Source organism: Colobus angolensis, unplaced genomic scaffold, assembly GCF_000951035.1.
Source record: "Colobus angolensis palliatus isolate OR3802 unplaced genomic scaffold, Cang.pa_1.0 Scaffold535, whole genome shotgun sequence".
Taxonomy (NCBI): Eukaryota; Metazoa; Chordata; class Mammalia; order Primates; family Cercopithecidae; genus Colobus; species Colobus angolensis.
The window spans coordinates 1-144179 of record NW_012118877.1 but is presented as its reverse complement, the minus strand read 5'-3'; the positions used below and the strand labels follow the sequence as shown (position 1 = coordinate 144179).

Genomic DNA, 144179 nt, shown 5'->3' with positions numbered 1-144179 from the left:
AGGTACTTACCTATCTTGCTATTTGTAAGAGGAAATGATGTGAATACGAATAACTATGTTCTAGGATGAGGTTGAGATTATAAGTGAATCAAATGATACAATTACTTATGAGAAATTCAAATTGAGGATTCAAATCCTCAATATAGGAGGGTTCTGACATGTTTTTTAATGATGCTTTAAAAACTGTTTTAAAGGAGAATTTGCTACACAGACCTGTCTCCAAGGAAAGTTTGGAGAAGAAATAGGAAGTGACCAATTTGGAGGCTGTATTATGTTTCATGCTCCTGTACCTGGTGCTAACATGGTAACTGGGAGAATAGAATATGTAGAGGTGAGAGGCATTATTACTAAATCACAGTGGTTTTCCCAAGGTTATCCATACGAGAAATATGTATTGAGCTCCTGCTGTTTGTCAATGCTACTTAGAATCTGATTGATAGGGGAGACAGATACATAAGTAAACAATTTTAATATACCCATTTGATCATACCAAAATTTTGTTTCTCAAATTTTCTCACACCCCAAATCAAATTCATCAGCAATTCTGTCTTCTCTACCCACAAAATGCTGTATCCAGAATCCAGTCTCTTTCCATACCTCCACCTGACTCTGAGCCTGAGCCACTATCTCCTCCCACCTGGACTGCTGTGATTTTCTCCTACCTGGTCTTCCTGCTCCCACCTTGCTCTAATGGAGTCTCCACACTTCAAAGTAAAATTTTAAAACCATAAATCATATCTTGTTACACCCCTCTTCAAAATCCTTCAGTGGCTTCATAGTATACGTAAATCAACAGGTCTAAGTCCATCCCATAGGAACCATGTGATCTGACCCAGAGATGCCCTCTGATTTATCTTCTACGACTCGACTCTATGCCTTGCTTGTGCCATGCTAGTAATAGAGGACTCCTTATGTGATCATGTCAAGCACATTCCTATCTCAGGTCCTTCATCCTTGCTTTTCATTATTTATTTATCTATTTATTTATTTTTGAGATGGAGTCTCACTCTGCTGCCAGGCTGGAGTGCAGTGGCATGATCTCGGCTCACTGCAACCTCCACCTCCCAGGTTCAAGGGATTCTCCTGCCTCAGCCTCCCAAGTAGCTGGGACTACAGGTGTGCACCACCACACCCACCTAATTTTTGTAGTTTTAGTAGAGACAGGGTTTCACCATGTTGGCCAGAATGGTCTCAATCTCCTGACCTTGTGATCTGCCTGCCTCAGCCTCCCAAAGTGCTGGAATTACAGGCGTGAGCCACCACGCCCAGCCTGTACTTGCTTTTCATTCTGCTTGGAATCCTCCTCTACCAAATACTTGCATGGCTTATACCTCTATTTCAGTCAGATCTTTTGACGAGTGTAATCACTCCAGAGAGGACTTTCCTCACCACTTTTACTTAAAATTGCCACCCAAATTCCTATTTACTTTATTTATACATAACTCTTAACAGGATATGTATTTTTATTTATTGTCAATCTCTTCCTCTAGAACATAATCTCTATTATTTTACAGATGTTGTCTTTATGGTTCTCTGCTGATTCCCTGGAACAATGCATGGCATATAGTAGATTCTCAGTTGATTATAAATTAAACAAATACTTAAATATGCATATTATTGCTATGACATTAGAAACTCCTGTGTATCTTATTTATATTCAGGCTGTATAATCAGGGTTTGGCATAGTTCTTATCATGTATTCAGTAGAAGGAAGGAAGGGAGGGAGGAAGGGATAATAAAATCCATAAATCCGTTAAACTGGGCACACCGCGACTGCATTGATGGTGACATACTCAGCACCTCTATTTTGTAAATTTCCCTCCTCCTGAGATATGTTACATGTGACATCTGAGATATGGACTAAGTGAGATTGCTAGGTTGATCTGAATATCGAATATTAATAATGGTTAATTTTTAGTTTTAGATGGACAACAAAAATAGTGGACCTAATGTTTTATTTCGTTACCCCATGAGATTATATGACACACCTGTGCATGCTCATATGCATACACGCATGCAGGTACACACGCACACAGACACACTGGTATCCTCTGTATTAAATTATTAAATCATAGACCATTTGAAAGAATGCACAGCCTGGTGATTAAGAGCACCAGCTCTAGAGTTAGACCAACTTGGGTTTAAATGGAACTTCGTAACCATAAACAAGATACTCAGCCTTTCTAAACTTCCATTTATTAATCTGTAAAATGAAGTCAACGGTACTTGACCCCTACTTTAGGGGATTATGGCAAAGACTAGGATCATGCATGCAAAGGAGCACAACATCTGGTACACATAAAACATTCAAGAAATGTTTCTTATTATTACATAAGAAGCAAAGTAAAGTAAAAGAGAAAAAGAAGTCTTTCAAGATGTTTTATTTTCTGAAACACAGAAGTTTACTAATATACCAAGGTAAAAAGCAGAAGAGTTAAAGATGGCTTTTTATGTTCTTTCATTCATTTTGTAGTAAGTGTGGTCTGTTATACATTGTATAAAACATGGTGGGTTGGGGGTTCAATGACATTTTCAAATAATAAACATGAAAACTTTGGAAGAAATAAATGTATTAATAATAACATAAAATTTGAGATTTTTTTGAAACAAGAAAATACAAGCTCAACATCTGAGCTATTACTAAATAACTGTGATTTCTGGGCTTAACAGGTATTCCATGCTGGCCAGGCTTTCCGGTTGGGGCGATATCCAATACATTGGCACCTGCTTGGAGATTTACAGTTTAAATCTTATGTAAGAGGCTGTGCAATTCACCAGGCCTATAACAGAGCTGTTACTATCCATAACACACACCATCTTCTGGTTGAGAGGAATATTATATATGACATTAAGGGAGGAGCATTTTTTATAGAAGACGGTATTGAACACGGCAATATCCTCCAGTATAACTTGGCAGTATTTGTACAGCAAAGTACCAGTCTACTGAATGATGATGTGACCCCGGCTGCCTTTTGGGTCACCAACCCAAACAATACCATACGACACAATGCTGTTGCTGGCGGCACTCACTTTGGCTTTTGGTACCGGATGAACAACCACCCTGATGGGCCATCCTATGACAGAAACATTTGTCAAAAAAGAGTTCCCCTTGGCAAATTTTTTAACAATACCGTCCATTCTCAAGGTTGGTTTGGAATGTGGATCTTTGAGGAATATTTCCCCATGCAAACGGGATCTTGTACGTCTACAGTGCCTGTGCCTGCAATATTTAACTCACTTACTACTTGGAATTGTCAAAAAGGAGCTGAATGGGTCAATGGAGGTGCCCTTCAGTTCCATAACTTTGTGATGGTGAATAACTATGAGGCTGGAATCGAGACTAAGAGGATCCTGGCTCCTTATGTTGGAGGGTGGGGAGAAACCAATGGAGCAGTGATTAAAAATGCCAAAATAGTTGGCCATCTTGATGAACTAGGAATGGGGTCTGCATTTTGCACAACAAAAGGCCTGGTTCTCCCATTTAGTGAAGGCTTGACTGTATCTTCTGTGCACTTTATGAACTTTGACCGTCCCAACTGTGTAGCTTTGGGAGTGACATCCATCTCTGGAGTTTGTAATGACAGATGTGGGGGTTGGAGTGCAAAGTTTGTTGACATCCAGTATTTTCACACACCAAACAAGGCCGGCTTTCGCTGGGAACATGAAATGGTATTGATTGATGTTGATGGCTCACTTACAGGTAATGTTACTTTTTAATTCGTGATAAAAATCCATTGGAAATACGTTAGCACAGAGTTAAATTGTTAAAGCAGACTTAGGTGCATTACAGATCTTACCTAATACCAAACTTTACTAATAATTTAAATGACAGAGAGGCAAGCACCAGGCACAGATGAGACATTCTTTAATGGAAGAGCCCCGAGCTGTCAGAGGCAGCCTCCAAATATGTCCTTTTTCTCCTGCATTGGCACATTGATTTTAAATTAACAGAAAATTTGGGGCAATATGCATGGAAATATTGATCACAAAAGGAAACCATTTCACTTTTAGAATGCCTCCATTTTATACTCAGTTAAATTGCACAGAAAAGAAACTGCTTACATCACTACACTAATTCTCCAGCCAGTCATGCTCCAGAAACATATAAATTGCAGGCTTATTTACAAAAGCAATGTAGACAGACTGGATCTATCCTTGTGAAAATACTTTTAAGAGAAGAAACAAGTCACAAACCTGCTGTGAACCCTTTTCTTCCAATCTAAATCCTAAATTTTTAATTCATTCGAAGAATACCAAAAGAGAACGAAATTCCATATACATTGTAGGTTAAATTTCTTTCAGCATTCCAAGTTCAGAGTAGGTCACATTTTTAATATTTCATAAATATTCATGATTTCTAGAATTTAGCATTTTTACAAATTGTAAATGATAAAAATCTGTCTAAATAAGATAGCAAGGCTATGTGCCTCATACTCTGTGAGTCAATCGACAGGTAAACCTATAGACAGTAATGATTTACTTTTGAAAGACTCGGAAGGATGAAAGAAGATTCATCTCGAAATTCAAATGCAAAACTTAAGTTTTCATCCACAGTCGTTGTGACTTTAAAGAAGGAGAATGTTTGGATGCCTTTAGTATATAAAGCTTTGTATAATGTTTATTGATTTACTTAATTCAGTTTAGGTTTTGAACATTTATTGGTAGTCTACCAGTTTCGAGTAAAGGCTTTATAGTCATAACACCTGGATTTAAATCCTCCGTGTCCTTGAATAGGCTACTCATCCCAATTCCCCTTTCCAACTTTAACTCTCATGGGTGCTTCGCACCCTGTGTTTCAGCTAAATCCACAATAACATTCCTAACCAAAGAGGCACTGCAATGCTTCTGTATGAGATCCTCTTGCTCCATGCAAACAAACAAAACATTACCCAGACCTTTAGATTGTATTAGTGGTACTATGGGTCACAATTCTGTATATTGTAGACCTTTTTTATGTTTCTTAATGTGAAATGAAAAACATTTTGTTTGTTTGTTTCCCAGGGCACAAAGGACATACCGTCATTCCACACAGCTCATTGCTAGACCCTTCTCATTGTACTCAGGAAGCTGAGTGGAGCATTGGGTTCCCTGGATCAGTCTGTGATGCTTCAGTCAGCTTTCACCGTTTAGCGTTCAACCAGCCTTCTCCAGTATCTCTGCTTGAAAAGGATGTGGTTCTTTCAGACTCTTTCGGTAAGTGGAATATATTAGTTTAAACAACTAATTTAAATATATCTTCCTAAACTTTTGTCATCATCTTCTTGCATTGTTACTTGGTTGTTCAAACACTGCAGAAAGTATACTATTTATATTAGAGTCCAAGCAGGAAACAAATAATACTCTCAAAGTAGGTGTTTGAGAAGCATTTTATAAATGCAGAGGCTAGCACAGTATTCTGCTTATCAAGAAACCTCCAGACAATATTATGATAGAGAGAAGGAATGTTGGCATAGCCCTTGGAGGAAGTAAAAATGTAGCAGTGTTTCTGCCACTCAAGGCAGATGTTTTTGATTGTCCTTGCTGATTGAGATGGGATGGGGGAGCATTTTCTAGGTTAATAGCTGCCTACCAGGTGCCAGGGATTGTGGATTTACTGATTTGTTCCAGTAAAGGTACAGTACCTGTAACACCAGATATGCTTGACATCATTACCTGACTATGTTGCAATAATTTACTGTCATTGTTCATAATCCATCTGGCATTTGCACCAGCCAAACAAGCAAGCTAACTAAATAGGGATATGGTGAAAATCCTGAATCTCACATTTCTTAATTCTTCAATCATGGCACTAATCTCTGCATTTCCCCACTACCCCCACCCCACCAGCAACTCGAGGATTTAAACTTGCTTCTATTTAATTAAGGGGGTGGCAAAGATGGTTCCTACAGTATAGAGTATCCACATAGTTCCTACTACTATATTTGACCCTGCTCCATTAGTTGGGGAACCAGTTTGGGAATTCTTCCAGTTACTAACTGTGTCTAGTGTCACTCTACCTGACCTAACCCACCCTGACTGGCTCAGATCTATATCTCTATCTCTTTATCATTCCATCCATCATCTCTCTAGAAATTATTAGTTAAAATATCTATTTATAATTAATCCACTCTCACAATATACACTGTTCTGAGGGACTGTAGATTCTGAAAAATGGAAAAAGCATTGATGAATCAAAGATTTGCTAAACAAAATCTTAATATCATCATCAAATTTTTTTTTACATTTTCTGGGTAAATCTAAATGATGCAATTTCTTGACAGCAATATGGAAAACTGTAATCATCAAGGTGTAAACACATAATAAGGAATCATAAGTATAGAAAAAGAGTTTAATAACAGAATCCAAGTGCACTTATTTTTCTCTTATAGTGTCAATATTTACCATTTCCCATCAATATTGCAAATACTTTCATGTTACTTTAAAATGCTATCAATATTGTTGATTTTTCCCATTTAATGATATTTACAAAGTAGAGACTTGCCATTTAAAAATTTTAAACCATGTATCTCAATATAAACCAATTAAGATTTGAAAATGTTTAGCATAATTATACCAGCCACATGATAGCTGCTAAAATTACTTATGTCAAACCCATCAGGACATGCTGGAATTTCGTTATTACACTCCATGTTGTCAGCTTCTCTTATTAAGATATTTCTTAGAAGAATTTCAACTTCTGTCCTCATTTCAAATGAATCCAGTCTTTTAGATTTTATATATGATTCAGGAAGGTGGGTATTTCTGAATTTATGACATAATAGCTTTCTTGTCAAGTCTCTCTGTGCCCTTTAAGAATTAAGATTTTTTATTTAGTTACTAAACTGTAATACCTAGAGGGTAAGATCTACAAACTTATCTTTCTGACACCACAAGACTCATCACAGAACACTGTAAACACTAAGTACTCGGCAAGTGTTGCATTAAATGGAATTAGTTGCAATACTCAGACCAGATTGCAAATACTCAAACCAGATTTTATATATCTGTTTCCACTGTACATTGTGGAACTGGAGAAATAACCATAACATATACCCATGACCCTACTGGACTCACTGTGGGACTAAGTGAAGACTCATCCATCACTTGCCCTTGATAAGCCCCTACTCTGGCTGGTGGGCCATGTTAGCATGTTGGCATTGATAACTTCGAGGATTATTAGCATCAGTTTAGAGCTACGATCTAGTAATATGGAAGGTCTGGTTCTTTTTCTTTCCTTAGTATAATTGGTCACAGATCTCTTTCACTCAGTGGTGAGGCTTTTGGTCTGTGAATTGGCTTGGATCTAGAAAATAGGTCAGAAGCAGTGAATTTCTACCTAGGTAATTTGAGTTAGACTTCTGCCATCTAAGACCTCTATTAGTTTTCTTCCTATATGCATACCAAATATCACCTTAATGTGCTACTGTCTATTTAATCTTTGGAATCTCAAGATCAATCAATCAATCAATTATCACAGATTCCTGCAGGTCAGAACACTCTGATTAATCCTCTGCCCAGTGACTATGGTGCTAATTAAATCCACCTTTATATCTAACAGTTAAGCACTGACTCCTGCCACTTTTAGATTCTGTTATTCCTACTGGGATCAAAACACACAATCCCATGGCAGCATCCCCTACCAGCACTTCTGGCATTGAGAGAACAGCTACAATAGAACTCTTCAAAGGGCTAGTAAGGGGAAAATGCTATTGCCATTGCTGGCCCTGAAAAGATGAAGGGAAGGAGCAGTTACATGGACCCAGAAACAGAGCTGTATGAAGAAGGCTGCCTGAAAGAAGCTGTGCCCCTTGGTTGAGAGATACAAGAGCCCATCAAGATCCCCCTACATTCCCTAAGGGTGAGAGTCAGGGCAATAAATACCTCTCTTTCACCTTTCTCCTTCCCTCTCTTCTCTTTGCTGTGTTTCCTACTGTCCAAACCCAACTAGAAGCCAGAAGGCAAAGGAGCAGGTTAGAAAAGGGTGAAAAGTGGATCTACAGGAGAAAACATAAGTGTGCAGCGCCACTTCCATCATTCATTATGATGATATAAATTATGACATTTAATTTTAAAACATTTTTTCTAGTTTTTTTCCCCCTGTGAATTAAAAGGATCATGTACCTGCTATCTGAGTAATAGCTATACCCACTATCACAGTGCCTTAATAATATAAACCCAGAAACCATTGCTTTTCTTCTGATAAATAGATGTCCAGAATGGAATCATGTTACTTAAACTTTAAAAGTCTGTGGTACAATAAAATATTTTAAACAAAATATCTATGAATGTTTCTTCCAAATAAAAACTGAAATAAAAGGTAACCAAAACATCAAAAGCAAATGAAGTTATTTTATCTAATGAACTGATGTTTTAGTATTTCCCATTGCTGTATCATAGAATATTTTCTTATTTAATCATCCTTTTACATACTTTATGGCATACCTGTGAGTAAACTGAACATTAGTATTTTATTAAAACATGATTTAAGATACACTTTTACAGAAACACAGAGATGTGCAACCTTCCTAAGTAAATTATTTTAAATATACAACATAATAAAGTATATATTCCTTTATTAATTTTTAAGCACTAATATTCAAATATCTAAGCTTTCAAATCTCTAAGCTTTCTTTTTATGGTCATTTTTAGTGGTGGTGAGGATTTTAGAAAGGAGCTTTTGTTTGCTTATTTGTTCATATGCTGGTTTTTTGATTCAGGAAATCTGGTTATTTCTGAATTTATAAGATTATAGCTTTCTTGTCAAGTTTCTCTGCACCCTTTGATCTATTCCCTTCAAAAATTAAGATTTTTTATTTAGTTACTAAATGGTGACTACCTAGAAGTCAAGATCTACAAACTTATCTTTCTGACACCACAAGGCTCAACACAGAACATTGCAAATAGTAACTACTCAGCAAGTGTTGAATTAAATGGAATTAGTTGCAATACTCAGACCAGATTGCAAATTAGAGAAAATACTGTGCCAGGCATTTTACTTCCGTATGTGAAAAAAAAAAATCAACTGTATAGTAAAGTACACTTGGCTACTTTGGTCTCCATTAAAGTCAAATAAAATTATTTACTTCTAAAATTTAAAAACAGAAAAAGATAACTTGTCCTGATTGTATACGTATGCTAAGTGAAACAAAAGTTTAAAAGTATACTAGGCTAGTGGGAAGTAAGGGGTTGCTGTAACTTTATATATGTCCTTATATATCTTTATCAAAGCATCTCATGCATGATGGTGTATCTTCATGTAAATATATGTATGAAGTTATACCAGATGGCAAATTAACTTGAGATGCTAACTCTTAATGATCCTATTTTTAGAAAATATCAAGTTCAAAGAGTTTATATTTCAGTCCAAGACACTTAAAACAGACATACTTGAAACGAGTGCAGCTTAAAAAATTAGGAAAAACACAACTTACAAAAATGGAAATTTGTTTCACTTAAAAACTGAATTATTAAGAAATGTCAGGTTAAAATGCAATCCCAAGCATCAGAAAACTTCACTGGAGGCTGGGTGTGGTGGCTCATGCCTGTAATACTAGCACTTTGGGAGGCCAAGGTGGGCAGATTACTTGAGGTCAGGAGTTTGAAATTAGCCTGGCCAACATGGTGAAACCCTGTCTCTACTAAAAATACCTGAAAAATTAGCCAGGTGTGGTGGCGCATGCCTATAATCCCAGCTACTTGGGAGACTGAGGCAGGAGAATTGCTTGAATCCAGGAGGTGGAGGTTGCAGTGAGCCGAGATCATACCACTGGACTCTAGCCTGGGTGACAGATCAAGACTCCATCTCAAGAAAAAAAAAAGAAAGAAAAAAGAAAGAAAACATCAGGGGAATTTAGTTCTGCAAATCCAAGAGCAAATTCTAGAGGTTTTGGATGATTTTAATCAGCTCTTCTATGTTAACCATTCACAACAGACTATCTCAAAACTCAATAGCTTAAGCCTACAATCGTTTATTCTTAGGTGTCCAGAGGCTAGGTTGATTGATCTAGGCTGGGCTCTGCTGAGACTTTGCTTCTCGCCAAGAGCTGAGCTCAGGTAACTCCACATGTACTCGTTCCAGGTGTCAGGCAAAGGGAGAGCAGTTTACCTGGGGGAGGCTTTTCTCTTTGTGAAGCTAGAGGCTCTAGAAGTCAAGTCTCACTGAGCAAGCACTTTTCAAGCATTTGCTAGTGTCAGTTCCACTAATGTCCCATTGGCCAAGATCAACAAAGCAGGGAAGTCTACTTTGCCCTCAAGGAGAAGAGAGGAGTGGATATTTGCTGAACAATAATCCAATAATTATGACTAATCCAACTATAGTCATAGTTCTCTTCATACTTTTCAGGATTTTTTGTTAGTGAAAGTCTTTGGTGCCTCTGCTCATGAATCTTTTAAAATTAATACTAACTCATAAAGCATAGAAATTCATGAATTTGTTCTCTCACGACATTGGAATTTTGTTTGGCTTTACTTTGAAAAGTAAATAAATGACAGATTATTTTATAATCTTGCTTCTAGCTTCTTCCTCCTAAATTTTTAAAATAAGAGTCTGTTAATTTAATATACAATCCAACCTGAGATGAAAAGTAAAGGAAGGGGGAGAAAAATAGGGGCAATTAATGAAAGAACTTTCCTTTATATTGTAAGAGAACTTTTCAAATCTTCTATTAAAGTTATCAGGCACTCTCTTGTGACTAAAGCATTACTAAATTATACAGTTTTTCCCATAACAGGTAGTTCAGGTTCAAAGTTCTCATTCCTACAATGTATATATCTTCATCAATGTTAAGTTATAAGTCTAGTTGTAGCCTTGTTCTTTAAGAACTCTAAATCAAAACTCCATTAAACTCAAACAAAACTATTTACTACTAAAAATTAATATGTGTTGTACAGATTTTAATGAGCTCAACAGATATAGGAAACTAATAAAGAATCAGAGCTTATGTTTTTATATATTCTACATCAAGGATTCTGAATAAGTTCTTAAGGAATAAAAATGAAATTATGTTTAGATCAATGATCTTTAAATAATTATATTAATATATTTAGGCACTTTTGTTTTAGCAGTTTTAATTTCACAATGTTTCAAGTGTATCTTTCCCTAAGGAATAGAGGCTCCATCTCAATTCAAAATTCAAAGTTTGAAAGCCTTTTACTTTCCAGTTGAATGTAATATTAATCATTTCAGTTCTTCAGTTAAACGAAGACATTTAGGACATAAGTAATGAAATGCCATATTAATCTTTTTAAAGACTTTCATAGACTAAACCAATATTTGCTAAACCAACTAAACTAAACCAACATTTGCACTTGTTTATAAAAGGAGGAGTTTATTAGAGGTAGAGATTACTATTATTTGCTTGTTCTATGTTCTCCTATAGGCACAAGCATTATTCCATTTCAGAAGAAACGACTGACTCATATGTCTGGATGGATGGCTCTGATTCCAAATGCAAAACACATTAACTGGTATTTTAAAGGTGTGGACCACATAACCAACATTTCATATACATCAACATTCTATGGATTTAAGGTAAAAATATTTATTTTCTAATGATTATAATTGCATATTACCCAAACACAGGCTACATCCTCATAATTACTCACACACATTGTCAGGCCAGAGGGACCTTTTATCACAAATTGACCTGTTGAAATCCTGCACATTCTTCACGAACCATTCTGAATCTAAGAAGTAAGCCAAAAAAAAATTCATTTGAGAATCAGAAGTAAGCAATCTTTCTGCCACATTGCTGTAGTACTAAGCTTATTCCCCTGTCATTATTAGCATGATAATAACCTACCTTTACTGAGTGTTTATGATATCTCAGGGATCAGCAGTTAAGAACTTTATTTTTTATATCATAAAATAGATCAACCATACCTGAGGTCAAGAGTTCGAGACCAGCCTGACCAACATGGTGAAACCTTGTCTCTATTAAAAATACAAAAAAAAAAAAAAAAAATAGCCAGGTGTGGTGATGGGCACCTGTAGTCCCAGCTACTTGGGGAGACTGGGGCAGGAGAATTGCCTGAACCCAGGAGGCAGAGGTTTCAGTAAACCAAGATCACCCCACTGTACTCCAGCCTGGGCAATAGAGGGAGACTCCATCTCAAAAAAAAAAAAAAAAAAAAAGCCACTACCTAACTCTATCTAAATCTAACATTCTGTGAATATTTACTTTCTAATTTATATATAAAAAAATGGTAGATAAAGTGGAAGCCCTCTGTATTATTTACTCTCATCTCATTTCCCATTCTCCACCTCTAATGGTAGCCAGTATCCTGAATTGGATGTTTTCCATCTTATACATGTTCTTCCACTTATACTACACATTTGTGCAGCATTTTTAAAAATATTGTTAAACATTATAGAAATAAAATATTGTCTACAATTTTATCTGTCAATTTTTTAAATAAAATATTTTCTAAATGTATGCATTTATCAGACATAATGTGTGTATGCATATATATACACTATACATGTGTATACTTAATATATATGTGTGTATATATACACACACAGAAGAGAGACAGAGTGATCGTTTTGTTGCCTTAGTGACAGAACTAGCATTATTGTCATAGACACGTAAAATGTTAATAAACAAGATAGAAATTCAAGACAGAAAACAAACTAAAGCCAAAACTTTTAAATCTTAACATAATATAGGGGCTAACTATATGTCATTAAAATTCATGTGTTATATGAAGAATATTAACATACAAGTCACATTTTTCTACAAACTTTTATAGGAAGAAGACTATGTAATTATATCACATAACTTCACTCAAAATCCTGATATGTTTAATATTATTGATACGAGAAATGGTTCCTCAAATCCATTGAATTGGAATACTAGCAAGAATGGAGACTGGCACCTTGAAGCAAACACTAGTACTCTATATTACTTGGGTATGTGTCATTAGGCAGAAGTGATATTTTATCTGATGCTTTGTCTAAAGGATGAGAAAAATTGCTTAATAAACAAATGTGTTGTATAGAGCTTAATATATACAGGATTCAATAAAATTTGCTGAATGGAAAAACTGGAGAAAATAATTATTCTTGAAAAGGATTTGAGTTGAATTAAGAACTTTCATTTTATGTTGAAGGTGACACCAGCATGCTTACACATTGACAGTTTTATTTCATGGACTTAGAGAGAATGAATACAATAGAAGCTGGTATATATTTTATTTCCATTTTTATTATTTAATTATTTGTAAAATTAAAATATGTAAGAATAAATTTTAATTAAATTCTAAAGCATTCATTTTTATCAAAATATTTGACTATGTATGTCTGCATAATATGTACATCGTCAGAATTTCTCTACATCTCTTCCATACATATGAATTATAATTCAAGTTACTACCTAAAGAACATTTTCTAAAATGCCATAATTTTGTTTACATTCAAGTACTTTGGTCACTATGTTCATTTCACCCATTTTTACTTTTTACTTCACTTTCAGTGTCAGGAAGAAACGACCTTCATCAGAGTCAGCCCATTTCTGGGAACCTGGACCCTGATGTGAAAGACGTTGTTATTAATTTCCAAGCTTACTGTTGTATTCTCCAGGATTGCTTTCCTGTACATCCCCCATCAAGAAAACCAATTCCCAAGAAGCGACCAGCCACATATAAGTATATAGGCCTTTTGTAGTTGATACCCTCCAATATCTCTTAACATAATCCTTTTCACATGTCACTCCTGGGTGAAATAATAATGCTTTACTTCTGCACAATGTCTTGTAGGTTACAAAGTACTTTCACACTCATTGCTTTGCTTGAGACTGACAAAAACCTTCATAAGAAAATGAAAAAGTCTTACAAAAATTACGTGTGAAAGTTACTGGTAACCTCACAGTTGCAGAATGTTAGATTTAGATTATTAGACCTGGCCCAATTCCCTTATTATATAGATGAGAAAGCTGACACCCAGTGAACATAGGTGCATTACCTGAGATCACAGAGCTCACTGATGCACATCCAGTACAGCACCAGAAACTAAGTCTCCTTGAGAATCCAGTGCTTTCTTAGCAGGTGCTGTCTCTTGAATAATCATCGTGGTCAAATTTCATAATAGAACTTAGTTAATTTTCTTTCAAATATATTTTAATTCTTCTCATTAAAAACAATATTTCTATCTTTGTAACTTATGTAGCTCTTTACCTTTATTTCTCATGTGGAGCATCACTTTCTACCTTGTATTAGAGTAATTACTGGACATGATGGTACTAGTACATTCAGTATTAGTCTTTAAGACCCTGAAAGGCATCATCCTGATTTGATGTGTATTTGCATCCCTTATGGACAATACTACTGATAAAAAATGATGATGATGCTAAAAGCTAACATTTAGTGGGCACTGAATAGCCCACTACTGTGTAACAAGTACAACTCAATGATAATTATTAGATGAATTACATTTCAAAATAAATAGATACTGTAGCGGTTATTGTACAAAAGAACAAAAATTGAATTTGTTTATATATTCATTAAACCACTAAAAATAATTACTGAGTATCCACTATGTGCCAGGCATTTTTGATTCAATTATAAACAACATAGATGTGATCTTGATCTCATTATACTCATATTCAATCCAAAGAGATGACAAAACAAGCAAATGAACAAACAAAAAGGTAAACAAAAGATAAAGTATGTAAGTGTGAGTTGCGATTAATGTTATAAAAAGAATGGATATGGGGCTTGGACAGAAAGCAATATGGCAGGGACAGCCTTTGGGTGGGGTGGTTAGGAACACCCTCAAGGAGGGGTTATTCCAACTGCAACCCAAAGGGTGAAGAAGAGCTCACTGAGTGAAGGGTGGGAGAGACCTAAGGAGCAACTTGTGCAGGTGTCCTGACATAGCAAGGGTGTGGCATGTCCAAGAATGGAGAGAGAATCATCAAGGCCCTTATGCATTCTAAGGTAGATATAATTATTAAATATTTAATTAACATTTATTATGACTACTACAACAGATTTAGATTGCTCTAGGCCAGAATGTGATAAAGGTAAATTACGATAAACTATGTATATATGCCATGGTATAGTTTTTCTTTCTTCCCACGGTATGAATTTTCCTTACTGGAAATAGTTATAATTGGATTGATTAATTTGTATTATTCAACTAGCTATGAATCATACAAAACAAAACAGTATCTTGACCCAGAAGTACTACCTCAGGATTAAAACAGAAGGCTCAAGCTATATAACTTAATGCTTACTTTAAGTGGGCTTTGTTGATCGTAATAATGGGAAATAAGAAGAAGGGGAATGCATAACATGATTATTGATAGTGAGTGATGGTATGGATAAGAATGAAGGGCTATGATTGTGAATGTTTTCCAGTGGGAAAATATCACCAATTTTATAATAATATCCTTCATAAAAATTTGCATTAAAAGGTATTTTCTAGAAGGCATAGTGATGAAAACTGAAGGCTGTCTGTCCTCCCATGCACTTTACAAAATTATTTCAATTTAATCTAGCCTTCACTTTGGATACAGATCTGCCACCCCCATCCCAGGCCAGGGGCTTAATGGCATTGGTGCATCCTTGTCAATTCAGAGACCATTCTTCTACACTTTTTTTCACAGAATCTAGCCAACTACATCCTCTACCCCCACTCCCCATGAAATAGCCCATGTGTCAAAGGTCTTTAAAAGGACAAAGCATGCATTTCTTTTTTCTTCTCCACCATGTAAAATCTTATGGGGAAATGGAATGGTTTACATTTTAGATAAAATTAGGTAGGGTATATAACAACAAGTCATAATTCACGGAATTATTTCTCTTCTCTTTTCAGTTTATGGTCAAATGATTCTTTTTGGCAATCATCACGAGAAAATAATTATACTGTACCTCACCCAGGGGCAAATGTGATTATACCTGAAGGTAAATACATAAACAGAAATGAATAAAATGTTTGTTTTATGTAATATTAACACTATGGCAGGGTAGATGTCACAGTTAGGTTTCCACTTTTATCAGCATACTTTGGTGAAAGAGCAAGTGTGGAGAAGTGGACTCTATTAATGCATCCTGGATACTAAACCTAGCCTTCTGGGGTTTCTGTGGATTTAAACCTGACCATTAATTAACAAGAGTAGAATTTCTGGGAGAGATAGGAATCAGGTATTATATGAAAAGACATTTAATAAACTTACTCAAAACCAGGACTCACTGATAAGCTTGTCAATGTTTTGCTATAGGTTGTAGTTTATGGACTATGTTATATTTCTTAAAGTATTGTTTTATAGGAACATGGATTGTAGCTGACATAGATATGCCATCAATGGAAAGACTCATTATTTGGGGAGTTCTAGAACTGGAAGATAAATACAATGTAGGAGCTGCAGAATCTTCTTACAGAGAAGTTGTTTTGAATGCTACCTACATATCACTGCAGGTAAGAGTGAGGGCCTTATAGTTTATATCTTTATTAATCTAATTCTAAAAGGTTTATTTACTCAAATAATAAGGAAGCATATTGAATTGGTGTGAATAAAAAGCACAACTGGCTCTAGCCCATTAAATGCGAGTCTCAGGTAAGTCCAGTATATTTCTGTTCTCCTTTAAATTACAAACTAAACATTTCTTAGGAGTAGTTATTATGGGATTCTTGAGTTTGCAGTTAGCCCAGTTTCAATTCTGTGTAGAATATCTATGTCATTGTGAAGTCAGGCTAAACCAACAGCTTGTTCCAACAAAGAGTCCTAGGAGTTCTGAAAATATTAAAAGAATTTAAGCCTTTTGTTTTTTAAAGAAAACAAACAGTATTTTAAAAAAAAACAAAGGGACATAAATGGAATTATGAAAGCAAGAGAAAATAAATCAAAATGTTACAGTTATTCGAAACAATTCCCACATTCCTTGTAAACCCCGAATGGTCTTGAACCTGTACCAGCTTAATCAGCTCGATTGTTCCGTCAGTCTTGTAATATTGTTTATGAAAAAGAATAGCTTAGCCAAAAAGCTATTAAGCATCATTAAAATAATAAGTAGTTAGAATTATTATTATTTCTTTGAGAGAAGGAATAAAGTCCAGAAACTTGGTTATTAATACTTGTGCATCATATTTTGATTAGATGAATGGCTTTAAGGTAAATTAAAGTTACAACTGAATCTTTACCTCATTGTTTTTCAGTTGGGTAACCATGGGTAAGTTATTTGACCTCTTTCATCATTAGTTTTCTCACCTGTGAAATAAGGATAATAATACTAATTCATGAATTTGGTGTAAAGAAAGGTTAAATGATATAACATATGTGAAGCCTTATACATTATGCGTGATGGAAACAGCAAGCATTTAATGATAGCTATTAGTATTAACAATGACGACTCATAAATGGCATAGCTTGGGTGTAAGCGTGAAAAGTATATCTTACATATGGGATATTACGTTCAAATACATTATGGTCTGTTCAAACGCCACTAGTTTAAGTCTTATGAAATCTCAGTTTTAGGTCTGCTTCTGTCTATAAGTAGATACTGAATTTGACCTTTGAAAAATCATTTAAACTGCCTATCCAAAAGTGAAATTAAAGTCACTTCCAGTTATAATGCTGTTCTTTATATAACAAAACTCATTCCTTTTTACTAGGGAGACTTCCAGTGACTTCTTAATTCCTTTTTTATGGGTGAATTTTTTTTTCCTGGTCAATTTTTAAGTATTAACAATTTTCTGCTTCATTTCAGGGAGGTAGATTAATCGTTGGCTGGGAAGATAACCCTTTTAAAGGAGACTTAAAGATTGTTCTTAGAGGAAATCATACTACCCCAGACTGGGCTCTTCCAGAAGGACCAAATCAAAGGGCAAAGGTCTTAGGTGTGTGTCTACAGATACCAAAAGTGTCATATCTGTTTTGAGAATCACTTTAAAATATATGGCACTAAAGTACCTATCAGTTCACAATGATAAATACTTTATCATAGTAAGTACTTCTGATATAAAAGTGTCGGAAGCTTTTACAGAAATTTATTTTTATTTACAAACGGTTATAGAAGTGGCAAAGATTTTTAGAATTAAATCATGTCACATTTCACCAGGTATAAACAGATATAAATGTGCATATTTTAAACCAAAATGTAGTTTATTACAAAACTAATATTAACAAATCTCTTTGTGTGTATATTATTTTTCCAATCTGATTTTCTTCATACAGTTTTCTTTATGTAAGCAATACTATGTTTCACATTTTGCTACCTTTCCTTAAAAGGTAACTTTCCTACACATTATTGCATTTATAGTATTAATAAATAATCTGTGGATCAGTTGACTCTGCAATCAATTACCCAATCACAGCTATTGCTGAGATTTAATTTCCCAGTTGCATTGGTGTACTGTGGATATTCTTATTTGAGCTCAGAAAGCAAATGGCTTGAAAGACTTTAACCTGGTCACAATTAAGAACTGTTTATATGATGGTACTGCATATTTATTTAGGAGACACATATAAGCATGTGCTACCATTGTTTTACTGTACAATTTCTAAAACTGACACCAAGTAAATAAGGGGCTAAAAATTGCTTGAGATTGAATTAGCTCACCATTCACAAATATCCTGAAGCAGACAAATTCAATCTTAAAAAAAATTACATGTTTTTTATTTCAAAAGTAACACGTTAAATGAACAATATCAAGAAAACATATCTGTAAAGATCTTTCTTTCTAATTATCTTTTAGATAATCTTTCTAATTATCTTTTAAGGACACTAGTGTTAGTTAAAATTTTTTGTGTGTCTTCCTATGTTTTTATCTATGCCTATATTCATATTACATATGCTGATTTGTGGTGATAGTATTGTTCCTTTCATAAAACATGATCAAACTAAGTATATTATTATGCAATTTTCTTTTCTCAGTGAACATATTATGAAAATCTTTCCTGATCAAAATGTACAGATAAAACTTTTTTATAGCCTATTATTCTATAGTATTAGTATATTAAACTTTATTCCATCCTTTTCCTTTTGATGTATATTTGGATTAATTCCAGTTTCCTCATGTTTCTAAATATTACTGTGGTAAGCATCTTCATTCATGTACTCTTGTATACTGGCTTTAATGTCTATGAGCCAGATTTCCAGAAGTGGGTTAAAGGGTCAAAGTCTTCTTATATGGTTCCAAGCAGAGAGCACCAATTCATTCCTTCCATTCTAAAATGTTTAATCATATAATAAAATATATCAATGAACATTTTCATTTTATACTAGCACTTAACTCAGTACTGTGTGGTGAATAAATAGGAGTGTGCTTTTCTTCTTTAGGGGTGTTTGGTGAGCTAGATCTTCATGGAATTCCACGTTCAATATATAAAACTAAGCTCTCAGAAACTGCAGATGCAGGTTCCAAAGTCCTGTCTCTGATGGATGCTGTGGATTGGCAGGTAGAGAAAATAATTATGTAATGGAACATGAATGTATACAGTGGGTCAGCTGAAAAAATGTCTATTCTACTCTCATGGGCATTCATTTTCTCATGTGATTAGCCAGATGAAAAATGGGTAGTTTGCAATAAGCTTGCAAAAATTGACCTGATAGGAGGCATTTAAAAATTGTGGCTTCAATGGTCCTTTAAAATAAATAGAGAACATTGTGTGTGTGTGCATATATACATATGTATGTATATTGTATTTATATATATTTATGACTATATATTATGTATATACATTTTATGACATATATATGACTGTAGATTCGTCATATAATATATGATTAATATATTATGTATATACAAGCTAATATATGTAATATGTAAGTCATAAAAATGCATATACATAATATAAATTAGTCATATTTTATATTAATATATACAAGTCAATAAGAAAAATATGAATATTTTTGGATAAAATTAAAATGACTATTAGTCATAAAATGTATATATATAATAGATTAGTCATGTTAGTCATATTTTATAGTAATGTATATTAGTCATAAAAGAAGAATATGAACATTTTTGGATAAAATTATTTATTATGAATTCTTGCAAAACAGAAAATGGAATTATTTGAAATATCTTTTATTATCTTGGTTACCTCTTCACTTCTAATTTATGATTTTACATGTTAAGAATTTGAAAAGAAAACAAATTCTGACACCCAATGATATCCATATACTGCCTGTGTTAAATGAGATCTTTTAATAAAGTTTAAATGGTAGCAATTCTCATCTCTACTGTGCTCATAAACTATGCACAAGCCATAGAGTCCACATGTTTTAAAATACAGTTTTTAATGCCAAAAAATTAGAGAAATGGATGGATTTCATCTCCAAGCTCTCAGATCTCAGCCAGTTCCTTTCTGGTGAGAACAAGCTTTAGACTTACAGAACAAAGGGAGCCTTAGTTTGAGCAAATCAATGCAAATCATCAAAACATTTGGGTTTGCTCTCTTAGTGTAGTTTATAATTGGTAAATAGAAAGAGGGTTTATTGAGAAGTATTGTGATCTATTTGCAATATGTTTTTATTTGCGATAGTTCTGGTGTGATTACTTTTTAAAGAGAGTAATTAAGCGATTTTGATATCCTTATTATTTACCCAATTAATACTGTCTGCAAATTTTGTATCAGAGTAATATTTAACCAAGTGTCACACATTTTTCTAGGCATTGGGGATTTAGTGGTGACGAAATTTGTCCAAGCTATCACGGAACTTCCATTGGAGTGGGAAAGTCAGATACTAAATGAACAAATAAATATCTATTAATTTCAGATAATGTGCATGATGAAGGAAATAAAACAAGTAGTGTGATAGAGACCGCCATGGCAAAGAGTAGCAGATAACATTGAATATTCCAGAGACGGTCTTTGTCAAGGGTACATCTGAGCAGAGATTTGGATGACAAGGAGGAGCTCAATATACAAAGTTCTAGGACTTAGCCTTGCCCTTTAACTTTCCTCAGGCTTTTCTGCCTTTCAGAAATAACAAGTGATAGTTAATTGTATTAGACAAACAAACAAAAAACTAGGGAAAAAAATTCAACTCTTAATAATGTTGTCCTGATCAGTTCTTAATAAAAATGTGAGTATGTTTGCTTTGATGTCTTTACTTTTTTAGAAAAGGTATATTGCTGTGATTTTACTAAACGGCTGAGTTAAAGTTAAGAAAATGCTCAGATAATTCAAAATTTATAATTCTTAATATCAAACACAAGCATATATATTTTAGAGACTTCAATGTACTGTTTATTCTTTCTGATAATACCATAATTGCCAATGAGATATAAATTAAATTTGAATTATTTAATAATGGTATCAAGAAATATAAACCTATTTTTAAAATTGTTCTTAAATTTGGCACTTGAATTTTTCTAAGGAGGGAGAAGAGATTGTGATAACAACCACAAGCTATGATTTCCACCAGACAGAAACAAGAAGTATCGTTAAAATCCTGCATGATCATAAAATTCTCATTCTTAATGATAGCCTTTCCTATACTCACTTGGGTAAGTGGATGCTTTTTAACCAAATGGATATATAATCGTATTGAAAGATTCACATTTTCTCTGTAATTATAATTCTTTGATAAAACATGTCACAAATATGTTAAAGGAGCATTTTATTCAGATCGGCAATGATACCCAGTGAGCGCTGCTCTTTCTCTGTTGGTTACCGATAGGCCCCGCTATATGCTTTCATTCATTCAGCAAATATTCAGCAAAGACCTAGTGTATGACATTTTATAGGGTAAGGCTCAACACTTTCTATTTAAAGCAAGCTTCTAGGTGATTCTTGTGCACACTGAAATTTGAGAATCCTTTATCCAAAAGCCTTGTTGTCCTAAACTGTTTCATGGATATAGTCTTTAGCAGTAAATGCATTTAGACAAGTAACAATGGAAAGATAAAACTATAATTGTTGAGGAAAGAAGGAATAAGCATGATCTGAAGACGAGTTTTCCACTTACAGGAGCAGGGCCTTCCCAGCACTCCAGCCTTTCCCCATTTGGCATGGTACCTTCATCCAAATCTCAGGAAGTGGGAGCAGATAGTAGTGTAAAGTTAGAAAATCCTTTCAGATGCCCCTGATGCTCACATGAACTCCAGATGCAAGATAGCACGATAGACTGTTTGACTTGCGTGAAAAAGAAACTGAAAAGAACTTCTTAAAGCAGTACTTTGATAGAAGCGCTTGTGTCTATAATTCTATATCATATATTTTCTTTAAATCATAAAGAAAATTTTTATTTGAAAAATGTTTCATTGTAATTAGTTGTAAAACAGTTGGTTTTTGAAGTTTGGCATTATAGATTCTTTCATTTAAAATATCAAGCATTATTCTCTGTTTGAAATGTACCTGCTTGTCTTAAAGTTTTGAATAACATTTCTTAAAATGTGGCATATAATCTAGGTTATGTTTTACAAATTGTTAAGATGTAAATGTACAGATGGTGTTGGATATGCTACCACCTATTGATGAAGAATCTTGTGGTTGATATAAAATATGCCACAGAGAAAGTGGAACAAACCAAGGTTTAGGTGGCGGGAGTGTTCATTGCTATGTGTTGTTGATTCTCCTCCTAGCTTTGGGCAAATTCTTTTACTTCTCTACATTTCCTCATCTATTAAAATTACAATACACTTCTCAATTTGCCATATGACAGGGTTTTCATGTGTAATTTGAAGTGATTATATACTACCTTCAAAATTTGTTAAGTAGTAACTTTATACTTGATGATAATAATTTTGATGTAAATAGAGGAAATATTTTTGGTTATATTTCATTTTATAAATATGAATATCATAATATCAGACTGCCATCTGTGTATGTTTAAACATGTAAATTTAATAATTCATGCATTCATGTTGATTTTTGGTTTATTAGAAAGCTGTTTAGCATATGAACTGCAAAGGAACTAGTAAAGACAGATATTTCTCAGCACTGGCAATAATCTAGCTGCCTTTATGCTGCAGCTGAAAAATACCATGTCCCTGGAACTGGTGAGAGATACATGTTAGCAGCTGATGTTGGGATACTGAGTAGGAACATCAAAATAGTTGGTGAAGATTACCCAGGTTGGTCAGAGGACTCTTTTGGAGCACGCATACTGGTTGGCTCATTCACTGAAAATATGATGACATTTAAAGGTTAGTATAAATTCAGTTTATTTTTCTAAATGAGCTATAACATGATCTCATCTATATTTAGTCAGCTCTTACATAAGTCTCACTTTTTAAATAAGATTATGTGGGAAAATAAAACATAAAAAGTGATTATGTAGCCCAGGTGTTACCTTCCAAGTAAATTCTCTTAAATTACTGCTTTTACTTTTATCTTCACGGACAAAATGAATTATCAAATTAACAATGACCTTCGGTAACAGTTAGACCAGTCTTTCACCTAACAGAGATAATTTTATAATAAGTACCGCAGATCATTTGTTGTTTTTGTTTTGGTTTAAGGAAAACTTCAAGCATACACCAAAAATAGAGAAAACAATATAATGAATCCCAATGTACTAATCACCAGCTTCAACGATGATCAGCTTTGGCCAATCTTGTTTCATCTACACCTCCATCCACTTTCTACATGTTCCTGGATTGTACTGAAGCAACCACACATTATATCATCTAGAAATATTTTAGTGTGTAACTGTAAGACATTTTAGAAAACATCAACAAATATCAGACCTAAAAATGTTAATTTCTTAATAATAATTTCTTATCAAATGATAGTTCAAATTTCCCCAGTATCCTCCTTCCCTTCCTCCTTCCCTTCCTTCCTCCCTCCCTCCCTCCCTTCCTTCCATCCTTCCTTCCTTCCTTCCATCCATCCTCTTGTTTCAAATAAGGATCTAAATAAGACCCACATTTCAACTGGTTATGAATCTTAAATCTCTGATTCATTCCTCTCTCCTTGCATTTTATCTATAAAAGAAGTTGGTCCTCTAATTCTGGGGAGTTTCCAACAGTCTGGAATTTAGTGATTGCATTCCTGAAATTTAACTTGTTCTCGTCTCCCTGTATTTCCTATGCCTAGGTGATATAAAACTAGAGACTTCAGGCTCAATTTTTAGGCAAGAATTATGCCAGACAGGGTGTCTCAGGCCTGTAATGCCAGCACTTTGGGAGGCCAAGGTGGGAAGACTGCTTGAGGCCAGGAGTTTGAAATCAGCCTAGGCAACACACAGAGACCCAATTGCAAAAAAAGAAAGGAAAAGGTACAGTTGGTAGTGTATTTTTCCATCAGTAAGTACATAATGTATGATTGTTTCTCTTCTTACAATGCTAATAGCTACTAAATAACATTGTCTAGATTCATTAAATCATTAAGATTTAAAATTTCCTCCTCATTTATAATAAAGAACATCTCCTCTAAACAACCATTTGACTGCACTGAAAAATACTTCATATAGGAAATACAGGAAAAAATGCTTGATTTTTCCTCATATTGACTAGGTTTCAAAATAATGTGTTTGTTCCCAAGCATCCTCCAAAGGTGACAGGGAGTTTTTTGGTTTGTTGTTAGTATCATTATGTGCTCCTGGGTCAAAACATATTTGACCTGTTCAAATCCATTGTGATTGTTAATCTGATTAATACTCAGAATGCTCCATTATTGACCTTCAGAACCTTTTCATGTTGATGCCTGTCTTCTTGACATGAGTTAGTTTTCTAAGCCTCTTTACTTTCTGATACAGGAAGCACATACTGTAATTTTTTTCTAAGACTGGAACTCAATTGTTCCTCCAAGTAATTCTAGTTCTTTTTATTGGAAGATGTTATTTGGATTCCACAGTCTGGGTACTAGGACTAGAATATTCATTCTTGATTTGAACTGTTGCTGCAGGTACTCACTTGTTCAAAACACTGCCTATTTCATTTTGCAACAGATCTAGTCTAGCAAATCTTTATATTGAGAAAACAGCAATCTCACTATAGCCTCTACTTGTTGGTAATAATCTGCCAGAGGAAGCTCACCTGATGATGATGGTGCTGCTGCTGCTGCTAATAATGGTGATGGTAATGATGATCATAACACAAGATCACGGGCACTGTGCTAGGCATTAAACACGTACTATCTCATTTAATCCTCATAATGTTATGGCATAAATATCCCTCTTTTAAAGATGAAGAAACAGATGAATAAAGGGGTACAGTTGCTTTGATCTTGAATATTAATCTGTGCCTTTCTCACTTCTAATTCGGTGATGAACCCTATTCCTATGACAGTCTTTCCTTGCTCCTATATATTGTTTTGTGATGTGAGTAAAGATAACACATCTGTGGCTTTTGTAAGCCCAGGTGGTTTCTAGTAATCATGTCTTCTCTATCATTATCTCAGTTTTTCATATCTTCTCAACCATGTATATAAGAATTGGCACATGGATTGCAAGGTAGGTTTTCCCTTCTAGTACAAAATAACTTTTCTCCAACACATCCTCTTAAGTATCAGTTTTTGAACAAATAATATTCTCTTTGGTTATTTTCCAGCCATGAATTCCTGGGCCTCAGTTTTTTTTTTTTTTTAACTAGTTGATAGAGATATAAAAGTTCCTAACTCACAGGGTGCTTTATGAGAATTAAACCCCATATTGTCTGTTATGCATTTAGTGCAGCACTTGACACAGAGCAATCTCTCATGGATTGTTATTGCTGTTAGTAGTCTGTAAAATTACCCTTTGTCACCTCGATGGTACTTATGATAAGCTGACCGGCAGATAATTGGCAATACATATTCTGAAAGAGATTATAAAAGATAATGCCCTTAAAAGCTCTTTATGCCATCAAAAGGGAAATGTCAGGTAAATTATATCTTATGCCTTATGCCATACATTCTCAATTTGAAAATATCACCCCCCACCCCAGGAGGAAAAACTTAGTTCTTGGGGTGGGGGCAAAAAACATAGGTATTACAATGGTTTGTGGTCCTCCAAAAGGCCACTGTACACTAACAGATATATGGTATATATGAGTTATTAAAATTTTGTGGGAGAGTGCAGGCTATTAAGAAAAAAAATGTGGAAAGGGGCTACTTGTGAGTACAATGAAAAGAGGTCTGAGAAATACTACTTCTTCTGGATTAAAGGAGCAAAGAATAACTAATGATTTTTCATGAAAAATTTGAACTTTGTGTAGCTTTTCAAAAATGTTTTATTCCAACTGTTTTGAGAAAAACAAATTTTAAATCTTTCCCTACCTTAGGAAATGCAAGAATAAGTAATGTGGAATTTTATCACAGTGGTCAAGAAGGCTTCAGGGATAGCACAGATCCAAGATATGCTGTAACGTTTCTTAACCTAGGACAGGTTTGTGCTTTTTTAATTTCGTGTATATTAAAAATATGTAAAATATTTTTGTTTTCATGTGACTTCTAAATAGCCACATCTTATATTAGCTAAAATTATAATCTAATATAATAAAACTTTCTTGGCCCATTAACTTTTTAGACCTATATAAGTAGGATTTGATTCCATCCATATTGTGCACTTATTTAAGGCCAGTAAAAACCATAAGAAAAGTAGTATAGAGGGTGAAAGAATTGAAGATCTATAATAGTGGTTTATATATCCACTTTATTTTGCAATGACCAAAAACATTTTTCCAAATGGTTTCTATTAAACAAAGAGAGTATTGCTCAAACTTCTCAAATGAAATGCATGTTTGATCTATGCCTCCATCAAAAGTGGCAAAATAAATATTCCTAGAGGGCTGGTGATTTAAGAAAAATGAGAGACAGCATATCTCTTAGTAGAAATAAATAAATAATCTTGCAGGTTTAAATTGAAACCCCTAACCTGTTCACTGAATGGTTCCTATAGACATTTGAATAGTAACTCCTTGCCTAAAGTGTTTTTTGTAATAAAAAAAAAATCCCTGTCATCATGAACTATTCTTAAAAAAGTAATTTTTAGCACCTTAACATTTTATAAGTGATAATAGGAATATAAATGCATAGAAAAGCACTTGAGAATTTTGAATCTGCATTTAAAGTAAGCATATATATTTAATATATCTAATAATAAATTCAGATATATGGAAATTTGCATATTTTATATATGGATGTATTAAAGACTTATGGAGAAATCATCTTTAAGAGAAAGCGAATTGGGTATTGATGATTGATCAAGGTTTGTTTACTGAAAATAATTTACTTCAATTTTTTTCTTTAAATACACTGTAATTTTATTTTTAAAATGTTCTCTGTATCCCAATGTTTTATAGATTCAAGAACATGGATCATCCTATATTCGAGGCTGTGCTTTTCACCATGGCTTCTCTCCAGCAATTGGTGTATTTGGGACAGATGGACTGGACATAGATGACAACATAATATACTTTACAGTGGGAGAAGGTAATATAATAATATTTTGGTCCAAATTACGTGTCCTGTGGAGGCTTTCTTATCTGTAAACTCTAGAGCCATACTGCCCAATTGATCTTTCTGTGAGGATGGAAATGGTCTATATTTATGCTGTCTAATAATAGTAATTACTAAATCACATGTGTCTATTGAGCACTTGAATTATGGCTAGGAGCTGAATTGTGACTGAGGAAATGAATTTTTAATTTTAATGGTACATAATTTAATTGCACTTAATATACATTTAAATAGCCACATGTGGCTATGGCTATCATATTAGACACTATAGCCCTATAGCATGGAAGAATTTTTACCAGACCACATTCTTATATGAGTTATCTAATCACTAATTATTTAAATGTAATACTCCTCACATATAAATCACAAATATTATTACAAATAAAGGTTATATACAACTTTAGGCATATTATATTGATTTTTGTCAGTATAAAGTATAATAAATTAATTTATATAAAAGCTGTGGGTTTGTTAAATAAAATCTGAGATGGACTCTGTGAACCCACATATTTAACAAGCACCCCAGAAGATTCTAATTCAGGTAGTCTATTAAAGGGGGAGAGTTCATTATCAAAGAGTTCAGAGGAATCTTTCAAAAATCTAAGAGGATCATTTGTCAGGCTCAAAGTAGAAAAATAATTTTATGGAAAAATCAAAAGACATTACTCATAATAGTCGTTTCAAATTGACTTACGTATTTTGGGGATTTTCTTTCCTTTTTTACTTTTTTTTTTAACAGGCATAAGAATATGGGGGAATGCCAACCAAGTCCGAGGGAATTTGATTGCACTTTCGGTTTGGCCAGGAACCTATCAGAACAGAAAAGATTTAAGTTCAACTCTCTGGCATGCAGCAATTGAGGTAGTGAGAACAAATTTATAATTATACTAACATAACTATATCAGTGATTGAAAAAATATAATAAAATGAGCTAACTAAAGGAGTGAATGCACTTTTAAAAAGATGATGTAAGTTTCGGTAGCCATTGGTGTATTTTTTTCTGTTGATGTCTATTGGCTTAAATAGTTCTCTTACCTCCTTTCTTCTCCAACATTATTTCAAGTTCCAGCACAAGGCCTCTTTGCTGCTACTACTCAACTGAGTGCTTTGGGCATATTACTACTTAATTCTGAATTTAGTTTCCTCCCTAAAAATGAAAATAGACAATGAAATTTCTAAAATCCTTTTCTCATCTAAAATGGTCATGATTCTACATGCAAGGTTATTATACTTATCTGGTATTACTATGCTGTCTAATAATAGTAATTACTAAATCACATGTGTCTATTGAGCACTTGAATTATGGCTAGGAGCTGAATTGTGACTGAGGAAATGAATTTTTAATTTTAATGGTACATAATTTAATTGCACTTAATATACATTTAAATAGCCACATGTGGCTATGGCTATCATATTAGACACTATAGCCCTATAGCATATATAGGGCTTGTTTCCCATGAAGTTTCTTCAATTATTATAAGTGTTTGTTTAGATATAGAGTAAGATTACAAACAAGAAAAGAGAAAGTGGAGGTGATAGCTTCCTCCTGCCTTTACCTATGACATAGAATCGAAAGAAATTAAAAATAGTTACCTTTGAAAGATGGGATAAGAATTGAGTGGTTTTTTTTTCACAACTATTAATTAATACCTTAAGGTAAAATCTGAAAACTGAAATTTAGTACACATTTATGAGGTAAAAATTATCTCTTTTTATCTGTTTATACATATTAAATGTCAATTCCAAATCTTTAAGGCTATTTGTGTCTTTTGAAAGAAAGGGTACTTAACTGACATTTATGAATTCATGTGACTCTATTTTTATCAAAATGTTTAAAAATAAGTGTGTTTAATATGATTGCAACTTTTGACTGTTTTGCTGACACCATAGGCAAGAATGATATCTGCTGTATGCTTCCATTTTTTTCTACTTTGACTTGGCTTATAAAATAAAATTGTTTAGTAATTACCTAACACTCATGCTAACCTACTTTGTGATTACAGCAAACGTTATGTAAACTAGTCAATGTCTCCACTGAATCTTATGATCCACTGTCATTGCCTTAGTTGTCTTTTTTAAAATAAATTAATCAAATTGGTAACAAAACATAACTAAAAAGAGCCTGTAAAAAGAGCTTGCGCCTGTAATCCTAGCTACTTGGGAGGTTAAGAGGATTGCTTAAGCTTAGGAGTTTGAGACCTACCTGGGCAACATAGCGAGACCCTGTCTCAAAAAAATATATATATGTATATATATAATTTTATATGAATATATATTTATATTAAACATATATAAATATATATTTATCACTTTTTCAGTGATCACAAATTCCTGAAAAAGGTATTAACATTCTTGTAACCTTGTTATAATACTGGAACTTGTTCTGTGCCTTGTAAATTTTAAACCACATTCAGTGGATTTTGTGACTGAAATAAGAATCTCTTTAATGTAGTTTTTAAATGAAGTCCAGGCTATAGTACTTAATGATGGTTTTACACCAAGAACCTAGTGTAATTTCAATACATCACTTATAATTAAGTTTGAATGGGGTAAATAATAAATTAAATTTTTCCTCCTGAAAATGTAGTCATAATTAAAAGTTTTCATAAGTATATTGTCATATACTTACTCTCAATTTATATAAATGTTTACTAGCCTGATGCACAGTATTTTTTTTAAATCATTGCACTAGATAAACAGAGGGACCAATACAGTTTTACAGAATAATGTAGTTGCTGGATTTGGAAGAGCAGGATACCGCATTGATGGTGAACCTTGCCCAGGTAAGTCTTTTAAACCAGGAATCGCTAAAATTAGGAAATAACTTGTCCAAAATTGTTAAAATAAATAATTATTGTTTGTTAATTCAATATATAATATCTTTTCCTTCTGGTCACTGAAATAACTCAACAAGATAAATTATTTCAAGATAACATTGGATCTAAAAAAATAAATAGGTTTCTAAGGAAAACTTTATTTTCCCAAGTTTATGATCCCAAAACTCCAATAGCAACTTGAGTTCTTGATTTGGTCGGCATTGGGACAGTAAGTACCTCATCCCACCACCATTTTTACAAAAACAGCACTTATTATAGAGATACACGTTGACATACCCCATTATTTTAAATTCTACGTTGATAGAATAAATGCTCACTATTCATATGTTAAACCTGCATGCATCAAAAAGTCAATGAACATGAACAGACACTTCTCAAATATAGATTTCTCTATATTAGATTAGTAAAAATTAAGAACTAACTGAGCATCTAGTCTTTTGACAAGGCTGTAGGGAAAGCAAAACATTTACAACTTGCTGTTTGAAGGACAAAACAATATCATCTCTGCTTAGGGTAACATGACAACATCTACCAAAATAACACATGCATTTACCTTTGACTCAGCACTTCCACTTCTATGAATCTAGCTAACAGTTGCCTTTACAAACTTAGAAAATTATTTATGAACAAGGTTATTCATCACAGCATTGTCTGTACTAGCAGAAAACTGAAAGCCACTTTGTGTCCCCCAATGCTGGAATAGTTATATAAAGTCAGACGATGGAACACTAGACTACTCAAAGAAAGAAGGCAGAAGAGTTCAATGTATTGATATGAAGAACTCTCTAGAATATTCTTAAGTGCTAACTGGAGAGTGCAAAATAGTTTATATAATACTATTTTAGGTATAATATATATAAAATATGTTTTGTGGAAGAAAGGGAAGGAATCAGAATGTATATGGTATTTGTATTTACATAAGAAAAGTATAAAAATCATAGAAGGTAATTGGGAACAAGGGAACTCAGTACTTATAATTGTATACTTTTTCAATAACCTCTATATTTTCAACCATGTAAGTAAATAAATTATTACGAGATCAAAAAAGTAAAACACATAATAAATCTGCAGACTTTACCCCTCAAGAAATTTAAAGAAAGTTAAAGAAAATGGGACTTTCTCTGGGAAATGTAGGTCCCTTCCAGAATTGATATAAAAAAAAAAAATCTCAGTATAGTTACTTTTTAACAGCTTTATTTGGCATGATTTATATAGCATGAAATTCATCTTTTAAAAAATATACTAGTTAAAAGTGTGTTTATTTTTAAGATTCTTTGAATCAGCATTTTTTTTCTGTTAATTCAAACATTTTTAGACTTAAGCGGGTTTTATTCTTGTGCAAAATACGTTTTGAAGGAATAAAAACTATTTTGTCAACATACTTAACTGATTCCTTGATATATGCTCTTGTTAAATATTTTAGTTCCCAACCACTTGAAGTGGCTTTTCTTTGGCTTAAAATTTTAAAATATGTAATTTCTTTACAACTTCAACAAAGTTATCCTTATGGATTTTTCAACATCAAAATGTGATCTTTGAATATGAGTATTTACTAGTATGTATAATGCTATATAATGCATTTTTCACTGACTATGCTGATATTCCTAAATAATTGAGACTATTTATAAGGAGATTTTGGAGTTACAGCAACTGAAATATGAAACATCACAGAGGAATGAAGCATTTACGTTCCTGTAATGGTACATCAATTTATTCAATCCATCCCCCAGACAAGAGTCTGGGAAGCTCGGGATAGTGATATACACCGGGTTCAGGGGTGAAACCTTATCTGTCCATGCATCTATTATTGTGTGACTCTAAAGGAGAGAAATGTAAAAATCTTCTTATGCAGGAAAATTATCAAAACCAGGAAGATCATAAATAAAATGTAAAACCCAAAGGACTAGGAAGAAGGGAAAATCAATAGAAGATAAAAGGAAACAGATACCAGAGAACCTGAATAGGAGAGCTGGTATTAAGTACAATTTAGGAGATGGTGCTGCTCTTTATAGACAGTCCTCCAATTCATGACTGTTTGGGGAGGCAGTTATTAAGGTTATTGAACTGATTTGGACATAAGTAAAACTTTCATTAAAATCCCCTTTGTTCTATATATTAATAATGAGTATAGTTGCCATTTATTGAGAGTATTTGCTATGCACTTTATGTGGGTGATTTCATTTTCTTTTGAAACAATTCTGAATTAATCATTAAAACTTTTTACATATGAGGAAACTAAGGTCCTAAAACAACTTTCCCAAGATAATATATACACCAATTGTTAAAATATTTAAAGACCACCTATCTCTGTACAACCTTCTAGGCTCCAAGAAATGATGGTGAATGAGCTAGGTACAATGTCTTCTCTCATGAAGCTTACATATTACTAGGAGAGAAGAGATGGATAATTCACAAATAATTAATAATAAAAATATCAAGTGAAAGGAATTTTAATTGCAATGTAAAGTGACTGAGGTGTTATTTTGAATCAGGTATTTAGGGAAGATCTTTTAAGGAAGTGACATTTGACTTGAAAATGGGATGGCCAGAAGGACATAGCAATGGAAAGATGTTTAGGGGGAGCATTTCACAGACAGTAAGCTGTACCATTGTGTTTCAAGTTTAGGCTTATTTGTACCTAAATCCCATTCTCTTTCTAATTAAATTAATGTTTACTTTAATCAGACAAAATAATGTAAGGGTGTTAATACTAAATTTTGTAAATGAGTATACAGTTATTTTAAATAACAGTGAAGAGACTAGTTAGACAAAATTAAATACTAATTAGAATAAGCCAGGAGAGGTGGGGCATGCCTGTAGTCCCAGCTACTCAGGAGGCCAAGGCAGGAAGATGGCTTGAGTTTGAGACCAGTTTGAGCAACATAGTGAGACTCTATCTTGAGAACATTTAAAGAAAGACACTAAATAGAGTGAACCATAAATGGCAGAGCCATAACAATATTTGATCATATTAAACCTGATATCAGAATTATGTATGCAATTTTGAAAAGAATTTTGTTAACTTTAACTGATACTGCTTATTGAAACTGTGTGACATGAATTGTTAACGTTCATTCTCTGGTTCTATATTTCCTTCCAAGGCCAGTTTAATCCCGTGGAAAAGTGGTTTGACAATGAAGCCCATGGGGGTTTATATGGTATCTATATGAACCAAGATGGCCTTCCTGGATGTTCTCTTATACAAGGATTTACCATTTGGACATGCTGGGATTATGGAATTTATTTTCAGGTAATTATGATTAAAGATGGTGATTGTTTATTTTGTTTTATGATTGTCCTTAGTATTATGTAACCTGAAAATTCTGTTGCAGACCACAGAGAGTGTGCACATTTATAATGTGACCCTGGTTGACAATGGAATGGCCATTTTTCCAATGATTTACATGCCAGCTGCTATATCACACAAAATTTCCAGTAAAAAAGTGCAAATTAAGGTAAGAAATTAATACAGCCACACCATGGGGGAAAAAAATTACTCAGAGAAGGGTAGAATCACTGAAGGACTAATAAGAATAATCTCCTTAACTTCTATCTGTCTCGCCTACACCTCCCTGCCTTTGTTCCCACTGCCCTCTGCTTAAAAAATTGTTCATTCTTATCCCTCCTCCTCCCTTCCCTCTTCTTGTTTATCACCTGCTAATCTTGCAATAGTAATTTTCACTCCCTCTATGAAGTTTTTTCTGAGCCAGTTTAGGTGGTAATGACACTTCCTCCACTTTTTTGTTCCTTCTGTTCCCTGGATGTGTTTATCACAGAAACATAATATGTCTTTATATATAATTATTTACACATCTGTCTTCCCTCTCCTATTCTCAGTGTTTTTCCAGTTGGGGTTGCAATCACACCTTTTTCATCTTTGTTTAATGAATGATCCACTTTTTGAATTTATACTTTGTGTTTTATTTACTACAGTAGAATTCAGTATTATTCATTATCATGTTTTATTTTAGTAAGAGCTATTATTAATGCTATATTGGTTGGCTTATTTCCAAACAGAGTTCATTAATTGTTGGAAGTAGCCCTGGGTTTAATTGCTCTGATGTCCTAACTAATGATGATCCCAATATTGAACTCACTGCTGCTCATCGGAGTCCTAGATCTCCATCAGGTGAAAAATTTGAAACTTTGATGTTGGTGTTCATATGAGTGCATATTCAATTTTCATTAACTTTTTTTTTGGTAAAAGGTGGGAGAAGTGGGATTTGTTGGCCTACCTTTGCTTCAGCTCATAACATGGCACCCCGAAAGCCCCATGCAGGGATCATGAGTTACAATGCCATCAGTGGCCTTTTGGACATCTCAGGCAAGTACACAATCTTTTACAAATCTTCTCAATGAATTTCTGTAAATAATATATAGAGGGTAACTAATAATGTTTCATTGTTAGTAAAAATGATTTAAGTCAATTTTTACAGCAATCTGCTCAATATGACAAATCAGACATCAGAGTCAATTTCGAGAATGGTTCCTTGGCAGGATTCTTATACTGTATGTTGAAGAATTGATGTTAAATTTTCCTTCTAAAACAACAACAACAACAAAACACTGTATTGTGATTTAATATTAATTAATGTATATAATTTTAAAAGCCCTTTCATGTAAGTAGGATTATATATTATCATCCCCTTTTAAAATTTAAGAACCTTAAGCTCATAGAACTTTAGTGCCTGGCCGAATTCCCACAGCTATTGGCACAGCTAGGATTAGCATCAAAATCTTCTGATTCAAACTCCACTACTTTTTCACTGAACCAGGATGGCTGCTTAGAAATGTAAAATAATTATATAGAAATTAATGTAGTAAACACATCAATTATTTTCATTTGGCCTATTAAATAACACTGTGCATTTCCTGTTGTAATGGAGCAAGTCTCCCTTCCAGGATAATTTTAAGCAGTGTCTCTTTGAAGAAAGTAGTTCAATAAGTTAGACATCTAAGTTTTCACAGATTCTTCCTCACAACTTTAGATCCCAGAAATGTGAAACAAATGGGCAACATTTTTAAGTGTTAATTGCAATGATGATACCCTTGGAGGAAATTGTATAACATGCTACATAGGTTGTAATTGAACATATATGGCTTTTAATAAATAATATGCTCCAGAACATTATAAATATCATGTGGCAATGAAACTGCCTTTATGAAATGAAGCCTTAAAATTGAAGTTTATGGAAAGAACACAAATAACTATTATTCTTTCATAAGACACAGTCTTTTAAAATAACATATAAAAGTTAGTTGACTTAGATTCCCTAGAAACAGCCTTAGATGAGGACTTTTATATTAGTGGCTTCTTGGAATGCCTAGTAGAAAGGGAAGGAAGAGAACAGGGCAAGGGAAGTTGCTAAGCAAGGATGTGACATGAGCTGTAGGGTAGCTTCACTTGATGCCACTGGGAAACTCTGGAGTGTAAGTTAAAATTGCCACGGAGTTGATCTCACATTTGGCGAGGTGGGTGGGGGACAGGAGTCATTTGTATCCCCATGTTAGTTTTTGGGTACAGCTGCCCCTATGGGGAGGACCTTAATTTCCCAGGTATGTGGCTCCTTTTTGGCTAAGCTAATTGTCTGGGAAAAAGGAGAGTTGGTAACAGCCAATTATTCAAAGAGATGAGAGATGGGTGTACCACCCTGTATCCACTTCAGTCCTCTCTTGGGACCCCTGGGATCTACTTGCTTTTTTCATTGTTAGTTACATTAAGTTATTCTACCAGGACACGATTTCTCCCAAATTCTGCATGGTCACAATTTCTGGGAAAAACTTTAAGAAGTGGGTTGGTGGTCACACTGCTACAGCTGGTCCCTAAACCATAAATGATACTCATCATTTCTCTCATCCATCGCCCTTTCTAAATTTCTGTCTTCTCTGGCTAACACTTCTGCTTGTCAAGATGGCTTGCTTGGTAGAATGGCTCAGACCCTTATCCCTGTTATAAATAGGCCCCTGGTCCATGGTGGCTCATGCCTGTAATCCCAATACTTTGGAAGGCCAAGGCAGATGAATCATGAGGTCAGGAGTTCGAGACCAGCCTGGCCAACATGGTGAAACCCTGACTCTACTAAAAATACAAAAAAATTAGCTAGGCATAGTGGCGGGTGCCTGTAATCGCAGCTAATTGGAAGGCTGAGGCAGGAGAATCGCTCAAACCTGGGAGGCCGAGGTTGCAGTGAGCCGAGATCACACCACTATACTCCAGCCTGGGCAACACAGTGAAACTCTGTTTAAAAAACAAAAAAAGTCCCTGGTTTCTGTGCCTTTATGAAGCCATAACTTCTGTACTTGCCATTTTACAACTAATAGTGGGCATATACCCTGGTGGATCATGTGAGTGCATCCTGCCTTCATTCTATAGAATAGGCCTACCTCTGCATGGTGATCAGGGTCAGTTACTTCTGCCAGATGGTAAAGCTTTCTTTGTCTGATGAGAAGCCTGAAGTGACCATGAGGTAGGTATAGCTTTATTTTTTTGAGTCACTTACTGTATGTCCTGTGGAAAACACATCTCATCTGGGAACTAAGACCTCCCGACTCATAGAACCTAAAATTTTACTATTGGAAACACAAGTTTCCCAAGTGAACTTCCAGGGATAATGGTGAAAAAAGTTACTCCTACTCCTTGCCTTTGGTACCAGCACCCACGTATTCTATATTTTTGATATTTACCACCACATGATGTCTTTTGTTTTAGGTTAATAACACGTTTTGCAGGTTGTCATTTCCAAAGCTGACAGCTCAGCTGTGCCTTTTTAGATGCCTCATCTAAGAATAATTGCCTTCAAGAGTCTATTCCACCAGTCTGTTGGAGTGATTCTCCAGATGCTATATTATATGATTGGAGCAATTCTTCCATTGTGATCCCATTGTCTTATGCTCACCCCTGTACCTATTTTGTTGAACATGAGATCTTTGGTCTAGGGTGATGTTATGCAGGAGCTCATGCCATTAGATCACTTTGTGAGTCCTAGTGTGGTGGTGCTAACTGAAGCCCTATAAGAAAAAAAAAACTCACACCAGGAATACATGTCAGTACTACTCAGCATGAATTGTTACCCTTTCCAGGGTGGAATAAATCCAGTGTCACCAACTTTAAGTAATTGTTTGATTTCCTGAGGAATGGTAATATACTAAAGACTTCATTTTAATTTCTGTGCCGGGTAATTTGGGTCAGACATTAAGTAGTGGAAGTAGCTCCACTAACCTTGGAAAGAAGAAGGCCATGCTGTTGGAGCCACGCATAGCCTCCATCTCCACCAAAAAGGCTACTCAGTTCATAAGCTGATTTGTAAGGGCTGGGGTGGCTGAGGACAGAGATTAACCGACATTTGTTGGACAAATCATCCTGCCCATTTGCTTTTTCAGGTACTCTTCTGTATTGAATGCTTATTGGTAGGCAATAGCATGCCTTTTGTACCCATTTTGACAGATCTAGCCACAAGTTTTTTTCCTGAACATCCAGTGTACTTTCTTACAGGCCCCTTACCAATCAGCTAAGCCACTCATCACTACCCAGAAGTCTATATTTATCCTTACCTTCGATAAGTTCTCTCTCCACAAAAAGCAGATGATCCTGTGTACCACCCAAATTTCTCTTAATTGGAAAGATCTTCCCACACCACACCACCCCACACTCATTCAAGGCCACCTCTGAGTTGGGCTGAAATGCATTGGAATTATATAATACATCCATTTCAATATTCCCATTTTTGAGCCTTTGACTTGCATTTTTCTCACAACATGTCATGGAAATTTGGGCATTTCTAGTTAATGTGTGCCATCACTATTTCCAAGCTTTTAAAAGTCATTCCAGCAACATATTAAAACTGGCCATACTAGTGTATAATTCCCTTGGAACAGGTCCTGTGGAAGATAAGATTTGTCTTGTAAGGCTCTGTTGAGGTCCCTGATGATTTTAAGCAAGTAGAGCAGGAAGTTACTCTCTAATAAGGAGTATACCATTTATACACATCCAGAGCATTCAGCACATTCTGAGACTTCGAGGTCCAAGTAGCTCTTCCCATATATCTCCATCTAACTTAGCATCCCACTTTGTTTCTGTCAGGGCCTTTGATGTAGGGGATTTGGTAGGGCTCAGAACCCAACCATCTCTTAAGTTGTAAGGTTCTGCTAATCTTACACTTATATCCTGAGATTTTCTTTGAATTTGTGAATGACCATTATAGTTTCATTTTCTTTCTTCAAATCATCAATAAAGTAGAAGCAGAAATGGAATTCTTATGCAAGTGGATTATTGAAGGTATGCTCTGAAGAGAAAGGGAGTGAAAGAAGTATTAGAATAGGGCAGAGGCAAGGAGTTAAGCAAGGATATGACCTCAACTGAAGTCCAGCTTCTTCTACCTGATACTTCAGAGAGCTGTGGAGTGTAAATTGTGCCAAATACTTTTCCCACATTGAGGCAAAAGGTTCTTCCATATGTCTTGTCAGTCAGGCATAGCTACTTGTGGTAATGGAAGGGAGTACATAATCTCTCAGTTGAGGGAACTATCAAGTGGCTAAGGGCAATTCTTTAGAGAAGACAGCAGCTGGCCAGGTGTGGTGGCTCACGCCTGTAATTCCAGCACTTTGGGAGGCCAAGGTGAGTGGATCACTTGAGGTCAGGAGTTTGAGGCCAGCCTGGCCAACATGGTGGAACCCCATCTCTACTGAAAAAATACAAAAATTAACCAGGCATGGTGGCAGGAACCTGTAATCCCAGCAACTTGGGAGGCTGAGGCAGAATCACCTGAACCCAGGAGGTGGAGGTTGCAATGAGCCATGATCACACCGCTGGACTCCAGCCTGGGCGACAGAGTGAGACTCTATTTCAAAAAACAAAAACAGAAGACTGCAGCTATGAGTGGTTTGCAGCCGATACTTACAGGAGGAACTAGGTGTTGGGTGCATTGACCCAGTAAAGGAGATCTGGGCAGGGCACAAACAGCATCTGCTACTGTGATATTTTATTAATACTCATCTACAGGTTTGTATTCCTGTATATAGACTCTTCTTAGGAGGAAATATAATTAAGAAGAGGCATAGATAAAACATAACTGATTTAAGAATTTTAGAGGTCACCTTTTGCTTTTCTGTTTAGAGTTACTGGATTTTAAGTACAATGGAGATTAAGTTTTTGGATCCAATCAATTTTGTCTTTTAGCCATGTAATATATACAAAGAAGCCAAGGGAAAAATAGTGGTTCCTTTATCTTAGCTGGATAACCCCCCAAATTTAGAGACTTTAAACAACCATTTAGCTCATGATTCTGTGGATTGTCAATTTGGGCTTTGTTCAGCTGGATGGTTTTTCTGCTGGTCTCACCTGGTCTTGTCCATTAGGTGCCATCAGTTTACAGGATGGCTATGGGCTGGTTAGTCTAGGATAGCCTTACTTCCATGTCTGGTGGTTGGTGCTTGCTGACAGTTGGTGCTGGCCATTAGCTGGGGTGATAGGAGTGATAGAGCCACATGTATCCCAGGCTTACCCATATGTTGGAAGTCACAGAATTCCCTGGAACACTAAGAAAGAGCAAGCTCCAATATGCAAGCGCTCTCCAGATCTCTGTTTATGCTGTGATTGCTATTGTCCCATTGGCCAAACCAAGTTACATGGCCAAGCCTGGAGAAAATATGGGCGATCATTACCTAGTGATATGAATATTGGTAGGCAACAGGCTCCCACAAATAGTGGTAGACTTATTTACCATATCAGGCAAGAGCTCCATGTTTAAGGTAGTGACAAAAGATGTGTTTGGCAGAATGTGCATTAAATAAATCTGATTTTATCACTTTCTTTAGAGAAAATAATCACTTATCTATTATTTATGTTTTAGGTTCAACATTTGTTGGATTTAAGAATGTTTGTTCAGGGGAAACTAATGTTATATTCATTACTAACCCTTTAAATGAAGATTTACAGCATCCAATCCATGTGAAGAATATAAAACTCATTGATACTACTGAACAATCAAAAATATTTATACATAGGCCTGATATAAGGTAAAATACATAAAAATTGTGGTTTTTCTATCTTTATAGTTTTTCATTCTCACTTCCTCCTGCTCAAGATCTAAGTTGGCATATTAAAATAACTACCAGTTTTTATGAAACTTTAACGAGCATTATGAAAATTAAGACCATTTAATAATGTAAATCTAAATGTTCTCAGTTGAGTTTTAAAAACTGGGCTTTAACATATATGTTTTCTCCCATTGCTTTGTGCGTGTGTGTGAATCATCAATAATATCATCATTGTTAAATATGAAAGCTATAGATGGGGTCTGAAGTGTGTTCTACTTTAATATCTTTCCATTTAAGAGCAGGCATAATGCACCTGTAGTTCCAGCTACTCAGGAGTTTGAAGCAGGAAGATTGCTTGAGCCCAGGAGTTTAGGACATCCTGGAAAATACCTCTGCCACTCAGGCTGGAGTGCAGTGATGCTATCATGGCTCACTGCAGACTCAAACTCTTGAGTTCAAGCAATACTTCCACCTCAGCCTCCCAAGCAGCTGAGACTACAAGCACATGCCACAATGCCTGGCTTAGTTAACTAAGTTTTTGTTTGTTTGTTTGTTTGTTTTTTGTAGAAACAGGGTCTTTCTATGTTTCCCAGGATGGTCTTGAACTCCTGGCCTCAAGGATTCCTTCTACTTTGGCCTCCCAAAGCACTGGGATTACAGGCAAGAGCCACATACACATTGTTTTTGTTTGTTTCTCAAGTTAACAGTCATTAATGGACAAGAGATATCTCTTATTATTTCTTCCCTTTTTCTTACCCTTTTTGGTTACCTATTGTTTCCAAAATATCCTATCACAGGCACCCCAAAATGTGCTTGGAAATTAAATGTCAGCCATTATAATCACTGTGATTATAAATACACATAAACTTAGAACAGTGATTTTCTGATCACAAAGGTCAGTTGGTGTCAGGACGTTTCCAGAAGCGATCATTTAGATTCTAAGTCATAGAATAATATATCTAATAATTCCTATGTTTTATAAGAAGTACAGACCAGGAATTTAGATATAAGGTAATACTGGAGGAAGAAAAAAAATTATTACTGATCTTTGATCATTTTCAGCTTAGGGGAAGAGAAAAGGAATTATGTTCTGTATTTAAACAGACATCTCAGCCAGTCATGGTGGCTAGTGCCTGTAATCTCAAATTCTGGGAGGCTGAGGCAGGAAGACTGTTTGAGCCCAGGAGTTTGATACCAGCCTGGGCAACATAGGAGATCTCATCTCTACAAAAAAATTAAAAAATAAAAATTAGCTGGGTGTGGTAGTGTGCACCTGTGGTCCTAGCTACTCAGGAGGCTGAGGCAGGAGGATTGCTTGAGCCCAGGAGGTTGAGGCTGCACTCAGCTGTGATCACACCACTGCACTCCAGCTTGGGCAACAGAGTGAGACCCTGTATCAAAAAAAGGAAGTAGGTACCTCTTCAGATAAATGTAATATTTCATAAATTGTTTGACTTCATCTGATTTTGCTTTGCTGACAACCCAACACTTATTTATTTAATTATTGTTGAACTTCAGTGTTTGGGGGTCCATAGAGCCCCTCCTCAGTAGGCAGTTATTATCTCTTATTTACTTGTCACTGAATCTTTCAGTTTCAACATATAATTTTAGAATCTAAGTCCTGAAGAAAATACCACAATTTCAAATATGATTTTTCTGAGTTCTGTGCTTGTAGGTGATGCTGTCAGTGCTCTCTCAGATCTTTACTGGGCAGTGTACCCAACCCCCAGATGTTCTCAGTGTTGGCCAATAACAACCCATGGCTTTTCAGAACTTTGCTCTTAGCCAAATAGAACTAGCCATAGGAGTCCAAAGCGCTCCCTCCCACCACCCTGCAGTCCCTGTAAAACGACTGACTAATTCAGGAGTACAAGGCTGGCTGCCCTGTCTTAAGGTGGCAACAACTCTGCTGTGCAGTTTATGTGCCAGAGGTTTTCATGGCATCAGATGAAAGCTATTGGATAAACCACTTTTCTTCTCCCCCTTTGGAGAGGATTCTTTTGGCAATTTACTTGAACAAAAACCCACATCTCAGGCTTTATTTCTTGGGAACCTAAACTAAGAGCCCAAAGCCACAACATAAAAGACTGCCACTGGGCACTCTACTCGCAGACTTGCTTACAAAAACACATTGCACATACTGGAATACAAAGAACACATGAACTACAAAAATATTTATTAAAATCCTTCTCTAAAACTTGTATATTATGTAAGGAATAACTTGTTTTTAATAATTTCATGTGTTTCTCATAGCAAAAAGGGAGAGCTATTCTAGATACTATTTAACAGATCTGAGCTGTTCACTATTATTTTGTTACTATAACTCTGCCCATGGTATATATCATGGTATTCTATGAGTATATTGTATGTATACCATTTGAATGTATAGTACCTTACAAGTTAAGCTGCTGTTTTATTATTATAATCAGGTAACAATCAATCAACACTCCAAGTAACTCAAGATGAGGCCAAAATACCATCTACATTTGAATTGCATGATGAGTTTATCTTACCTCTTATTGTTATCTATAGAATGGTTACTAAAATATGTAGCATAATAAACACAATCCAGATAAATCCATATATCCATAAACAAAGGTCTACAAGAATATATACTAATCTGCAATTGGTGATGAGCCTAAAAGCTTAGAATGGGAAGGTGATAGGGATTGAGCTTTTAATAAATCTTTAGATTATTTTATAGTAAGCAATACTTTCATAATTTTTGAAGACAAGAAGGAAAGGAAATAATAATAAAGACTTCCCTGCCAACACAGGAATTTTATATGTCTTGTAAAACAGTAATCATTCACCTACTCTCTGGATAAATGTTAGTATATTGTGAACAATGCACAAATAAGAAATCTATCATTCAACAATATATAGAATAGAAAAGTGGAATTCTGATTTTATATCCCACAGGTATGATTTGTTGTTTTGAAATGTTAATGAATTCATAATCATAGACCAAATCAACATAATGGAAAAGCAGACCTCATTCCAATGCTAATTACATAGGCTACTTGGTCCCACTTTGAAACCTCTCTGAAATAAGATTTAATACATTAATTTTTTGGATACCCTGTTAGCAAATATTCAAGTATATTCATATTGCTCTCTAGAAACAATGAACTGAATAATTCAACTTTTCTCCACAGTAAAGTCAATCCATCTGATTGTGTAGACATGGTTTGTGATGCCAAGAGGAAATCTTTTCTTAGAGACATAGATGGCTCCTTTCTGGGGAGTGCTGGTTCTGTGATACCTCAAGCAGAATATGAATGGGATGGAAACAGCCAAGTAGGAATTGGAGACTACAGAATTCCTAAGGCGATGCTCACATTCTTGAATGGAAGTAGAATTCCTGTCACAGAGAAAGCACCTCATAAAGGTTTGTTGGATCTTATTCTGTTGTTAGGCCTTAAACCCATGAAACAAAATATGTGTTTTATTTTTAATGACTTATCTACTCAACCAATAACTTATATTTTCTGCTTCTTAAACTGGCAAAACAAGAAAAAGATGTTATGAGGATTTTTTTACAAAGAGATTCTGTATTATTGCTAAAATACATATAATATGTTTCTAGGAATTATTAGAGATTCAACCTGTAAGTACATTCCAGAGTGGCAGAGCTATCAGTGCTTTGGGATGGAATATGCAATGATGGTTATTGAAAGTCTGGATCCTGACACAGAAACTCGAAGACTTTCCCCAGTGGCTATAATGGGCAATGGTTATGTTGATCTCATTAATGGTAGGTATTCAATATGCGTAAACTAGAGTTACTCAAAACATTTGTTTGTTATTAAATGCATGAAGCCATCTCATAAATTATTTACCCCACACAACTAGCAAACATGAGGCCTTGTTTGCCTTCCATTTGTAGGAATGAGCAATGCGCAGGGAAGAGACTTCATCTTGCAGTACCTCATCCAGGAAAGCCAGGACAGTTATTTAAAATTGGCCATTAAAATAAAAAGAAGAAGGAGGGGAAGAGGGATGGAAAGGAGAGCAAGAAGAAGGGGGAAAGTTATTTCTCGAATGATCTTCATACTTTATTGATAAGGTGGTATAAGTATTTTGAAGGAAAAAAATGGTCCAAGTATCTCCAAAAAATACAATTTGCCTAGTGTATATTAAAAATTGATAATGTGTTATTTGGAATACCTGACAAGCAGTATTCTCAGCCTGCTCATGTTTTATTCTCATGAATCTTTGGAAGACTTACCTTGCCATCAACATGTTTTTTCATCTCTAATTCCTTTGATTGTCAAACCAGTTGGTCAAGGTGTAGCATCAGGTTTCTTCCATTCTGGTCTTAGGAGGCTGTAGCAGAGAAGGAAGGTAATGGTCTCCATGCTTAGGCAACCAAGGTTTTTTGAATGAGTAAGATGAACTTCTTAAGGTAGCGAAAACACAGACAAGGATTCATTGTATATTCTTGAAATGACACCAGGGGCTCAAAACTTAGTCCCTAAACAGGCTTAGATTAGGATCTTTTATGTGCTGAAAGTGTATATAGTTTGGATTAGATAGATTTCTGTGCCCTTGTGGTGTCACAACATGTACTAAAATATTCTAGAAATCAATAAAATATAAATGCTTTAAAAACTTGTTTATAAGAACAGAGTGAACTAAATCAGGAGTATTCCAAAGTTTCATGATTCTAGGGCTTTCCTCACTTCTCCCACTCCAATGTGTGCTATGCCTGGTTTCTGTGACCTGCAGTGAACCCAATTTTAGATGCTGCTTTTTGGATTTTATGAAGCAGAGATCATGAGAACAACTTTAGAACTGTCAATGAATAATGGAGTAATAGAAGAGATCTTTCCAAATAACTCTGTTTTATATGGTGGAAAAATATTTCATTGTCTTATTTTTACATTTCCCTTTTCTGGCAAGCAATACAAGTTTTCCATTTACAATAATGGCAAGACATATTTCTTCAATATGAATTTAAATTTTAAAAGGTGACTATCAGTTTAAAGAAGTCTTATGTAAATGATAGCAGCACAGAAAAATCATGAAGGTGTTAGAAGAATCACTGAAGCTTGGGATGTGCTATACTAGATGGGGAAAAAAAATTCCCCAAGATAAAAGTTACAGAAAATCACTCATTTCCTTTTGAATATTAATATTAAATTTTATTTATTTTAAAAATATGACTTTTGCCACTTTAAATTTTTATGTTATACATAGATATTTCTTTATGTTTTCAAAACTCACAAAGAAAGTATATTTAAAAGTAGGATTTATATTTTGTATGCTAAGGAAAAGGTTAGGCTTTACAGGAGCTTTAGAAGTTTATATTGATTTAAAATTTGATTGAAGTGTAGTTATAAATATTGATAATACTTCCAAGTAAGCTAGGAAATAAAGAAAACCTAATGAATAAATACATCAATAAAATTCATTCCATATTTCACTCAATGTTTTATATATGTATAATCTCAGCCACTTTAAAACTAAGTGAAATACAGAAGTTTGTTATGAAAGTCATTTTAAACCTGCTCAGAAAATGTTTGGATTCAGGTAGAAAAGCATTCACTATTTCTTAGCTTTCCAGAGGGTTTGATAGAGTGTTATTTCGTAGGTGGCTTCAGTTAATTAATGATGTCAACACTCTAATGGTACCTGTAGTAACAATTGTCAACAAAAATTTCTTAAATTAAAATTAAAATGGAGGAAGATTAATGACTTGATAGACGAATGTGTTGGCTGAATTTATAAATTAACTATTTTTAAAAAACAAGTGCATGAGTGAAAGAACAAATTAATGAATCAATGGTTCAGGCATTCAGATGTCTCTGTTTTCCAGGTACAGAGCCTATTGTTAACAAACTAACTCTGTTATAGCACATTTCCTAACAAAGAGCCTGAGGAAGTTCAATTCCCACTCAAGCTTTTATTTGGTAGGGAGGAGAAAGGATCAAGCATTTTCTTCCTCACCATGTGGCCTACGCTTGAATATTATCATTAAAGTAGAGATATATGCAAATCTACTATTTCTCTCAGTGACCTTCCAATACAAATTCTTATTACCACCCTTCTTACCCTGGGCAGTGTAAAAGTAAGGGTGATAGGAAGAAGTTTCTTCTCTGCCTTCCTTTTTAAGCCAAGGTTTGAGAAATAGCTTAGCTGGCTGGATAATGGTGGATGGGTAATAGGTATAAGTGCTGAACTTGCATTTGAACTTGACCATGGCAATTTATTTTAAATACAATTACTCTTCAGATTTTATACTAATCAAATGCATTATATAGGAATATGCACTTTCATTTTGCATGGATTTAGGCCCACAGGATCATGGCTGGTGTGCTGGATATACATGCCAGAGAAGGCTGTCCCTGTTTCACAGCATTGTGGCTCTGAATATGTCTTATGAAGTTTACTTCACTGGCACCAGTCCTCAGAATCTTCGACTGATGTTGCTTAATGTTGACCATAATAAGGTAGGGCAAGATATCTTAAGGGTAACTGCTGTTGATTATTTGCATGTTATTTCTATCTGCTAAGACTTGTATCTCCTCCCTTGTTCTAGCATTGTCAGCCTTACAGCCCATTTCCAAGGATGCATCAGGGTACCACTGAAATTATTATTAGTCTAGACAGTTTTCATTAGCCTGAAGGTACAAGTACTAAGCATCACCATCATCCCCTTGCCATATGCACTTGATTTGGTGCTCCATACATGAGGCATGACAGTGATGCCTATGATTTGCATGATTAACAAGCAAACCTAAATTTTTACATAAAAATAATGTACATTCAAAACTGATCACTTGGAATTATATACTTATTCTTCAATGCTGCTATTACTTATATATGTCAGAAATACACCTTTGGAATTTACTTCAGAGACTGCAGCATGTTATTTTTAATATCTTCAATAATGTCAAGTCTTTGTTAGAAACTGAACTCGGACAGGATCATTAAATTTATATTTAATTAGCATGAAAAGAGTATGAGTTTAACCAGTAGTGTCATAATTCAGATTTTCTTTTCTAAGAATATGAGACTTTAAAGTCCCAGGGTGTTTAATGTGAAGAAAGAATGCTGATAAGGTGAAGCAGAGAAAGCAATAAGGGAAGGAGGCACCTGCCCCTTCCCAGGAGACAGCAGTTCCATCCCTTCGCACCAGATAAAACCTTGGAAGCACTCTTGACTCCTCTCTTTTGCTCACATTCCTCATCCAATCCATCTGCAAGTTGTTTTGAGTCTCTCTTCAAAATACCAGATTCTGCCCACTTCTCACCACCTCCACTGCTACTATCCAGTTTGAGCCTTTCCTGGATCATGGTAATCGCCTCCCAATTCCTCTTTCTACTTCCACCTTTGCCCTTCTATAGTCTGTCCTCAACTTAGTAGCCAGATACCTTGAAAATATGTCAGATCACGTCTCTCCCATGCCTCAAACCCTGTAACAATTTCCCTATTGGTCTCTGTCCAAGAGTCAGAATCCTCACCATGACCTGTGAGGCCCTATGGGAATCTCTCTCATCCCTGAGCTCTCTGGCTTCTTCTACTGCTCCAGCCCCACTGAGCTCCTTGCTGTTCCTAGGGACACCAAACATGCTACCCGCTAGGCCTATGTTTCTCATGTTGCCTTAGCCTAAAACACTCTACCCTAAGTGGCTAAAGTTCCTGTCACCTCAGATTCCACTTTCTCAATAGGCCTCCAAGATCATGCCTTCTTCCTTGGCTCTCCCAAGTTACACGAACCCTGATTTACATTTTTCTTTTCTCCACAGGATTCATCACCATCTACCATGTTTCCTACTTTACCTCTTATTACTTCTATTTTTTGTCTCTCATCACTCTTGAATATAAGCTCAAAGAAGCCAGTGGCTCTTGCCAGCACTTAGAATACCGCATGGCTGAAATAGGAACTCAAAATTTTCTTTTTAAAAAAATCAGAAGAGAATATTTTAACTCTAAAAATGAGAATGGTGACTACAAAGTAATGTGACTGTTAATATTCTGAGCCTCTGAAGACAATATCAAAAGAAGATTCCAGAACTATGTATAGCTTATTAAACTCCATATTAATCCTTCCCTGCTCTTGGAAAAGCCAGTCTCTTTATGATCATAGCTGATAGCATGAAATGTAAGCAATATAAACATGAAAAGTGAATAAAATTGAATCAGAGAGGATAGTTACTTTGACATTTATTAGTCTTTCTACCAAATTTTTCTCAGAGATAAGCATTTTTTTTCCAACACGAAGTACCTAATTTTGTGTGGCTGCATTATACAGAGTATAGCTAAGTCCCCCTTTCCCTGCTCCTGATATTGAAAGTCTGTATTGTCCTTTGTTGTCTTTTAAATGACCCTTTTTTTAAACTTAGAGATAGTCATCTAATAATTTATCTTATTGTACTTTTCTATTGAGAATGGTCAATTAAGGGTTAAGTTGTACTATCTGTATGAATCGTTGAATGTAAGCCCATTTTAAAATTTTAGTTCATCACTTATCCCAAATCCATAAAAGTTAGGTTTTTGTTTGTTTTGTTTTGTTTTTTCAGACGGAGTCTTGCTCTGTCACCCAGGCTGGAGTGCAGTGGCGCGATCTCAGCTCACTGCAAGCTCTGCCTCCTGGGTTCACGCCATTCTCCTGCCTCAGCCTCTCTAGTAGCTGGGACTACAGGCGCCCACCACCTCGCCCAGCTAATTTTTTGTATTTTTAGTAGAGATGGGGTTTCACCGTGTTAGCCAGGATGGTCTCAATCTCCTGACCTCGTGATCCGCCCGCCTTGGCCTCCCAAAGTGCTGGGAGCCACCGCACCCAGCCAAAACTTAGTTTTAATAGTTTGCAGAAAGTATACAATATTGAAGCATGGTTTAAGTGCTAAATTACAAATATTCTGTTTTATTGCTTTCTTAAAACTTTTTTTTCTTTAATAGGCTGTTCTAGTAGGAATTTTCTTTTCCACACTTCAACGTTTGGATGTCTATGTGAACAACTCATTGGTCTGTCCAAAAAATACAATATGGAATGCCCAGCAGAAGCACTGTGAACTTAATAACCATCTGTACAAAGGTATTTTCTCAAAAAATACAGTACACATGGAATATGTACTTATTTGTAACATTTTAAATGTCTGATTATTAGTATTTTTAATTCTTTATCTATTGATAATGCAGAAGAAAACAAGTTTTTAGCCACAGTCCACCAAATACTAAGATGTGTTCATTTGTAACATAATTGTCTTGAAAGATCACTCCTAATGAAACTTATTTATCTGTGCACATGCAGGTATGAGTTTTTGTTTATCATGGGCATTCTTTTGCTTCCTAAGAATGTTTTCATTTTCATACGTTGAATTCAGTCCTTCCTATGTTCAGAAGAGATTTTGCTTAAATTTTTCAACTTATCTTGGCTTTACTTCTGTTTCATAGAGGTTAGAGCCTAAATTAATTGGCAGTCATAAGAATTATTGCCAAGAAAGCTAATATAACATCAATTAAAGGTTTTCAAGTAAATATGATAAGCTCTTGTTAAATGAAACATATGGAAGAGGCTAAACTTATTCATTGACCAATATTTGTAAAACCAGGATTTATATCTGCTTATGTAAGTCTTTTTGTTAAACAGGATTCTAATGAGGCCAATAGCATACATTCCATTCCACATAGGCTATTCATCCTCATTTTTTGATGTGATCCATAATCTTAGCTAACCATTATATAGATGTGTGTGGTAGATCATAATATGAGCTAGACTTGAAAATATGAATGGGTAATCTGTTTGCTTTACCATTTATAGAAGAAGTCATATTCCTATTAATAACATGAATTGCCAATGTTTCCAGAGACATTAATATATTTCAGGCACAGCTCTACATGCTTTATGCATAACTCATTGTTACTACATCATAGTAACTCTTTGAGGTAGGCACAGATGAGTAAATTGAGACACAGGAAGTAATTTGCCAAGATAGTAGTCTTAGTTCAGTCTTCCATAACAAAATACCACAGATTGAGTGGCTCAAACGACAGAAATTTATTTTCTCTGGATATCTGAAAGTCTGAGATCAGGGTGCTATGATGGTCATGTTCTGCTGAGGGCTCTTTGCTTGGCTTGCAGATGGCCACTTTCTTGCTGTGTCCTGACATGGCTGAGAGACTGTGATGCGAGCAAGCTCTTTGGTGTCTCCTTTTAGAAGGGCACTAATTTCATCATGAAGTCTCCCCCTTCACAATCTCATCTAAACCCTCTTTCCTCCCAAAGGCTCTCATCTCCAAATATCATCACCTTGAAGGTTAGGGCTTCAACATGTGAAATATGGGGGCACAATTCAGTCCATAGCAGTCTTAAGCTGGTATGGTGCACAACAAGGACTCAAAAACAGTCTAGCTCTAAAACCCATGCACTTAACCATTATGCTATATTGCCTTCTTTTAAATTAAGAGAGTCAGCGTTACTACTTTTTATATATAAATAGTTGTGCCATGAATGAAATGGCATTTATAGCTTAATTTTAATAAATTTTTCACTCTTTTCATATATGAAAATATATGAAACTCCATACCACATATGGTACCAAGTGCAATATCATTCAGAGTCAGGAAAATAGGAACTATCTTCTTAGGCAGAGAGTTCCACTAACATATATTGAGCCCAGATAAATGCTGAATTGTATAATTAATAGTGGAATAAAACATTTAGCTTCTTACCACATTTCATTGTGAGGCTTATTAGGAAAAAGAAATTAAAATTTTAGAAAGAGGATGGAATTTCACAGTAATGAAAAAAGCAGAAACATAAATATTAATAAAACATTTCCAAAACCAAAATACGTATAGATCCATAACACAGGGATATTATTTTGTTCTCTATAGACAGAACGTAATGTAAAGAATTGATAATGCAGGTGCTGAAGAGCTGGAAAACAATTCCACCACTGCCCTCTTACAGATAAATGTGTGTTTTATGATAGTGGTAGTGGTGTTTTTCTGAAACAGCATTGCTTTTAAGTGAGCGTTTTGCTTTGGCACTTGGAATGCAAAATAATACCCCTGTGTTAGGAACCTATACATACTTTGGGGGTTACCCAAATGTTTTATTATCTTTGTCTCTGCTTCTTTCATTACTGTGAAATTCCTTCTTCTTCCTATAATTTTAATTTCTTTTTCCCAGTAAGCCTCACAATGAAATGTAAGAAGCTACACATCTCATACCACCACTATTACACAATTCAGCGTCTGTCTGGGCTCAACATGTGTTAGTGGGCTTATTAGCTCTTAGACATTGTTGATATTCTGCCATAAAATCATACATATTTATTCATTCATTATAATGATCTCAATCACTTTTGTAAAATTCAATTCCCTAGCAGAGTTTGTTTTGCATTCACCAAACTTTTTCAGGCTGAAATGTAAGTCTGTTTAGTTGGTATAAGGTTCTTCTGAGATGTTTTAATATATACTTCATTTATATTACACAGTTTTGTCCTTAGTTAAAATAGAAACACTGAATTGTAAATGCTCTTTTAAGAGTTGGCATATAGCACTGCATAAATTAGATAACTAGTAAAAGTTAAATTTATATTTTTAAATTACCAAATGCCTTCAGTCAAGCCTTTAAAATCATGAGCATGTGAATAGTGTTTCAAGTACAGTATAGGCTCCTGGGATCATAACTCAATTTGTTTCTCATTTATACTGTGTCTATATAGCTAATTATTTTTTAAAACAAACTTAATGTGTAATGATTATTTGTGGTATTTTTTAAAGGAGTGGCTTTAATTTCACAAGTCAGTTCCATAAGTGTTTTTGTTTTTAAAAGATATGCTTTCTTATGAAAGAATAATAAAGTTGAATTTTGGGGGGATTTTCTAAATTCAAACAAACATTAAGTAATGCATGTTGATTGTGATAATATATAATACTTAGCTGTGCTGTTCTGGCTTTTTTCCTTCATAGACCAATTCCTTCCTAACCTGGATTCCACTGTCCTTGGTGAAAACTACTTTGATAGAACCTACCAGCTGCTTTATCTTTTGGTTAAAGGAACTATACCTGTTGAAATTCACACTGCCACAGTGATATTTGTTTCTTTCCAATTTCCTGCTGCAACAGAAGATGACTTTTATACCTCTCACAATCTGGTTAGAAATCTTGCCTTGTTCCTAAAGATACCAAGTGACAAAATCCGTATCAGCAAAATGATAAGAGGGAAGAGTCTGAGAAGGAAGAGATCCATGGGATTCATAATTGAAATAGAGATTGGAGACCCTCCTATTCAGTTCTTAAGCAATGGCACCACAGGTATGAATAACAGTTGTTTGAGATGGAGGAATGCAATTACCAAATCCACATCCATAAATAACCTGATCAGGGCCTAGCAAGCCAGGCCTCAGGAAGTCCCATCAACCCCATATCCTGAACCCTCCTACATGCCTAGAGACCCTTTTTCCTGTACTACCAAACTCTTAGAATTGGAAGGAATTTGATTCTCTGTTTTGTTATTGTGATGATTAATAAATTCAACAAAAGAATTTTATCTAATATAAAAAGATCTGGGAAGACCTACTTAAGCAAGTGATCTTATAGATGAGAGATTAAGGATGAAGACAGTCAATGAAAAGACAGAGGAAAAAGAGTGTTCAGGCTATGAAAACTGTTGGTGAGAGTTTGGTGCATTTGAAGAGAGGAAACAGGTCCAATTGGTCTGGAGTGGAAGGAGCCAGGAAGGACAAGCTGCTGGAGGTGTAGCCGAGGGCTAGACAGGTGCTAGGTGTGGAGAGCTTTGGAAGTCAAAGGAAGGACTGTGGATGTTTTCTTAAGAAAAAGAGTAGACATTCTTGGATATTCTGAGCAGTGGAGCTGTGGGTTCGATTTCCATGGTAAAGTCACAGGTTCACCCTAACAAGGGCAGATGTGCAAGTACATAATCTGTCTTTATTTCCTGTGACTGAGCAAATCATCCTCATGAGCCATCATCCCCTCTTTGTGTCCCTCACTTCCTAGTTTTTATCAGAGATAAAAAAAAAAAAAATAAGCTCAACTCTCCCATCAGAGAAATCTCTGCTGGCTTAAATCATTTCCTTAGGGTTACTCAGTTTGGGCACTTGGGTAAATGCTCAGCTCTCCAAATTTTCTCTATCCATCTGCTCCTTTCAAGTTGGGGTCTGAATACCAAGGGGCTGTCCTGGCCTCCATCCTCATGTTATCAAGATGTCTTCACAGCCTCTGCTACAGAGTGGGTCATCTTCTCTGCTCTACATATGCATCTCTTGAGGTACTACTGAACTTTCCTGGTCTTCTGACATGCAATAACATCCCCCACTGCTAACCTGCAGCCATGCCTTTGTCTGCAGTGGTCAAGCACAAGTACTCTGACCTAGGTGTACCCCTCCCCAAGAATAGGAGAGGCAGGTATCTGTCAGAGGAAGATCTACCATCCAGCTTATGAAGCTTACGCTTCAAGCCCCCTTACTGATACAAGTCCTGGGAGGGGCTTTCACTTTCAATACCTTAGAAGAGGTCCTCATAATGTGGTCAAATCATTGAATGTTATTATGAAAGCTACAAAGGTATGATTTTTCTGCATTCCTTTTCCTAAAGAGATCTTCCAGATGTGTATAAACTGCAGCCCTACAAGGTTGGGATCTACCCTATCTACCTGTCTTCAGTCACTTTATCATTAAACTCCTAGGCTCTGTGTAAACCTGGGTACTGGGTGAAGTTCTCATTTTATGCCACTAGGGATCGTCACTGATTTTCCCAAGAGGTTTGCTTCTAGGCATTGACTCTATGCACCTACCATATTATCACTCTGGAATTCTACCAGCTAAGCAGGCAGAAGTTTCTTCCATTGGGGGATAAGCCTGTGGGAAGGCTTGCCTGCATGGAGGGAGGTGTTTATAAACTCTTGGTTAGAAGAGCGTAGGAAGCATAGGCTTGTGTTGCAACCAGATCTCCCACGATGTTCTCTGCCCAGAGTCAGTTAACTTTCCTTTGTCAGTTCTGTATTCACTTGGACTTATAGGCTCAGGGTTTGGACTCAGCATGACTTAGCCTGTTACTTTAGGAGTTGTAGAGGGCCAATGGCACATATACAGATTACTCACCTACTCTCAGAAATCCCTGGTGAGCCCTTACGTGTCGTGAGGTCCAAAATTTATCACACTAGCCACTATATCCAAAGAAACTGGGATTTATTTCTTACATGTGACATACATTTCGCCACATACAATCCCTACTACATCCATCCCCTTAAATCTGTTTTAGCTTGTTAGATGTATCCAGACAGGTATAAGACCATTGAAGAATGTAGAAGTTAGGGATGGTGGGAGGGACAGGCTAATGGCATGTTTTCCAGACATAGACTGGGATAGTTTCAAGTCTCAAGGAGAACCCTACAACATGGTGAATCACAACAAAATGTAAGAAAGATGCTCATGTAGTTGTACTCCTGGCTTCTTATAGCTTTTATACAGTATCAGGATATCCAGAAATTCCCAGATGTCCTAGAAAGGGGTTACCTATGTATTAAAGGCATTTATGAGCAGACAGAATCCTAGAGTCAGGAATAAGAGGCCTTCAAGTTAAGGTCTTTGGTTTCTAGATGGCAATCAGCAGAAATGAATGCCCTCACACGTCAAATGGTCAGCGAGAACCTCTTAACAGTGCAGACCGGATCAGACCTGCTATTCCATGCCAAAAACCAGTGAAGACAAAGTAGTAGTAGTAGTGCATGGACCTGAAGCAGTTCTGTACTGCTACAGCTAGACACACAAGCCCTCAGACTTGGGAGGCCTCCTTGGAGAAGGCTGTTTCTGGAGGGAGTATGAGGAGAGGGAGGAATCTGAAAGACTGAGCCTTTTTCCCAAAGAGTCTGCATCATCCAAAAGAGTCCTTTTAAACTGACAAGGACTGAAATGGCTTAGGACTGTGGGGTTCATAGTGTCATGTCAGACCTGCTGGCCCAAGATGTTACCTCCTTCTTCCTAAGCACTCTAAGCTTTATGGCTCAACTTTAACGGAAGAAACTCAGTGATTTGATTCCTCAGGGCATGACTCTGGATATAGAAGGTACAGGATACCTAGGAACAAGGGGTTATCAAGGCCTGCAATACACCAAAACGTTATCCTGTTTTACAGTTGTTTCTTAAAAGATCAGTCTTACTCCAGAGAGTCAGATTAAAGGTGGTTTTAGTAACCCTGCTGATGTGGCTTTAATTAGGATTTTAACAGCAGGGACAGAGAGATTTAGAAATTAGTAATGGATTAGATATGGTGTAGTGGAGAGGTGAAGGAGCAGGGATTAAGCAAAACTACCAGGCTTCTGAAAAAAGGAATATGGTGCATTAAGGTACCACTTTATAAAGTAAGGAGCACTATGGGGGCAGAAGGTTTAAGAGGAAACCCCAGACCTGCCATGCTAGAAAAGGGGAACAGAAACTATATGTAGTGTTAAAAGTAACTGAGAATTGTCAAATGTCCAAAGCCAGTAACAATTGGTTAGTAATTTAATAACTTGAACAACTAATATATGAATACACACACATAATATGATAGATTCTAATAATCCTTCCATTCCAAAATTAACACTTTATTTTTTAAAATGACACATGATAATAGAAATGCATGATAATGCTTCATTGGTAAAGAAAGATTGGTATGAGAAAGTATTAAATTAAGAGACATATATTCTCCCACTATGTTTTCATTCATTTTTCTTGTATCTGTTTTATCTACCTTTGTTTTTCCTTTAATTCCAACTTAAAGTATATTCTCCTGAGCTCTTCCTTTTCCTCCCCTCATTAATATGACTGTTGTGTTTTGCTCAGGGAAGATCAGAAAGCCTTGGAATTCTATAATGCAATGGAGCAATGCAAAGAAAGCTAAAGTGAAAAACTCTCACGTGTTTTCACAGTTCTATGCTTTTATAATCCAAATGTCATCATACTGTTTCCCTACAGGTCAGATGCAATTATCTGAACTCCAGGAAATTGCTGGTTCTCTTGGACAAGCTGTAATTTCAGGAAAAATCAGTAGTATCCTTGGATTTAACATTTCATCCATGACTATTACTAATCCCCTCCCCAGACCAAGTGACTCTGGCTGGATTAAGGTAAGAAAATGCAACTAGAAAAAATGCATTTTTGGAGACTTAAAATATCATTACTTATTTCTTATTTTAACTGTTTCTATTTCAAAACAATAATTTAGAAGGCATATGTTTCTTATTTATTGTTGACTTTTCATAAGCTCGCTAAAATGATAATAAAGTTGTTTGAACAAAGGAGCATATCTTCCAAAAGTTGTGTATTGGTTCCAAATTTGCTTTGCTTTGCATATTTATAACAATGCTTCATAAATTTAATGGAGGAAATATTGTAATTATATTAACTTTACATAATGAGCATATTTTAAAATAAATAATGAATATATTACACTCAGCCTGGCTAAAATGAGTTTGCCGCTGAGTACAGTTTATCATGTAGAAAACAGTTCATCCCTTGTGCATTCACAGGTAACTGCCCAGCCAATTGAAAGGTCTGCATTTCCTGTTCATCATGTGGCCTTTGTGTCCTCACTCTTAGTGATCACTCAGCCGGTGGCAGCACAGCCGGGACAGCCGTTTCCTCAGCAGCCTTCAGTAAAGGCAACAGATTCTGACGTAAGTCATAACTCAAAATTTTACTTAAGTGAAAGAATTAAGCTACAAATTCTGAAGGATGAGCCAGTTTCACTTATCCTGGTGTGCTGGCAGCCTGAGGATCGCCCAGCCCCTTTAGAAGTTGGACTAATATCCCAGGGTGCCATCTTGTACTGTCTTAAAAATGTTGATGTTAAATGAACTTCTGCTGCTCAGATTTATGAACTCTTTGTGTGGAACAAGGAGCTTCTGCAGCATTTCAATTTATAATGAGGCATTTTTGAAAATAAAGTTTTGCATATATTTTTAAAAGCATGGAAACAGGACAATTGTTATAATTCTCTACTTTTTTTTAGGGTAACTGCGTATCAGTTGGAATTACTGCACTAACTTTGAGGGCCATACTCAAGGACTACAATAATAACCAAGTCAATGGCCTTAGTGGAAATACAACAATTCCGTTTAGCAGCTGTTGGGCCAACTACACAGACCTTACTCCCCTTAGAACAGGTGGGTGCACTAGTTTGGATCCTCACATATATAACCTAACTAGAGACAATTATAATGGTCTTTTAATGAACAAAACATTCTGTAACACTCTGGTGAATAAACTATAGATATCAGAATGCTATATTTTGCCTTGTTTTAGAAAATATTTAGTCTAGCTTAAGAGTAGATTTAATATGTGAAAAAAATAGAAATTAAAATAAAAAATTAAGGAAATCAAAATTATATCATGATTTATCCATTTGTATACTTTTCTAAATTTGCTCACTAAAGATGTATTACATTTACAGTAAGAAAAATTAACATATGGATTTTCAAATTCAATAAAAGAAAGGATAAGGTAGGCTCATATAACTTTAATGTCTTAAGGAGGAGTTCAGAGTTGGGCTAGAAAGTTGGCTGTGGTCTTTCTGAAAGCCACAGCAAAAGAGAAAATGAGCATTATCATAATTTACAGTACCCATCAAATAAACAGACCAGTTGCTGTGGAGAATTATAATATTCTCTGAGAACAGAACAAATGTCCCCTGTGATTTTTCAGAAAGTATGCACAATTAATCTCTATTAAGCAATATCTTGAACATCGGTGCAGTAAATACAGCCATGAGTGCCACAATTACGTTTTTTATACTATCTTCATACAGGTTGATTGCACAACTCTGACTGGTAAAAACCATTCTACCAGGGCCCAAATGATATATCCCCAAACAGATCTCTCTTGGTGATAGAATGTAGAGTATCTAAAAGAATGAAATGGATAAACAGCTTACATTTGAGAAAGGCCTCCATTGTTCTGTTTCTCCCAACCCAGGACCCATTTAAGACAGTCAGGGGCCTTAACTTCTGAAAAGGCTATGTAGTGGCACCCCCGCCCCACTTTTTTTCCCTGAATTTTTGTTTCTCCATGATTTGTTAGTGCCCTACACCAGATATGTTCAGTCTTCCTACTGGGCAGCAATATCTCAGCCTAATGTTTGCTAATAATTAAATGACAATTAGTTCAATGGTGTGCTCTTAGACAAGCACCTTGTATCCCACTGCTTTCTGGTTAAGAGCAGAGCTAAATTCTTTTAACTGTTAGCCCAAATGGAATTTTTTTTTTATGGGAAATGAGGCAGCTGGCAAGAACGCTACCTGAAAAGAAGTTTGTTCACCTCCTCATGAGGGTGGACCCAATAAGTGCCCAGTGACAAAGAACCAACCTTGTGACCAAGGTCTTCAAACTACAATGTTCCAAAAGTACCCAGGATCACTGGGGTGTTAAAGCACTAAAATAGGTTTTGGCATTTTACTGTGGCAACAAAATAATAATTTAAGCATTTTTCTTTCATACATTAAGTTCTTTTCAGAATTCAAAGCTTCCCTTGGGAGTGTCTGTCTTACTTGCCATGGAGAAGTACCAGGGCTCTTCACCTATGTGTTTCCTTTTCCTTCCTTCCTTCCCTCCCTTCCTCCCTTCCTTCCTTCCTTTCTTCCTTCCTCCCTCTCTCCTTCCTTCCATTCTTCCCTCCCTCCCCCTCTGTCCTCTCTCTTACCCTCTCCTTCTCCCCTCCCCTCTTCCTCTCTCTCTCTCTCCTTTTTTCTTCATCAAGTGTGGCATCTCAGTTCCCTGGTTATGTACAATAGGGAAAGCCAAGTATAGGGATCTCTTCATTATTTTTAAATCAGTTAGCCAGTTTGTAGATTAACCACAGTAAAATTATAACAAAAACAAAGCATTAGTGAGAAAATTAACAAAATATCTTTCACTGACTCTTTCTAACAGGTAAGCCCCACAGTCACTGCACTGAAGGAAATCCCCTTGCTGATCAGACTGTGGCCTGACAGCACAGCACCCCTCTTCTACATATAGCTCCATAAAGAGCAAAGCAGGGTATTCGGGTAGAGGAGATATAGGTTGTGGTTTCTAACACAGAAAATGGTGATGTGAGAAATGGGTGGGAGAAAAAGAATCTGCATCTTTAACCAACCTAGATAAAGACAGTATTACTAATAGACACTGGGACATATTTGTTTAGCGTCCTATGTAATGTTTAGTGCTTCAGTTTCTATTGCTATGTAACAAACCAGCCCCAAATCTAATAACACCATTTCATTTGCTCACAATTGTGTGTGTCAGAAATTTGGGCCAGGATGGCTCATCACTGCTCCAATGTCTGGGACTTCAGCTGAGATTTTCTGTTAACTAGAGCTGGCTAAGATGGCTTAATTGAGGTCATATCTCTATGGACCTGATTCTGGATTTTGGCTGGGTTCTTCAGTTCTCCTCTATGTGGTCTTTCCATAAAGCTAGCTTGGGCTTCTTCACAGTGCTTCTGGAGGAGAAAAACAAAATAAAAGGACTACCCTAAATTATTTGCGCATCAAGAAAATTAATAAAAAAAACTCACCTGCCACAAAAATTCAGATTTTTTAATGCAAAAAGAAAAAAATTTTAATACACCATTGTCAGGAATTGTCAGTGACAGAAAATTCTCTAGTACAGTGCCCATATATCCTGAAAGTTATATAATGAATTGCAATTGTTCATAAAACCACAGATGTGACCAAGATCTAATTATATTCTCTTCCTAAATAAAGAATGAAAACAGAAATGACTTTTTAAAAACAAATAACAGAGAAAACAGATGAGTAAAAACTTACACGGCTGTACAAGTATTAGAAATGCTATTCTGCGTGATGACTATTATAAATGATAGCAACAGACCCAAAAGAAATTATAGCAAGGAAAAATATATTGGTTATCTCCTATTCAAAACTATGGGAAGATTTAAGCTGGAGATTAAATAATATTGGATGAGCTCTTTAACTTTTTTACATTCTAAACACAAGTAACAATGTTTTTAAAATGTCTACCTGGAGTAAGGAAAAAGGGTCACAGCCTTGTAATACAAAAATAGCATCTAACTTCAAACAAATGTGGAACACGGTAAAAGTTTTTTGAATCTGAATGGAGGGCATATGGTTGTTTGCTGTATTATTCCTTCAACTCTTTTCTTGTTTGAAATTTTTCAAAATAAAAAGTTCAGTATCCATCCCCACCGCCCCCAACTGAGACTGATGCTTCTCGACTCCTAGGTCAAGTACGAAGGGATGAAACTGAGATTCAGCACCCTCACCTCTCTTCCCTATTGTCCCTCATTTCTTTTCTAACAGTCTTTGTCCAGTCTTGGGCACTAGGAAGGGGCTCTAAGAAGCAGGAACTGCTGCCACAGAAAGAAAATCTACCCAGCTTCCCTGTTGTTCAGTTAATGGACAGATAGAACTCTTCTAACTCTGAGACCCTGTCTATACTTGTCTGTACTTAAACTAATTTATTGGACTCAACTTTCAAAAATAGTTCATCAGGATCTATATAGTGTTTTTCAGTCAATGAAAATCAAATGGGAACTGTATGAAAACAAGTAAAACATAAAAGTAAATCAAACAGTATAATGCTTTTTTTTTTCCAGGAAAAAATTATAAGATTGAATTTATACTGGATAATGTTGTTTGGGTAGAATCCAGAACTTTCAGTCTGCTGGCAGAGTCTGTCTCTAGCAGCAGCAGTGGCAGCAGCAGCAGTAGTAGCAGCAGCAGTGGCAGCAGCAGCAGCAACAGCAAAGCATCAACTGTGGGTACATATGCCCAGATAATGACTGTAGTAATTAGCTGTCTGATTGGAAGAATGTGGCTCTTGGAAATATTTATGGCTGCAGTTTCAACTTTGAAGATAACTTTAAGTAAGTACAGTCCATTAATACAGTATTTCTCCACATATTGAGGTACCAGTGTTTACTGGATAAAGGCTGTGTGCCCAGCTCTTGTGCATGATATGACTGTGTACACAAAGAGAAAGTAACAGCCTCAATGGCAGAGACAAGACAACCTATGGAAAATGTTATTCACTACATGTTGGTTTATAAGAATGTGGTGAAACAAGGCTGGGCACAGTGGCTCATACCTGTAATCCCAGCATTTTGGGCGGCTGAAGCAGGTGGATCACCTGAGGTCAGGAAGTGGAGACCAGCCTGGCCAACATGGCAAAACCCCATCTCTACTAAAAATATAAAAATAATAGCTGGGCATGGTGGTGTGCAACTGTAATCCCAGCTACTTGGGAGGCTGAGGCAGGAGAATCACTTGAACCTGGGAGGTGGAGGCTGCAGTGAACTGAGATCCTGCCACTGTACTCCAGCCTGCGTGACAGAGCAAGACTCTGTCAAAATAAATAAATGAAATAAATAAATATGTACCTAAATAAATATGTACTTAAATAAATAAATAAATAATGTGGTGAAACAAAAGTGCAGGTCATGTCAGAACTCTTTTTGGGTTGCAAGATGCAGATTCTTAGCTTGAAATGATCTAGCTAGTAAAGTGATCACTTAACTGAGAAGTCCAGAAGTTTCTGAAACAGTTGGATCTAAGGACTCAAATGGTATCTTCTAGAACTTCTGTCTCTTCTTCTCTTGGCTCCACTCTCTTTGGTGTTGGCTTCACTTCCAGGCTGACTCCTCACCACCCCCAATCCTCATTACAAAGGTACCCAACAACATCTTCTACCAGCCCATCAACCAATAGGGAAAGAGCTAACCTCTTTCCCAACGGTTCCAGAGAAAAGCCCCAAAGCTATGTCATTGACCTGCCTTGGGTCACATGCCCATTCCTGAACCAATCACTGTGGCCACAGCGTTCTAATTAGCTTGGCCTGGGTCACATGGGGTAAGGTACTGAGAATGGTGGAGGTGTAGTTTCACTAAGGATAATAAAGGTGCTAGTACCAGAAATGACAGGCAGACAGAGACACTGAATATTAGAGAGATTAATAAAAGAGACAGGTCTCTATATGATTAGAGATGATTGCAAATGTCATTGCATTAGGAACACATGAAAGTTGGGACTGTATAAAATGTATAAGATTTGGAGAGGGAGGGAAAAGGCACTCAAGAACAGGGACATGATAGGAGCAAGGAAAAAAATGACAGTGGAATAAAACATCTTCAGTTATAGATGTTTAGCACAGAATTCCTCATCATTTTCTTACAAACATACTTCTCCAGCTACCCCTTCTCAGTTAATGCCTTGCCATTTTTGCCTATCCTCCATATTGCTGTCAGATTTAAGGTCACATAAAGCTAACAGTAATCTCAAATCCTTGACTATTCCTCACTACATGCAAAAAACAGAATCAACGTCAAAGACCTTGAAACAGTTTTGAAGACTGCCTCCTTTTACCAAATCATTTCCAGAAAGAATTCTCTCCATCCCACATATTCCCTATATCTATACCTTGGCTGCCAGCCTCTACTCACCAAGGTTACCTCTCACAGCATCCTTCTAGGTCTTGCTCAAATTCCACCTCATCCAGCAGGTTTCCCTTCTTCCTTCCCACTCTACATTTAATTCTCCTCTCCTTTGGTCTCCAATTGCACTTTGTGTTTGTATCATTATTATAGTCCTTTCTGTAATGTACTTGTATTAAGCTTATATTCAAATATATCTTCCTCACCAAATTGTGAGCACTTACAGGACTGTATGCCTTACATATTATAAGTACTAAAAATGTAGTTTAATTGATTTTAAATCTTGAAAGTGGAAGTTGAGTCTTTACCTCTGACTTCAGGGGAGATTTTGAGTAGGGGTATTGTAGGCAAATTGTAAAGAGATTTAATGGAATATATTAATCAGTTTGCAGTTCATTTAATGGGGGATAGTTTCTGACAGGTTAGTGAAAAAAACCACGTTAAGAGATACTGTATAACAAAGTTGAGGAAGAATTTGAGGTGAGGTAACAATTTAGAATAATACTAAAGCATACTGAGCAATAAAAGCCAAGACTAGATTTTAAATTTAAATATAAAGGATCAGGGGACATAGTAAGGCTGGGTCTGGAAGTGACAAAACAAACTGGAGGCTGAAACAAACTACTGGGGTCTCAGGAATAGCCAGAAAACAAGAAGAAGGAAATCTTTTCTTCTCTCCTAATGGAAAAACTTAATTGGAGTCCAGTCGTCAAAGGAGAAGCATAGTTTGCAGAGACCTTGTCCTGGCCTCTTATAGCTGAGTATAAACAGGGGGGTTTATATTATTTTTATGCCAGTTTTCTTGTCTCTAGAATAGTAACAAAAGTAAGACCAATTGTTTATTTTATAATAGAATGACAAGCATTTCTTTAATTCATTTTGTTTTTTCTCAGAAGCATTAAAATATAAGGTCTAATTAGCTAAGTATTGCTCAATATATATTTATGCATTTTGCATTGCCTCATTAAGTGCAAAAATCTTTATTGACTCTCATCCTGCTTACTCCTGACAACTTTGGTACTTTACCAAATTAATATAATTCTATTCTCAAATAATTAGTAAACGATGTAGCTCCTGAGTTTTTTCCAAGAACTTTACCAAGTAAGAAGATTAATCAATGGCTTCTCCTTTGCTACTAAATAAACTACCATTTTTCAATTAGAATATAAGATAATTTAAACACTATTAATGGGTTAAAATGCTGGGTTCTTTCATAACTTTGCATTCTGAACTAATAATATATTACTTTTAAGAGGATCATGAAGTTTCACTAAATAAAAGATCTTATATTTTAAATGTGTATTTTTGAATGTGAAAAATAAAAAAATCTTGTATAAGCACCACAATCTATAAATTTCTACAAAAAAAATTACTGATTCTAATATTAAATGAGTAAACTTGGAAATACTGCTAACCATACCATAAAAATGAGAAAAGTTAAAATTAATGAAATATATTTTAAATTATACTATATGCTATTACTACTTAAAAATTGTTTTGTATTGTTTTCATTTTTCAGGAAGCTACTAAAGGACTGTTCTGAAGAAGAGGCTGAAAACAAAAATATAAGAATTATTAGCTATTTTTTTGGGCAACAGACAAAAGTCTATAGCATTTTCATGAAAATATACTAAAAATATTTTTATAATATATACAATGTACTAATTAGCTTTAAACACTAAAATCAGATTTCTTCAAAATATAAATTTGTTTTGATTCTTTATATTGGTATGTTCTTATTTCATTGCAATAAACTTCCAGAAATCTGTCATTTGGAAGTAGATATGACACCTCTAAGTTATGGCACCAACAAATCCTAGAATCTTTTAAATAATGGAAAGAGCTTGTCAAGTTCGGACTTAAGCTCTTTACATCAGATTGGAAGCATTTTAAGTATTCTTTTTAATACTTGCGGGGGGGGGCGGTTTTTACTTTATCCATTTATAAGGCTTTGATTTCCAACAATCTAAGCCATTCTAGTTTCTAAGGATTTTGGAGAGACAAGATTGTTTTTACACAATCTGAGATGACAATCTCATCTCAGATTTTTCACACTGAGTTGCTGTCTTTCAGATTCACAGTCATCCCAGGAATCCTAGACTGTCCTGTATTTCTGGATCTGCCAAACTCTGGCCAATATTCTAAGAAAAGTTTTCTTGTCCTTGGAATGATCTTTTGGAATAAGTCCAAACTTCTTCTCTGCCTACCCCTCCTTCCCACTCAAAACTGCCACTACTAAGAGCATGACTCCCCTCAACCCCAGGCACCAGTTGAGGGTTGAGGGGTTCCCTTAACTGGTGGATGCTTATTCACTGTTTCCTGGATGAATGAAGCATAAAGTGTGGGGAAGTCAACAACAGAACAGAACAAACTTATTTTCAAGAAGATAAATTAGAGAATGCAAAAAAGCTACAGACTAATGTAGCTTAGTTAACTGAACTCTCTAATACTATTGAAAATAGCAATTCTTTACTCAGAAAATTCTAAAGGGAATACTTAATTTGACAGAACTCCTAATAAAGACATCGTAGCCATATCCAGAGCCTTCCAGCAAGTGACACTCAGCAAACATTTGGGACAGCTGAGAGAATTCAACAAAGCCCATACCTTTGTCTCTTGTATACCATTTCCTAGTACATTCACCTCAGATCATTGTTAATCTTACTTAGCAGAAAACATATAAACACTTACTAGGTAGTAAAATCAAATATCTTGGTATAAATGTGGCATTTCATTCATTTGGGCAGTATCTATTCGGTGTTCTAGTAAGTAGGAAGGCTACAAGAAATAACATGCTATGCCTTCCCTCGAAGAGTTTTCAGGATATTTGGGGAAAGAATGGAAACAGACCATTTCAATACAACATGATCACTCTCTCAGGGAGACAGAGACAGAGAGACAGAGACAGAGAGAGGGGGAGAGAGAGAGAGAAAGCATGAGGTTGCTAGCAATATGGAGGCCTTAAGCCTTGTTCAGGAGGGCTACCTAGAAGGGCAGTCGAAGAAAACTGGGAGAGGACCACTGAAGGCCTAGGGGCTACAGAAAAAGTTCACACAAACAGCTGGAAAGGAAATAGTCACAATTTTAAAGGAATTGCAGGTAAGAGATCCCTGACAAGGTAGTCCTCAAAGTAATACATGAAAGCCCCTTCATGAGGAACATTTGCCATGTCCAGAGAGCATTGATACTTGATTGTACAGCACCAGGTAACAGAGCACTTTTATACTCCCCTCGGTTCCAACCATGGTGGAGTGAAAAACCTCTCTTCCTGAGATAGGGAGGGGGAAAGAGACCCAACATGGGCCATTTCATGCTAAGACTTAAAACTCAGTCTTCCTAAAGCAAATCCAGTTTACTGTTCATTCCATGATACTTCCTTTCTGTTAGAAAACTAAATTCCAAAAACTGCAATTCCAGCATCTATGGAACAAATTCCTACATTTGGGTTCTGGAAGAGATACAAAAATATTCTTCACATCAGAACATTGTAAAAGCCATAAAATTGTCCACCATCTGTATTCTTTTCTTACTTAAAGGTTTAATTCAGCCCACCGGAGTTTTTTTGTCAAGATTTTTTCTGTCGGTTTTTAATAAGGAAATTTTCTAATACAAGTTATATGGCAGTAAAAGGAATTTGTAAAAATTGTTTCTTAGCCACAGACTTTGTTAAAAAGTTCCTGATTTAACTGCTTTAGGCTTCTGGCTGTCTGCTTTTTAAGAACTTTCTAGAATTATCATAATACATAATTGCTTATTCCAGATAAATTACAATTTAATTACTACTTTTAAAAATGCTTGGATTATTGGAATCCATGGGCAATATGGCTTCCCATATCCCTTATTCATATGCTAAGCAACTTTTATTTTTGCTTTTAAATTTTTTTGCATTTAAATAATATTTCTCTAAACATTCCTGTCTTAGAAATTAATGTTTAAATTCTTAAAATATTTTCTATTGTAAGAAGTGGCTATCTAGCTCTTGAACAAGTAATAAAAATCCTTTGGTGTGTGAATGCTCTTGTATCTAAGAACTGAAATGTTGGTGAAGTAAATATGTTGTTCCAATTTTGGTCAAAGTAAAAAACAGAGAATAAGAAGTTAATAAAAACAGCTTCTTGTATTTCTCATGGTAAGATAAATGTTTATATCTTGTACTACTGTCTACTCTTTCCTAAATTCCATCACCATCTGATCATTGCAATGACTTCTGGATGGTCCGTTTTTACCTTTTATTCATTTATCCCCAAAAGTGCTATTTAAAATACCCCTAGCACTAATAATAACAATAATCAATAATAAAGGTTTATCACATGTTCACTACATGCCAGACACTATGCTGTGTGTTCTACATGGACACCCTCCTTACAGCAATCCTATGAGCATAACCTTATTCCCTTCTCCAACTGAGGAAACTTGAAATGTTGAAAGGTTAGGTTAAATTCCCAAGTTCACAGAGCTACTAATGGTAAAGCTGGGATTCAAACACAGACAATTTAACTCCAGAGCCCAAATTCCAACATTTAATTGCTTCCCATTTTTCCTCAAGCGTGGGCAAGTGCTTCATTGGGAAGAGTTTTTAATCCAAATTCCTGTTCAAATTCTTGGTTTATACTTTACCACTTCTATGCCCTCAGGCAAGCTCTTAGTTTCCCTTATTCTCAGTTTCTTCAACTACAAAATGTGGAAAATGTGGTATTTGAAGACTGATGGTATCACATATATGACATGTAACACAGTGCCTAACACGCGGTAAAATGACACACTCTTGTTTTTATTTCCATAATGTGGCCTATATCATGTCAATCCCTGGCCCAGTAAACCACTGGGCTTCTTATTACCCTGTAACAGTGCCTGGCATGTAATAAGCACCATGTGAGTGCTAAGTGTTAGAATTATTGGCTGGGCACAGGGCCACCTAGAACAAAGGCAATTTCCCAGCTTCACTTGTAGTGAGAGTGATCAACTTCTGTGCAGTGGGTTACAAAAACAGATATTATCTTGTGGCATATTCTAGAAACTGACCTTAAAACAGCTATTATGCATCCTTTTGCCCTTTCTTCATCCTTTCCTGTTTTTCCTGCTACATGGAGCAAGATGGCTCCTGAGACCTGGAGGATAAAGGCCAGTGCTTTTTACTGCTCCATAACTTGTATTAGAAAATCTCCTTACTAAAAATCTACAGAAAAATCTTGACCAAAAAAAAAAAAAAAATTCCAGTGGATTGAATTAAACCTTTAGGTAAGAAAAGACTAAGATGGTGGACAGTTTTATGGCTTTTACAATGTCCTTGTGTGAAGAATATTTTTATACCTCTTCCAGAACCCAGAGAGCTCAGCTGAAAGGAGTTTGGGTTCCTGACATTGTGGTGCCCTATACCAGCCCTTGCTCCTTTAGGGTTTCATTGTTATTTGGTGGTTATCCTAATCCTAAAAGATACATCTCCCGCTTTCATCAGATATCTGAGATGGCAAAATTTGAAAGGAACAAGGGAACAGAGAGTTAATCCTTCCTAATGGGAAAGGTGGACAATGCCAAGGTTATCATACCCCATGCATCTTTGAGTTACTACCTATACCCTCCCAAATGGAAATGCTTAAACTTTAATCTGAGGCCAGGCGCAGTGGCTCACGCCTGTAATCCCAGCACTTTGGGAGGCCAAGGCAGGCAGATCACGAGGTCAGGAGATCGAGACTATCGTGGCTAACACGGTGAAACCCCGTCTCTACTAAAAATACAAAAAGTTAGCCAGGCGTGGTGGCAGGCACCTGTAGTCCCAGCTACCCGGGAGGCTGAGGCAGGAAAATGGAGTGAACCTGGGAGACAGAGCTTGCAGTGAGTCGAGATCGTGCCACTGCACTCCAGCCTGGGCCACAGAGCGAGACTCCGCCTCAAAAAGCATAACAAAACAAAAAACAAACAAATAGAACAAACAACAACAAAAAAAAACCTTTAATCTGAATCCATTATGTGTTGGGTTGGGGAACTACTGAAACAGTGGGAGGGTCTTGACTGTTTCTAAGCTCATCAGTGGGCATTTTCAGCTTCCCCATGATGGTAGTAACTGCAAGGAGTGTTCAGTCTCCAGTGAAAGAAATATTAAAATTTATTCCCCCAATTTCCCCTCCCCAGAGAGTAGCTACAGACACATTGTAAGACCAAATAGGAAAAGTCTGCCATAGGGGACATAGTAGGTACAGCTACAAACCTCTTATTGCCTTACTTGCAAGTCCTAATACAGTACTGTAGTTGTTATAATTCCATCATTCTGAAATTAGGAAGATGGTCATGGAAAAACTGTTCTAAGAACGCTGTTCACCCATGAATGCTGACTTTATAAGTTTTTTTTTTAGGTTAAGGACTATGTATTCTTTCAACTTCTCTGAAGTGCTTAGCACACACTTTGCCCATGGTGTTAAATAAACTTTCTAATAAACCAATGATTAGGTAGCATAATGAAACTTTTCCTATCCTAGCTTTTCTAGATTAAGAAGTCTTTTCAAAATATTACAGAAACTGCACTTTATCCTGACTTACAGCCTTAATGTTTGAAGTAGCAGTGTATAAAATTCACACCCAGTTATAGACTGAGTAATTATGGTTGCTATGGTAATGGGCTCTGTGCCTATAAGCAAAAAAATACTAATTCCTTTTGTGCAAGATATTTATGACTGTGCCTGGCCACATGGCAAGAGTATTTTCCTTTGGTTTTTCGTTACAGTGATTTATGCATTTAGGCAGATGATCCTTTATATATGTAAATTCTATAAATTCTTAGGAAGAAAATTAATTTATTAAGGTCTTCACATCAAAAATTTCTAGTATGATTATGAGTTCAATTTTCAAGTGAAAATAATCCTTAAAGGATTTAATTTCAAATAAGAACTACAGTATGAAATACAGATTTAAGTTAATTTTCACTGTATGAAATGTACAGTATACATAAACTAACTCCTTTAACAAGAATTCTCGCATGTCTTAAAGGGCCATAGGTGGTTAGAGGGAGATCCCCAAACAAACAATTCAAAATTAAGAGTTTAAAAAGCAACAATCAAGACACATATCCTCCTAAGTGAATTTGAATTCACGGACACTGGAAAATTTAAAAAGGTCAGTTACTATGAAGAAGGCTGTGCCTTAACAATATTTATATTAATCAGACAACAAAGTACCAAAGTGACTCAGAGGAAGGAAAATAATAAAATACAAAAGACTGAGTTAGCAGATCATTTTGATATCCGGATGTGCTGAAATTATGGACACTGAGAAGAAAGAATAGACAAAACATGGCAACAGATCTTGTTATGAGATAAATATCCCATGAGTGGTATATAAAAGCCTGGAGAGAAAGGGGAAGGGTTGTAGGTGTCCTAGTTTTGACAGCTGCTCTTTCATCCTATGCCTTTAAAACAAAGGGAATAAAGAAGGTAGAAGTGGGGGTATGGAGGGTTGAATTCTGGCTTTCCCTCCCTGTTTCCCTTTGTTAATATATTGCTAGTAAACATGTCTACTTCTGGTTGCTGATGACATAAAACTCACCTCTATTCCCTGAAAGAACTATTCCATGTTGTGAGCTAAAGGGGATTGTACTGATCTTGAAGATAATAAATCTGTTTGCTTTAAAGCTTTCACCAATTTTACTGCTGTATTTCCAACACATTTCCACATATGGTATGATATTTAATTTGCAAAAGAAATCTGTAAAGCAGGAATTGCTAACGTAATTTTGCAGATGAGAAAACAGGCTTAAACTTGTTCAAGGTCAAAGTCATGACGTCTGTCATGCCGTAGCTCAATGAATGAGTCTCCCATTGTTTCGTGTTGTTTTATTTCTACTTTCTCAATCCATGTACAAGATAGATTATGTTACAAACTACTGTTTTATGTTGGTTGTATGAATTCCAATACATTTACTGTTAGAAATAACAAAAGGTCTTAGACTCCCAGATCCTGTTCAGATCAACTCTACTTAATTCATAATATAGCTGAACTCTGTTATAAATCTAGTAACGATGTGGACATCAGCCAGAAGTATGATGTTGATGAGCCTCACTACTGAACACAAAATGAGAATTCACCTCTTTTCATTTGAATTTATTTCTACTAAAATATATGAATTATTTTTCTCGATTTCTATCCAAGCCCCTTCTGAAGAAATCTGTTTAACTCTAAATTGTTATTAAATCTTGAGTCTTCCTGTATTTAGCAATAAAAGTCACTGCTAATTGTAATAACAATTATGAGGAAACATTTAAATGCTTCATAGAAAGTTAATTTTCATTTAATAGAAAAGAAATAAAAATGCTGCTTCAGACTGCTTGATTTCTCTATTAGGCAATTGACCCTAACTAGTATATGGCGATTTTGATATTAAAAAGAAGTCATAATTTTCCAGAATACTAATGTATATTATTTTGAAAGCAAGTAAAATTCCCCAGTGGGAAGATTAATAAAACAATTCATTAAAATTCTCATCAGAAAATCCTATGCTTTAAATGTATCTGCTCAAAGCTGTCACTCTATGAATGGCAAAGCTTTGTTTTACCTGATCAAGAAATGAATGTGACTTTATGATCTGCATTCAACTGTGAACAGCTGCTCATTAATAAAAACCCATTAAAGTTCAAGTCAGAACAGCAGGTCTAAAATTGTGTTTGAGGGAAAAAAACCTACCCTTTGGTGAAAAGCCAGGGAACTGGGTTGGGAAAGATCTGGAAGCAGAGGGCTGTGTTTGCAGTCTGCTCCTACCTCCTGGGCCAGGTCAGGTGACTAAGGCCAGAGTCAGCCCCAGCTGGAGAACTCAGAACAAAGCCTATGTAGGCTTTGAAAGGGGAGAGTAAGTGGTTGGCTGGAGGTTGATAGTGTGAATAAATCAAGCTGGTAATTGGGCAGAGGCTCATCAGAAGCTTTAGAGTGAGCAAAATGGTTGGACTCAGAGCAGGCAGAATTAACTATATTCCACTGAGTAAAAGAAATTCATATACCAGGTTCTATCCCTTATGTTCCTCCCATTTGACATTTGGTTGTTTCCTATTCCCATTCCACACAAGCTTTGGGGAGAGGACAGGACTTAAAGTTGCCTGTTTCCAAGAGGTGGTCCCTAAACCCAAGCTCAAATTATTGACTTGTGATCCCAATTATGGACTTAACTATTTAACAAGTAAAGATGATTTTAAATATTATTTTATAGTTATTACTAAAGTAAATTTCAAATTTGCAGTCTTTAGCGAGCTTTGTTTTCTGTTTGTTTTGCTATTGTGTTGGGAAACAAGTACTCAGTAATTAGGTGTTTCTGGAAAAGTACATACCTTTCGTTTTGTTTCATTTGGAAATGGCAATTTAATAAAGAATACTGAAGAATCAGGAAAAAGAAGAAAATATCCTGGGGCATAATAAATCATCTAAAGCAATCAACTCTTTAAGAAAAAAAATTTAAAACATGTTTATATCCGAATATAGGTTATTTTGGATTTATTTTATTTATTTATTTTTTTGAGACAGGGTCTCTTGCTCTGTCTCCCAGGCTGGAGTGCAGTGGCCCAGTCATGGCTCACTGTAGTCTCGACCTCCTGGGCTCAAGTGATCCTTCCCACCTCAGCCTTCTGAGTAGCTGGGACTACAGGCACACGCCACGAAAGCTGGCAAATTTTTAAATTATTTGTAGAATGGGAGTTTCGCCCGTTGCCTAGGCTGGTCTTAAACTCCTGGGTTCAAGCGTTCCTCCTGCCTTGGCCTCCCAAAGTGCTGGGATTACAGGTATGTGCTACCGTGCCCAGCTAGGTAATTGGATTTTTTAAATAAAAAAAAAAAAATTAGAAATTTTATATTGAAATTTAGGCATTAGAATGCTAGAGATTAAAGTTAAAGCAGGTGTTTAATGGACTGCCAGGGGCTGCATGGCCACTGGGAAATACAGTCATCGGAAATGATACTGTGGTAGTGCAATAGTAGTGCAGCAGTAGTAGTAGCCGCAGTAATGACTATTATCTATAAATGTTTGCTACGTGCCAGGCTCTGTGCTAAGAGAGCTTTGCAAGCACTACTACAGCATGAAGTAGGCACTATTATGGCCATTTTACTGATGAGGAAATTGAGGTGAAGAGATTAAATAATTTTATCCAACGTTACTCAGAACCATTCCAGAGCACGAGTCATAAACACATCTTTCCCTTCTTGGAAATGAAATTATTAATAAAAAACGTGGTGCAAATGGGAAGGAGGACGGTGGTGGTAGATTATCACAAAGTTAAGTTGGTAGGTGGTTGCTGGGTCAGGGTGGGAGAACAAAGGCAGTTGTAGTAAAAAAGAAAAAGAAAAATTAAAGGCATATAAAGATAAAGGCTTGTTGAGGAACAATTTGCATAAACTGATTTTGGCCTTAGACCCTATTCACTTCTCCCTCACCAGTCACTTTGCAACTGTGGAGCATAATATTCTGAGGGTCCCCTGCACATAATAACCAAGGACTCGATCCTTTTCATAGCGTACAAGATAAAAAGAAGAATCAGGCTGCAAAGAGAGAAGCACTGAAGGAAAGAATATCTCAGCTTGAAAGAAGGGCAAGTCCAGGGTGCATGTGAGGAACAAATGCATGGACGCGGTGAAGTGCCACTTCTTAATTTCTACTTAAACAAAATTCAATTAAAAATTACTGGGAGGAGGCTACGTCCTGAATTAAACTCAGCATTCCGCATCTTTGAGATGGTGGAATGACTGAGAGGAGGGGGTCTGTCTAGCCGCATCCAAATATTCCTGACACAGGCATTGCAATGTATCTTCCTTGGTCGCATCTGATAGAGGGGTTCTGTGGGTTGAGCAGAAAGGGGCTCGAGTGGAGGGGAGGCACTCTGCATAGAAGGAAAGTAGAGACATCTGGCAGAACCAGGCGCTCCAAGAATAAACAGTCAAAGCAGCCCGCAACGGTTCCAATAAGCTACCCCTCTCCGAACCTGGCGTGCCTGTCGCCGCTTGCCCCGCTCCCGGCGCTCATTGGCTCCCAGTCCTGACGTCAGATCCGTAGCCTCTCACCTATTGGGCCAGCCAGAACCTGAGGCGGAGTGCGGAAGCCAGGGCCTGGAGACAGCCGAGATCCGCCTTCAAGGAGGGCTGGGGGTGGGGCTAGAGGAGGGGCTGGGGGCGGGTTTCCCGAGGAGCAGGAGGCCATGGAGGCTGCGCGGAGGCAACGCAGGCTGCTAGGAAGCGCGCGCCCGGCTTTGAATGAGCGGGGCTGGGAGTGAACGGGCGGAGCGCGAGCTCGAGGAAGAGACAGGCAGCGCGCGTGAGCGCGCCTTGTGTGCGCGCGCACGGCCCGCGGCAGCTCGGAGCCTCCGCCGGGCGGGCGGGGAGGGGGAGGGGCAGGTGAGTGTGTGCGGTTCGCGCGTGCCTGGGAGGGGCTTTCGTCTCCCAACCCCCATCCCGACCCCAGCGCTAGCCTCTGGGGTATCGTCTGCCCTTCGCCGTGGGCCCTCCGCCTCTTTGCGCACTTCCCGCCCTCCCACCTTCCTCTTCGCCTTTCCACCCGACCTCCCCCGACGCCTGACCGCTGCTCTGGGGTACTGTTTCCGGGTCAGGGTGACCTCTGGGGTGAAGAAACTGCGACTGGGAGCGGGACCCAGGCGTGCGGCATTCGCCATGCTCCGCTCACGCGTGGGAGACTGGCCTGCGGGGTACCGGCCCGGAAAGCACCCAGCCTCCAAAGCCGCCTTCCTCAGGAAAATTTCCGTGACCTTACTGCCCTCCGTCTACAGGCCTTGTACCTCTCCAGGCCGATTTTTCCACAATTTAAATCCCAGTCCACCTGGTATCCAGCTGCAGTAACTTAGAGCGTTTCACGTCACGCCGGGCGCCAGGCGTCGGCTTGTATAACCTGCAAACGTTCCTGTTTTTTCTCATCTGTGCAGTGGGTATGATTTTTTTTTCATCAGCCAATTTCACGTGGGTAATCTGAAATGAAACCACTTAAGTTATGAAACGCTTTCCTTTTGAGTTATTCAGGAGACCTTACTCCGCCTTCGGAACCGCCCCAGTGGTGTCACATATTTGAGGGCCTGACTCTCGGTTGCCAGACATGGCACAGAATGTTCGATTTAGCTCTCACACTCCGCTTCTGTTTCCTCTTCTCTTACGGGCCGCTGCTCAAACCTTTATTTATCAAATTTAAGTGAGTTCAGGTAAATTTTATTTTGTGAGCTTTGTGATATTTTCTAACCCACTTCAGAGACTTATAGTTTGAGGATATTCTGAACTGTACTAGGTCATATGGTTTTTCAAATTTTGGTATGACAAGATTCGGAAATAGAGTTTTAGAAATACAGCACTTGTTTAGTGTGTATCGACATAGATTTTGGCTTGTTTTATGAATTGTGATATACTGAGGCTACTTGAAAGGACCTCTAGCAGTTTACAGAGAATTTCAACAAGAAAAGATACATTTGATCTATCAGTTTCTAATGTAGCATTCTTTTTTTTTAATTGTAGGAAAAATTTTTTCAGTTAACATGGCAGAGCTCTCATTCCTGTTGATTTTCTAGAGATGTCATTTCTTCAAAAAGCCTTAATGAGGATACATTGCCTCATAGTTTTGAATCTCATTCTGATATACCTCAAATTTTTGTCTTTGTAATTTTTAAGGAAATTTAATGTTAAGATTAGATTAACACTGTTCCGTTCTAGAAAGTGTTTTAAAGCAGCCAAAGTGTAACGTAGGCTATGATACTTATCAATTTGATGATCTAGAGGGCATTTCAAAAATCGCACTGAGGCAATGTGCACACAATTAAAAGGTTTCTTAAGTAGGATATGATGTGGGGAGAGCCTTGGGCTTTCGGATCAGTCTCTTTAAATCCTGGATGAGTGAATCTAAGTCTGTCAGCCTCATTTATTAAACGGGAGTAGTGAAAAACCTACCTCTTTTGATTGTCCTGAGGATTCCAGTGAGGTGATCGAACGTTGTCTTGAACGTTGAAGTGCTCAAGGAATGTTAATTTCCTTCCGTTCAGCAAATATTTGAGTACCTACTATGTGCCCGACTTCGACAAACCTATAAATACCAGAATAAGCAAGACTGATTGATGGACATCCTGCCTCCTTAGTTTCTTGCATTCCTTAGGAACAAGTTTATGGGCAAGCTCAAGACAATTGGGAGTGAACTCAGAGTTTCCCTGTGCGGAGTTGGTAGTATTTCCCAGCCTCCAAATCCAAAGTAGCGACTGAAACATAGTAAGTGCTAATATATATTCATTTAGATGAATCGGGACATTAAGTAAATACAGGTCTCAAAGGATGTTCCTGCCTGCCAGTCAGTGTAACTGAGAAAATCAAAGTGTGACTTGATCGCATTTTCCCTATTTTAGTGCAACTGGTTGGAAAATTTATCTTGGAAGTGATAATATCACTGAATTATTAAGAATACTCATTGTTCATGAGACGTTCTTGACTTTTGAATTAAACAGACCAAGGTTTGAATGGAGTCAGTGGATGTGCTAACTCTGTGTTTAGTTCTGTGAAACAAGGACAGTAATATCTATCTCATAAGATGGCTTTTTGAGTCAAGTGAGTTAACATTTCGATAGTGCTTGGTCCATAGTAGACAGTATCGGTTCTCCTCTTTAATCACAAAAGAAAATTTTCCACAGAGTGAGGATATTCTTGATTGCTAGGGAGAGAATTCTATTCTGTAATCACTAAAAAACCCAGTTTCTATTTTTTATTGGAAAAAAAAAATCAACCTTTAAATTTTACCTCAAGTTTGCATTGAAGTCATTCAAGTTGGCGAATATTTATTAAACAATGACACTAACAATATTTGGAAAGGTGATGGCTGTGGTTACCAGGGCTCTATATGAAATTTATTCTCAACTTTTATTCATATATATCCTAAAACTGACAGTCCCAAATGGTAAATGTCATCTTCTTTCTTCACAACATACTGATAAGTATCTCCTTGATTCTATTTCCTTCCCCGCCAAGTACCACACGTTCTATAGTCTCTTTTCTGGCTTTTTTTTTTCTTATAATTTTTCAGAAAATTTAGGCTAATTTTCATTTGAGAAAGTTTTCTTTTGGTTGAGAGTTTTCTTCTTGACAAATCAGCTTTAAATGAAGCGATCATTCACCATCGTAATTTTTCAGATCTTTCTTGTCATAATAAGCAATCAAACTTTTTTCAACTATTAACTTTGCAAATGGTAACTGAAGGTACCAAATGAATAACATACTCTAGAGAAGGGTTGTACAGGGCAAAGTAAGGTATAGAAATAAACATAATGCAAAATAAAAAATGTTGTTTCTCGGGAAGAATAAAATACCAAAATTAAGAAGACTTTACAGTAGTCCAGCAAGAGGTAATAAAGGCTTATGCTAGATAGACTACAGTGGAAATAAGAAAGAATATGGGCAGTACTGGGAGATTGAATAGGGTCTTTTTGGCAATTAGATATAAGGAGAGAGAAAGGAGGAGTCAGCATTGTTGCGTGATTTGAACCTGCGTAAACCACCAGTTGGGATGTTTTTGACAAGTATTTAAATTACTGGAGTAAAATTTTTTTAATATTCTGGTTCTTTTTTTTTTTTTTTTTACAGTCACTGTCTTTTCATCCTGTCAATTAGTAGGCCACTTCCAGGTTAGGCATTCAGTAAATCGTTCAGCTCATATGGAGAGACAGCCTCCATATGTATGAAAGTACATGAGCATTGCTAAGGTAACATTTTGGAGCCCTGTCTTTGTACCTTAATTGTCTACAAGCCCCTTCTGACCCTAGAAATAGAAAAGACTAGTGCATATTTTGCCTTTCCTTAGAAGGAACTGGCAGTGATGACTCTACAGAGCAATCAAAATCAGATACTATGCGAGTTAAGTATGTTTTTCTGGCTTTCTGATTTTGTTTTCTTATTTTTTATGTGTTTGTTTGGAACTTTTGTATTGAGGTGTAGCACACAAAGAGCACATACAGTCAAGGATGTGATATTACTACTCAGATTGAGATACTAGATCTTAGCTCTCTAATGCTTCAGTATGCCCTATCAGAGATAACCACTATTTTTTTACTATATAATTTTTAACCCATTCAATGTAATGTTTTATTAGGTAAAAAACTGCATTACATGCTTTTTTCAAGACTTTAGGAGTCTTGAATGCCCATGAAATGCATTTTTAAAAAGCATGGGCTAGGCACGGTAGCTTACACCTGTAATCCCAGCACTTTGGAAGGCTGAGGCAGGCAGATCATTTGAGGCCAAGAGTTCGAGACCAGCCTAGCCAACACAGCGAAACCCCATCTCTACTAAAAAACAGAAAAATTAGCGGGTGTGGTGGCATGTGCCAGTAGTCCCAGATTTGGGGGTGACTGAGGCTCGAGAGGAGACAGAGGTTGCAATGAGCCAAGATCATACTGCCACACTCCAGCCTGGGAGACATAGCAAGACTCTATCTCAAAAACAAACGAACAAAAAAAGTGTGTTATAGTACAGGGATGGTATATTTATCCAGGATGATTTTACTCCTTATGTTTCTAAATGTTATTGCTTATCTTTTGTTCATGTAAGGTATTTAAAAACTAATCAGTATTTCAGTTTTTAAAAGGAGTATATAGCTGTCCCTTTAATGTGGTCACATGATAATTATTACTGAAGTTAGGTTTTATCCCCTTTTAAGTAAGTATGTGTAGAACTGAAGTCCAAATATACTGCTTATGCTTTTTTATTTTGGAAAAAAAATCACATTATTGTATGTTTTTTCTGTTTATTTTAAGAAACCAGCACTCTAAATAATTGTATTAATCAAGTGTTGTGATTGTTTCTAAAGGTGTTACTATTGGATTGAGAGACCAGTCTGTTTTAGTTGTGATTTTGTTATTAGCTGGTTGTTTCACCTTGAGCAGAACTGTTAACTTCAGTGTATCTTAGTTTCCTCATTTAGAAAATTTAAGAAGCTGGATGACATATTCTCCAGCTGTTCTAATGACAGGAATCATGATTCTAAATACTTAGTAATTCTCCTCCTTTGACAAAGAAAAGGCAAGGAAAAGCTAACACATGAGATTCCATTATCAGTAACGTCATTCCTGTAAGTGTGTGCACATATGCACGCACATATGTATGTTTGCCTGTGTATTTCTAGTGACTTGATTTAACATGTGGTCTATTCTACCTCTCAACATTGGAAAAATGACTGTCTCTCATGGATTAACAGATTTTTTTTTCCCTCTTTTGTATGTATTTTGAGGCTCTTAGTCGGGACATTGTCATAGTTACTTAAGTATTCAACTTTAACTTGTGCCAAAACTCATCTTAAGAAATTTTAAAAATTAAATAGTGATTATTAGGGTAAATACATATATACGCAATGTATATGATATATAGTATATATATGTATACATAGTATATATGTGTGTGTATATATACACATATAGATACGTATCTGTAGATACATATACATATATACACATATATAGATATATGTATATATATAAATACATAATATGCAATACATATGTAGTATAGGTGACTAAAATGTATAAGAAAAATTTGGAAATTAAAAACCATGTTTAAAAAGGATACAGGCCGGGCGTGGTGGCCCACACCTGTAATTCCAGCACTTTGGGAGGCCGAGGGGGTGGATCACTTGAGGTCAAGAGTTCGAGATTAGCCTGGCCAACATGGTGAAACCCCGTCTCTACTAAAAATACAAAAATTACCCTGGTGTGATGGCAGGCACCTGTGGCCCCAGCTACTTGGGAGGCTGAGACAGGAGAATTGCTTGAACCCGGGAAGCAGATGTTGCAGTGAGCTGAGATTGCACCACGGCATGGCACTCCAACCCGGGCGGCAGAGCAAGACTGTGTCTCCCCCCCCCACCCAAAAAAAAGGCTACCAAAATAATGCCAGTTTTACCTTTTTTTTTTTTTGAAATAGTCTCACTTTGTTGCCTAGGCTGGAGTGCAGTGGTATGATCTCGGCTCACCACAACCTTCACCTCTCAGGTTCAAGCGATTCTCCTGCCTCAGCCTCCTGAGTAGCTGGGACTACAGGCATGTGCCACCATACCTGGCTAATTTTTGTATTATTAGTAGAGACGGGATTTCACCATATTGGCCAGGCTGGTCTTGATCTCCTGACCTCTTGATCTGCCCGCCTCAGCCTTCCAAAGCACTGGGACTACAGACGTGAGCCACCGCACCTGGCATAGTTTTGCCATTTTTAGAATCTTTATTCCTATCATTGCTGTGGCTGTAGTTTTCAATTCCTGTATCATCTCTTTCATAAAGATGTATATCTTGTTATTTAATCATAGGGAGGCAGTATGAGTGTAATCTTTAAGGACTGAAACATTGCAACCAGACTCTTTGGGTTCAAATTTCAGTTCTATAACTTATCAGTTCTGTGTCTTTGGCAGCTTGCTTAACCCCTCTGTGCCTTAGTTTTCTTATCTGAAGTAGGGACAAAATAGTACTTGCTTCAAGTCCTTCCCATGGTTGTTGTGAGCATTAAATGAGTTACTACATGTTAATCACTGAGAAGAATGCTTTTCATGAAATATAAAGTAAGCTATTACAGTATATTGCAACGGTATTGTGAAATCAGATTTCTGTTTTTAGAGAAGTTTTGACATAATGTTTCTTTTCACTAATTGTCCTAGTTTCCTAATGGAAGTTGGCTTTCTAGAAAGTAACAAATAATTGATACAAGATAATTATGGTGTTGATGACTTTTAAAAATAATATTCTAATCAGAATATGAACAGTGTTCTAATTTAAGTGACATAATATTGTTCAAAAATGTCTTGGTGTAGATTGTTTTAACAGCTCTTTTGAGCTCTAATTGAAATACAATAATCTGTATATAATTAAAGTATACAATTTGATTAGTTTTGATGAATATATATATACTCACCTATGAAACCACCACAATTGAAGCAGTAAGTATATCCATTGCCTGCAAAAGTTTCCTCATGTCCCTCAGTGATCCTTCCTTCCCACTCCTCCCTGCCCCATTACAAGGCACTGCTAATATTTTCTGTCACTCTATATTTGTTTATAATTTCTCGAACAAGCTTGTCCAATCTGCTGCCTGTGGGCCTCATGCAGCCCAGGATGGCTTTGAATGCAGCCCAATGCAAATTAGTAAACTTTCTTAAAACATTATGAGCTTTTTTTTGCAATTTTTTTAAGGCTTATCAGTTCTGGTTAGTGTTAGTATATTTTGTGTGTGGCCCAGGACAATTCTTCTTCCAGTGTGGCCCAGGGAAGCCAAAAGATGAACACCCCTGTTCTAGAGCTTAAAAAATGCTGTGTATGGAATCATACAGTTGTATACTTTTTTGGTGGTCTGACTCTTCATTCAGTAAAATTATTCTGAGATATAGTCATGCTATTACTTGTAACAATAGTTCATTTCTGTTTATTGCTGAGTAGTAGTCTGTTGTATTTATATACTACAATTTGTTTATCCACTCACCTGTTAATATACATTTGTGTTGTTTCCAGTTTGGAGCTGTTAAGTAAAAAAGCTGCTATTCAAATATAAGTCTTTATTTATTTATTTCAGTTTTTTTTTTTTGGAGATGGAGTCCTGCTCTGTCACCAGGCTGAAGTGCAGTGGCTCAATCTTGGCTCACTGCAACTTCCGCGTCCCACATTCAAGCTATTCTCCTGCCTCACCCTTCAAATATAAGTCTTTATGTGGCTATATGCTTTTCTTTATCTTGGGTAAATTACCAGGAGTAGAATGGCTGGGTCATATGGTAGATGTCTGTGAAACTTTGTAAGAAACTGCCAAACTCTTTTTCAAAGTGGTTGTACATTTTACTTTCCCACTACCAAAGTATGAGAGTGCCAGTTGTTGATCTCTTTCTATGCCTGTCTGTGTCACCCCTCTCTGTCTGCTTGTCTCTCTATCTCTCTCTGACTGTCGCTCTCTGTCTCCCTCTCTCCTTGTCTATCTCATTCTATGCATTTCTTCCTATCTCTTTCTGTCTCTCTCCCTCTCTCTGTCCTTCTGTTTCCATCTCTTTCTGTGTCTCCATCTCTTTCTATGTCTGTCTCCGTCTCCCCCCTTTCTCTGTCTGCTTGTCTCTCTTTCTATGTCTCCCTCTGATTGTCTGTCTCTGTCTCCATCTCTCTCTGTCTATCTCATTCTGTCCATTTCTTTCTCTCTTTAAAGAAAAAAGAAAAAAAAAAAAAAACAAGAAAAAAAAAAAAAAAAAGAGAGTGCCAGTTGTTCCAAATCCTTGCCAGTACTTGCTATGGTCATTATTTTTAGTTTGAATCATCCCAGTAGATACGTAATAATTTCTCACTGTGGCTTTAATTTTCATTTTTCTAATGATTAAAGATGCTGACCATCATTTAATGTACTTATTTACCATTGTATATATTCTTTTTTTTTTTTTTTTTTTTTTTTTGAGACGGAGCTCGGTCTGTCGCCCAGGCTGGAGCAGTGGCGCAATCTCCGCTCAATTCAAGTTCCGCCTCCTGGGCTCATGCCATTCTGCTGCCTCAGTCTCCAGAGTAGCTTGGACTACAGGTGCCCACCACCATACCTGGCTAATTTTTTGTGTTTTTAGTAGAGACGGGGTTTCACTGTGTTCGCCAGGATGTTCTTGTTCTCCTGACCTTGTGATCCTCCCGCTTTGGCCTCCCAAAGTGCTGGGATTACAGGTGTAGCCACGGCGCCCAGCCAGGTATATATTTTTTGATGAAACGTGTAGTTAGACCTTTTGCTCATTTTTACGTTGAGTTTTTTTAAAATTATTTTTGAATTTTGAGAGGTTCTTAGATATTCTGGGTTTAAGTCCGTTATCAGACATATGCTTTGCAAGGATTTTTCTCTCAGTCTGTGACTTGTCTTTTTGTTCCATTAATAGTGGTTTTGACTTGTAGTTTTTAATTTTGATAAAGTCCCATTTGCCAATCTTTTATTTTATGGATTGTGCTTTTGTTGTACTACCTAAAAATCTTTGCCTGACCCAGGGTCACCAAGTTTTTTTTTGTTGTTTTTCTTGCAAATTTTGTAATTTCAGACTACATTTAGGTCTATGATCTATTTTTAATTGTAACTGGTGCCAGATATATATTGAAGGTTTTTGTTTTGATTTTTTCCATGTGGATATCCAGTTTAACCAGTACTTTTTTTTTTTCTTAATAGCTGTTCTTTTCTCTCTGAATTAACCTTTGCATCTCTATCAAATTTCAGTTGTTTGTATGTATGTGGGTCTGTTCCTGTAGTTTCCATTGATCTATTCATGTATTTTGATTCTAATACTGTACATTTTTTATTACTGAAGCTTTATAATGAGTCTTGAAACCAGATAGTGCTAGCAGTTTTACCTTGTTCTTTTTCAGTGTTGTTTTGGCTATTATATACGTTCTTTACATTTCCATATGGATTTTAGAAATTAGCTTGTCAAGTTTTACAGAAAAAACCTGCCGAGATTTTGGTTGAGATTGCATGGAATCTATAACTCATTTTGGGAAATGTTGATATCTTAATAAAAGTCTTTTTAAATTAATATAGGCCTTTTAAATGTCTCAGCAATATTTGATAGTTTTCAGTAATCAAGTCCTTAATTAGATTTGTCCTCAAATATCATATTTTTATGCCTATGTAAATTTTTTTTAACATTTCAATTTCTTACTAATTGTTGTTAATGTATAGAAATACAATTAATTGTAGATCCCGTTTAATTTTCCACGTAGAGTAGCACACTTTTATTTCTTCCTTTCCATTCTGGATGCCTTTTATTTCTTTTCTATTTTTTTCTTTTTTTTTGCTGGATTGCATTGGCCAGAACTTCCACTATGATGTTGACTAAAAGTAGAAAAAGCAGACATGCTTGTGTTGTTCATGATCGTAGGGAGAAACTATTGAATTTTTTTTACCGTTAAGTCTTATATTACTGTAGTTTTTTCATAGACGCTCTTGATCAAGTTGAGAAAGTTTCCTTATACTTTGCAGCAATTTTTTTTTTTTTTAAACAGGAATGGATGTTGAGTTTTGTCAAAGGCTTTTTCTGTCTCTATTGGGATGTTTATATGGTTGTTCATTTTTAGTTTGCTAATACAGTGAATGACATTTGATTTTTAAATGTTAAACCAATCCAGCATTTCCAAACTAAGCACCAATTTTTCACGCTGTTGTATCCATTTATATATTGTTGGATTTAATTTACTAATATTTGGCTAAGGAGATTTGTGTCTAGATTAATAGAATATTAATAGTTTTCTTTTCTGATAATATCTTTGGATTAGTATCAGTGTAATACTGGCCTCAAATAATGAGTTGGGGAAATATTCCTTCTTCAGTTTTTTGGCAGTTTGTATAGAATGGATATTATTCCTTCCTAAATGTTTTGTAGAATTTACCAGTGAAGCCATCTGTGCCTGGGAAATTTTTATAACTACAAATTTAATTTCTTTAATAGATATACAGATTTTCAGGTTGTTCTTATGCTTTAGTAATTTGTGTCTTTCAGAGAAGTTGTCCGTTTCATCTCAGTTGTCAAGTAAATACAGGAACAAAGGTAAACGTAATAGTTCTTCAGTATCCTTTTAATATCTGCAGAATCTAATCATGTCATCTGTCTTGTTTATGATATTGGCAAAATTCTATTATTAAGGACACATGTTTTAGATTGTTATGTACTTTTTATTAATTGACCCCTTTATCACTGTGAAATGACCACTCTTATATCTGGTAATGTTATTTTTGCTATAGTCTGTCTAGCACTGAAATAGTTGCTTCAACTTTCTTTTGATTAGTGCTAGCATAGTATATTTTCTCCTATCCTTTTACTTTTAACCTATTTGTGTCTTTTTATTTAAAATGCGTTTCTCATTGGCAGCATGGAGGGGCGCAGTCTTCCTTTCTTATCCAATCTAACAATCTCTGCCTTTCAATTGAAATGCTACACAATTTGCATTTAATGAGATTATTGATATGGTTAGATTTACGTCTGTCATCATACTTGTTTTTGACTTGTCCCATATGTTATTTGTTCTCTTTTCTTTGTTTCCTGCTGCCTTTTCAATTGAGTGGTTTTTAATCTCCCTTCTTGTCTTATTGGTTGTGACCAGCCCTTACACCTCAGAATATATGATTTAATGGACTTACTAGAGGTAGTCCTAGGTATTGGCATTTCTTTAATAGATTCCCAGATTTGTGAACCACTGGACTAAATGAGCTCCATGGTAACTTTCAACTTACTAGCTATGTGACTTTGATCAAGTTATGTGACCTCTCTTAATTCAATTTCCTCATCTATAAAATGGATATAAGGAAACATATTCATCTGCAAGTTAAAAATATTAAAAATATTTTAAATAGTATTGTGTTCAGGTGGTTCAAACTTCAAAAGGTACACAGAGATTTAATGTATACTATTTTATACTTTTGATTTTTTGAATTGTAAATTTTTGTATTAATAGATTTAGGTAAAATTATTTTCGAAAACTCAAAATGAAGGATTTTATCCTTACCACCACTGAAAACTCAAAAATCTGGTTTTTGAATTGTTAATATGATTTAAATTATAATTTTAAAATTTACTGTGTTATAGTTTCTAGAGAAAAGTAAAAACTATCTTAGATTTTTCTTAGTGCATAATAGGTCTCTTCAGGACAGGAGTATGACTTTTGAAATCAATTTACTGCATTTTTTGTTTTGTGCCTCTTCCACAGGTTTTGATTCCCACCATGGCCATCACCCAGTTTCGGTTATTTAAATTTTGTACCTGCCTAGCAACAGTATTCTCATTCCTAAAGAGATTAATATGCAGGTAAGTTTTATGTTCAAACTGACCTGTGTATCTCCTCGCTGGTTTTGGATACCTTCAAAACTTAACATTTTGTGGACGGGACAGGTTATATTTAAGTTGAATATCTTGATTGTAGTATTTATTCATTAATTCCTAGTCATTTTTAAATACTTTTTCTCTACTTCAGATCTAGAATATAGAGGTTCAGTTGTTTTTGTTCATTCAAATTCTTACACTTTCCACTAAAATAATATGCTTAATACTATTTGGGAATAGACAGACCAACTTTCGTTGTTATAATCATCACAGAACTTTGATGTATTTGTTTCATTATAGGAATGTCGTTAGGTGAAATTATAGGAAGTCGTTAGGTGAAATTCGGAATAGGTATTTCTGCCTTTACTACAGTAGTGTTGTTTTTATATTAAAAAAAAATTATTTTGTCTGTTTAAGTAACATTCCAGAATATGCTAGTCAAGGGCAGGTAAGTCATTTGCTTTAGGACATCAGCTGTAGACTTCAGTTCTTTCTGTTTTGTCACAGGATCATACCCAAGAGCTATGATTTCTAAAATGTGTGCTGAGGCACCTCAGGGCTGTACATGAAATTCACAGGGATGTCATAGAATATTTTAAATTTTCCAGTGAAACATAGTGATAGCATCTATTGAATACCTCAACTCAAAGTAGTTCACATTTGAAACATTAAATCCTGCAGTATTTTTTTATGATGGTATTCTTTAATGTTTGAGATAGTTTTTGTTTACTTATATTTTTGGTGACATCTCGTTGCAAAGCCAGGATTTTAGGTTGAAATAAAAGCAAGTACTGCACCAAAATTAATGTAGAACTGAAAACAAGAATGATGGTCTCCAGTCTTATTCTAAGGCATAAGAAGCTGTGGAGTGTTCAACAGGCACACATATTTCATTAATAAGTACAGTGATTGTGGTTATTTAAGAATAAAGTAGAAATATTACGTTCTCTTTAAATGTGTATTTTTTACAATGGCTACTAAGCAGTTAGGACATACTTAAGATTTTTGGGTGTAACTACCTTATTCGGTGGAATTGTTAGGTGTTTCTGTGGCCTAAGGGTACTGTGAAAAAGTTACATACACACTAAGAGGAGGGTATAGTAAAAGAGGAAATGGATAGCAATCAGCTCTTTATATATATATAGAGAGAGAGACATGATTTAAAGGTTGCACACAACAATTTTTGCACTGCCTGCTTTCCAGAGCTTAGTCATATGGCCCCCTAGCTGCAAGGAAGGATAGGAACTGCAGTCTCTGGCTAAATGACCATTTGATAGCTGCTAAAACTCTGAGACTTAAGTGCCGTTGAATTTATTGCTACAAGTAGAGTGGTCTGAGATTAAAAAAAAAAAAAAAAAGTCCAGGGTATTGCAAGAGACCAAGTGGGTGAAATGATCATCCAGAGATGATCACTCGAGCAGAAGTCAAGAAAGAAATGGAAAATTTAGGTGGTTGACTTGAAATCACCCAAGAGGATAGGATTTGGGAAGTAGAAAAAGGAGTGACCTAAGTGTTTAAATGACCAGAGAATGAGGAAGAGAATGGCCAGAAATTCACCAGGTAAAGCAATATTAAAAATGGGTATTAATTGCCAGAAGACAGGAAGTTAAAATAAGAAGCATTGTGTCAACAGTGGTGATGAAATATAGATGTTTTCTTTTTGCACTACTATTTTTTAAAATTTTCATTAAATAGATTACTTTTAGGATAAGACATTTTCTTGATGTAAAAATATTAAGGACATTCCTATTGTAAATGTGTACATATTTAGAATTGATTGTATGTTCAATTTTAAAGAAAACTGACCATATGTTAGGATAAGTTTCTCTTTGGTGTCTGAAGGAACCTTAGACCATGTATTTTAAAATACCAGGCTTGGCCAGGCATGGTAGCTCATGTCTGTAATCCCAGTGCCTTGGGAGGCCGAGGTGGGAGGATAGCTTGAGGCCAGGAGTTCAAGACCAGCCTGGGCAACACAGCAGAACCCCCATCTCTACTGAAAGGAAAAACAGGCTTATGTCATAAATTTCATATTACTTTCTTATATTACTTTTCTATTCAGCCTTAAACAAATATAGCTTTGAATCTGTAATAAAAATAGCTGACTTTATCAATTAGTTCTTATTGATGCTTTATAGATTATTTGAAGTGAAGTAAATGACTCATCATCTCTGTTACCTGCCATTTTTTGTATGTTTTGCGATGTAGCAGGCACACACTGTCTAGGGGTTTTAAATATGTCAGTTAATTAAATTCAAACAACCCTGCAAAAGTGGGTTTGAATACCTGCATTTTATAGATGAGGCTGTTGAGGCTGAGAAGTAGATAATTCTAACTAGACATAATAGAAGTAACATTGAAAACTGTGGTTTACAGATCCCACAGACCATGTTCTTAACAACTGAGTTATAGTACGTCCTGTTTAATGTGGTACTTCTACTAATCCTTAAAACTAAATTACCGTTTGGTTCAAACCAGTGATTTTCAAACTTCTTAATAGTTAATCTTGTCAATAAACCCCATGTATAAAACAGAAAAGCCAAGCCACCCTGTTTAAAACAGTAAAGGTGGCCCAGAACTTCACCCACAGAACCCATAGCACTCCAAGGAGCGTGCTCTGAAACCGTCTTGCATTTTTGTTTTTGACTTTATATTCCTCTTGAGTTTGTTTATAATTTGAAGCCTTAAGCCAAAAAGCAGTTGCGTTGTTCTGTTTCTGTCCAAGATTTAAAAAACATTCACAAGATGTCTGATTTATGACTTTTTTACCGTAAATTAATGAGTGTTAATTATTAAAATCAATAATCATAAAATTGAGAAAGATCTTGTTTTATAAGCCTTAAATTACCAGATACATAGTGCTTTTACTTTGCTTGTTTTGGTAGTTCTTGAAATAAATTATTTCATTTTTGTTTCAGATCTGGCAGAGGACGGAAATTAAGTGGAGATCAAATAACTTTGCCAACTACAGTTGATTATTCATCAGTTCCTAAGCAGGTAGGTTTTTCTTTGTTCTTTCGTTTTGTTTTGTTTTTGAAAAATTGAGTAAGTGTCCTAGAACAATGTATTACTAGAAATTACTTTGATTTTTGTTGTGTTGTTAAATTTATCTGGTCTGAAAATTCTATTTGGTTCTTCATTTTATCTTGTTTCTTTGTTGACATTTTCTATTTTGTTTTCATTGGTTTCAAGTGTTTGCTATTGCTTGTTGGAGCATTTTTATAATAGCTATTGTAAAGCCTTAGAAAATTCCAACATATCATTTTGGTGTTGGTATCTGTTGATTAACTTACCTTGCAAATTAAGATTTATTGATTTTTATGTGCTGAATAATTCTGGGTTGTTTCATGAACATTTTGAATACTATGCTTTGAGACTTTGTCTTATTTAAATCATGTGGAGAAGCTTGGTATTTTTTATCAGATGATCAATCTGGTTAGGCTTAGGTGAAAATGTCCAGTCCTTCTATGGGTTATAGTTTTAATGTCAGTTCAGTTTTCAGAGGATTTGCTTTTGTTTTACTTTGTTTTTTGTTTTTTAATGGACATAATAGAATAAAATAGAACATAATATATCAGAATGTCTTGTATTTTTTCAACTTTTGATCAAGTTTTGATCTGCAATATAAAATGTATATTTTCCTGTGGGTCAAAGAAGTGTGAAAACCAGTGTTTTTGTAAAGCCCATTTTTCTAATAAATCATCAATGAAATGTTCATTAAGTTGCCCCTTTGTGGCTGATACTGTTGATAAATTAAATATAGACAGATGTTGAAGAGTGGACTTCCTGGGATGAAGATGCACCCACCAGTGTAAAGATCGAAGGAGGGAATGGGAGTGTGGCAACACAACAAAATTCTTTGGAACAACTGGAACCTGACTATTTTAAGGACATGACACCAACTATTAGGAAAACTCAGAAAGTATGTTAAGATTTATGCTTTTGGAGATTAAACTACTTTTTAGATTCCTATAGTTAAAATTAGATTATACAATTCACATTTATTAGAAAGCCTATTCCTAAGTATCTATTGTTTGTTTTCTGTCATGTTAAGTAAGAATTTTATATGTTCAAATGACCTGGACATAGTTCTAGTAAGTTGTACCCCAAGTCTTTTAAAATTATATTTATACATGTATCGAAATCCTGCTATATGTCAGATTCTAGACTCCAATCTCTGCCATGGAGACTAAGGTGAATTGGATAAGAGTTCTAATAAGTTCATACTTTAGTAATATCTACAAACTGATAAGTGGATTTTATTGTTTGTAACCATTATAAAACTGATGCAGGACTCTAAGAACTTAAAAATAATTGTGAGTTTGTATTAGTCATCTATACATTATTTAATCTCTTTTGAATTGAATATGGAGGATCATTTAGAGATTCAGGGAATTACTGGAAAAAGCAGAATGCTTGAGTATTTTCCTTTTCATTTATCAAAATACTACATGTACTTTTTTCAAATCAAAAAATGTAGAAGAACTTATAATGAAAAGTTAGACTTCTGACCTATCACTCTTCTTAGCCAGTTCTACTTCCAAGAAGCAGCCACTCAATAATTTTCTGTTTGGATTTCTTCAAGTGTTTGTCACCATATCTATCTATAATATGATTATATTTCCATTTCTTGTTTACCAGTAACAGACATTGTCCACTACATTCATATTATGGTAAATGAAGATTTATTTATTTCCCTCTCCTTTATTCCAGTCTACCTCACTAGTCACTCTGCTGTATCAGAAAAACACACTTAAAGCTCGCTTTCCTGTTCAAACATAGAAAATATTATCATATATATATATATATATATATTTACACACACACACTTTATAAAAATTAGGACATTATTTCACAATTTATAATGCAGTTGTTCCTCACCTTTCTCTCAGCTGATTTCAGCTATACATTTACATTTACATTGTCTAGGTTGATAACATTTACATTCTTTTTTGTCGAGTTGTCCAAATTTCTCAATGCTAAAACACATTAAATTGTGTATTTTTTAAGGATTCTTTAAGTGAGTTTCTTAGTAGATGAATACCTTGTATTGTGGAAGTATACTGCTGCTCTCCATAGGAAGCTAGTATATTACACTGTATATAAATTAATTAGAGTGGAAATGCTTTGAATAAGGCTACCAACATATCATATAAGTGTATTTTGATGCTACTGGCCTGAATGAGTTAATGTATTCATAGGTATCTCACATGCTGGGAGAGTTGTTTATACTATTGGCAGGATATGATACCTGTTCTTATTTAATACAGTAACTAAAAGTGATTGATTATATTTTGGGGTCTGGGGAAAGTAGGAGAGGAAGAAAGAAAATGAGACTGTATTAATTTTTAAAAGTGAAATACAATTTTTCTTAGCATGTAACTGATTTGTACAACAATTGCCTGGGAAATTGGTACTTACAGACTTTTTTTAGTTTTTACGTTGTAAATTTTAAAAAGAAATATTTTAAGTAATTACAAACTGTTTTGATTGTCTGTTCTTATGTAGTGATTTGTAAAATATCCCTGTAATTCTTTTTCAATTAATCTTTCAGATTGTTATTAAGAAGAGAGAACCATTGAATTTTGGCATCCCAGATGGGAGCACAGGTTTTTCTAGTAGATTAGCAGCTACACAAGATCTGCCTTTTATTCATCAGTCTGTAAGTATGTTAATGGTTCTAGGGCAAGGTTTCATTTTATTTCTGTTTTCTTTAAAGCAGAGGAATAAAATCTAAATGAGTTTAACATAGTATTTATGTTTTTGTAACTTTGAAACAGGTTTAGCAGTTCGAGAGAGGTTAATCTGGAGTTTTACCAATCCTAACCTTTTATGAGATTGTAAATTACATTAGATACTAAGATCAAGGTCTCATTGTACACGTGAAAGATAGAGACACAATGTTATTTAAAAATATAAACATCCGAGAGATTACCCTTAAAATGAGAGATTAACCCTAATGGTAGATTATTTTAAAGTGAGTTGTGAATTGTTTTCTTCACAGAGTGTATTTTCATTCAAAGTATGACTTAATTTTATATGGTTTGACTTAAATGAAACTTTTTAAAGGAAAAATTTTTGAAAGAAGTAGACAGCTGAGGTTCTCAACCTTGGGAGCATATCAAAATCAGCTTTGGAAGTTTTTTAAAAGCACAGATGTCCAGACCCCTACCTACCTAAGCTTTAAGCATGCTTTGATTGATTGATTATATTATCTATTGTTGTGTAACAACTCCAAATTCAGTTCAGTGACTTGAAATAATAACAAATACTAATGTCACAGTTTCTGTGAATTGGGAATCCAGATGACTAAACTGGGTGGTTCTAACTCAGAATTTCTCATGAGTTTGCAGACAAATCATTGGGTTGGGTCTTCAATCATCTGAAGGCTTGACTGTGGTCGAAGGATTCATTTCAAAGACAGCTCACTTCTACACCTGACAAATTAATGCTGTTTGTTTGCACAAAGCCTCAGTTCCTTGCTGTGCACCTCTCCAAGGAGCTGCTTGAATTTCTTTATGACGTAACTGCTGATTTTCCCAGTAAGTGATAAGAGAGTGAGAGCACTTGCTCATGGGTGAGGGTGACACCACAATGCCTTTTTGTGATGTGGTTTTATAAGTGATACACTGTCACTTCCACGTTATTTCATTAGAAACCACTAAATCCAGCCCACACGCAAGCCTCCACCTCTTGAAGGAAGGAATGTCTAAGAAGTTGTGGACGTGTTTTTAAACTACATTTGTCTGTCAATCTATGTATTTTATTTATTTGTGTAAACTGCATAGTTGCTTCTGAGGCCCCTCTCCCCAGGTCACCCAAGTATATGTATGTTTTTAATTCATTGAGTAAAAACATTGTTTTTACTAAAGCCAGACCCTGCGGCATTAAAGGGTCTTTGCCTCAGAAAAATGCATTCTAGTAGGGGAGACATAACATTACATAAATGATCACACATATCAATGTAATTACAAACTTTGATAATTCCTTTGCAGTTACATGATGCTGTGAACATACACCATAGATACTTAGCTGAATAACATAGCATTATAATGTTTAATTTTTTATTTTATAGATCTCAAAATTAAACTTTATTCATATATGTTTGATCCACATTGGTGAAATGCTTTAATCCTACCCGCTGAATTGGCAATATTTGCCACCTATATGATACTATAATACTATCATAGCTCATTGTAAAGTTGTAAATACACAACTACTTACAGAGTTGAGAAGGGGTAAGTAGGGTAGATGGAGAATGTCTCCACTGCTGTTTCCACGTATTTTCCTCCCAAGCAGACAGAATAAAGGGGCATTGCGTAGGAGAGGATGGTAACCTATTGGACTTTGTTTTCTATACCAAAAATATCTTACCCTTCATTCTACAAATTAGATTCTTCTTTTAAACTATACTTTTTATTTTTTTCTAGAATTCATCATTCATATTGTTGTGAGAGTTCTTTTATACTAAAGATAAATGTCATGTTTTATACTTTTTTAGTTCAATTGGTTTGGATATTTTTGTTGGGCAGGTGTATTTAGTTTTTATGTAGACAGATCTGTCAATGGTTTTCTCCCTTTTTCTTTTTACTAAGGCCATCTCTACTAAAGGATCAGATACACCCTTTTTAATGGTCTCTATACTTTCACTTTTTAAAAAAATGTAAATATTTTATTTACTCTAACAGTCAAATACTTACTTTAGTGGAAGAATAGATAATATGAATGGGAAGTTTACAAATAAGAAATAGACATAACCTAATTTGAAGGAAAGCTTGATCTTATTAGTGCTCAAAGTAGGCCCAGTGAGGTGGTACATGCCTGTAATCTCAGCACTTCGGGAGGCCAAGGTGGGCAGGTCACATAAGCTCAGGAGTTCAAGACCAGCCTGGGCAACACGGCAAAATCCCCCATCTACCAAACTAAAAAAGTTAGCTGGGTGTGGTGGTGCGCGCCTATAGTCCCAGCTACTTGGGAGGGGCTGGGGTAAGAGGATTGCTTGAGCCCAAGAGGTTGAGGCTGCAGTGAGCTGTGATCACACCACTGCACTCCAGCCTAGGTGACAGAGTGAGACCCTGTCTCAAACAAAACAAAGTAAAATAACAAGATACAATTTTAAATCTTGTCAAATTAGTAAAGAGAAAAGAAAGCAACTGAGTGCAGTGGCTCACACTTGTAATCCCAGCAATTTGGGAGGTTGAGGCAGGAGGATCACTTGAGGTCAGGAGTTCAAGACCAACCTGAGCAACATAGCTAGACCTCATTTCTAAAAAAAGTGAAAAACAATTAGCCAGCTGTGTTGGCATGTGTCTGCAGTCCCAGCTACTAGGGCAACTGAGGTGGGAGGATCCCTTGAGCCCGGGAGTTTGAAGCTGTCGTGAGCCATGATCACACCATGCACTCCAGCCTGGGCAGCAAAGTGAAATGCTGATTCCTAAAAAAAAACAAAGTAGGGGAGAAGAAAAGGCAAGATTTCTACCTGCTGCAGTCAAGAGGATAGCTTGGTACTTTTCAAAGCTGTCATTTGCACTTTCAGTAGCTTTAAAAGTGCTCTTTTCAGAAATGTATATTAAACAATTAGAAATATTTTAATAATTTTTAACAGAGTATGGTATTACATATATTGTCAGAAGAAGAAAGCTCAAAACATTCTATTTCATTTTTAGGGGTAAGTATTTAAAACAATATGATATTAAATACATCTGTTCACAGATTGGTACCAGTTATTTTACACACAGTCACTTCCAAACCTACCTAAATAGTCCAGCATGACCATTTTCATTAGTTATTGAAAGAAAACAGTGAACTTTTGGAGGTCTGCCTTGGGAAATAGAGGTAGGGACCAGTAGATGATACCAGGGAAGAAAGACTGGGAAAAGGAAGCATGGCATAGAAGTATTTCAATAAAGATACATTTTGCATGATTTGTCATTTTTGCCTAGGATTGACACAGTAAGTGCCAATAAAAAATCTCCGGTAAGTTACATATGCTTAAATGAAGATGACTGTGCTAGTTTTTACATTTCAGCTTGCAGTTCTTTTCAGCACAGATTAGTCCAGTCAAGGATTTCTGATTCAGTCTGGGATCAGTCAATTTCTTGTCACTCTATGCCCAGCTCCCTCATCTTACTGAGAAGAGAAAGAAACCAAAGAAATGTTCTGTTCTTGTTCATTTCAAAATAAAGTACAGCAAAGAAGAAAATTTAAGAGAGTATCCCATAAAACATAAAATAAAGAAGAAAGCTGGACTTGCCTAGGACTGTTGAACATCGAAAGTCATACATCATTTCTAGGCAAGCCAAAAGCAAAATCATTTGTGCCTTGTATAGGACAGGGTAAGAAAGCTGAAAAGACACAACAGAATGACAGGTTCTAAGTTATGTGTTAAAAGATACTCTTTTTGACGGCTATATGGAGAAAGGATGACTTTTACTCTCTTAATTTTGTTTTACTTTTCATTGTAGTCTGAATTAGGTGACTTAGATACCTGGCAAGAAAATACCAATGCATGGGAAGAAGAAGAAGATGCAGCCTGGCAAGCAGAAGAAGTTCTGAGGTATTTGAGTGGCATTTATATTGCAACCTGAGTAGAAGAACTAGATTTATTCCCTCTTGTGTTTCAAGTCAAGGGAGCCTATTCTGCCAAATATTATATTTTTCTTCATTTGAGCCTTAGATAATATGGAGTTTTTTTGTTTTTTTCTTTTTTGTATTTCAGACTGCAGATACTATTTTATATGATTAAAACCTCACGGGAACCAATAATTTTAAGCACTGTAGGAACAAAATAACTTTATTAATGGCAAATGAAATGTTATGTATACATGTACATAAGTTTTATATATTTATGGTTATATACATATGATACATATCATATTACAAGCTTGATATTCCTCTAGATTAGAAGTTACAACTTGCTCAAGCCTGTAATCCCAGCACTTTGGGAGGCCGAGACGGGCGGATCATGAGGTCAGGAGATCGAGACCATCCTGGCTAACACGGTGAAACCCCGTCTCTACTAAAAAATACAAAAAACTAGCCGGGCGTGGTGGCGGGCGCCTGTAGTCCCAGCTACTCCAGAGGCTGAGGCAGGAGAATGGCGTGAACCCGGGAGGCGGAGCTTGCAGTGAGCTGAGATCCAGCCACTGCACTCCAGTCTGGGCGACAGAGCAAGACTCCATCTCAAAAAAAAAAAAAAGAAAAAAAAAAAAAAGAAGTTACAACTTTATTTCCATTTCCTCATGATCTAGCATAGTGCCCCAGCACTGCTTATTTGAATGAAGATAACTTATGTGACACTGTACGTTTGTACATATATCTTAAATGACGTCCGTGAAAGCCCTATGTGTTAGATGAACTACCCATTCTACAAAAAATACTATTCTGGAAGTTCTAAAGTTCATTTTTATTGGTTGTTCTTTTTTGTGTTTGAGCAGCAAACATATTTCTTAGTACTGCTACGTTAGGTCAAAGAGTAAAGAGAAAATTTATCTTAAAGGAGAGCTAGTGACTGATTACTGATTTTTAAAAATCAGATATTTAAATGCATCTAAATAATTTATACATTTTTAAAATTGTATAGTAAGATACAGCAATATAATTTTTTTATTTTAAAATTTAGATTGTTTTTACCATAGGAATAGCAAACAAATTATTCTTTATCTGACTCAACAAAAAAACTGATTTCATTTTTGTATTTTCCTTTCTTGGCTTTGTCAATAAATTACAGTTACATTGAACAACCAGCAGAGGGTGCAGCTAAATAACTGGGAATTTTGAAGTTTTTGGGTTTTTTTCCTTTGAAATATATCAAGTCTTTTTTTGTTTGTTTGTGTTTTTGCTGGTTAGGGGAAGTCACATTTCAAAATTCAGTCAGGAAAATTGTGAGAGTTTTTAAAATTTAGTTCTTATTTAGTCAGAATAGCTTATCTTTTATAAAGGGAATATTTTTTAAATTGTGAACTGTAACACTTAGGATATTGCATGGATCATCAAAAAAGACAAATCATCTCTTTAAAATTCAGTGTTATTTTAAAAATTAAATAATAAATGCAGATGTCTGAGTATTTTAAGACATTTTGGGGATTCTAGTAATTATTAGTGCCATTAGCTGCAAAGACAAAGGAAAGGGGCTGTCCTTTTTAAATACAGTAATCTCACTGTAGAGTTCATGCCATGAGTTCACAAGTATCTTAACATTGTACAAAAACCTTTTCTTTTTCATTATAGCCTCTTAACCCCTAACAAAACAAGACAAATAAAAAAAATGTACTTAAAAACTTAATGTTTTACCCTTTAAGGACAGCTTGGGAGAGTGAGATTGTTAATCTGTAATAGACATGCTTCATGCTGCAAGTACATAGGGAGAGCCAAAGAGAAATGGAGGCGTCCGTACGTTGTTACTGCCCCTGGAAAGACACTGAGCATTTTAAAAGTGTATCCACATTCCATATCTTCTAACTCTGAGCTTTTTTCCTATTGCCACTATGAAATACTGCCAGTACTGTGATCAGTATTGCTAAGAATGATGATTCTGGTACTTTAATAATTCCCAGCATGAATCTGGATAGGTAAAATGAATTGTCTGCAGCTATCTCTTACGTTGTCTCTTTTACATTTTAGTTTTTGATACAGATTGGGTATCCCTTTCCAAAATGCTTGGGACCAGAAGTATTTCAGATTTTGAAATTTTTGAGACCTTAGAATATTTGTGTTCTACTACTGGTTCATCATCTCAAATATGAAAATCTAAAATCTGAAATGCTCCAGTGACAATTTCCTTTGAGCATCAGGTTGGCCCTCAAAAAATTTCAGATTTTGGAGCATTTCAGATTTTGGATTTTTGTATTTGAGATGCTCAGCCCTTGTATTATTTTAGCTAGTAACCAAGTCAAAACTTTGTTATCTCACTTTTTTATAGTGAGATAACTAGCCAGCCCTTTATAGTTTTTTCCTTACCTTCCTTTTTTCTTCTGGTTTGATATTTTTAGTTCAGATTATTAGTTTTTCTTGAACATGAGCAGAGTGATGAAAAATACATTTTTTAAAACTGTTCTTCAGAAATTGATAACAAAAGTCAAAATGTTGCCAAAAATAGTTTCTTTACTTTCTTGAATTTTGGTCATCCATAACTCTGCCTACTACTGTTTATGATTGAGAACTGTACATACTTTTCACTCACTGTAGTCAGTATTGATCTCCCCAGGGCGTAGATAATCCACTTTGAATTTTTCTGCATATAACCTAATGTTGCCTATTCCATGCCCAATTGTGACCTGTAGCTTCCTTCCTCAACGCTGCATACTTGAATGATTTTCTCACACCCTAACCCTTCAGATCCAGGACCAGCGTATGTTCACTCTGCTCTCTCCTGTTTCATCATCCCACTCCTACCTCCACTCCCTACATAAACCAATCAATAAAGACAGAGAGAGTGAGTCTGGGTCAGTGGAGTTATGGAAAGAATAAGGAAGGGGTATGTGTTTCACAAAGTATAATTAGTAAATACCTACCTCTCTTTTTTTTAAGAAAAAAAACTTTTAAGTTCAGGGGTACATGTGCAGGATGTGCAGGTTTGTTACATAGGTAAACGTGTCAAGGGGGTTTGTCATACAGATTATTTCATCAGCCAGGTATTAAACCTAATATCCATTATTTTTCCTGATCCTCTCCCTCTGTCTAACCTCCTCCCTTCTGGTAGGTCCCAGTATGCATTGTTCTCTATACGTTCATGTGTTCTCATAATTTAGTGCCCACTTATAAGTGAGAACATGCAGTATTTGATTAAATACCCACCACTCTTCTCTTTGGTAGAGTTAGTCAATGTTAATCTTGAAATTTATTTCTAGATTCTAGGTGGAAGGGGTATCTTAAGTTTCCACTTTCTTTTTGGAGCATGTGTTCTGTTCAGCTGTGTTCATCATTCTCTTTAAAAACTGGCTGTTTATAACTACTATATTAACAGGAGATTATCAAGCTCAATATCAAGCTTTTCTGAATGGTATCCCCAGAAAAAGATGTGGTTCAATGGAAGTACTGTTTTACGAAATGGAGATAATCTGAATAAGAAGTGTCAGAAGATGTGGGTTCTTACCCCTGTACTTAATCCTATGACTTCGGGCCAGTCACGTAGCCTTTATGCCTCATTTTACTTATTTGTCAAATAGAGATAATATTTCTTCTACTTCACAAGTCATGTTCTAAGGACTAAGAGAAATCCTGTTTTTGAAAATATTAGGAATTTTCAAGTTAGAAGATTTCAAGACTTTCAACATTTTATTTGGTGGTGATAAAAAGGCACTGCTATTTGTTTCTAGAATTTATTTGCCATTTTACCTGTGTAGTATTTTCTAAAAGTAAACATATAAGTATATTTCTTTTCAGACAGCAGAAGCTAGCAGACAGAGAAAAGAGAGCAGCCGAACAACAAAGGAAGAAAATGGAAAAGGAAGCACAACGGCTAATGAAGAAGGAACAAAATAAAATTGGTGTGAAACTTTCATAACACATGTTCTTCACATTTTATCATGCCAGTAGGAGAAATCTCAGCTCCACAACTCTAGCAACATTTGTATGGATTTAAGAGTATTTTAAGAATACACACTGCTTGATTTTAATACATTGATCAAGCCATCCAGGACACTAGGATTCTCCCAAAGTACCTTGAACTCTTAGTGATTGAGACTCAAAAAAACAAAAAAGACTTGAGACAATGTTTTCTTCAGCGTGCTCCAAATAAAAGACATTTGTTTGTTGTACAGAAAGTATCACAAATGGAATATATCAGTACCTCTCAAGCTAGTGTGTCTAGCTAAATAAATGGGTGTATATAATTTTATGGTGGAAAAGGTCTGTTATGATTTCCTTCAATGTACATAATGATAAAATAAATAATTTTAATATTCTTTTGTTTCCATGGTGAATTGTAGGGCTTTAGCTTTCTTATTTTTGTCAAAAGTTGGTGTTGACATACATTCTGTCTAATTTGAACTGGTATTGTTTACATTTGATACAACATTAAGGAATTTGATGATTTTCATTTCATGAAAATGACATTAAATGCAATAATTTTATTTATCATAAACATTTTGTACATCATTGTTTTCTTTTGGATTGGTGTTGTAATGTCATACATGTAATTTATACCACATGTATAAGTATTGAAAATCAACTAAAATGACATTTGTTTTACATTATAACTTGTGAGTTTTAAGAACTAGTATTAGTAGTTTTTTCCTTTCACTATAGATTTTAAGATGTTGTGGTATCTTTGAGTGCCTTAGTTCTTTCTCCATCACAAAAGCCATTAATTTACAAATGCATAAAGCCATCAGGTCAAATATTTCAAAGCTTGTAGATGATTTCTGTATTAGCTTTAGATGTCCGACATTATGTAGGTTACCTGTGTTATTGGCTAGGATAACATTATTGATTCATTAAATCATAAAGGTAGGAATAATAATCTTTTATTTATGGTGTTGATTGGCTCCAAAATAGTCTTAAGGAAATAGTTAAATACTGTGTTTATAGGGGAAAAGTAGACTTGATAGTTTAAAATCCCATTAACCTTTTCATCACAACTGAAATGCATCCAGCTTGATTTTCCTATCATTTTAGAATTTTTAAAGATTTTTACTAAGTTACTGCCTAGAATCAACACTATGTGAGATTTTAAAATGTCATAGATACTCTACAGGCCAAACCTTGCTAATTTATTTTACTTAAAGTGATATTTTATAGAAAAATCATAAGTTATACAATGAGAACCCTTTAAGCCCTTAGCCTAAGATTCCAGACTAAATGTGATTATAGAATAAGATGAAATTTAACTTTGATACAGAGTTTGATATAGCCCCAAATTATATTTCCAGTTATTATATTCATTAGAATTTCTGCTAATAAACTCCCAACTTAAATAGAATTGGGCTCAAAAGTTTTAATAATGTATTCTCTTCCTTCTTTGTATTTAGTTATTATGGGAATACAACATGGCTTATCTAAATTTGGAGTTCATAAAGGATAACTTCCTTTAGCTCAATTACTTGTATTGCTTTTCCCCAGTAGCTAAAAAGTATTTAAGTTTGCTTTGGTCATGATTTTCGTATGTTTGAGGTTTTTGTTGTTGTTTGGCTTTTTGGTTTTTGGTTATTTAAAAATAAAGATGTTAGAAATTATAGTTAGTATGATTAATTAGGAAGAAATAGATTTTTCTTGTGGAAAGAATAGATAACAATTCTGGAATTTATTTTATCTCTATTGATGTGTAAACTAAATTCCTGTATTAACTTGGGTATATTTTGGTCCCAAAAGTAGTCACTGAGTTAAATGCATATGATAAACAATTCATGGTAGCATACTGTCTCCTTTAGCTACTAAATTTACGGTTTCTATTTTTTGTTTTATTGACTTCAATAAAGAATTGTCAGTTTTAGATGCTTATTAGAAGTAATAAGAAATACTGGTAGGCTTAGATAGAGTTAGTGACATTTTAACCATTACCAAAATTGTGCATTTCATGTACTGAGATAACAAGTAATCAGAGACATGTGAAACTTACCTTGTTTTTTTTTTTAATGTAATTTCATGGTTTCTAGCCATTTCCTGTAGCATGTTTACTTGAGTTGATATTTTAGAACTGAAAATTTTAAATTCTGCATCCAAATTTCTCAGTTTTGACATGCACTCGCCTCTGGGTGATTATTTCTAGGTTGTTTCTTGATGAAGATTGGTGACTGGGCAGAAGGTACCTAGAGAAACCAGCATCTGGATCGAGCTTCCAACACTACAGGCTACCACCATGGTGTAAACCTAACCATAGTCAGTGTTCCAAAAGCTTGAATTTTGTTGAGAATGGTATGTTTCCTAAAGGATGGTTTGAGCCAGTCAGAGCTAACATACTCATCTTGTTTGATCCTATGAAGTTCAGATTTGGAATAATCAACAATGATTTTCATACTCATTAAGCCCCTTGCTCAAAGGAAATCTCTAGGTATGTAAGCAAACATGACAGTTAAGGTTCTGAATGGATCCATGCTGGAGGTTGGGAGTGGACTAAAGCCTACAGATTGTTCCAGGGAAGGAGCTTATACCCTTTCAGGTGAACTGGAGGGCTGAAGAAGATAATAGGTTCATGAAGAGCATATTTAGTAGCTAATACACTTGTTTTTGTCATTTACTTAGTTTTTTTTAAAATTTGAACTGATCTGTCCTAATACAATATGAAGAGATTTATTTTTTTCTTTGTGTAATTCCTTTCACTTTAATGTAACCAAAACTATCCCAAGCTTACAGCAACAGCTAGGCACTCCTTTTGTACTCAACTGTGTTTTGATTTTTTTACATTGCCTTCTACTTTTTATCTTCCATTCCTCTTGGTCATGACCATTGGGCATACTCAATAACCAGAGTAAGTTTTGAGAGCTAGTAAAATGCTTTTTCACCAGACACCTTCGATCATCTATAGCTTGAAAGAAACACTCTATTCTAGGGACCTCCTTGACCATCTTTTACCCTCATACAACACATTTGTTTCTATCCTTTTATACCCCCTGCTGACACTGCTCATTCACCAGTGGAAACTTTTGCAGAGAAGCTCACTGAAAGTCTGCAGCCAGTCCAAGATTATCCCAGCCTTCCCTTTCAGGGGACTTCCTTTCAGGGAGTCTTATGCTTTCCTTACCTACACTGATCAGATCACACCAGCTCTGAGAGGTTCCCAGAGTTCTTAGAGCTTCTGTAGAGATAGTACAGCATTAAACAAATTGCCAAAGTTTGCATGTCTTTTAAATGGAAATGATGGTTGTAAGGATTGAGACTGTACGTAAGTGTTCAGTATAAGCACTCAATAGTTGGAAGTTAGTATGAGGCCCTGTATACTTCCCACATCTCACCATTCAGTGGTATTGGCAAAGAGTGGGAGAAGTTGCCTAATTTTGAAATATTTTATACACACCTTTAAATTGAACTTGAAATTTAGCAAGACAGAGAACATTTATTGTAAGTCCGAGTCTTTGGCTAATTATATCAATGACTCTTAGCAATCTTGTAAGAGAGATACTACCCTTATTTCACATATAAGGAAACCAAGGCTTAGAAAATAAATTGTGTACTTGATTAATGGGATGGAAAATAGCAGCCTTTGAGAGGAGGTTATAATAGTGGTTAATCAGTAGTCTATGTGGACAATGATTTCTAAGGCCTCTCTTGATGGAACTATGAGCTGCCAAAAAGCCTTTTAAAGTTTCTCCTAGTTCTTAATGAAGATAACATTACAAATTATAGAAGATAATATCAATTTGTGTTTTCTAGTAATTTAATAAATATGAAGAAAATTAGCTTGGTTTTTATTTTCATATAAATGACAACTGTAGTTGAATATCAGTGCCATATAATTACGTATTTGCAGTTCATTTGGGTCAGATAAGGCAAAATGAAATGTGGTTTATATTCTCACATCTGCAGAAATAAGCCAATTAGCTCACTTGATGGGGTCATAATTATAATGAGGTCAAGACCACAGGTTCTATGCATGTGCAGACCAGTATTGTACCTAGAGGCCTTCCCGCTACAAACTGTCCCTGACCTTGTCAGTTATTAGAGAGTGTCTTTAGGTTTTGGTTTAGAGAATGAATGGCACAGAAGAGAACATCTCCTTGTGTAGAAAATTCAAAGGACATACTCTGATCAGTATGTTGACTTATTCTTGGAACAATTTTGGCTCTTTATAAGATATTAACTGCTGCCCATAATTAGTTTTATTTGTTAAAATATTCAAACCTTAATTTGAATTCTTATACAGCAATGCCATTTCCAAACCTGTTGACTATTCCTGAATAAACACAGTGCTTACCTATTTTATGGAGAAAACGCCATCATCAGATATAGTGGCCTCTGAAATTAACTCAGCATTTTATTGCAGTGCTAAGTGAAGATGTGCATAAGAATACAGATATATTTAACTTGTCACATTTAAGTTTAAAATGTGAAAATACAAGTGCTTTTATAGCTTTGTGAGGTTCTGCAGTGCATCTGAACCTCGTAATTACCTAATCTGTCTTGATTAGAAGGAGCCGTTACAGAGTGAGACAGTGCATGGGCGATCATTTTTAAAACTTGTCCGTCTACAAATTCCAGTGGGAGATGTAAAAATTATTGTCTGCTTTCATTTTTCATTTTCTGTATACAACCAACAAGCTAGAAATAATGTGCTGATTCAGAAGAATTAAAGGTCAGTTTAAAATGCCAGCACCTATTGTTTACTGTAGAAAGTGAGGCTGGCAAACCATTTCAAACACTGTGAGCTATTTAATTGTGAGGAAGGGGAAAGAGGTTCTTAACTGCATCATCAAATTAGAGAAGCCATGGTACCTACTTTTAATATTCACAAGGTGAGTCAGACTTGATTTTATAATACGTCGTCATCTTATATGTATCATGATAGTCCCAGATACTTACATGGCTTCTATAATCTGAGGGAGAGAGAATGAGGTCCTCTTCATAGTTAGACCAATAGAGCACTGGCAGACAAATTTTGTAACAAAGGTTTAGAAAACAATTCTGTTAAGCATTCCTTATTTAGGGCAATAGAGAAACATATCTTCAGCATTAACCAGAGCAGTATTTCAATTAACAGTTTTCGTACATGAGATCTTACGTGAACTGGAAGTTTTCAAATAACCTGGTATATAGGGAAATGACATGCAAGTCATTCTCAGAAGTAATACCAGGACCCACGCAGCGGGTAGGGGGAGATCAGTGGCAGGGCTTCCAGCCTGTATGTTCATTTGTATGTGTTTTATATATTGGGAGTTTTTAAATGTGTAAAATACATGTTAAAGTTGTACATCTTCTGACAAACTTGAATGCTACTAAAAATATTTCAATCTTCTAACAAAAACTTTTTTTTTTTTAATTATTATACTTTAAGTTCTAGGGTACATGTGCATAACGTGCAGGTTTGTTACATATGTATACTTGTGCCATGTTGGTGTGCTGCACCCATCAACTCGTCAGCACCCATCAATTCATCATTAATATCAGGTATAACTCCCCAATGCAATCCCTCCCCCCCCCTCCTCCCCATGATAAGCCCCAGTGTGTGATGTAGCACTTAAGCCTTTTTTAAATTTTAAAATTCTTTGAATTTATTGTAACCATTATAACAATCATTATGATTGTGGGAAAATCAGTGGTCATAGCAGTGCATCCAGTGGGTTTAAAATAATTACCTGATACAAGCCTGTTTTATTCTATTTGGACTTTCTAATTGTTTTTGTTCAGGACAATTGAGAGTCTGATGACATTCTTTCAAGATTTGTTATAAACTGTTTATTTCCTAGGCTACTGCCTCATTGTGCACATTTTGCCGGCAAGATTGGAAGGAAATAAAATTTTTTCAAGTGCTCACTGACCCAAAATGGAAATGGGAAACTACCCCAAATCTTTCAAAATGAAAAACCCTCAAGAGGAAGACATATCAGACCCAACCACTACTTAGGCAGGGCAAATGATAAATGCAAATCACAGACTTCCTTTTTCTTCTGCCACAAATGTCAGAAACGCTTGGCATCTGAGTGCATTGCATTTTTTTCCCTCTTTTCTGAACAGCTCAACTTGGAAAGGTCAACATATCCCTTTGGGAAAAATCTTTTCTTATCAATTGGAATGTTTGCACATGTAACTGTGTAGGAAATGTTTAACATTTGCTTTGATGGGAGAGCAATTTGTTCAATAGAGTGGGATTGTTCTTGTTTTTTCCATGTTCCTGCCTGTTTGTACATCACAGGCACTCAAATTACTGAAAGCAACTTCGAGGCACTTCTTTCTATGGAATCAGATCATCCTGTCCACAAAACCAGCCAATGCCTTGGGCTTCCAAAAGGCAAACATGTTCCATCTTTTATTTACTCCAAGGGACTCATTTGTGAGAGACTGTTCTGAATAAAAGCAGTAATTTTCCACAGACTATACAGCTGAAACCCTGAAGAAGGAGGAGAGGGAGGGTGAGGGGTTGTCCAGTGTCTCCAATGGGTTGTTTGAATCTTTTGGTTTACGTAAAGGAGGATATAGGACATTAAGACAATAAAACTGTTTGCTATTGGTGATCAGCTGCATCCAATCTGACAATTAATAAACATTTGTGGTTTGTGGAGGATTCTTTCTAACCAGAGCCTATCCTTTCCCTCCAACTTGAATTGATGAAGAACAATGCTTAGTTTGTGTGGTTATATTTGTTTATATGGAAACAAGCAGATACTCAAAACAGGCTTATATTTTTTTAAGTAAAAATGCTCTTAGCAATGACTTAAAATAAGCCCAAGGAGGGACTTTAAGGAAGATACCAGTATCTAAGTATTGATCTGGGCAGGACTACAGGAAGGGACCTGAGTCAGCATGGCTCATTATTTCGGGACACTTCCGATTATTCACCTCCAGAAATAGTTTCCCTTCCATTTCAAACAAATCCTTCTACTGCTGACGAGAGCTGCAAGACGTGTAAATACAAATGTGTGTGCTTGAGACACGTGTGTATTCCAGTAGAAATGTCCTATCAGAGACAAACCATCTCTCCTCACACACATATTCCCATGCCGTGGATCCTATCCCTTCTTTTCAAGGGCTCGCCTTCCTCAATTAATTTATAATTTTTTCTTATTTTATTCCCTCCTATGTCATTAATTTGTTTCTTTTCATTGACCCAATCACAAAAGCATACAAACATGTTCTGTCTCTTCTCAGTATTGAAAAATTAACCTTTGACCTTGTATCTCCTTTTAACTACCACTCAATTTCCTATTCTCCTTCATTGTAAAACTTAAAAAAAATCAGCAGCACATATTTCTTTCCACTTTCTCTCTTTCATTCACCCTTCAACCTGCTCCAAGTGGCCTTCCATCCCCATTTCTCCAAGGACTGATCTTGACACAGTCACTAAGACCTTGCTGTCAAAGCTAGTGAATATGTAACGATTCTCATGTTACTACTCAGTCTCTTGGTAGGACTTCAACACAATTGACTGCTCCATTCTTTTTGAATTACTCTCTTCTCTTGCTTTTTATACTACTAGTCACCTAGTTTTGCTCTTACATTTTAGGCTGTTATTTCTCTGGCTGTTTTGTTGGTTCTTCATCCTCCACCTCTACCTAAATGTGGAAGTACCTCAGAAATCCATTTTTGACCTTTTTTCCTTCTCTACACTCTTCCTGGATGACCTCATTTGTTCCCATGGTTTTAATTACCACACAAATGCCAGAAAGGTTCAATGTTACAACTCTACTCCTGACAGCTCCCTTGATTTTCACATTTATATATGCAGTTACTCTTGATGCCTCCACATAGATATTTTAATAGATATCTCAGTTTTATTTTCCCAAACTTGTTTCTCTTGAACTCTTCCCATTCTGAGCAGATACAGCCACCATTGATCCAATTGCTCAAGCCAAAAACCTGAGTCACCCCTATTTTTTTTTTCTTTTCCTTACTACACATTTAATCCAGCAAATCACATTAGTTCTATCTTCAAGCTATATATGTAATTATTCAACTTAATCTCTTTATCTACTTCCACCTCGAAATTGGCATCATCTCCCATCTGGACATTACAATAGACCCCTAAATGGTGTCCCTGAATAAACTGAAGCCTCTACCATGGTTTATGTGACCCCATATGAAGCAGCTTCCTGTCTACTCCAACTTTCTCTTTCCTTCTCACTCTGCTCCAGCCACATTGACCTCCAGGATGCTCCTGTCACACGGTGAGCGCGTTCTATCTGATGGCCTTTGAATTTGTTGCTTTTGCAACAAGATTTTGTCCCATATTTTCTCATGATTGACTCTTTTTGATCCATTCCCACCAACGTTATTTCTTCAGAGATGTATCCCTTATTTTCACCTCTGCCACACTTGGTCAAAACATCTTATTTCCTTTGAGGCATTTACCACTATCTGAAACCATCTTTTGTTTGATGGCATGTTGTGTCCCTCACAGACACAGAACATAAGCTTCCTGAGGACAGAAACCTTGTCTGTCTCCTTCACTATTTAAGACCCATCCTGGAAAGTGCCCAGTTAGCATCGGAGTACCTGGTATTTGCTGGATTAATTCATTCAACAGCAATTTTTAGACTTTCCACTGTGTACCAGGTACTGTATTAAATTATTTTTAAATTTTTAAATTTTGTTTTTAGAAAATTAAAATATTTTAAAAATATTTTGGGCATCCCCAGTAGGTGTCTATATAGGGCTCATGAGATTTTGGTACAGGCATGCAATGTGCGTGTAATAGTCACATCATGAAAGATGGGGTATTCATCCCCTCAAGCATCCTTTGTGTTAAAAACAATCCAATTATACTCTTTTAATTATTTTAATATATGCAATTAAATTATTACTAATTATAGGTTCCCTGTTGTGCTATCAAATTCTAAGTCTTACTATTTCATTTGTTCTAGGTTCTTGACATACACCAGTGAACAAAACAGAACACAGATCCTTGCCCTCATGGAGCTAATATCTTAGTGGGAAAGATGGGTAATAACCAAGACATTGTAAGTAAAAGGGTGGTATGTTTAAAGGTGGTAAGTGCTATGGAAGAAGAGTTTCTGGATGAGGACTTAGGGTATTTTCCAGTCTCTTCCCTTTGTGTGGCAAAGTAGAAAAGGCATTTACTTTTGCAGACACTTGAAATCATGGCTTCTGGAGAGATGAGCTCTGAGATCCTGAACATTTTTCCTCTTTGAGGCTTAGCTCTCTTACGTGTATAAAATACTAATCTCAAAATTTTGGTGTAAGCACTAGATGAACATAGAGCAAATACCTTCTCATCCGTTCCCAGCCACCCACCCTCATCCTATCATTCTGGGGAAGGAAGCTGTATGTCACTACCATATTCTCCCTCTTCTGAACACCTAGCATGCTTAAATCAACCCAACGTTCATGAAAACACTCAAGATGTACTTACTGCATAAACATGTAGACAAACTAGCATATGGGCAATTTAAAAGTAAACAAATCTACTTGTGCTCAGAAATGATGCTTTTTAAGTAAGGGTAGGAAATCTTCAGCTTTATTTAATAACTCTTTTTCCCTCTTTCTAATTTAATTCAATTTTTACAGACCCCTATTGATAAAGATGTTAGATCTGCTATTCATTGTCTTTCTTATACATAGAAGTAAAATCACAGAAATAATTATTTTATAGGAGGATAAAACATTTATTTAAATGGAAACACTAATCTTTATTTTCATCATGCTGAAGTGTGTGGTTACAATTTCCAACAAAACACTATATATAATAAGCAAAATAAGTTAGTACATTGTAAACTTATGCACAGTTTCATCAATTAACAGTTTAAGAACAAACAAGCCATTTAAGACTTTGTAGCTACATTTAGTAAAAAATTGCAGACACTCAAATCTTATCAACCCCAAGTAAGACACTAAAGAGCTATTCAAGACTTCTTCAAACCAATTACACAAATACATGTTTATTTTTGGTTACAGTCCCCTGCTATGCACAAGACCATTGGAATGCTGGAACGATTACACATTTTAAAACGGCACAAAGCAAAGCAAGGAGATAACATGCCAGCCTTAGAGAAGCTGTCTTGAAAGTGCAAACTGCATTTTCTCTTCCTGAACCACTAGGATAAGAACGGGTACCTCAGACGACACGGCAGGGTCATGAGCATGCTTTCTCTACCTCACTGGTGGGACATTTACTGGAACCAGGTCTCCATGCCTTTGAAGATACCTCCGGTTTTAAACAGTGAACAGGCTTCAACTAAATATAGTGCAAATCAAATACCGAGGAGCAAAACGACAGAATAGAGACCGTCACAGATCGACCTCCTGTTTCTCTACCTGGCACAACCCACATGGGGACACATTGGCACACGGTAACAACAACTTCTATTTAGGTTTTGATATGGAAGGCGGTGCGGCGGAGCGAATGCAGGGCAACCACGCAACAGCCCCTGAGCAAGGCCCCGATGTTATAGACAGGATCCGTTCCCCCTCTCTGAGTACTGAATGCCCACAGAACCGTGGGGACCACGGGGGCAGCCACAGCCAGGAGATCCACCAGGAAGCTGCTGCTCCAGTACTGCCTCACGACGCCCCCTCGAGCCAGTGGGATGACACCATCCAACCTCTCTTCCACGCAGGCTGCAAAATCCAGCTCTCTCATGAGGCGGTTTGCATGAACTTCTGCATCCACATTGGCGGATGGGGTCTCCACGGGAGACAAAAGGATGGCTGAGTTTGGATTTCTTGGAGTTAAATCAACCACTAAGGCAGAGAGGGACTCTGGGAAGCTCTCCATCGAGTCTGGTTCAGACTCATCAGGGGACGCCAAGCTCGAGGGACAGGGGTCCTGGAGCTTCTGCAGCACATTCTGAATGAGCTCCGAGATGGCGGGGCTGTAGGGCACCACGTCGGTCTGTACGGCTCGCTCCACCACCACACTGCCCTCCTCCGGACCCATGACCATGGGCAGCAGCTCCAGGACATTAGCCCCAGGGGTGGAATGCACAAGCTCCAGGCCACCAGATTCTGTGGTGGTGGCTGTTACCATCTCATCAAACAAATCTGTGCCATCGGCTATGCTATCTCCCACCCGTAGCTCCCTGTCAACCCCTTCCCCAGCAACCTGCTCTTCCAGAGATAACCCATCTGCCATTGTGTCAAGAGGGGGGTTGAGGGTTAAACTCTTCTCTGGGGAATCACATGGAAAATCTAGGTACAGTTCGTCCCTCAGAGAGCCACTGTGTGCCATCTCCATGCTCTGAAGGAGAGACTCCAACTTCTTGTTTTGGATGTTTATGTCCACAAAATATTTCTGAATGCCTTTATCTTTATCAACCAAGCTGCTCCGCATGGTTTCGATGACCTGTTTGAGCTGTTTAATCTCTTTCCTGGCTTCTTTGAGTGCCAACTGGGCCTCTACCCGGTGGCACTCCTCCTCAATCCAGTCCTCTCGCATGCGGGCCAGCTGGGACTTAAGCTCCACGATTTCACTTTCCCTAGAGTGCCAAGACAAGCATGGTTAATAAAAAAATAAAATAAAATAACTTTGAACTGGGCAACAGGCAGTTCTGGCACAGAGCCAAGAACTCATACTCTTCCACTTGAAATACAGATGTGAAATCAGTTTTGAATGCAGGGAACTCAAGAGAACACAGCAAAACTTGAGAAAACACTCCAGCCTAAACTTGAAGAAACAGTACATTTTCTCTTTGGCAGAGATTAGCCATGAACTTTCTCTTTAATTGTAAAATGGCTAAAGTAATAATAGTAATCAGAATCAGAATCAAAATAGCTACCACAATTTTTTTGAGTACCCATTATGAGTCAGATATTGCACGGTTACAAGTCTTATCATCTACTCAATCCTTAATATTTGAAATGTTGTTATTAGAACATCTTAGCATCTGTTAGCCTATTTCTAGCTCCATAGCCTACTCTTTCCAAATGTCTATAGTTTGTGGAAGAAAAGGCCAGTTCACTTTTAATTACCTATCAAAGACAGAAGGTAGACTGATAAGTTTTAGCCTTGCTAAATTGTTCGGATGATATTCCAATGATAAACATTTTTGAAATCATAAAATGCTACACACGGCAGGGACTTTACATGTTGACGAGCTGCTTATTCTATCTCCTCTCAGGTAGGATAATATTGAATTCATCCTACACTAAGGAGAATCGATCCTACTTTTTAGATCCTTCACAGGACAACCCTACTTCAGGATCTTTGAATATAAATTCTTTCTTGCATATAATTTTTTCATAGTCAGTCCTTACATTCCCAGTGGATATGAAGATAAGGTAGTCAGGATCCTCATGTATATGAAGAGACATCAATATTGTTCATTTAAGTTTAGGCTAGAATATTTCCCCAAGTTTTACTGCATTCCCATTCCTTCCTCCCTTGAGTGCTCCAATCCTCCTACGGACTCTGCAAATCACAGACCAAACACTTCCAGACTTAAGGTCTGACTCACCCCAGAGGAGAGTTTGGGTCTTAAGTCTATTTCAGACAGATGATGAACCAGATTAATTCGGAAGATGAAAAATGTCCCTTCCTCACAGTCTGCACCCTTATCTACCCACAGTTTTAGCAACCAAGGTCATTGAGTTTTCTCTATTTCTTTGTGGCAGCAGCAGAGGAGGTTTGGGCTGATCAGGTAGCCCAGACTCTTAGAGAATGCAAATGCCACCCTCACCCTGAGCTCACAGCTACCCTGGTCAGAGCTTTCCTGGTCTATTCCAAAATGTTCCAAGGGAAAACCATCAAGCGGAAAAACTGGCCTGCTGCCCAGATGTCAAAAGTCTTCTCCCTCAGATAAGATCTCTTAAGCATGGGCTTTTTTTTTTTCTTTTTTTTTCCAACCTTAACACTTGGCCAAGAACAATGAGCCCCTTCCTTCAGCACAGAAATAGCATGCAGGAATTACAGTGCACACAGATATCCATTCGTGCACGGATATAAACAGGGCTTAATTGGTCCACGGTGTGTGACCCATTCTGCTGGAAGTATGGGATTGTTCGCTCACGTGTTTTTGCCATTTAAAAATAGTCATGCACACACCCGATTATTTCACATCAAAGCTGTATACAATGCAAAACAACAACAACAACAAAAAGGATCCCCTCTAACCGATGGGTCTCCCTGAACTCCTGAAACAGCCAAATCACACAGAATTATGAAATGGCTCTTTTTAGAGGCTGATTTAAAAATTTGACAAAAATTGAATACAATCATTTTTTCTTTTCTATCTTTCTATAGTTTGGGTTCATGTTTCATTTTATGGAGAAAGAAACTGTCCTACATCCCACTGTGTAAGGAAGGCAGATTCACCTTTCATGGAGTCGGCGCTCAGATTCCTTCAGCTTGGTTTTGAGGTGTCTCACTGTGACCTCTTTCTGCTGCAGAGGAGTCAAATACTGCTCTGGGTTTGGGGGTCTGACACCATGATTTTCACCGCAAGACATGTACCTTCCGGAACGCCTGAAACAATCCAAGTAATGAAATGTTACTTTTTGCCATTTCCTTTTCTATAAAAAGAAGAGTAACACAGAGTGTTATCAACTGAATGTTTGTGTCCCTCCAGAATTCACATGTTGAAATTCTTACCCCAATATGATGGTATTAGGTGGTGAGGACTTTGGGAATTAGCTCATAAGGGTGGAGCCTTCATAAATGGGATTAGTGCTCTTATAAAAGGAACCCCAGAGAGCTTTCTAGCTTTCTTTTTACACCCTGTGAGGTTACACTAAGAGGTGAGCAGTCTGCAGCCCAGAAGACAACCCTCTCCAGAACCAGACCTTGCTGGCACCCTGATCTCAGACCTAACCCTACAGTATGTAGCCCATGATTCTTGAAAGATATGGACCAAAGTCTAGGGTACTTTGTTATAGCCACCCACATTGACCCAGACACAGCTAACAGCTTGAGAAGGAATGTCAGCTATGTGCTGGGGTCTTAAGCCTCAATAATGGCTGACGTCACTTCAGAAGGTGAGCTGTAATAGAACTGCCGATCTTAGGACTGTTAATTACTTTGAAGAATGAAGGCGGTATTGGTGTACTTATGGAAAGAATAGGGACAGTGGAGGAGGAGAATTTTCTATGGCTTAGGAATGTTCTCATGCAAAATAATGCACCATTGTCCAGATGCCTGAGCTGTCAGTTCAGAGTAACATGCAGCACAATGGGCGAGGGTCAGGGGATAGGCCTGGGCAGAAGAGAAGGAAGCAAGCAAGATGACCTAACTTTCTGCACAGTGTGCCACTGCCTGAAGATTCTGATGGCTATTTGCTGAATGCAAGTTGTTCTAAAATCAATCCCTGCTGTGAGTATGCCAGTTTGGAGGAAATGGAAAGATCCTTCTTCTGAAGGGAAGAAGTTTCTTCCTCTACTTAACTCTCCCCAGTGTGTTTTGTAAGAGAGGCTCAATGTTTTACAAAACAGCCCTTGCTGGAATCTTGGCCCCTCTCAGGCCTGGCTGGGAGCTGGGAATCTCTGCTGTAAGAGAGCTGACTGACAAGAATAGGGATGCCCAGCAGGAAGAAGGCTGAAGGAGGAAGGCAGCCAGCTCCTTCCCTGACTCTGGACCCAGTTCCAGCCACTGTGCTGCCAGCAACCTGAGCACCTGCCTGCCTTCAAGATGACCTGTGTCCATACCCACCGTCCAGTCCTCCTGTCATGGCCTCTTTGGAAATGCAGTTCCTTCTTTCTGCTCCACACTCCCTATAACCTCATGTGAATTAACTTCTTGCTTGCTCTTCAGACCTCAATTCCACTTCACTTTCTCAGGGAGGCCTCCCCGGATCGTTCCAGACTGAGTTGGACCCCTCCCCACATTTCACACACCCCTGTAGCAACAGGTGCCTACAGAATCATCTTAAGTTGTTTTTGTTTGTTTGTTTGTTTGTTTGAGATGGAGTCTTGCTCTGTTGCGCAGGCTGGAGTTCAGTGGCGTGATCTTGGTTCACTGGAACCTCTGCCTCCCAGGTTCAAGCAATTCTTCTGCCTCAGCCTCCTGCTGCCTCTGTGGCATTTTTTCTCCCTATCCAGGAACTGCTTAGATTGCTGTGCCTTGTTAGAAATTGTGGCTTGTGCTCTTTCTGCAGCAACCCTTGAAGAATCAGCCGAATGTCGGAAAGAAAAGTGCAGTGTCTTGTTGTAGAATCAGGCAAGGGATCAAGAGTTGTATAACCCTTATTTTCTTTTTAAAAGAAAATCTTACCAAGTAGGACAAACTCAGATGCATGAATTAAGTAAGCAGGACTCACCTCATGATGGGGCTACAGTCGCTTCCTTTGTAGGAGCCTGAGTTGCTACTGCTTGGGGAAGAAGGTGCATAACTGGGATGGATATTGACAGGGCTCAGCTGATTCCTGCACAGCATGGACAGAAGGTCCTTTTCTCGCGGGGATGATGGGCTGCTGCCAGGCTTGTGTGACGAAGCTCCATTACTCCGCCCATGAGGACCTCGACTGGGAAAAGCATGAAAAATGTTAAAATCCTTGGGGTTACAGATGCCCAAGGGCTAATGTCTTACTCCCTAAATCTAAGGAAATCCAATTTATAGAGTTGAAAGGGGCAATAAAATTATTCGTGTAGACTTTCCTTCAGAGTGGCCTTCTTCCCACCTGCCTGGTATTTTCTCGCCTTGTGTCATCAGCACAAGCAACCTCTCCCTCTGTTGTTCTTTCAAATAGTTTCTGGCCATAAAGCTTGTTTTGGATTACACCCAACAGCCTGCTAAGAACATACACAATGTAGAATATTGATTTAGCTCAGGTTTATTTTGGACACTGTTTTCAAGATGTGGTTTTTGTTCTAGTCCACCTGTTTCAGTTTAGAAATATTTGTGTTTGGTTCACGTCAGGGTAAGAAAATTAATGTGGCTCATTTGGAGGATGGGTGAAGGTGGTAGCACATAAAGGAGGAGGAGAAAACAGGGCAGATAAAAAGAGCATGCATAAATGCATCATTGGTAATTTTGATCACTTAATTTTTTTTTTCATTTCTTTTTAGCCCCAATGACTTAAGACAACCTTTGTCATTTAACTGCTGAAATACTGTAACAGCCCCATCTTGGTTCTCCTGCCTCTTGCTTTGCTCCCTCCAGTAGAAGGTTGGCTTGTGGCTGGAGTGGCCTTTCAAAACGGAGTCTGATTCAATGTCCTCCGCAAAGCCTTGCCATGGTTCCCCACTGCCGCTAGAACAAAGGCCAGCCTCCTTAAGATGGTTCATAAGGTCCAATCCCACCACTCCACCCAACCCCATCCTCCACCACTCCTCCCTCCTCCCTCTGTACTACAGCATTCCAAATGACTTACAGTTTCCTGAAGGATCCATGCTTGACCATCCTTAGGTTTTTGAACTCATAATCTCCTCTGCTTAGAATGTTCTCCTGCTCCCTTCCCTAAGCCCCTGGATGCCAGGATATTTCCTACTTTGAGACTGATGGGAACCTACTCTAAAGAGCCTTCTCTATATTCTTCCTTTCCTAGGCCAGTGTAGGGGCACTCCTTAATGCTCTCTAAAACTCTGTGCAAACTTCTACCATTGGACTTATCACATGGCATCACAACTGCATACTTATTTGTCCTTCCTGCTAGCCTAGGGCATCCTTGAGGGCAGGAACAGCCTGTTCTTTCTACCCTCCTACTTTTGATACATGGTAAGTGTTCCCTAAAGGACTGCTAAGTAAATAAACCAGGTGTGAGTCATTGGCACTGCCACTTAGTAGGAACTTAGGCAAGTGAGCCACTTAACATGAGGATCAAAACACACACACACACACACACACACACACACACACACACACACACACACCCCTTTCCTACCTTCCTCACAGAATTGATGTGAAAATCAAATCAAAGAATGCATGTGAGTACATTCCACAAGCTATTAAGGGTGACTCAACTGTAGAGTATTATTAGAGGATAAACTTGTTCAAACTTCACCGTTAATCCTGTTACAGAGATTTGACACCCACTAGTGTAAGGAAGCATCTTGAGAATGTTGAAATTACTGAAACAGGATAAAAATTCTATGTCAGGAATATTACTTGATGGCAAAAAAAAAAAAGAGAAAACAAGATAGCTTTCATATAGTAGTACTGCTTTCTGACAATCCTTTCTTTGCAATTTTAATTACAACTGTATCCAACTGACATCTTAATGAGAAATGTGTGTAAATGTGAATGCAAGTGTGCATGTGGGTATACTTGGCTTTGAAACCATGGTTACTTATTTACAATCAAATATAATTTCAACTGGCTGTCAACCTTGCAAACCACACATAAATAAAACGTAACCTAGTTCTAAAGTTAAAGTTCTTTCCTTTTGAAATCATCCAAATGAATGCCGCTCTTCTCTTCGTGAGGACACTTTATATGGAACAGATGGGCTGATGGCTTTGTGACAAAACCAACTTCAGCAGCCCATGGTAGAAAGAACTTCATGAGTAGCTGAAAGGAACATGTAACTTGGTGTGCATTTTCTTTTCCATGCTTCAGTTCTAAGTCTGGCATCAACCAGACTATTTCTTAATCTGATTATGAGAAATATGGATGATTAGCTATTACACATTAGGCGGGAATGTAAAGAGCTGTCCCATATTTTGACCTGGGGAATTTTATTACGAGTTAACTGCCACTGAGGACCTTCTGTGACCCTAGCACTGTTTCAGGTGCTTTCTGAATATTGATCAGGAAATAAATTATCAGACAGTTTGTAAGAGCTAACTTTTTAAAAAGAAGCAACATGCTTAAAAACATCAGTTCTCTTCATTTAGTAGTTCAAATGCTAACATATATAGGTGCAAACTCATTATAGGCTTTGATAGGAAACATTTTCAAAGGAGACACTGAGATTCCATGTTTGTCATGGCCATGAACCGGCAAACCCAATGCTGTCCTTTTCAGCCCATCCCAGATCCTTTGGTCTGGTGGACAAGAAAAATGCAGTCCACAAAAAGGAGAGAAAATTCTGCTGACCTTGAACCCTTCTACAAACCTGAATATGTAACTAGAAGGTCAGAGAAAGAGGAGTGTAGAAAAAACCTCATGAGTGACTTAGGTGAATTTCGATTCCCTGACCATGGCTCTGGACTTCAGGTAATGTCATTGTTATCACCATCATCATCATCACTGTCATCGCCATGATCTAGGGTTGAACTGTGTCACCCCCTGCAAATTAATATGTTGAAGCCCTAACTCCCAGTACCACAGAATAACGGGGCTTTTAAAAAGTGATTAAGTTAAAATGAGGCAGTTAGAGTGGACCCTAATCCAGTTTAACTGATGTCCTTATACAAAGAAGGAATTTGAACAGAAGGAATTTAAACAGAAGGAAGATGATGTAGAGACACAGGGAGAAGATGGCCACTACAAGCCAAGGAGAGGAGCCTCAGAAGAAGCCAACCCTGCAGACATCTTGGTGTCAGACTTCCCATTTCCAGAACTGTGAGTAAATACATTCTGTTGTTTAGGCCATCCAGTCTATGGTGCTGGGTTATGCAGCCCTAGCAGACTAATATAATCGCTACCACCATGATTACCACCATAACCACCACCACCAGTAGCAGCAGCAACAGCAATAGTACCATGTCTCTTAGTATTACTTTCACCCCTACTGACAAAAACCACCTTTTACCAACGCTTTCACTGAGTTCTGGGCATCATGTCAAGCACTCACATATATCATCTCATTTAACTCAGTGAGGTAAGATGCTATTATTATCCCATATCCCAAAACAGGAAACTGAGGCTTGGGGTCATACACCTGATAAATAATGGAGGCTAACCTCAATCCCAGGTCTGTCTGGCTCCAAATCCCAAGGGTTTTCTTTTTCTGTCTCATTTTTATCTTCCAAACAGATTTGTGTTTTAGTTAAGAAAGACAATTCCTTAGAAATATTAGCAGAGTTGCCCTTCTGTGAGACAAGATAATCTGTAAGCCTTTAAAATTTTGTTTTAAAAATAACTTGTCAAAAATATTCTCAACAACTCCACCTGTTCCTCTCATTTCCCACTGACTGACCGATCTTCCTGTTAGCCTTCCTTCAGGGAGCTAATTCTCCACAGAGAAAATTCATTCTCCACATGGAGAAGCAGCCAATTGAAAGGATCACAAACTACTAGAGTTTGGCAGAGATAGCCGGCTACTCTTGAGGAGCTGCCCCCCCATGCATGGCCCTCCAGAACACAAAATTCATGTGAAATGCCTGAGATACTCCATGACCAAAATCTACTGATGGTACTCTGTGCCTTGGTGAGATTCTTTTATTTATTTACTTTATTTATTTATTTATTTGAAACAGAGGCTTGTTCTGTTGCCCAGGACTAGAGTGCAGTAGTGCTATCTTGGCTCACTACAACTTCCACCTCTCAGGTTCAAGCAATTCTCCTGCCTCAACCTTACGAGTAGCTGGGATAACAGGCACCAACCTACACGCCCGGCTAATTTTTTTTTTTTTTTTTTTTGTATTTTCAGTAGAGACAGGGTTTCACCATGTTGACCAGGCTGGTCTTGAACTCCTGAACTCAATTGATCCACCTGCCTTGGCCTCCTAAAAGTACTGGGATTATAGGTGCGAGCCACTGTGCCCGGCCGAGATTTTTAAAAACTGAGGATAATAGATAGAACACTGCCATTTTTCAATTTTCCATCTATTAATTTTTGTTAAAGCTTTGAAGTCTATTATTGCTTGGCTATAACAGATAATAATATAAGCATTCATCTGATTTGCATATAATTACATTTGGCTATTTTATGTTCAATATATCAAATTTTGATCACTTAAAGAAAGCATGAATTCTAGACTAGAATATTTTCTCTTAGTCACTCTGTATTATTGATACAACCTTGGAATTTAACCACAAACACAAATTCCTTTGAAACATTTAAGTTGGCTTCATCTACAGGCCTTCCTTTTTTCTTTTAGCCTTTCTATATTGTTTGATACTTTGTTCCATGTGTATGTCATAATTTCTTGAATGGGTTATATAAATGGCTTGTTCTCAGAGCAAGCCACATCTGATGTACACAGAATGTTTACATTCATGTCCTATAATCCCAGAGGCACTTTATTGCCAAAATGGGGGTGGTGGGTGGGGCCGGGGATAGAGCAATTGTGCTTTTTCACTGTGGACTTCACTCTTTCATTACAGGTTTGTCTGGCTTCAGCTGTATTTTTAATGATAAAACTGTGCCCTGGGGGGTCTCAGGTCACTTTATAAACATCAGCTAAATCTTCGGCTCACCCAAGAGAAATAGAAAATATTTGCTTGCTGAGTCCTGGAAAGGCAGGCTTTTGGAAACTAAATAGATTTTCTCCAGGAAGAGACCTTAAAAAGTCACACAGTCTAACTGTATTTTGAACACCGTGGCCCAGGAGAATCAAGTGACGTGACAAAGTCAGAAGCCAGGTCCCCTCATGTTCCGTGGCTCCCTCCATAGCTTCCTTTAAGTCTCTGCTCAGAGCTCAGTTCATCACTGAGGTATCCTAGGACCTGCCAAGCTAAAATATATCACAAACCACATTACTCTCTATCTCCTTCCCCTGAGTGTTTTTAAAATAATTATATTATTTTTCAATTTATTGTCTTTCTTGTCCTACTACAATGAATATAATTTTGTGGAGTTTTGTTTCCTCCTAGTAGATGCTCAATAAATACTTATTAAACAAATAAACAAAGCCACTGGTGGCAAGCACAGAATCCTGGGGCTTGCAACCCCTCCCACTGAATGTGAATAGTGGTTCCCGTGTTCTCATAGTCCTCTCTACCAATTCAAATAACATCAACGGAGAGCATCGGTTGATGTTTGCCATGCTCCATGCTCTGACTCAGCATTTTACTGTTATTAACTTGTTTAATCCTAACAATAAATGCTCTGAGGTGGGTAGGGCTATTTCACAGATGAGGCAAACGAGGCATGGAACGGTTAAACAACTTGCTCAGAGCCACTCAGCCTGGAGTTGGTGCTGGCATTTGAGCCAAGGCAGCCTGGCTCCAGAGCCCACACACCCAGCTAGTGTGCTCTATGGGGTGGCCACCATGCCTATGAATTTTACTACACTTTCTTCACTCGTTCCCCAGGTAAATGTTGGGAGTGGTCAGGGAGTAGCTGCTTCCTTCACAGAGGTTAAAAATGGAAGCCCATGTAGGGGAAAAAAAGGGTGAAGTCAGAGCCTTCACAGCTCAGAGACTCATAGATTCACAGAGAGGAGGTTGGGAGGGAAGTGGGAGACCACTAGCTTCCTATGCAGATGAGTACACAGGTGAGTGAGCGAAAGAGAGAAGGGACAGAAGGCGGAGTGAGCATAGAGTCGAGGGTTGGATGGGAGACAGCCATGGATGGCTAAACACAGGTGAGCCACGTGACCACAGTAGGCAAGGTAGGAAAAACTACCAATTTAAAAATCACTGTAAAAAAAACAAAACAAAAAGCCTAACTGAATAATAAAATATGAACGAACAGTAATCCGGGTAGTTCTATGGACGCATAGGTGCAGGTGAGTCACCTGTGTAAAGCATATTAATTACAGAGCAGGAGACGGTGCCTACTTGCGTGAAGAAGAAGACCGCTTGCTTCCCGCAGTCGACATATGCACCTCAGGAGCGGAAATGCTGCCTGTGCTGCTCGAGGAGCTAAAATCAGCTTCACTACCTGAAAAACAACAGGGGAGAGAGAAGCGTGAGGGAAAGGAAACCGGAGAACACGCTGGCCAGTTCCCTGCCTTCCAGGTCCTGCTCCCTGCATTTGCACACTATTGGCAAGTGCCAAGATTCCAGAGTTTCCAGGCTCACAGAGTTTTCCTCAAAGCAGTCAGGAGAAGGCCCAGCACAAGGACATCATTTCATACATACAGCTAAGATGCACAGTCAGGCTAGTTTCATATAGAGGCCGGTCTTCCTGCAGACACTGTCAACAGTGACCCAAGAGAGTCAAGAAATGCACTGTTCTCCCGTGTGTGAGGCTCTCACTCCACAACAACGGGCTCACCCTACTTCAAGCAAAAGAAAAAGAAAACACTGATCAGTCCAAGAGCAATTTTTCCAAGAGAGTTTATCTTTGGGCTTCTGTAGTCAGCTAGTCATACTTCAGTTTGGCATGTTAGGTTTGGAGACAGTTAACCAGTAAGAGGCAGTCAGGAAAGAGCAAAGCCTGGGGCTCCCAGACTGCCTGCACTGGCACTGAGGACTGACTCTCTCTGACTGCAGTTTTGGTTTTTCTTTAAGGAATAGATCCTTAACAGAAAAGAAGAAATTTAATAGTGATAGAACCTGTAAATTCCACTGAAACTTGGAATTTTAGCTTCAGGGTGTGATCACAGGTAGGGATGTTCATTAGTTTGCAAAGATCACATGATACTTTGAGTACAGACTACAGTTGGGTGTGTAATTATAACAGAAACATGCTGTGCAGTAAAATAATTTATATAAATTAATCCTAACAAAAATATGTAGTTCTGAAAGAGTGATAATGGAAACATTCTCATACACTGCCTGGGGAAGTGAAGGGATGTGGAAGAGGCAAGCTAGAACAATGAGAAGAAGACAAAGAATTTTTTAAAAACATGAAGTATCATGTGCTTTTGAAAAATAAGTCTAGGTATACAGTTTAATCTGACCTTGTTGCTCAACTCCTACAACACAATTTGTGCCTCTTCTGGTCTAGAACCCAGAGCCAGCTCACATTTCTGGGCTGAAGAAAATATGAATAGCCTAAATCCTTGATTTTCTAACAAGCAGTGAACAATAATTATCATAATAATGACTATTGATTGAATGTTTACTAGGTCTCAGGCCCTATTCATGATGCTTTCTATGCTATATATTATTTATTCTTGACATCTTTGTAAAATAGACATTAATCTCACTGTTTTACTATTGAGAAAACTGAAGCTGATTTGCCTGAAGCTTGTAGGTGATAAATCCTGTCCAGGACCAAATCTTCATACTACTTCTCCCATACTATGCTTTATCCTCAGAAAGGCAGTAGGAAGAAGCAGCGGAACAGGAGAAGTTCTTAAAGAAACTATACATTACCATCTCCCTAACAGGCCAACATGAACCATAGGTACAAGATGTGGCCAGACTTTGGCCTACTGGGGAACAGATTTTGCTCTCTGATGGGCTTTATTAGTTTTGCTAGAGAGGAAGGTAGGTAATCACAAGGCAGAGAGAAAAAAAAACATCCTTTCCCTGGTTTCCAGGAGCTCTCAGGAACCCCAGCCTCCAGGAAGTCCAGGTCTCCAGGAAAGAAACCAAGAATGACCCATTAGCCAGATGACAGCAGTGACTCCTGGCTCCCAGCAGAATTTTGGGAAGATTAGCGTGGCAGTTTATCAGAACTGAGACCAGCTATTCCTTCAGGACTGCACAGACTTTGTCTAATGATGTAATGAGCTCCTAGAAGCTTCCCAAACTTCATCAGTTGACTCTAAGGAATGCACTGATTAAACTGTAGTAGTTCACAATCTCAAGGATTCATGATTGGTAATGCAGTCCAGCAACATGAGATTCCTGACAGCCTAACTCAACCAGCTTTGTTTGCTAGTAAATTATCACGTTTGTTATCCAATGATAAAGGTAGGCAACTTCCAAAAATAGATCCTGTGGTTATAGCCATCAGGTTTAAGATATTATTTCCTAATGTGCAATTATTCCTCTGAAACACTCAGCTTTCATTCCTTTCACAAAAGTCCATCGATTATAATTGAACTGCTTGCCTAAAAGCAGAAATTCTAGAACAGGAACAGATAATTGTGGAAAATCCATTGTTACCCCATGGTGCTTCTGATCTGTGGTAATTACGTTCTGTGAACTAAAAGGACAACTTTGTTCTACATTTTATTGCTACTGGAACTCAATATAATGACTTTTATGTATTTGCAGGGCCTAAGGTCACTTTGTTTCAGCACTTTCCTCTCTTACTTTCTGTACATCTGAAAGAGAGTAGAAGGCACAATCGGGTCCCTGCAGCTGTATTCAGGACTATTTGAATAGTACGATAGTGAAAAATGAATATACTACTTCACAACTATTTCAGTTTATGAATTTAAAAAACATAAACTGGTTAATGCAGTGTAAAAATCAGTGAACGCTTTTTAAGGGATACACAGGAAAGCTAAATGTAATACATCATCTGATATACTTCCTTCAATACTAAGCAAAATAACTAAGAGAAAAGCTGGAGACCTAATCACCACACCCCCATTTATCTATTAGCTGGCAACAAAGATACAAGGAAGGAGAGGCACTCTTTATTCATTTCCTTTAAACAGTGTATGCAACTAATGTATTGTTTTCAGTGCTCTTTTGGGTTATTAAAATCATGCACAGAGTACCTAACCTAAAAACATAGAACCTCGACTGGGCATGGTGGCTCATGCTTGCAATCCCAGCACTTTGGGAGGCCAAGGTGGGCGGATCACCTGAGGTCAGGAGATCGAAACCAGCCTGGCCAACATGGCGAAACCTCGTTTCTACTAAAAATACAAAAATTAGCTGGGCATGGTGGTGAGTGCCTGTAATCCTAGCTACCTGGGAAGCTGAGGCAGGAGAATCACTTGAACCAGGGAGTCCGAGGTTACAGTGAGCCAAGATCATGCCACTGCACTCCAGCCTGGGTGACAGAGCAAGACTCCATCTCAAAAAACAAAACAAAAACAAACAAAAAAACAGAGAAAACATAGGACCTCAGCTAGACAGCTTGGATTCAAAGCCTGCCCCTAACCCATATTAGGTGGAAAGTTTTAGCCAAGTTACTTCACTTCTCTGTGTCCCAGTTTCCTAACTGGTTAAACAAAGATGATACTCATAGCGCCTGCTTCATGGGTTTCTGGGAAACAATGAATGTCATCCTCATTAACAGTCTTTGTTCCTCATCAATATTGTTTTCGATCAGCTGCCAGGTTAGTGGAGTGTTATTCCAGGACTGAACAGACAGGATGAATTTGATGACCTTTAAGATAATGCTCTGATGCCAAATACTTAGTGACTAAGCATCCTGCTGCAGAAAGCATTTTTCCAGTTCTAAAGAAGCTATGCCCCGTGACCTCCAGAAGTTCTGGCAGTTTTTTGTTTTATAGCACTGCTGAACTGTTTTGAGAGATATTCCTTTTATTTATAACGTTAGGATAATAAGCGTTCTGTGCATGTATGCTAACGCCAGGGAATTAGAAAAGGAAGAAAAAGTGAAAACAAAAAGAATACGTGCCCAAACCGATAGCTAACTGACTTATTTTTAAAGCACTGCCTGTAATCTGGTCTCTTAGGACGTTATTAATTTTTCCTGTTTTCAAGATATGGAGCAGTCCTCATACATCAAAACACCACAGTATAGAGCAATCCTGAGATCTACTAAGCGTTATTAAGCCATTCTAAAACACTGATTTAAGTAACCCCAAACCCTCTCTTATCCTTTATCACTGCAAAGCTATCAAATTAATTCAGGTTAGACCACCTCAAATAGCAGTAAAAAAAAAATAAAAAATAAAAAAAACCCCACCTAGTTTCCACCTCTTCTCTCCCATCCTCCTTCTCCACCCATCCCCCCAAAATACACAGATTTTTAAATTTACAGGTCTCCAGGGAGGAGAGAGGAACCATTTTCACTGAAGCTAAGCACAGCTATTAAGGAGCAGCAGGAGCAGTGGACACAGGCAATTATAAAAGATACTATTAAAAGAAGCTGCTCTAAAGTACATTCAGTAGAACTGACTCTTAGCTGCTAAGGCTTGGGGGACCCAGCCAAGGAATCCAAGAAATGCTTCACAGCCTAAACAGGGTTTTTGTTTTAGTTTTTGCAAAATTACTTTCCCAAACCCCATATAGGTATTTATCTCAGAAAGGGAATATTTAGTTAAATGATCAATAAATACATTGATAAGATACATATACAGGTTTTTTGAATTTGAGAATAAAAATATTCTTGAAAAATTGTAAATGTAATTTCCATTTATATTGTAGTTTCAGAAAATAGTTTTCTTCATTCTGATTAATGTTCAATTGATGGAACTGCCATATACTTAAAATCATACACACACACACACACACACACACACACACACAGCTAAACACAAAAGAAGAGAAGTTCAAACTTATAAAACTGCTTATGGGAAAATAGCAAGGTCAAAGCCAAATAGATACACTGAAAAAATATTTACAACACATGATAAAAAGTTAATCTCCTTAATTTACCAAAAGCTCATGAAATTAGAAAAAAAAACCTAACAACAAAATGGGCCAAGGACATAATAGGTAGATGAAAGAAAAAGAAAAAGAAATGACTGATACACATGAAAAGCCATATAATCTATCAATGTCACTACAAATATAAATGAAAGTAAGGAGACTTTTTCCATCTATCTGATAGGCAAAAGAGTCTGATAATACCAGCCGTGTTAAGGGTTTGTAAAAACAGAGTTAGTAAGAGTGTGAACTATGCTACATGCATAAAAAGGAAAATTGTACTGCTAGGAATTTATTCTGCACATAAGGACCCAAAAAGGCAACCTAGTTGTCCATCAATAGTGACTGGTTAAATCAGGTGGCATAGCAACAGCCTAAGAGAATACTCCGCCATTGTGAAAAGGAGTGACATGATCCTGGGTGTGTCGAAGTGAAAAGATATCAAACACCTGTTATTAGATGAGAAAAACAAGATGCAGAAAAGTGGGTATTGCAAATCTGCTTTTTTTGTAAATAAATCTTTAGATAATATGTAACCTGTTATAGGCACAGAACATTTTTCTTGAGGTATAAAATGATCTGTTAATAGCGGTGTCTCTTGGGAACAGGAAAGTGTGGATATAAAGAGACTCTTATTTTCATTTTATTATCTTTCTGAGCCATTTGGCTTCTCTAACCATGTGCACATTATTCATATTACAAAATATATATAGGAGTTCACTGACATATGAACAATCCATTTTTCCCTTTAAAAATGTAAACTTTTTAAGGAAAATCTTTTTATAATAAGAGTAGTCACACCATATTATGTAGTATTAAGAGAGTTCTGGAGTTGAGACACCTGGGTTTGAATCTTGGCTCCTCTACTTGCTCTCTGTGGTGCCTTGAGGAATGAATTTACCCTCTCTCTGCCTTAGTATCCTCATCTATAAAATAGGGATGAAGTTATTAATATTAAGTATTGCTAAAAGATTGTGGAAATTTGGGTGACACATGCAAAGAAATGAGAACAATGCCTGGCATATAGCAAGCCCTCAATAGTACCATTTTAGCTGAAACTACTGGTACAGTGGCCCAAAGGCCAGAAGAAGGCTTCTCAAGAAAGGTCTTGATTACATCTATCTCTTAAAAAGAACTATAATAGGAAATGCTTTTTTCTACTCATACATTTTTAAATTACTTTTTATAAAAGGTGGTTTTCCTTTTGCCATTGTTCAGCAAGGAGCATATTTCTGTTTTTTAATTCTCTTTCTGTGTGTGTACAATAAGGTGTGTGTGTGTGTGTGTGTTTGTGTGTATGATAGGGTGTCTCCAAAGATCCTGATTCTAAAAGAGACTCCCCACGGATGCCTCCAAAAAGTTCTAGGGTCTCCTGTGGTTTAGAACTCTGCCTTCAGAAAGTCCCGGGGAAATATGAGTAGATTTACTCTAGTTCTCATCTTTGCAGGGCCCAGTCTCCTGAGTTAGGTAGCTTGGAAGGTCTGAGAAAGGGAGGAGGCCTTAAGGAGGCCAAGAAGGTCAGAGGCGACACCACCCAGTTCACTCCTGTACCTTGGGCTGGCTCAGCTACCTGTCTAAGCAGAAACACAGGCAGCCCATCTGCTGAACAAAAGAGCGAATGAGAGAAATGATAAGCAAAGAGGGTGTAAAGAAACCAATAAACAAGGGGAAGTGAAAGTTTCTGACCATAAAAAAAAAAAAAAAAAAAAAAGAAAGTTTCTGACCAGAAGTAGCTATAAAGCCCAGCTCCACCTGTCACTAGTTGTGTATCTTGACCAAGTTTTTTTAACTTATCTAAGCCTTACTTATATATGTATGCACATAGATTTTAAAAGGCTAATTTATTATTTATTTAGCAAAAAGTTATTGAGCACCTGCCATGTGTCAGGTCCTATTTTAAGTGCAAAGATAATGATTCCCATCCCATTGGGTTGCTGTGAAAATGAATTGAGTTAACACATAGAAAGTGCTTGACACACTCATAAATACAAATTTTAAAATTATTATTAATAATGCAGTGGTCCCTAAACCTAACTGTGCATGAAGCTTATCTGTGAAGTTTAATAATAGTGCAGATTTCTGGGAAACTCTCACAAAAATTCCAGTTCAGAAGATCTGGGAGGAGGGTGAGCCAGGCATCTGCATTTTTGATAATTACTATAGCTGATTGTGCAGCAGGTGGTCCATGAACCATATTGTGAGGAAGAGAGCTCCAAAGATAAAAAAGTGCCTGGACTTTCTCTCCAAGTCCTGTCAAATTGCAAGAGCTTTCTTCAGTGCGATGTGAACAATGAGTGAGCAGAAACGAAGACAGGCCAGCGAAAGGAAGAGGAAGAAATTCACGGACAAACTGCACAGGAGAGAAGAATTTAATTTACAGAATGATCTGTACCCTCATGGCTCTCCAGGAACACTTTCCTGGAGTGAATACATTATCAGAGGACTGGAGGGAAAGATGGAATGTACATAAGGCACAGGTTGTTTGAAACTGGGCCAGTTCCAGCCAAACTCATGTACACAAATGTTGGTTTGCAAAGCTAGTAGGATACTTAACAGTTGGTTCATGGTTCAAAGTCCTCATAATCCTGTTGTAAAAGAGGAGGGGCCAACCAGTGTGCAGTTGAACATGTCAAACGCCATTCATCAGAGAAAAACATTTCACAATCCAGCATACGCTGCACTGGGGTTATTCCATCAGTGCCAACCTGGATTTTCCATGGCAGACATGCTTCACAGCATCAAAGGAACCACACAGAGGCATTTATCATCTCCCACACTGACTCAGCTCAGGAACCACTCCAGTAGCAGGCACGTCCAACGGGCAGCCCTCCCCCCATTGCCTTTCACCCAACGGGGCTGCGAAAGGTTACGTCCACTGTGGTCATAAACTTCATCCTAGCTCATTATCTTGGGGACCCAGTAAAAACAGAGCAAATCCTCCCTGAAGTATTTTCCAGACTTGAACATGTTACTTATCTTTGATTTCTTGTCGAATTTACTGAAGTGAATTGAATTTCTGCCCCTTTAAAAGAACTAGCTGGAAAGCCTGCTGCTTCTATTTAAGGAGAAGCATTTATCCAGTGTTTACCAAAATGAGATGCCTGCCCTCCTGTCTGGCAGGAAAACCTAAATCAGGAAGAGCAGTCCTAATGGTGGTGCTGGGTGCGGAGCAGGGGTGTCACTGCAGGAGGCGTTCATAGGGGAGGAAGGAGGTGATGAAGGGCTGGGAGAGAAAAATGGGGAGTGAGACACCAGGAAAGACAGAAGGTCAGGACGGGGATAGGATTTAAGTCTATGACTCAGTCCAGAATATAAGGGAGAAGGAAAAGATGAGAAGGTTTTGGAGTCATCTCATCCTCCACTCTTCTTCATCTCAGTGAGGTGGTGTTGTCTGCTTGCAATTCTAGACCACAAATGGAATAAAACACCCACTTACTGGGAAACAGATGACATAATTCACAACTCATTGCCAAGACATCCAATGGGGCCCTAAAATAATGTCTTTTTTTTTTTTAAACCTCATTTCTGTACTTAAACATGGCTTTTCTTAATTGACTCTAAGACCTAACAGCCTTGACCATTCAATCCCCATCTTCGTCCCCACTGTGTGACAACCTCCAGGGCACATCATCTTCTCGACCCACAGGTTCCTTCCTTCCCTTGGCAGTGGCACTCAGAGTGTCAGGAAGGTTGCATCTGTCTCACATGTGGCACACTCCCTGGATTTTCTCAGTAGCACTGACCTCCACCTCCACTGCATTTAAACAGAGCAGAGTTCCAACACCAGACTCGGCCATGCTCCCCTTCCAATATCTTGACATGCTTTCACCCTCCTCTCTCTTTCTCATTTGCATTTTTAGTCTCTATGAAGTTATTTCTCTTTGTCTTTTCAAAAGTAATACGGTTTAGTAGTTTCAGTTACTAGCTGTGTGACCTTGGGAAATACAAGCTCTCTAAGCTTCACTTTTTTCTATGAAAGGAGAATAATAGTAGTATCTATTTCATAGAGTTGTGTGAGAATAATGTAAGATAATATATGTAAAACATGAAAAATAGTGCTGGCACTCAGTAAGCACTTTAATGTTTCACTATTATTTTTATTTTTCTTCTTATGATTACCTTCTTTGAACCATATCTAGGTCCCAACACATGTGAGGCCAAAATCTGGAAGACTTAGAACAGGGACAAGGAATGAGGCGAGGCTGTTGTGTGGTGTGAGTGGCAAGAAAGGATTCAAAACAAGCATGAAAATAAAAATAAAAAAAAATAGAAGATGGTCCTGGCAGAGAATGGTAAAAATTCTTCTTTCAGATTATAAATCAATGAGTAAGTCTTCCTTAGCTGTATTGACTGAATATCCCAATTTTATAGGAAGGCCTGCAGCACACTAAGCAACAGGGAGCTAATGATCCAGACCTTCTTATAGGGTCTGTGGCTCACAAATAACACATGGTGAGAGCGGTTATCTCCACATTAGTTCATATTTGTGTGTTCCCTAGCTCTTTGCTAGTACACGTGGGCTGAGACCATAGTCCTGCCTTCAGAGAGAGGCAAATGTCTTAGGAGGGACACAAGTTAGGTGCTAAGAGAGGTCAACAATGGGAAAGACTGTTTCCTGCTGGAAGCATGAAGACTTCATGGAGGAGGCACACTGAACTAGCCAGGTTTTGAAGCCATTTACAATAATTCAGGACTGTAGCATGCGGAGCTGTGGAGACAGCACGGGGTGAAGGGACACAGCATACAGAGATGGTAATGCTGAAAGAATTAGAAGCAACAGCAGGGAATGAGGCAATAAAGGCAACTGGGAGGCAGGCGAATTTAAAACCTTCCTTAGACACAGGTCCCAGTGGTTGCCACTGGTCAGGTTAAGAGTTGCTCATATTTGACACATAGGTCTTTTGTATTTTCTAAAATTCTCACTTTCACTTCTCTAAGAAAATATGCAAACATATTACCTTACTCAGAGAGGTGAAAATGAAAGAAAAGGAAGCACATATTTTTCCTGTTCTAGGGATCCTACAGCCACAATTCTGTCTGAAGTGATTCCCCTGACAACTCTTAATGGTCTACTGATCCCTGCCCTTCATGATCTCCATTTAGAGGTTGAAGCTGCTGACATGTGTGAGGTGAGGAAGCAGCAGGTCAGAGAATGCTCTATGAAACTAAGCATGGAACTATTTTTCTATAGGTGGGTGACATTTCATTATTTTTTCTGTGACCTAGTAAACTGTTCTCTCAATGTATTTTTTTTTTTTTTTTTTTTGAGAGGGAGTCTTGCTCTGTCGCACGGGCTGGAGTGCAGTGGCCGGATCTCAGCTCACTGCAAGCTCCGCCTCCCGGGTTTACGCCATTCTCCTGCCTCAGCCTCCCGAGTAGTAAGAGTCTCAGATGCAAAGAACTGGATTAATCATAATTCTTGGTTTTTGACATTCTCTTATCATTGGCCCATGCAAGGCTATCGTTAGTTTATTTATTTACTGACTGCTCTGTTTATGTATTTATGTTTTGTTTATGTTTAATATAATAAATGAAGAAACCACCAACCCATCACAAAAACCAGAACAGTGACACTAACTTGCATCCACCTATGTGGTCTTCCTTTATCTTATCCCCAGTTCACCATTTCCTTGCATTCACTTTTACAAAGAATGATCACATCTATATATTTTTAAAAGGTAGAATCTGAGGATTTTGGTTTTATTTGTTTTTAACTTTTTAAAATAAATAGGTTATCATGATGTATATAAAATCTTTTGGGACAATTTTCATTCAATATTATATTGCTTAAATTCTCCATATAGTTGTAGTGCATTCATTTGACTGCTATATAATATTAGACTATGTGATTTTTATCCATAATTTATACTTCATTCTCCTGATAATGAGAAAATGAATTGACTTTATTCCAGTTACTCGTTTAGCTAGATTTTCCATTCCAATAAACATGTATTTGCATTTCCAGAGTCTAAGAAAAAAAAATCAAGAGGAAATCTACTCTTAGTAATATATTCCATAGGCAAGAAGAAATGCTCTGTGGACCACCTGTCCTTACAGATTGGTACTTATACCCTTCTTCCTGTCATTATGAATAATTAAAAGTAGTTATGAAGAAGAAAAGTAAAACTAGAATCTCTGTTTTACCTTATTCCAATTTTAGGGTCCAACATGCCTAGGGTGGTGACCCCTTGTCTCATGGTAGCTCTGACCCTGAATAGCCCTCAAAGATCAGGAATTACCTAATGCCCTGTTGAGTCTGGCTTAGGTCACTTCACAACCCTGTACTTAGCCTTGGCAAGGAGACGAAGCCCATGAACGTGAGAAGCTGACCCAGAGTTGCTGGATTACGCATACAGCCTCATCGAGGGAGAAACCTCTTGTCCCAAAATGGGGAGGAAGAGTGATGGGGGAAAGCTTCCCTGATGGTATGTGCTGGTGTTTAATGCAGCCCAGAACTTGTTCCTAATTCCAAGGCCTGATTCCAAGTTGCAAGTGAAAAAAAGATCTTCATTTTAAGGCAAGCCCCGCTGTTTTGGAGAAGGGGAAGACACCATGTAAGTCTCTATATTAGAGCTGGGTGAAGTAGCTCCCATCTGTAATCCCAGCACTTTGGGAGGCTGAGACAGGCCGACCAATTGAGCCCAGGGATTCGAGACCAGCCTGCATAAAATGGTAAAACCCCATCTCTGAAAAAAAAAAATACAAAAATGTAGCCAGTCATGGTGGTATGCGCTTATAGTCCCAGCTACTCGGGAGGCTGAAGTGGGAAGATCAATTGAGCCCCGGAGGTTGAGGCTGCAGCGAGCCATGAACATGCCACTGCACTCCAGCCTGGGTGACAGAGTAAGGCCCTATCTCAAAAAAAATTTTTTTAAGTCTATATGAGGAGGTAACTGCTATGCTTTATAAATGTTAAAGGCAAAGTAAACATTTCTATCTTTTGATTTTTATCTAAACATCTATGTGTTAGAGCTGATGACTTGTCACTTCAAAATGTCTTTGTGAAGTTAAATGTCTGTTGAGCGAGTCAGGTGATTATGGAATAGATTTTAAACCATTCTCAGTGAGTCAGAAACATGTTCCCAGGTGGTGCTGATGCTGCTGGTTTGGGACCACTCTTTGAGAGTCACTGTTTCAGAATAATGAGAAAGACGACTAATTTAGGAGCAGAGATGACATTTTGTAAGATTAAATAACTTATGGGTAGAGGTGAGACCCAGTAATGTAGGTTTTAATAAGCCCTCCAGGAATATGGACACTAAAGTTTGAGGACCACTGCTCTAAGACAGGCCTATGCCTGAGATCCCCCAGCAGCTTCCTGAATGGCTGCCTCTGACAAAGTGAGAGCAGCTGGCTTGTCTGTAATTTAACATACAGATACACACTGTAGTATACATTTTGAGAACCATTTTTACATATTTCACATCCAAAAGGAGTGAACTGCTTAATTTACTTGGCATAATACTGAGTGGTACTAACCATGCTGTATGTAATTGACAATATGTATTTAACAGCTGTGGTTAAGAGCAGGTGCTAGCATCAGCAGATCCAGGGCTCAAATATCTGCTCTTTCATTAATGACAGTGTGACCTCAGGCAATCACTTAACCTCTCTACACCTCAGTTTACTCACTGTAAAAAGGGACTAAAAGAGTGCCTATCACTGGGAATTTTTGTGAGAATTAAACGTCATAATATGAACTACTATAAGTGCACAGTAAATATTTGTCATCAACATCATTAGCCTACTTATCCATGTGTTTGGTATGTGTGCTGCTAAACACTAAACTTTTCCAATAATTCTTGCATATGGGCACTGCAGACTATTTAAGTAATGTGATTTAAGAAGGAAAGGTATTTATTAAGTGACTAAACTCTAAATACAAGTGATAAGTTATAGATGACCTGGTTTCTCTCAGAAATAGTTAGAAATGGCTTGTTATGTTCACACACTGTTCAAAGTGCCTTACACGCATTCTCATTGAATCTTCATATCAAGCATATGAAAGAGGTACAATTATTATTCCCATTTTACAGGTGAGAAAAGTAGACAACAGGTAACTTGCTGAAGGTCACACAGCCCTTATGTGGGGATCTGAAATATCACAATAAGATTCAAAATATGCCTTAAACACCATGAAAGTACACCTGCATGGAACTCCAAGATTTGGGGCAATTTTGCACCCCCCGCCCCAATTCCACCCAAAGTGTTTGCTGCTCTTGCAAGGGGCACACTGAAACCTTTGAAAATACATTTACAAACAATCTGCAATAAAAAGTTGCAACAAAATTATCACTCCTCTATTCTGTATCCCCTACCAAAGAGCAAACAATTAGTGAACACAGACTATACTAGCAAGGAGACAGACTTTGCACAGTAAACACTGGGGCTGAGTCATTCATCTACTTTCAACAAAGATAATAGGATTGAATCTTCATTCTTAAGCAAAAAGTTAACATAATAGAAATATATTTTAAAGAAGTGTTTCCATTTGAAACATCAAATAGGTAGCGTTTTTTATGGTACAGTCTGAGGACCACCTGCATCAGTATCACCTGGACTCTTTGTTAAAAATACAGATTTTTGACTCATACTCCAGATCCTCTGATTGAACTTTCTTTAAGTCAGTCTCATAATCCATCTTCACAAATTGCCCAGGTGATCTTCTGTGCACGGTAATGTTGTGAAATCCCTACAACAAATGGTTCTTGTTTTCAAATCTGTCTGTTTAGTAACTGTGTCATCTGTCTGCTCTTTCCCATCTTGAATGCTCCACCTAAGGCCATCATCATTTCTCGCCCAGAATTACTGAAACAGCATCACACTATGCCCAGCTGCTCCTTGTGGCCCTGAGCAGTTTGTCTTCCACACTACTCCAGAGGAGAAACCTCATTAGGCAATTCCCTTGTTGAAACTCCTCAATGGCGCCCTGTGTCCATAAAGTCCAAATTCTTTCGCATGATTTACAAACCCTCCATAATCTCTTCAGACTGTCATACCACAACCCCTGCCAATGGAACCATTCACAGTTTCCTGAAGGAGGCATGATATCCTCTAGACTCCCAGTTTTCACACACGCTGTTCCCTCTAGCTGGATTATTTTCCTGTCCCTCTGGGCCTGGCTAACTACTACCTGCTCTTCAGTCTCAGTTTAGCCTTGACCTTTACTTCCTTCAGGAAGGGGATGAGCTGGCCTTCCTTTATCTGACCCCACCCAAAATTTAACAAGTATTTATCACATTGCACTGCCATTGCCTGTTTGCTTCAACATATTTTCCAGTATGCTTGTCAGCTCCTTGAGGGCGTGTTCTTTTGTACCCCAGTGTGTCATGCAGCGTTTAGCACAGAGCAGGTGCTGTTGTTTTGAAATGTTATTTCACAGCATTAAAAGTTTCTCCACCATTGGCATTTAGGAATAGCTCCTCTTTCTCCTATTTTGCCCTTTAGGTTGGATTAACAGACTGGTGTTATTTCCAATTAGGACAAAAATACTCCCTTCCACTCCTACTTCCAGCCTGTATGCCCAAACCACTTAAAAGTCAAGTTTTCAACCCAGGATACCAGCATGCAAAAACCATGCTAACTGCAAAGACCTCTGTCTTGTTCATCACTGCATCCCCAGAGCCAAGAGCACAGAACCTGGCTTATAGGAGACTCAGAAGAATATTTAATGAATGAGCAAAGAAAGGTACCAAAAGAATTTAGATATATGATTGCAGAAATTGTATCATTAACTTTTGAGAAACTGGAAAGGATGGGAGGTAGAAGATTGGAAATGGGCAAAAAGTCTGCAGGTCATGAATGTAGAGAAAAGATAAATTCTGAAAATCACAAACTGTTGTTTGGTGTTGATCTCCAGTAAAATTGTAGAGAAAGTCCTTTAATAATGCAAGAAGGAGCCAGCAAGAGTTCACTGGGTCAGATGTGAAAAACAATCCGCACTTCCTTTTTTTTCTGACAGAGTTTTCATGGCCACATACATCACATATCTGGAGTTCAGCAGGCGTTTAATGCAAACACTTAGGATACTCTTATGAACAAGGTTGACACATGTGCACTGGGTGATAGCACAGTCCAGTACCCACAGGATGTTGACAAATGGACTGTCTATCAACCTCCAGGGAAATCTCTAGTAACACATCACCTGGCCCTGGTGTTGTCCATATCCTATTTAACATGCTTTATTAATGACATGAATGAAATCATGGATGGTGTGGTGTTGACGGCAGACTCCTGATTACACAAAACCTTGAAGGGATAACAAATGCATCGGATGACAGCGTCAGATAATAATGCCACTAGCCACTGTGGACTCAGAGCCTACTCTGTCAAGAACTCTACAGCTGCTATTTCCTTTAATCCTTTCTCCCAAAGACATACAAGTAAAGACCAGGAAACCAAAGTTCTGAGTGATGCTGAGACTCACCCCAAATCACAGAGCTAGTAAGCAACAGAGCTGGCTTGTCTGACATCATTCTGCTTGATCCTTGTGATCAGTATTCACAAAGATCTAAGAACAGGAAACCAAGACAACAATGTTCAATCTAGCCCATCTCAACTATGCGTTAAACACTTTCTACGCTAAGGCACTGGATTGAGAAGGCATGGAGAAACACAGTTCCAATGCTCAAGGGTTTCCTAGGAGGAGTTAGGCTATGCAGACAAACAACCAGGATATAAGTCAGAATACAATGAGTGCACACAGAGAGGGAGGGCATCCAGAGAACACAGAGGACGAAGAAATCTTCTTAGCTAGGGTGAAGGGATGAGGGCAGGGGAACACGTCATGGGAGAGATGACACTTGAGATGGGCCTGATACACCAGGAAGAATATAATGTAGTGTTGGGGGCATGGACAGGAGTTGACCTTAGGTGAAAGAGATCACATGAACTAAAACACAGGGGAAGAAAAACACAGGGCATGTTTAGCATATATATGGAGTTCCTTGTATGGCTAGAATGTAGTGATCAAATGAGAAAATGCAGCCAAAAAGGTGAGTTGTAACCAGAGAGTTGAAAAATGTAAAAACTATGCTATGGGCAAGAGGGAACCATGACATATTGAAGGCAAAAGAGAACCATGACGAGTTTTGTTTGGGGTGGTAACATGAACAGTGACGCTTTATGAAGACAATATGACAGCAGTATCTGAAAGAGAGACCGGAGGCTGGCGGGGAATTCAAGTGACTGTTACAGTTTGGAGATGGGTCATAAGGTAAGGGAGAAGGAACGCTGAAAAAGGAGACCCTTTCCAGGTAGCTCTTAGGTTCACAAAATTAACTGTATAGGTTCAAAATCATTTGACACTCCAGGTGAACCAAATGATTAAAAATAGAAAAAGGATAAAGTCAAGTTAAACATTAAAAAAAAAACCTTTATCTTATGCCATATGCTTGATTGCAGTGTTCCCACATAAAAGAACAAATGAATGGAGATACGTATGTTTGGAAAAGCAAACAAAATGAGAAATACCTCAATCAAATGAAAAGAACAATGTCTCTTATATATTGCCTAAGAATCTGTGAAGAATTGGATAATCTGATAAGAATGGATTGAGGTACTACAAGGTCAATGCTAGATTTACCCTCTGTGTAATTTTCTTTCTTTCTTTCTTTTTTCTTTTCTTTTTTTTTTTTTTTTTTTGAGAGACAGAGTTTCACTCCCATCACCCAGGCTGGAGTGTAGTGGCACAAACTCAGCTCTCTACAACCTCTGCCTCCCGGGCTCAAGTGATCATTTTGCCTCAGCCTCCTGAGTAATTGGGACTACAGGAGCATGCCACCACACCCGGCTAATTTTTGCATTTTTGGTAGAGACATTTTGATGTTGCATTTTTGGTAGAGACATTTTGATGTTGACCAGGCTGGTCTTGAACTCCTGACCTCAAGTGGTCCACCCGCTTTGGCCTCCCAAAGTGCTGGGATTACAGGTGTCTGTAATCTTTAATGTAAACTTCATTTGCAAGCACAAATGTCAATACAATAAAACAAATAAGCTGGGCAAATTTTGGCAATTTCTGGCATCTGCAGGGAGTGTGAGAACAAAAGCAAATGGAGAAATGGAAGGCCTAGTGGCGCTGGGGTTGTTTTTAACTCTGACATGTATTCAAAAAACTCAAATGAGAAAGGAAGAAACAGAATAATGAAGTCACGAGAAAATATTTTCAAGATAAGTGCTGGCAGCACAACAGAGAAATGTCTGGATCAGGTGATGTGGTCAGAGGAAAGCAGGTGGAAAGCAGGTGGAAAGCAGGTGAAACAGCTCCTGCATGCCTGCCCTGGGACACCTGTGCAAGGATCACAGAGGCCAGCGTCCGCCCCAGGAAGGGAAATGCACTTGGGATGCCTCATTCCTACTTGTCTTCCTTCTCGAGCTGGGGCAGAAGCTGATGAGAGGCCAAGAGCTCTGTCTCCAGCAGCAAGCAACAACATTTCACCTCATACCATTGTCTATCAATTGAAAATGATTCTCTCTCTCAAGCTTCTGAACAAAATGTTTTTGAATTCACACTCATCCTTCCAGAAACATTTCTACAAATCCTGGTGTGGTTTATAGCACTTAAAATGAACGAAGCATACTCACGATTGGATTTTGCTCTGCACACAAATTATGCTCTGCATTTCCTTGGACTCCTTTAGTGGAACCTTCCCCAGGATCTCACTGTCAGTGACGTCTGGCACAAAGCACATGTTCCCAGGCCAACCCTTCGCTTGCCCAGCTACTCTGCCCCACCCCCCTACACAAATTAACTTTTAAATTCAAGTGTACTCAGTGTTCTCTACTTTCTCCACCCCTTCCCTCTCCAGCCCACAATGTTCTGTGAAAAACCAAAATAAAATGGAAAAGCAAAGCAGAGTATTACGAAAAATAAATCAAGGCCATTCTTAGGACCATCAGAGAGTGTTTGCATGGCACTAAAAAGAAGAGAAGGAGTAAGCTTTGGAAACAATAGTTTTGAAAATACCCCTAACATATTTTAAAGGGCACATATCTAAGGTTGTAACATTATTTTTAAAGTGCAAGGAAATGTTAAAACACACATTTCAGTACAGTGGTTACCCTTGTGGGAGTCAGAGAATAGGATCTGGGAGGAGTGTGCAGGCAGCTTCCCTGGCGGCAACTCTTAAAGTAGAAGGTGAAATCACAAGTTTTGCTTTATTATTATTCTACGCAGTTCACGCATGTCACATACATTCTCTTTATGCATCACATTATATGTAGTATTTATAAAGAAATAAGGGAGGCAGCAAAACTGAATGTAAAACAAAAGTTAATACAGTGATTACCAGAGAGAAATAAAGAGAGAAGGAAAGAGAAAAGATAACATGTTCTTATTCCTAGAGAGGTTCACATTCTAGTAGAGAAAAGAGCCGTCTAAAAAACTGTTATTAAATATAGCATGGTGACCATAACAATAGAATTTTAAAAAAAACACTGTCTCTAAGGGCATACATAGTATTTAAATTAACAACGATTGCATGTAAATTTCAAATCCCTAAGTGTATTTGCCTTAAAAATATAATTTTACCCTTTATAAGTATCAATATTGCATTACATTTCCTGGGACTCTTCCCACACCCCAGAGTCTAGGTAACATGGTCGTCCTCTGGGCTCCCACCGGACACTGCGTTTCCTCCTGAACATATCACAATGTACAGGGATCCCTGGTTTACTGTTGTACCCAGTGCCTGGGTCACTGTCTAGCACATTAATAAACATTCGTTTAAAAAAACAAATGAGTAGCATTACCAGGTTCAGTTGTTTTAAATGGTAGCTGAGACTGAGAAGAAAAGGAAGGGTGGAAATGCTGAGTTGGAGAATCTTATCCAAAACTTGAGAATGACCCAGTGTTGCATGGGAAAAATCCCTTTACTGTCCCTGGTTCTCTGAGCTGGGCAGTATAGGAGGCTATGGTGAATCTGCAGATTCTAAACCATTGCCCTGTATGCACTAGTGCTTCTAAGCTCGTGGCTTGGATCTTTCACTTCTTCCTCTAACGATGAGGGAAAAGGCATTGGATGTCAGGCAGTAACCCAGTATCAGATACAGACATAGCCTTCATCTTTCAAGAACAGTCAGGCCCGCCAGTAGTCCCTGCAGAAATCAGATCTTCTTGGCAGAGGCTTGCGGAGCCTGCCTATCTCAACCTCAGAGGTGAGTACAAGAAGCCAAACACTCAGGAAGATCCAGTTTCCCTGAATAATGTTGCTGCCATGTAAGACAAGGAAGCATCCCTTCCTCTGAAAGTGCCACAAACTCTCCTGACGGAAAAGAATGCAGCAAATAGAAATGTCAAATGAGACCTCAGAAAGCTCCCCAGATATGACCCGAATATCATGACAGAAGCACCAAGTACCTAACAAACAACTGACGAACTGTGCACCATCAAAGCATGTGCATGCGTGACTAATAACAATGGAATAGAAAGTGGGGCATTATTTTGTTCACAGACTAGCAGAACGTAAGTAAAAGGTCACCATGCTAGTGAGGATATCATTAAGGATTTAATTGTTCCATTGCAACTTTAAAATAGAAGGCTTATTCTAGCTAGGCCATCTGAGTGATATTGCATCTGAAATTATGTTTAGCTAAACATATTCAGCATGTATGAACATACGTTGATTCCAAGTTCCCAGCCTCTCAAGACCTCATTTTAAACCACATCCTACAAATGCTACCCTGCCCCCCCCGCCGCCCGCTCCTTTTCTTCATTCAAGTGACTTGGTATAGTCCTTGATGTACATGCCACGTTTTTTCCAGGGAAAACAGAAGGAAAGAAGAGAATATGCCAGGAAGAAGTGGAAATTAAAGTGACATTAAAATAAAAATAAAGCTGCAAAATATAATCTGGGTCAACTCTTCATGAGTTTTAAAATAAGCACCAGCAGGCTCAGCACATATGGCATTGGTTTTATGTATTTTTTTGGCTCAGATGTCACACAGAATTAGTGCAAAAGGAAAAATCCCAGCATGGGGCCTATTTTTATACAGATTAATCAATCATTTCCCATCTCCTTCTCTCCCATCATTCCCCAAACTTTGAACTTAATGAAAAATGAAATTGCTTTTTTTCAAACTATGTCATGGAAATCCTTTCAGGAAAAAAACCTAACTTAATATTTGAACGTAGATTTTAATCATCACATTTTAAATTCAAGTTATATGTATTAACTAGACTTATGCTATGGCTCAGCCTCTTTTATATTAAACATTTACTGTGGTATCTTACATATCCATTTTGTTAATAGCAACACAATTTCATATATATACATACATACACACATATATATCTAGTTAGCAAAACTACAAAGCCATACATTTGAAAAGAAAAAAACCCCTACTGTATATTTCACTTTTTGTTAGGTACATTCTCATGTACATAAAATCCCACAATTCCCATCAAAGTGTTAAGCACATAGTAGATTTTTAGTAAGTATTTGATAAGAAAGTTGATAGGCTGAATCAAATTGAAACAAATAATTGTTCAAGCTATTAGTTAATGCCTCCCTTGACTACCAGGCATTGTAAAAATGGTGATAATGTTTATAGTATTCATAACACAATAGAAGCTATTTTTTGTATGCTTCTATTCATATATATTCTATTCCTATAATCATATGCCATTGATTATTTCACTGAATTTTCAAAGCAGCCTTATGTGAGTGGTACTCTTACTATCTCCACTACATAGATGAAAGAAAAGTTTTAGAGGGAAGAGTCAGATATTTTGAGGTTAAAAAGAAATCCCATACTATGCTGGGTTTTAGAGGTGGGTGGGGGACTTCATTGCAGATACATTGAGAAAGGGATATGGAGCTTTATACTATTGGTGCAGTAAAAGTTTGGAGAAAGTGTCATCAACATGGTTTCCAGGGTTCCAAAATCATGATCTCTATAGAATTTCTCACACACCCATGTTTGTCTGCTATTCCATCTACTGTTAGAAATTATATTTACGAAATATTAAGTTAATCACCTAAAGCTTGACCCCAGTGACAAAGCCAGGGACAGAGTAGTCCTTGGTACATTCACATTCTCAAAGAGTGGTATCTTTTCACCGTTCTCAGCAATTAAACTTGAACCATGACTAACCATTGGAAAAGATGACATGAACACAGTATGTCCTTTGCCTAAGTAGTCATGAGCACAAAAAAGTAAACAAAGTTAACAATCTAGTATAATGCTGTGTTCACTTTTTTATATGATTAAAGATGAATTTCTCCATGCTGATATAGCATATGTTTTGCTTTTTGTTTAGAGCTGCCAGATGTCAGCTATATATGTGAACAATCTAAATATCTCAATTTTACACAATTTTAAAGTTACAGAACTAAAGTTGGAGTTGCCATAAACATAGTCTTTCTTTTGTTTCTACTAATTAATTTTACCACCACAGGCATTAATCATTTGCCCAGCAGATGAAAATACTTTAAGATGACTCATGTGTTTTACAACACTACAAACCCAACGTTTATGCTCTTGGAATGTACAGTAAAGAGGAAGTGTTAGCTCAGATCAGTTAATAAAAATAAAAAGTTCCACATCCCAATTCCATGAACATTAACTGTTTCAGAATTTCTACTGGATGCCATGTGAGAAAAGTAAATTAAAACTGGCCAGAGAGATGTACTCTCAGTAATTTTCATGGTAATCAGGCAGACATGGGTATTCCCTTTCCTAATCACATGCGCAGACTCTCTCTTGATAATAACCACGTCGTGTTTCAGCCTACACAGAGGCCCATTTCAAACTATGTGCAGTGCCAATTAGCATTAATTGTGGCTGTGTTCATCTATTCCCTTAGCACACCACTGGTAAGGCCAGGCTTTTCATTTACAAATGCAACATGCAATGCTCATGGTTAGAAGAGCATTCTAAATGTAATTGCCAATGGTCAGTCTTTTTCATTTTGGCATCAAATTGACTTACAATTGCACAAATAGACTCATAAATGACAAAGAGTACTTAAAATAACACGTGTATATTTTTAAAAGTTTAGTTATAAGACCATGCATTCAGAATATCTGAGAGGTGAAGATGAAAACTTGTTTTAGGCTCCATTTTGGCCTACCATAACTAACTTACACACACACACACACACACACACACACACACAGTCTAGCCTCTGTGATCCAACGTAATTATTTACTTACTGTGACTAATACTACTTACTTAGAAGGTAAGCTCCGTAGACTTTCATGGCAAACATTGCCTCTGCAAACAACCTCCCAGCACAGACTGGGGTATGTCTTTTGCAGAAATACAGTGTGTGCAGCTCATATCTCAGTAGAGTACAGTCTCAGAGTGGGGTATCCATGGAGACTGAGCCTTCTGCATGTGCAGGGCAAGGAAGTTACTCTGCTAGCACCATAGCAACAGGAGGCAGAGGGAAAGCTAGCCTATCAGGGAAGAGCACAGGGCCTTCTCCCTGGTGACTGCAGTGTTCCAATGAAACCATCGCCCTCATGAATGGACACAAAGCATTTGAAGAAATACCAAATTGTCAAATAGAAGTAAATGCCTACACAACAGTCAAGATGAATCCTTGGACAACATTGGAGCAAAACATATAGAATCTTTCCACATTGATTATAATATCCCAATGGGCAAGCAAGACATTATATCAAACCCCACAGAGCCCTAAATTTTATGGCAAACACAACATTTTGAGAAAAATGCTTGGTGTACTCCAATGAATTCCAGCTATTTAAATATGCACGACAGTTCACAGCACTGCCTAGAAGAGAGGAACAGGGAAGCCTTATTATTCTGAGAGAAAATGGAATACAGAGCTCTCTGGAACAATTCAAGGCAGATTCCCTCTAAATAGAAGTTTGCTCAGAAAAAATGTTTAATAAGCTTCCACCAAAGCTCTCTATTATATCAGAATAATTCTTACTAAGAAGGCATCCGTGACAGAATAGGACTAATGCAGATGAGATGATGAGTGGACATTCAAATGCCTTAAAGTTGTGCTATTCCTAGACTTTCCTTATTTCCCATTTTATAATAATAAAAGTGATCATTTATTGAGCACGTACTGTTAGCCAGGCAAATATTGTCACTACAAACACAGCTGACTGTCAAATGCCAACACCGATTTTTGCAAAGATAGAGGATGTGCATGTTTACCTCTCAATGTTGTGCAGTGCATATTAGGTGATGCATATATTCTGCTACATATCTAACACCTTTCATGATTTTCACAATCACGCAAAGAAACTACATATTAATTATCCCCTCATATTACAGTTAAAGAAAAAGAGAGAATATTTCCTTATGTTACCAAATAAACTCCCCCCAACCCGCCCTGCTCTGCAGGTGACCTGGTCCCCCCTACCTTAATGTCTAAATATAAGGTGAAGAACCCCTCCTCGCGCAATTACCTCTCAGAAAATAAGAAATCCCCTTACATTAGAGTCCTTCCAAAGCCTCTTATTACAGGGTTCTCTCCTAATTACCTCTTTGAACAAAAAGTGCCATTTGCAAAAGACATATCCTTCTGAATTGGCTGCAATAAGTGCTAGTTTTGGTTCCCTTTGGAGATCCAACTGACAGAATTGTTTAAAATGGAAGAGACAAAGAAATTTAAAAACAGATTTTGTAATTATTCGTATGGTATGACTCCTCCAGCCTTTTAATGATCACTTTAAATAGAAATACAGTCAGTGGTTAAGTTGTAGCAATCACAAAAACCTATATTCCTTTTTTTGCTCTCTGAATTCAGGGACTGAATAGCTTTGGATAAGGAGGGATAATCATATATGTATACAAGACATATATGAATGTACAGAAAAACCAGCTGTCCCCTGCTATCTAGTGACAACCTGCTTGCTAGTTGCACACTAATGTCCCTCTCTACTCTCCTTTTCCATAGTAAGTACTCATTTGACTATGATGTCCTGGCGGTAACTGGAAATGACATGGGCCATGGAGTTCAAGGCTATAGTGAGCCATGATCACACCACTGAACTCTAGCCTGGGGAACAGAGCAAGACACTGTCTCTCCAAAATAATAAATAAATAAAACACCTAAAAATCTCATTAGGAAAATTAGGGGAATATATATATATATATATATATATATATATATATATATA

At 37.0% G+C, this 144179-nt stretch overlaps 3 protein-coding genes across 8 annotated transcripts in view; 2 read left to right on the top strand and 1 right to left on the bottom strand.

Moving 5' to 3' along the window:
• PKHD1L1 (polycystic kidney and hepatic disease 1 (autosomal recessive)-like 1) overlaps positions 1–64362 on the top strand; it is a 159097-nt gene extending 94735 nt beyond the window's left edge. Inside the window, exons 48-78 of the mRNA XM_011961082.1 lie at positions 195–331; positions 2671–3700; positions 5002–5193; positions 11358–11509; positions 12730–12889; positions 13452–13623; positions 15794–15882; positions 16248–16396; positions 17686–17815; positions 19258–19376; positions 21304–21433; positions 22901–23074; positions 26132–26235; positions 27152–27281; positions 28048–28169; positions 30001–30091; positions 33247–33395; positions 33478–33600; positions 34163–34274; positions 34353–34469; positions 39994–40159; positions 43339–43571; positions 43770–43937; positions 46478–46635; positions 49088–49223; positions 52109–52453; positions 56113–56264; positions 56667–56813; positions 57149–57302; positions 60752–61021; positions 64104–64362. Of these exons, the coding sequence (XP_011816472.1) occupies positions 195–331; positions 2671–3700; positions 5002–5193; positions 11358–11509; positions 12730–12889; positions 13452–13623; positions 15794–15882; positions 16248–16396; positions 17686–17815; positions 19258–19376; positions 21304–21433; positions 22901–23074; positions 26132–26235; positions 27152–27281; positions 28048–28169; positions 30001–30091; positions 33247–33395; positions 33478–33600; positions 34163–34274; positions 34353–34469; positions 39994–40159; positions 43339–43571; positions 43770–43937; positions 46478–46635; positions 49088–49223; positions 52109–52453; positions 56113–56264; positions 56667–56813; positions 57149–57302; positions 60752–61021; positions 64104–64114 (5522 nt within the window). The 3' untranslated portion in view covers positions 64115–64362. The remainder of the gene's footprint in view (positions 1–194; positions 332–2670; positions 3701–5001; positions 5194–11357; positions 11510–12729; positions 12890–13451; positions 13624–15793; positions 15883–16247; positions 16397–17685; positions 17816–19257; positions 19377–21303; positions 21434–22900; positions 23075–26131; positions 26236–27151; positions 27282–28047; positions 28170–30000; positions 30092–33246; positions 33396–33477; positions 33601–34162; positions 34275–34352; positions 34470–39993; positions 40160–43338; positions 43572–43769; positions 43938–46477; positions 46636–49087; positions 49224–52108; positions 52454–56112; positions 56265–56666; positions 56814–57148; positions 57303–60751; positions 61022–64103) is intronic.
• A 9291-nt stretch (positions 64363–73653) lies between these two features.
• On the top strand, positions 73654–99450 carry EBAG9 (estrogen receptor binding site associated, antigen, 9). 4 transcript variants are annotated; one of them, XM_011961079.1, is made up of 7 exons: positions 73654–73939; positions 85255–85352; positions 88286–88364; positions 89131–89289; positions 90922–91029; positions 94832–94923; positions 98755–99450. In XM_011961079.1, the coding sequence occupies exons 1-7, from the start codon at positions 73799–73801 to the stop codon at positions 98762–98764; spliced, it is 687 nt and encodes a 228-aa protein (XP_011816469.1). In that variant the 5' UTR covers positions 73654–73798; the 3' UTR covers positions 98765–99450. The 4 variants fall into 4 exon arrangements, with proteins under 4 accessions (XP_011816469.1, XP_011816468.1, XP_011816470.1 ...); XM_011961078.1 differs by having other exon boundaries at positions 98751–99450; XM_011961080.1 differs by lacking the exon at positions 73654–73939 and adding an exon at positions 74096–74484 and having other exon boundaries at positions 98751–99450.
• Positions 99451–108552: 9102 nt separating this feature from the next.
• Positions 108553–142416, bottom strand: SYBU (syntabulin (syntaxin-interacting)). 3 transcript variants are annotated; one of them, XM_011961075.1, is made up of 5 exons: positions 142252–142416; positions 120448–120550; positions 114158–114361; positions 112222–112371; positions 108553–110386 (listed from the first exon to the last, which is right to left on the bottom strand). In XM_011961075.1, the coding sequence occupies exons 1-5, from the start codon at positions 142286–142288 to the stop codon at positions 109279–109281; spliced, it is 1602 nt and encodes a 533-aa protein (XP_011816465.1). In that variant the 5' UTR covers positions 142289–142416; the 3' UTR covers positions 108553–109278. The 3 variants fall into 3 exon arrangements, with proteins under 3 accessions (XP_011816465.1, XP_011816466.1, XP_011816467.1); XM_011961076.1 differs by lacking the exon at positions 142252–142416 and adding an exon at positions 137662–137759; XM_011961077.1 differs by lacking the exons at positions 120448–120550; positions 142252–142416 and adding an exon at positions 115211–115389.
• Positions 142417–144179: the final 1763 nt, after the last annotated feature.

What these genes read in the sequence shown, in the direction of transcription:
- EBAG9 (XM_011961078.1), top strand. Translation starts at nt 73,799, where the DNA reads ATGAGCGGGGCTGGGAGTGAACGGGCGGAGCGCGAGCTCGAGGAAGAG. An exon ending in GCGGGGAGGGGGAGGGGCAG is followed by an intron (nt 73,940 to 85,254) that starts GTGAGTGTGTGC and finishes CCTCTTCCACAG; the next exon opens with GTTTTGATTCCCACCATGGC. An exon ending in CTAAAGAGATTAATATGCAG is followed by an intron (nt 85,353 to 88,285) that starts GTAAGTTTTATG and finishes TTTTTGTTTCAG; the next exon opens with ATCTGGCAGAGGACGGAAAT.
- SYBU (XM_011961075.1), bottom strand. Translation starts at nt 142,288, where the DNA reads ATGTTTGCCATGAAAGTCTACGGAGCTTACCTTCTAA. An exon ending in CTACGGAGCTTACCTTCTAA is followed by an intron (nt 120,551 to 142,251) that starts GTAAGTAGTATT and finishes GTTGTTTTTCAG; the next exon opens with GTAGTGAAGCTGATTTTAGC. An exon ending in GAGCGCCGACTCCATGAAAG is followed by an intron (nt 110,387 to 112,221) that starts GTGAATCTGCCT and finishes TTGGCACTCTAG; the next exon opens with GGAAAGTGAAATCGTGGAGC.